The 141,401-nt window shown below is 43.7% G+C and overlaps 9 protein-coding genes and 2 long non-coding RNA genes across 13 annotated transcripts; 2 read left to right on the top strand and 9 right to left on the bottom strand.

The window, feature by feature from the left end:
- Positions 1 to 577: 577 nt before the first annotated feature.
- Positions 578 to 4,167, bottom strand: HOXB2 (homeobox B2). The gene is made up of 2 exons (XM_075911275.1): positions 2,738 to 4,167; positions 578 to 1,804 (listed from the first exon to the last, which is right to left on the bottom strand). The coding sequence occupies exons 1-2, from the start codon at positions 3,114 to 3,116 to the stop codon at positions 1,260 to 1,262; spliced, it is 924 nt and encodes a 307-aa protein (XP_075767390.1). The 5' UTR covers positions 3,117 to 4,167; the 3' UTR covers positions 578 to 1,259.
- A 2,384-nt stretch (positions 4,168 to 6,551) lies between these two features.
- Positions 6,552 to 10,768, bottom strand: HOXB3 (homeobox B3). Its single transcript, XM_075911274.1, has 2 exons — positions 10,345 to 10,768; positions 6,552 to 8,900 (listed from the first exon to the last, which is right to left on the bottom strand). Exons 1-2 carry the CDS (start codon positions 10,766 to 10,768, stop codon positions 8,146 to 8,148), a joined length of 1,179 nt encoding a protein of 392 aa, XP_075767389.1. The 3' UTR covers positions 6,552 to 8,145.
- Positions 10,769 to 10,779: 11 nt separating this feature from the next.
- On the bottom strand, positions 10,780 to 39,926 carry HOXB4 (homeobox B4). 2 transcript variants are annotated; one of them, XM_075911278.1, is made up of 6 exons: positions 36,141 to 39,926; positions 35,133 to 35,451; positions 32,397 to 32,622; positions 22,494 to 22,557; positions 16,212 to 16,274; positions 10,780 to 15,618 (listed from the first exon to the last, which is right to left on the bottom strand). In XM_075911278.1, exons 1-2 carry the CDS (start codon positions 36,553 to 36,555, stop codon positions 35,138 to 35,140), a joined length of 729 nt encoding a protein of 242 aa, XP_075767393.1. In that variant the 5' UTR covers positions 36,556 to 39,926; the 3' UTR covers positions 10,780 to 15,618; positions 16,212 to 16,274; positions 22,494 to 22,557; positions 32,397 to 32,622; positions 35,133 to 35,137. The 2 variants fall into 2 exon arrangements, with proteins under 2 accessions (XP_075767393.1, XP_075767392.1); XM_075911277.1 differs by having other exon boundaries at positions 32,397 to 35,451; positions 36,141 to 39,923.
- Positions 10,780 to 55,234, bottom strand: HOXB5 (homeobox B5). Its single transcript, XM_075911276.1, has 6 exons — positions 52,665 to 55,234; positions 49,595 to 51,912; positions 32,397 to 32,622; positions 22,494 to 22,557; positions 16,212 to 16,274; positions 10,780 to 15,618 (listed from the first exon to the last, which is right to left on the bottom strand). The coding sequence occupies exons 1-2, from the start codon at positions 53,215 to 53,217 to the stop codon at positions 51,665 to 51,667; spliced, it is 801 nt and encodes a 266-aa protein (XP_075767391.1). The 5' UTR covers positions 53,218 to 55,234; the 3' UTR covers positions 10,780 to 15,618; positions 16,212 to 16,274; positions 22,494 to 22,557; positions 32,397 to 32,622; positions 49,595 to 51,664.
- On the top strand, positions 49,922 to 60,211 carry LOC106731806 (uncharacterized). Its single transcript, XR_001368066.3, has 2 exons — positions 49,922 to 50,060; positions 59,693 to 60,211. It is a non-coding gene; the product is annotated as an uncharacterized LOC106731806 (long non-coding RNA).
- Positions 55,381 to 59,719, bottom strand: HOXB6 (homeobox B6). Its single transcript, XM_006120464.4, has 2 exons — positions 57,536 to 59,719; positions 55,381 to 56,304 (listed from the first exon to the last, which is right to left on the bottom strand). The coding sequence occupies exons 1-2, from the start codon at positions 57,945 to 57,947 to the stop codon at positions 56,045 to 56,047; spliced, it is 672 nt and encodes a 223-aa protein (XP_006120526.1). The 5' UTR covers positions 57,948 to 59,719; the 3' UTR covers positions 55,381 to 56,044.
- A 6,463-nt stretch (positions 60,212 to 66,674) lies between the features above and the next one.
- Positions 66,675 to 71,255, bottom strand: HOXB7 (homeobox B7). The gene is made up of 2 exons (XM_006120461.4): positions 70,474 to 71,255; positions 66,675 to 67,600 (listed from the first exon to the last, which is right to left on the bottom strand). Exons 1-2 carry the CDS (start codon positions 70,871 to 70,873, stop codon positions 67,347 to 67,349), a joined length of 654 nt encoding a protein of 217 aa, XP_006120523.1. The 5' UTR covers positions 70,874 to 71,255; the 3' UTR covers positions 66,675 to 67,346.
- Positions 71,256 to 72,391: 1,136 nt separating this feature from the next.
- On the bottom strand, positions 72,392 to 75,066 carry HOXB8 (homeobox B8). Of its 2 annotated transcripts, none has more exons than XM_006120460.4 (2): positions 74,158 to 75,066; positions 72,392 to 73,535 (listed from the first exon to the last, which is right to left on the bottom strand). In XM_006120460.4, the coding sequence occupies exons 1-2, from the start codon at positions 74,576 to 74,578 to the stop codon at positions 73,231 to 73,233; spliced, it is 726 nt and encodes a 241-aa protein (XP_006120522.1). In that variant the 5' UTR covers positions 74,579 to 75,066; the 3' UTR covers positions 72,392 to 73,230. The 2 variants fall into 2 exon arrangements, with proteins under 2 accessions (XP_006120522.1, XP_006120521.1); XM_006120459.4 differs by having other exon boundaries at positions 72,392 to 73,538; positions 74,158 to 75,055.
- A 4,999-nt stretch (positions 75,067 to 80,065) lies between these two features.
- HOXB9 (homeobox B9) lies at positions 80,066 to 100,244 on the bottom strand. The gene is made up of 3 exons (XM_006120458.4): positions 99,885 to 100,244; positions 85,983 to 91,748; positions 80,066 to 83,073 (listed from the first exon to the last, which is right to left on the bottom strand). Exons 2-3 carry the CDS (start codon positions 86,488 to 86,490, stop codon positions 82,838 to 82,840), a joined length of 744 nt encoding a protein of 247 aa, XP_006120520.1. The 5' UTR covers positions 86,491 to 91,748; positions 99,885 to 100,244; the 3' UTR covers positions 80,066 to 82,837.
- A 355-nt stretch (positions 100,245 to 100,599) lies between these two features.
- On the top strand, positions 100,600 to 103,192 carry LOC142820969 (uncharacterized). The gene is made up of 2 exons (XR_012898009.1): positions 100,600 to 100,738; positions 102,317 to 103,192. It is a non-coding gene; the product is annotated as an uncharacterized LOC142820969 (long non-coding RNA).
- A 32,473-nt stretch (positions 103,193 to 135,665) lies between these two features.
- Positions 135,666 to 138,503, bottom strand: HOXB13 (homeobox B13). Its single transcript, XM_075911484.1, has 2 exons — positions 137,802 to 138,503; positions 135,666 to 136,343 (listed from the first exon to the last, which is right to left on the bottom strand). Exons 1-2 carry the CDS (start codon positions 138,343 to 138,345, stop codon positions 136,093 to 136,095), a joined length of 795 nt encoding a protein of 264 aa, XP_075767599.1. The 5' UTR covers positions 138,346 to 138,503; the 3' UTR covers positions 135,666 to 136,092.
- Positions 138,504 to 141,401: the final 2,898 nt, after the last annotated feature.

Consider the following 141,401-nt stretch of genomic DNA (forward strand, 5'->3'; position numbering starts at 1 on the left):
ATTGAATCTAGACACAATATTTATCCTCTCTCCACTCCCTGGTGCAGCATTTTTATTTTATTTTATTTTATTTTATTTTATTTTATTTTTCTTCGAGTAATAAGAAATGAAGAACTGGAAAAATCAAAAAGCTGCCTTTTGTCTTTCTGGCTTGTCACTGGGGTGCTGCTAACACTCACTGGAGACGGGAAATATTTTATAGCAAACTTCTAAACAGCAAACGGTTCTCACCAGAGTGCGTCGAACGTGCATGTTCTCACGGTGAAGGTGTTTTTGAAAGCGCCGAGATTTTAAACTTTGGGATCTTTGAATTTATAGTTGGCTTCAATCGGATTTCATTGCACAAGATTTATTCTAGAAGAGTAGGAATGTGGTTTTTTTTTTAACGAATAGCATTCATTTTTAACCCCGAAGCAAATGCTTTGTTTTTTATTATTTAAATAAAACCAGCGAAGGGAAATGGAACCAAAAAAAGTTTAATAAATACAGAATTCCTGACTGAGAATCTGCTTTCTAAGAAAAAAATATTATGCATAAGCTCACGTTTCATCTTCCAGTTTACACAGGAGAATACAAAGCACCAGTTTCTAGTTGCAGAAAAACCACACCATCGTTTTAACTTGCAGGAGGAGGTGAACAAATGTTCTTCAAGTCGAGAAGAAAACGTGTCACACATTTTTTTTAATTTTATAAAGACATTTATTGAATCTATGAAAATAATGTACAATAAATAATTTGCCATTTACTATTAAAGGATTTGAATAAATAGTCTACATCTAAAACTTAAAAAAGAGGAAGCAAAATTCCTCCGGGTTCTTTTTATTAATTATTATTTATTTTTCTTAAGAAATCTAAAAGTTTCGTTCGGATTCCTGAGAGAGTCACTTGGGGGATTTACAAATGTTTTCTCTGCAATTTTCTAATGTGTGTATGGGCGGCGGTGGCGGGGTGTGTGTGTGTGTGTGTGTGTGTTTCTTTTCAATAAATAAGAAAGAAAATAAAACTCTAATTAAATACCTGAATGCAGTAAACACAGAGGCTCCGTTTATATGCGACTATCGGAATAACAATTTCAAGGACGGGGCATGCCTATGACCTACCTTCCACATCAGAACGACTTTTACAGGGCAAAGGGAAATGGGGGGAGGGTAAGATGAGGGGTGACATGGCTCCAGGTTGCGGTGGCCTGTGGGGGCTGGGGTGTGCGAAAAGGGGCGATACAGCCGAGGCAGCGAGACCTGGGCGGAGAGGGAGGCGCGTTATTGGAAATTCAGATGCTGCAGGTCTATAGTGCACAGTGTGCTGGTAAAAAAGTCCAAGTCTTCCTCCGAGAAGTGGACCGGGCTCTGCAGGGAGCCCTGGAGGCTGGAATCCGACGCGAAGAGGCTCAGATCGGGCAGCAAAGGAGACTCCAGCCCCTCCGCCGAGGCGTTGTCCTCTCCGGCCGCCTGGTAGCCGGGGCTGGGCTGCGCAGCGCCGGGCGCGTCTTGGGCTTTGGTCTGGAACGGGCAGAAGGCCTCCTCCGCCTCGTCGCTGCATTCCTCCGGCTGGGGGTAGCCCAGGTCCCCGTCGGAGGGTTCGTGGTGCTGGGTCTGCCTCTTGTGCTTCATGCGGCGGTTCTGGAACCACACTTTGACCTGCCTCTCGGTCAGGTCCAGCAGGGCCGCGATTTCCACTCGCCGGGGGCGGCACAGGTATTTGTTGAAGTGGAACTCCTTCTCCAGCTCCAGGAGCTGGGTGTTGGTGTAGGCCGTGCGGAGCCGCCTGGAGCCGCCTGCGCCGCTCTCCGGGATCCCCTGGGGGTCTTCCGATCCGGCAGCGCGCACACAGAAGGGGAGGAGGGGAGAGAGAGAGAAGGTTGGAAGAACCACGGCCAGCTTCTCATTCCAGGTGCTAAAGGGGGGGCAGAATAAAGCTGCCCCAGGAGGGAACAGAATTTACCCCCTAACCCCAATCACCCTCATGCCCCCCCAATCCCGTGTAAGGGGGCCCCCTTGCAAATTTCTTGCCAACGGTCTAGAAACTCCAAACTTAGGGTGGCAGCCAGTTGACCCTCCCCCCCCCCCTCCGCCCCGAGAAACCACCAGGCAGCTGCTGAGGGTGGGGGTAGCATTTACAAAGAAAAAAAGAAAAAAGTCACACCCTCCCTCCTGACACGCGGGAAGGGTCTTGCCCTAGGGCCTGCAGGGGGGAAAACCCACCACCGGTGTTTTGGGGAAGATGAGCCGGTTTAAAAGGGCGGCGCATTATTTTGCTATCTATGGCCTCTCCCCCACCAGCACATGGATGCCGCAATGGCAGGCTCTGTGTCTTTCCCCCTCCTCAGACTCATACACAAAAGCATCAGCAATCCCCCCCCCAGACTGTAAAGGGGGGGGCATTTCTAGGATTGCGAGAATCGCCGGACAAAATGAGTCCTGGCGCGTTAGAATTTGGCTTCCAATTCCAACTGCAGCTGCTCAGGATTGTAGCTGATCCCCTCGGAAAGAGATGCAAAGCCAGCCCCGATGCTCCTTTGGATTTGCACTGGAGTGGGGAGGAGGGGGGCCACAATAAGGCTGCATGGGGCAGCGCTGGATTCTCTTGCGTAACACCGTCTAAGGGATGGATGGATGGATGGATGGATATGGAGGGTGGGGGCGAAATGATGCCAACATGTTTATTATTTGAACCCTCTCCGATCCCACTACACCTCCCCCCCCCCATGGCCACCCCCACTCCCCTGCTTTGTACAAACCTGCAGGAGATCCAGCCGCCGATCCCGGGAAGGAGGAAGAGGATGGCGAGGAAGAAGAGGAGGAGGAAACCGGGGTGGCTTTCTTGGCGGATTTCTTCTCTTTCATCCAGGGGAATTCTGCGGCCCCCGGGCCGAAGTGGACGGGGCGCTGGGGCGTCAGGCCATGAGCGTCTGGCTTTTGGATTCTCGGTCTCGCCTGGTCGCTGGAACACGGATGCAGGCTGAGGAGGCTCTGCTCCAAAGGAGGTGGAATTAATGTCGACTCCTTGATTGATGAAGTTTGAAATGTCTCCAGGACAGCGGGAAGAGACGTCAGGCACTCTGCGAGCGAAGGCTGGCTATTTATAAACCCGATCTCCCTCTCAAATTCAAAATTCATGGCTTTTCCAGGGCCCAGTGGAAAAGGGAGGGGAAGAGGAAGAGGAGGAGGGAGGAAATCTTAGGGCCCCAGGATTTTTTTTATGGTTATTGTTATTATGACGATTCGCAGGCTTTTTATAATTGGTATATTGCTGATAATACAGACGTATGGGAACCTTGCTCTATTAAACTGGGGACTGGAGCGAAATTGCAGCCAATTCCTGGTCAGCTGACCAGCCTGGACCAATGGCAGGCGGGGCCTGGTAGAAAACAGAAGGCGTTATTTTCTGGAGTAGATTAAAATAAAAATGGTCCTTAGGAAGCATCCTTTGCCCTTCTTGGAGAAGGACTCGGGCGCTGGCATTTGGCATATGTTTCTCTATCTGCTGCAAAAGCGGAGCTGCCTGTAAAGCAGGGAAGGGCGAGAGAGGTGGCATTTGCCTTTTTTAGCTTGTTCCCTGCCTGGGAATACAGTGGCTGGGTAGCACCTTCTGGGAGACAGGAGCAATTAAGAAGCCAACTCATTCATTTCTTTTTAAAAAAAAGTTTTGACAACGGGTTGAAATCAGGACTAGAAAAGAAGTTTCCCACGTTAAGGCAGTGGCTGCCCCTGTTAAGAGCCAGGAAAGGCTGAGTCTCCTCATAAAAAGGCCAACGGGGAGTGCAGATTTACCACCCTCTGGCAGTTGGGATATTTTTTAAAAGTTCACGTCAGTATAAAAGTTTCATAGAGGGGTTTCTCTTTTGGGCGGCGAGGTGTGCCGAAGAACAGCGTCGGTCCTTTGGAGCCATAAAGCAAGTCTTACAAGTGGACTGGAAACATCCTATCTTGTTAAATTACCTTTGGTAATCCATCCCGTTCCTAAGTGAGACTTAATGGATGCTTGAAACTTTGCTGCGGGTGAGGGAGGGCGGGGGGTTGTCTTAATGTCACCGATATCTGTGCAATCCGATTTATTTTCGTTAAAGAGCTCCACTTTGATAGTTTAAATATAATTGATTAAATTAAAAGTCGTTTCCCCAAAAAGATTTTTTTTCTTTTAAAACCAGCAGCTTCACAAAAAAAAAAAAAAAAAAAAAAAAAAAAAAAAGGAAGAAGAAGAAGAAAGGAGAGACACAGGGAGAGAGAAACCATCAATCTTTTGTTGGAAAGCCTTTTGACAGCTGGGCCTTGCCAACTTACCAAAGAAATTTGCCTTTTATTACAGTTATTGTGAGAGGAAATATTCGAAAACTTTAACCTAGAGAAGAGCAAAAACAGAAAGATTAGACAACGGGGAAAGCAGGCAATAATAATAAAGAATTCTGACACTTTAGAAGGTTTTTGGTTTGTTTGTTTAAACTCTATTTCCCCGCATCTTGTAGGAAAGAAGGGCTGGCAAACTGCAGTCATGCAGGCAGTAAAGCCTAGAAACTTTTGTCAGTTAAAACATCCGTGTGGGAGGTAGGCATTTAAAGAGAAACACATAAATCTACAGCCAAGCCGAAGGGCAGCGCAGCAAAAGGGAGAGGAAAATAAAACAGTGAGAAAATAGTTGTCTGCAACCCGGACTTGGATTTAAGTTTGGGAGAGCATTTTTCAAAAAAAAGTTCCTTTCTTTGATTAGATTTCCGCTGAGATCAGGAGAAAAGGTAAACCAACCAAAAAGCCCTGGCGAATCAGAACAGAGATTGAAATAAAAACAAATTTAAAATTGACTTTCTTTTAAACTTAGTTTTCATTCTAAAGCAGGGCCGTATTTTCTACTTCCTGGGAGACAGGTGATATGTTGAAATAACTTGGAAAGTGATTATGACTTGTTTCATTTCTTTTCCCCTTCCTTACTCACGTGAAGGTTACAGACATAAAACCTGTTGGGGGAATATTTTTGCTCCTTATTTCACGTGGGGTGATCAGATACTACATTTCTTTCCTACTTGAAGGGGGAAACTCTCTTCTTTCCTTCCTTCCTTCTACTCATTTTCTTTCTTTCTTTCTTTCTTGTTAAATAAAAATACCTCATATCGTATACTGAAAATTAAAGACAAATGCAAACTTTTTTAAAAGGCAAAAAAACAAGACTTCTTGCTTAACACAGCCATGTGCAAACTAAAACCGAGAACATGGGAGGCGACAGAGGAGGGGAAACAAAAGAGACAACATGAGTCTGAACCATGAAATGTGACCTGGGCGTCTTTCATTTTGATGCCGGATTCACTTTTACTTATTTTGAAACTCGCTCGCAGCATTCCGTGATAACAAATCGAACAATATGGCGTCCACTATTTCCGAGTCTGTTACATCACTCTGAAAATCATATTGGGGAGGGGAACCCCAAAGCTTGAATATTGGTATTTTGTATGATCCCAGTCAAAGCTTTAAAATTATGGCATCGCCGAATCTTAAATTGCTCCCTGCAGGTGCGTATATTTTTCAGTTACAGTCCTATGCAGAAAAAAAAAACCTAGTTCCTTCCTTCCTTGTTTATGTAGTTAATTATTTCTTATTGCACAAAGGCTCTAATGACTAACCTGCATTCCATGTTCTAAAAAGAAATCAGAGCTAAGAGGAACTGAAATATCATTGTTCGTTCGACCCTATGCACAAGGAGACTGTACATACAGGCACCACACAACGCTAATTAATACATTTCAGCCTTTGTTTCCCACTCCAAATGATTCAGCGCCTTTCCATCTTTTTTCAATAACAGCATCAGGATTTCAGTATCACGTTGGCTCTTCGGAGCTTTCCCCTTGGTTATTTTCTCCAGCCACACAAATGGGGCGTTTTGGGGATTGACAGACACTTTGTAACCACGTTCCAGCATCATAAAACTTTTATGGAACCACATCGCTTATAAAGTGAGTTTCCTTAAGGCTCTGGAGCATATAAGACCAATTACCCAGACAGCATTATCTTATATTTGCTTTTGCTGCTGCACATCACATCTCCCCCCTCTCTTTTCCCTTTCCCTAGCAGTTTAACCCTAGCCCAGCACCTCTCTGCCAGCACTTTTATTCTTTTGCTTCTTCAAGGGATTTAATTTCCCTTCAGTATTAAAATTCCTCTTTGCCTTTTTGTGATTAATCATTTTCCTTTGTTTTCATTTTAGGCCCAATGGCTGTGTAGGACGGATGACACGTGATCTCTTCTCTTTGTAACCAAAAAGGGGATGGCGAACTTTAGTCTGTTTGGGAGAATGTTAAACGGGCTTCCAAAGGGAGAGCGGGTGGGGTGAGGGAAACAGAGAGTAGCTATTAACTTTTTAATTAAATATTATAGTCTAGGAACGTGCCAGTGGTTTACAACCTGCTCTGTAAAACAAATAGGATTATAACCTGAGGGGTGCGCCGTGGAGGGAGCACTATAGATAGCCATCTATCTGTTTTTATTCTCTGGCATATTTAAGCTTCTGTTTTGACTACTTTGACTTTTATTTGAGTTTTGCTTTTAGATCCGACTACCAGGACAAGATCAAAATTGATAACAGAAAGTTTATTCAAGAATTGCTCAACAGACAACCCTTAAGCAAGGAAATAAAATAACTACTATAGGAACAAAGAAAGCTCTCCAAAGATGAGGGGTGATGTGGGAGGGGGGATTAGCTATAGTTCTTCTAATTCAGGACTACACAATTACAGTCTGGTTCTGCTCTCATGCCTCCAGTAGAACTAATTACATTATTCATAAGTACGAGGGTAACATAAAACTACTGGTCTTTCTAAATTACAATAACTAAAATAAGCTTGTTGTACAATGACAAGAAAACACAATGTCCTTTATAACAAGTAAATACTAAAAAAGTACAATTTGATTCTTTTTTCTCATATAAATACATAATGGGGGGATAAATAATACAAAAAAGGAAAATATTTTAAAACTGGCTATAACCAATAAATATATATGAATGTTCTCCAGAACACACAGCTTTTTGAAAGACGTCACAGTTGAGTTGGAAGAACGCCCTTCAAAGTTGTTTTATACCCATTCAATGTAAACTCTAAGTGCAAGAAAGATGTCCAAACAAGAAAGCATTAGCAAACACCGAAAGTCCATTCACTGCTGCTTCTTTTGGTAGGACACACCGTTTGTTCAAAAATACCCTGTTTTCACGTTAAGTCAAGAGAGAAGGAGGAACAAAATGTAGGAATTCTCTTAAATTGCTTTTGTTTTGTTTGTTTGTTTGTTTAGTAGTGAACGCTAAAAACAAAAACAGTGTAATCCAATGGAGACTCCACTTCCTAAGAGGCAAAGGTTTAAAATATCCAGACCTGTCAACTTTCTCTTCCTCTCTTTGGCCACTTCATAAAATAACATAAATCAACTTTGTTGCAGAAATGTATTTCCAGAACCTTTGCAACTATTCATCCTACTTGAGGAGCGGGTGAAGAGGAGGCGGAAGAGAGGTTCTGTTCCCAAATGTTGGCAGATCCGTATATTTTTAGCTAACGGGGTGAAGGGGGTGGGGAGAATTACTCAGCAAAAAAAAAGATGTTCTTCATGTCAAGAGTTAGACTACAAGGGAAAAGGTGAGATTATGGGGGGGGGGGGGTTGAAGGGTATAGTTTTCTAGGAATCTGTTTAGATTTTTTTTTTTAATCTGTTGCTGTTCATCCAATTGAATAGATTTGATGGGTCGACAGTCTGCTGTCATTATCGATGTTCGAGGGACCTTTGCAATTATTTGTACTTTCTTTCAGCAGATCCGGTTGTTTTGGTTTTGTGTTTTGCTCGTTTTCCATAAAACTACCCCATTTTTCTCCCCCCCCCCAAAAAAAAACCCCATCTGTGTTAAAGCATCAGAAGGTAGATCTATCTCTCCATAGATCGATAGATTGGATTAGATTTAAGAACTGCACCTTGCAAATAAATAGGATTCATCATCAGACAGTGTACCTGGCTGGCTTACTACACCCAGGAAAAGCCAGAAATTTCCACAAGACAGGCCACCAGAAACAAAGATGGGATGGGCGCAACACAAACCTTTCTGAACCAAACCCCACCCCACCCCACGTCAGAGCCTCCACCAGTGCGTCTGCCCCCCACCCACCCTGCCCCCACCCCTCTATCACAGGTGGGTGAGTTTGGGCGCCTCTTGGATTCTACCCTGAGAAGAGGCGTGGTGCGAGGAAAGATCCGTATAGGTGGGATGGGTCTCGCAGGGTCCATGGTGCTGGCCGGCGGGCATCTGGGGCGCTGCGTTGTAGTCCATGCTGCCAGACTGGTGGTGGGGGATGTGGTTGAGGCCGTACAGGGAGGGCCCCGAGGCAGGCATAGAATCCACATAGCTGCCTCCCACGTACACCGGGCTGGTGGGCGTCCCATAAGTGCTGCCATTGGCCTGTAACACGTGGGGGTCGTACTCGGGCGCCGTGCTGCCGTACTTCTGCGGGGCGGGGCAGCCCTTGATGGGGTTTTGGTAGTTAGTGGACATGGCATAGGCATTCTGGTGGGGCTTATTGAAGGAAGGCGGCGAAGGCGCCTCGTAGTTACTAGGCATGGGGTGCAAGGCGTTGAGGAACCCGGCGGAGCTCTGCATGGGCTGGGGCGGGCTGCCCGCCGGCGAGGGCCCCCCCGACGACGACCCCATGCCTTTGGACTTCTGGTCCTTCTTGTACTTCATCCGCCGGTTCTGGAACCAGATCTTGATCTGCCTTTCGCTGAGGTTGAGCAAATTGGCCATCTCCACCCGGCGGGGCCTGCAAAGGTAGCGGTTGAAGTGGAATTCCTTCTCCAGCTCCACCAGCTGCGCGCTGGTGTAGGCCGTGCGGGCGCGTTTGGAGGCAGAAGACCCCGGAGGGCTCCTCTCGCCGCCGCAGCTTTCTGCCGGCCCGGAATGAAATAAAAGATAATTACTGACATGCAGAAATTGAATGCGGCCGCTTCCTAATAAATCCTGGAACAAGGCACCTTCCACCCCCCCCCCCCAATCCTCCCCGTTACCCGGCACTCCATAATCATGTCATTTATTAAGAGTTCTGTTCTCCAAAGCTGCCCCGGCTTTATGAAAATTGGATCATGTCATGCAGAAAAGGGTTCCAGGGCCATTTATTTAGGAGTCGATTATTTCCAACAGATCATGCTGAGACAATACACTTTGGCAAGGGGGGGCAGGGTTTTGAAAAAAAAAAAGCAAGCAAATTAATATAAACACTGGTGCCAGCAATGTGTTTTCATGAGAGACTCTTTTAGGCTCCCAGGCCATAGGTATATTGTGTTTTGTGCAGATGTGGGGGTGTATTTAACAGGTCTGGTAAGACACACATATTTACACACCGGATAGGTGTGCCTTTATTTTACATGCATATAGACAATTGCACTAAAAAGAATGTATGTGCATATATGTAACACAAATACTATACCAAGAGATACATATTTAATCAGCAGACTAGTGTATAGCTGTATATGTATGTGTAACTGTATTTGATTGTGTGTGTGTAATTGTGTGTATAAACAATCATATACAGTTGTACATACAGACACATAAAGCGCTGTACACAAGCCTGTTTATTACATATGTGTCGCTTTCGGTACGGGGGACGAGATAGCTCAGTGTTTTGAGCATTGCCCTGCTAAACCAGGGTTATGAGTTCAATCCTTGTGGAGGCCATTTAGGAATCTGGGGCAAATCTGTCAGGGATGCTACTTGGTCCTGCTGGGAAAACAGGGGATTGGATGTAATGACCTTTCAAGGTCCCTTCCACTTCTAGGAGATAAGTATATCTCCATTCATATATAGTATTTATGTTATATATGCACATATGTTTCATTAGTGCAACTGTCTATATGCACGTAAAATGAAGGTGCACAGACACACATATTGGTGCAATTGTATGATATTCCTTTTTTCTATCTAGCTATTGAGCGACAAATAAATGGTTATGTCTGAATTTCTTGACTATTGATTAAAATAGGCTGCAGTCGTTGTGCACAGCTGTTAGTAACTACATGCCTTCAATGCTTCAGCCACCTTCAGCCAGGTACAATTCACGTGCTGCCTTTCGCAACACTGTGATGGCACTGAGAAGAAATGCAGGCCTACATCAACTGTGCACCGCTCGGTCTTCCTAGCGGTCCAGATCCGCCAGGCTTTGTTCAAGCCACACTCCCTGGGAAGGGGTCGCTTGCCTACAGACTGAATAGGCTGCGCACTCCAACCATAGTAGCATGTTCAAGGCCTGCATTTCTCCACCTTCGGACAAGAGTATTCAGGCTGCTGGCTTCGCTGGTCGGGGAAGGGGAGGGTTACAGACGCAGAGCGCGATACCTGTGCTCGGGGAGCTGGTTTTCTGCTTGGAGTTTTGTCTCGATTCTTTCATCCAAGGGAAAATCTGTTTGGCGAGAGTCGCGTTGGAGCTGAGATTTGATTTGCTGGGGGCAGGTTTGCTGCTCCCTGACTGGCTATTGCTGTTGCTGTTGGCGACAGAGTTTGGGGGTGGCGAGACAGGTGCGGCTTGCTGATGCTCGCGGGGCAAACTGGGACGCATGCAGCTTCCATTTAGGTCTTTACTCTTGGCATGGGGGGCAGTGTTGCCAAGAGACTGGAGGGAGCAGGCGGACCTCTGGTAGTCATTCTCCACGTGAGAAGGCTGGAAGGGCTGTTGAGGGCCCTCATAGCCAAACCCATTAGCGCCCTGGTAGGAGTAGCCTCCAAACAACGTCGAACTGTCGTAGTATGTTGTTTTCTGCATCTCTGGGCTTCCCCGCGAATATTTTCACCGACTACCGGGGTCTTAAAACCCTGATGGAAGAACATTGGCCCCCCCAAGGTCACGTGACAGTCCGTTTCCAGTTGTCTCTTGGAAGCTGACCTGAAAGGTTAGAAGAAACACACAATACTAGTGGCCTGGCTATGAATCCATCTTAGGTCGTGAAAAGCGCATGACATGAATAGGGTCCTACAGAACAGGGCTAGCAGATGCTTTGAACAGATTTGCCCTGGGTTCCTCCTCCCGAGGCCCGTGAACTATTTTAAAGTGTATTTTTTAAAGTCAGTATGGGTTTTTTTTTTCTCCCCAGCATTGTACCGTGCATGCTTAAATCTGTCTAAACTCAGGTGATTTCACAGGCATGCGGACATATAAACACACACACATTAATACACGAATAAAAACACAGAATGGATCACTGCTGACTACAAACCTGAACCGATTATAACTCCTGCCTTTTTACCCGCACTACCCTCCAGCTCATGCAATAAATAGTGCCCAGGAATTAAAAAAAAAAAAAAGCACGTTTTTTTTATATGCGCCCAGAAACGAAAGATTGGAGGATCAGACACTATTAAGTTATGCTGCTTTCTTGTAGGACTGCTTCACCTAACGTGTGATTTGAAACCAGAAATAATCTCTGTATTTTATCCTTTTGACTCGTGTAGTTTGATTTGCTGCTTTCACAGGGAACACACGTTGTCTTTGCAATTCTGGAGCAAACACTTGAAAGAAATATTGGGACATCCATTTAAAAAGAAGTGTTTCCTTTGGTCTATTTGTTGCATTTTTGAACCACGGACAGATTGTATTTAGGAAAGATTCCCTTTTCACTCCTCACCCCCATTTCTTAAAAATCTTGAATCTGGAACTGCCGTTGAAAAAGATTTGCTTCCCAACCCAGATTCATTGTGGTTTGGTTTGGTTTTTAGAAAACAATTTTCTCGCCAGGCCATTTGGTTTTAGTTTTCTATCCCTTCGACTTTTCATTATCCTCCCCCCTCCTCCCTTCCGCCCCTTCTGTTTTGGTTTCCTTTCTTATCCAAGCCCCAAAAGTTCCACAAAAACCGGAAAAACCAGCCTCTTTTTCCCCAAAGCATGAACTTTCTCTACCTGGGATGGGGGAACCCCAAGAAGAATAGACACTGATCAAAACATAATTTGGTGTCTGGGAGATTAACCGAGCAGCAAACTTATTTTAAAAACCTTGTGGGTGTTCCCCATTGCTTCTCTCATTTTGTTTTGATGTTTATATCTATTTTTAATTTTAATTTTATCAGGACTATTTTCACTTTTTAAAAAAAATAAACAGCATTGAAAAAAGCCGGGTGCGATATTTTAAAATACAAATGCTGTTAACACAATGTACGGATGTACTGTAAATAACACTTCAATTTTCTTCCCTCTCCCGACTTTTTGTGTGTTTGTGGTTATGTCAAACGAGCCCTCACTGCGCTTCAAACACCACAGTCGGAGCCAATACACACATGTAAAATTGATTTAGCTTTTATACACGAATTCAGCCCTTCCTCCATTCCCAAATCGGCGTGAGAGCTTCCTCGGAGCTTATGTTCTTTCTTTCTTTATTTTGTCGACAAAGGAGGCTGGAATAATTTTTCTGGGAATTATTGCAGGAGGGGATCTTGTTTGATTTCCTCCGGGCGATAAATATTAAAAAGTAGGTTCCTCTCCGCGAGCTGAAGAGCTGTGAATTAATTAACAAGCAGCAGTACATTTATTATGAATAGGGTGGCTGAAATTGACTAGGCGTGCAAAAAGGTGGAAATCTCTATAAGGCCTTCCTGGGGTTTTTTTTACACGGCTTTCCTTGGGGGGAAAAAATCTTCCCCCTCCCCTCTCTCTCTTTTAAACTGCCTGGGAGGCGTACCAAAAGCAGGTAAAAAGAACGGTGGTGATTTTAAATAAATACAATACATCTACCGCCTTCCCCACCTAAAATCGAAGCTAGCTGGGAGCGTCCAAGGAAAAAATTTGCTTTTGGAGCTCATCTCTCAACGCGTCACAAATGCCGGTCATTTATCTTCCCGAAGACGGCCGGAATCCTAATTATTTACTCCAAGGAATTGTGTGGTTTTTTTTTTAAATCTCAGGCAGAATAATAAATATTAGATTATATAGTGTTCCAATTAACTAGCGGAGGCTCAACTCGGATACGGTTCCCAGTCTTCCAAGTTTCGCGTGGGGGAGCGATGGCAGCATTAAAGACTGCCTGGGAACTTTTACTGCGGAAGATTTAGAGGCGATTCACAAAAAACCAACAACAACAACAGCTGAAATATGCAGAGGAAGAAGGGGAAAGGATCTAAGTCGGAAGGCCTCTGGGAAGGACGGGTGAGTGGACGGGACGAGATCTACGCCTTTTATTTCCCTGTAAAGCGATTCCCTCCATGTTGGAAATCCTAAATTCAGAACCTGACTCTGTTTAGGAAGAAGAGCCGCTCTTTCCGCCCCTCCCCCGCCGGAGGGATATTTCACAGACCACGCAAAAGAAAGAATCAACCCGGGGTTTTTTTTTCGGTCAAAATAAGAAATCTATCGACACGTCCCTTAACAATAGCCTGGCTCAGAGAGGCACCTCAAATTCCAGAGACTGCCTCGCGAGGACTCTGTCTGGGAAATAAGAAACACATTCCTAAAATTTCCCTCCCCCCGCCCGCCGCCGCCGATTATCAACCCCAAGCAGCACCCCCCCAGTTGAAAAGCAGGGGGGAAAAGCAAGGCCCCCTCGCTTGGAGGCTGCGAAACAGTCGCTGCGTGGAAGGAAGCTTAAAGCTTGTGAACTCTTCTTGAACCGAGATTGGAGTCATATGGTCATAAATCATTGGGACACATACACTCCGCCATTCACAAAGTGATAGCCTATTTGAGTTCGGCTTACCTTAGTCTCTGACGAGCAAAGTACAGGCAGACATGATCTATTTTCACATCCAGCACCAAAGCAATCAATAAGCCAGCAATGCCACCCCTCTTCCTTGTGGAAAAAAAAATTAAAGGAATATACAGATAGAGAGAGAAGAGTGTGTGTGTGTGGAAAAAAAAGAGAAATCCAGCAATAAACCCAAAGGAGGGGGGGTTCCAGCCAGTAAAGCGTTCGTTTCGGCTGCTCAAAATCTCTCTCTCTCTCTCTCTCTCTCACTCACTCTCTCCGTTTGGGGGGGGGAACCCCCAGAGCAAGATGCTTTACAGCTTCCTCGATGGGTAAGGAAGCTAGGGGAGCTTTCACTGGACAGATCCTAAGGTTCTTGCTGCCCTACAGACTGATACGCCCTGCTCGCTGCTAACAATGGCTACGGGCGACGGGGAAAGGAGGGAAGGAGGGAAAAAAAAGAAAGAAAGAAAGAAATCCTTCTCGCGACCCCTTTCCCTGGGCACGGCCGGGCGAGGATTCAAAACAACAATAATAATAATAATCGTTCTAATAAGGCTCCGGGAGAGGGGGGGAGGGGAAAATAGAGCTAGGATTTTTTTTTTTTTTTTTAGAGAAATAAATAAATAAATAAATGGAAAAGATTTGCTTTGGAGCGCCGGGCAAAGCCAACAGCCTTTCCAAACAGCGTCACTAGTGAAAAATTATGCTAATTGCAGACGTGGTGGACCGAGGCCTAGACGGAAAGATAGCAAAGCTCCCCTTCGGTTCACGTGTTTAACAATTTGGTGTCAATTTATGCTAATAAACCCTTCCCACGTCGCCCTACCCTTCCCTTCCCCCCACACCCCGTCTCAGGGAGAATTCTCCTTGTCTCTCCCGGCCACTGGCTCTACCTCCGAAGAGTCCCTAAAATGGAATAATTAGGAAAAACACTTCTTAGGGGTGGGGCCAAGGAGGGTATCACCCGCTAGATGGGAAACTGGTTTTTTTAAGAGAGAGGAGACGGGTGGGGGCAAGGGAGGGGGGAGTGAGTCCGTGGTGTGGCTTCAACCCAAAGCCTACAGCTGGGGGGGGGGGACTTTAATATTAAGTCTGCGTGTCAAAAGTTCTGTGAGCGATGGTTACCTTTCCTCCCCCACCGCACCTCCTGTAGCCGGGCAGTGGAGAGGAGGGTGGGATCTGCACTTCTAAAGGGGCAGGGAGTAAAATCGCAGGGGGGAGGCGAAGTCGGGTAGGTGTTGAACAATAAAGGTGGGGAGGGGGGTTGTGAATAGGAAGATGCGCCCAGACGCTGCTGTTCTCACTAGGTATGCTTCCTGGAGCAGGCACAATTGCCGCTCCAAGCCGGAACTTTCCCCAGCTGCTTTCGGGCGAAGGTGCAAGATTGCAAAGGGGGTGGTGGGAGGAAAAATGTAGCTGTCTGCACTTTCCCCCCCTCCGCTGGTTTTGTTCCAGTTTGCACTGGTGTGCTCGCCTTTCATTCGCGCCCCCGGCGCCTCTGGGTGAAGTGCTGAATAGGGAATTTCAAGCTGGCCACGAAAGCTGCTTGCACCCCGCTCGGAAGGGGGGACCCGTTTGCGCTGCTGGCAGCACCTTTGGAGAAGGGCCCATGGCGAAGGGAGCCAAATCCAGAGTTCGCCCCAACTTACTTTCGGGATGGGTCTGGTGGAAAGGACGGTCCAGGTGCCGGCTGCTAAGGGGCAAAGTGTTCCCACCTCTTGTTCTAACAGCAGTTTTCAGACCTGAGTTGTGAGCTGGATCCTCAGCGTCTCATTTTTCACTGTGAGATTCCCCTCCCCCCTTCTCTATCTGACTTTTTAAGACCTACTTGGACATACGTCTTCAGCCAGAGAAGAGAGCCTATTTTGGAACACCCGCCTTGCAGCGCGGCATGGAGAAGTCACCAATAGTATTTATGGATTATTCTTTTTAAAAACCCCTCCTAGAAAAAACAAATACTCGGTAGATTTTCGCAGATGGGATCTCCAATGATTAATAATCGAGTATCTAGAATATCAGACCAGAGTCTGCCCGGGGCTCTGCAAAGAACTTTTCTGAAGTACCAACTTTGTGTTCTTTTTTAAATGACTGGAGAACTTTTTTAAAAAAAAATCATGCCAAGATGTATTTCTATACACTGAGTGTCTAGTAAGTAGATATTAGGTTTAATATCGCCTTGCATTTCTGCTTATACGTTTTGTTGCCGTTTGGGGGAAGGGGGTTAAACTTCACAAGTTCAGCACCGAATTTTGCAGTCCTGGTCCTTTTAGACTTCCCTTCAAAAGGAAACCAGAAAATATTCTCCATTTACAATGTCCACCCAAAATTATAACCAGAAATGACCAAATGTAAAGACAAGCCAGTAGCAAATCGAAAATACTTCACAGAAAAGGTAAGGCACAAAATCGTCATTATAAATCTGGTGAAAGGCAAACAACTTGTCTCTCATTTAAAAAATGAATGGTTTCCAGTTCTAAGAGTTTTATTTTATTTTATTTTATTATGACCAGGGGCATCACGTTTAAGAACACTCACCAATTCTCAGTTGTCTGGCCCAGCACAAATGAAGCAGCGCAGCAGTTTGAGAAAGAAAGAGAACTGTAAAATAGAAAATTGACAAAACTTCCATCATAAAGATATGGGGAAACCAACTTATTACACGTTGATTCCCGTATCTATGGGGGAATCGTTTTTAATGGACAAAAATTAAATAGATACTTTAAAAAAATCCACTGCTCCATCTGAGGCATTTTCTCAATAACGTAACCAAAGAAGACCTTTCATAAGCGTTTTTAGCATGTTTCAAAAGTTGTTTCACACACCCACACACACCATCAAGATGAAGGATTGGTATCATGCAGACTTGCAAATAAGCATTTATAATTGGACTCATATATATGGCTCTCTAACATTTGGATAGCATTAGAATATTGGAAACCCTCTTCGAAGGAAATTGATCAGCTTTGCATCCGAATAGTTTGCAGCTGAAATGATCTGCAGTGAAATGTAAACATATTTCTCCTGTTGGTGAATTCTGGTTTGAAACAAATAATAAAAAACGCTGGTTTGCAATCCACCTTTTACCTCTTTTTGTAGTTTTGAGTTACAGGCTGCTGGTCATTCCGGGTTAAGTGCGTTTTAAAAAATGAAATGTATCGAGTTAATTAGGGAAGGCTTGTCGATTTCACTGGGAGACAACAAAAGCTTAAATATCTCCAGCTCTTTTCCTAGGGAGTCAATTTGCCCACTCTCCTGCACGAGCCCCATAAAAAGTAGCTGCTTTATGTGACGTGTAGCTAACATTTACCCAAAAGTTATTCGATGAAAGGATTAACGATCCCAGTTTAAACCTTTTTAAAACTACACGGAGATTTCTCCCTGGAACCCCGACGCGATTGGATTGGGAGACAAAGCGGAGGGGGGGGGGGACTCATTTAAAGTTATTTTCGTTTTGGGAACCCTTCCCTCGCTGTAATAATCCTGTTTCCGTTCTGTCTGTGGATGTTATGAATCTCAAATCAAACGTTCTTCACCCTTCTTGTGACAACATTCCTGGAACACAAATCACACGCGGCCTGCCTCCTCTCTGGTCTGCGGCCTATGGCAATAATTTATGACGAGGATGACTATTATTACACATACACGCACCCACTTTAATACACAACATTGGCTATAGCCCATTGACATCACAGCCTTACCAGGTTCACTTGGGTTTTTAATTCCCTCTGTAGATTATAAATAAAGATAAAGCAAACCCCACCACCCTTTATGTGCTATGCACCCAGCGCACCAAATATGTCTCTGTAAAAGTCCCACCCACATGAGGAGCTGGGAAAGAAGGAGGAGTGGAGAGGGGGAACGGAACAAAAGGAGTTGGGGAGAGGAGGAAAACAGCATTTATTGGGAGTGAATAGCAAAAGCAGGGGAAATAGAAACAAAATAAATAAAGGCTCCGAGAAAGATTTTCAGTGAAGCCCGCCAAAGGCAGCCAAGGTTTTGGCTACACGTTGAAGGATCCGTATTAAATGAAAACCTCCACTCCTCCCCGCTTTACCTCGCTGCTAACAATAGGCTCATGTATTATGTATCATTATTAAAAGATATTCGTGGTGAATTATGGGTATTCTCAAATGAAGCACTATAATCTTAATAGGAACATTTATCTTTCTAGGAAGGTAGGTAGGTAGGTAGGCTAGATAGATAGATAGATGAGGTGTACGGGGCTAGATAGATAAATAGATAGATATAGATAGAATGGCAGAGAGATCGACCGGGCAAGATTCTCCTTCCGTTTCCTTTTATTTACTTTGTAATAGGATTTCAATAGGCAAATTATGGAGGCCTTTCCACCACCCACTACCTCTCATAAGAAGATGAGGGGTGCGAATGCTAAGGTCGAAGAGGGAAGGATGAGGCAGACTCGAAAAAATCTCTCTCTCTCTCTCTTTCTCAATCTCTCTCTCTCCACAGAAGCCAACTCCGGATAAGAAATCAAAATGAAACCGAGTGTGCGGTGTCTTTGAGAGATTAGCTCTCTTTCTCCTCGTGACCTTTGCTTACAAGAGTAATAACTCACCGGGTTAATGATCAATCAACGGAAGTGCTTTGGAATTGCCTCCTAAATACCAAACAACCACAAAACCCGGGCTCCCACTATTCCTGGCTGGATGGGGGGCGAGGGGGAGAGGGAGGTTCCCAACCCCCTGAGGTCCTCTCCTCTTCTGTACATTCTTGCTCGCCAAAAATGTTCAGGCCATACATTTTGCTACAGTGTCATTTTGGTTTCTTTCGGAGTGGGGGAGGGGCAACGGCACCGGAGTGCTGTAAATAGCTATTTAGGAAGCCAGGGACCAGAGAGTCCGAAGAACTGTCCCCTCACCCACTCCCCTCCTTCTAAATGCCAAAATAATGACTTGAATTATACGCTCACGTGACTGGTAAACGTCAACCTTTTACCAGTTTCATACAGAATTGTTCAACGACCCCTCCCTCCTCCCCCTCATGGTTCCCCCTTTCCAAAGACTTCTCTGAACTTAAATAAGAGTTACCAAGAGCAGTCCCTCTACCCCCCTGCCCGAGTTAGTCCCCTCAGATGTGGTGTGTTGATTTTTTTTCAGTCCTCCGAGCAGAAGGAGGAAAAAACATAGGTGCGAAGTGTTTGCCACAACCACACACTTCCAGAGTCTCAGCTCCGACCCAAAAGCCAGAAGAGGTGGAAGGAACTAGGGAACTAGAGGGGAAAAAGAAGGAAGGAAGGAAGGAAGGAAGGAAAGAGAGAGGGGAGGGAGGAAAGAGAGAGGGAAGGGAGAGAGGGAGGAAATGAAGGAAGGAAGGAAGGAAAGAGAGAGGGAAGGGAGAGAGGGAGGAAATGAAGGAAGGAAGGAAGGAAGGAAGGAAGGAAGGAAGGAAGGAAAGAGAGAAGGAAGGGAGGGAGAAAAGAAAGGAAGGAAGGAAGGAAGGAAAGAGAGAGGGAAGGGAGAGAGGGAGGAAATGAAGGAAGGAAGGAAGGAAGGAAAGAGAGAGGGAAGGGAGAGAGGGAGGAAATGAAGGAAGGAAGGAAGGAAAGAGAGAAGGAAGGGAGGGAGAAAAGAAAGGAAGGAAGGAAGGAAAGAGAGAGGGAAGGGAGAGAGGGAGGAAATGAAGGAAGGAAGGAAGGAAGGAAGGAAGGGAGGGAGGGAATGGCTAAAGGAGTATGATTTCTGCACTCCAAGCTCCGAAGACCTCGCCTTTCAATCTGCTGCTGCTAACCTGCTTCTGCGCTTGACTCCAGAGAGACCCTGCGGGCTGGCGTGGCTGCGGGAGCAGGTAACCGCCCACGCGGCCTCTTGCCCCCAGTGGATTTACAATTAAAACCTGGACTGAGGCCGCGGCGGGCTCCCAGGCGCGGGTTCGACATGGGCTGCCCCTATGAGCTCCGGCTCCCCGGATTTCACGGCCCTTTAAAACAATCTGGAGAGAAAATGAGGATTCTCCCCCCCCCCCCCCCCGCCTTTAAAGGATTCCTGGATCGCACCCCAGAGCGACTGACTTGGCAGTTTCTGCTACAAGAGGAAGCCCAATTCGGTTACTTTACAGTTCTGGTCCTTTGACTTAAACAGGGTGATGTGGGGCGAGGAGGGACGCAGAACGGCTCTGTTTTACCTGCCTTAATTTGATGTCACATGCGGAGACGTAACCATTTCCGAGGGAGGAATGTCAGAGAGAGAGGAAAAAAGAGGGGAGGGTTTTGTGCAGGAGTTACATTTCTGGGACTCTCCGTGTTCGTGCAGCCTATTGTCTAACTAGATACAAGGAGAATATTTTCTCCTTTTGCGATGTCATGGTATAATTCATTTATTGTATCCTACAAATACACTAGATCAAACACACCGACCTACGGAGCACTCTATAGATGTTGCGTAGTTGGATACGATGAGAATATATTCGCATTCTGCATACTCATTACATAGTGGTTTTATGACATACCACACATACATTAGCTGAGCACACATCGTATGCACATAGCATGTAGATGTGTACAGTCACATGCACGTATTAATGTACATGCATAACGGAGCATGGCCAGTGAGCCATACAGATCACGGGTGGGACTAAAATACTGTGATACTGTGTTTAGGGTCTTTGGCCTGTCATACTCATCAACATATCAAAAGGCTAGCCTCCATAGCAGTCTTTTCGTTCACTAGTTAATTTTTAATTCGAAGGGAAAGACTTCGGGACAGAACTGTTTCACACGGTTCCAATGTCCTTCTCGTAGAGGGTACTTAGATGGAACTCGGCACTTAAGCTCGTGGTCTGGTGTTTAAATCTGTTCCTGCTAATGCCTGCTTAGCAGTGAAATGAATCCAAACACTTGAAAGGTGGAATGCAACAATAGCATTATCGTGGCTGTTTAACACAAATGTAGTGCCACTAGATCATACTATAATATCTGTGCCTCTCTCTCTCTCTTTCACACACACACACACACACACACACACACACACACACACACACACACACACACACACACCATGCTTTAAGTAAGACTCTCTGAAGAAACACACTTGTCTTCAACCATCCAGCAAGAATCATCCGATCCCTATTTCTGTGATTAAAAATTGCCGAGTTGCCTAATTAAGATTTGATCCTTACAAAGGCAAGAAAAATAAGATTCCCCCAAATTTGTGAAGAGTCTGGCGAGAGGAATGAGACTCAAATCAAGAGTCTCAAATCTCTATCCTTATCTATATCTCTATCTATTTATCCTCATACACACCCATCTATCTATCTATCTATCTATCTATCTATCTATCTATCTATCTATCTATCTATCTATCTATATTCCAACTAAAGGAAGAGCTGGAATCTCAAAAAACCGTCCATTAATATTAATTTACTTCAATGAAAACTTTGGCTCTTCATGAAGTTGATGATTTATGATAAAATCAATTAAATTACGGTCATTTAGAGCTTTGTGGCTTCTCCTCAGATTTTATTCGCCAGCACACCAAGAAGCGCTTGGTTAAAAAAGGAATTTCAAGTTTAGCTGGAGGCGAGTAAAGATAAATCTGGAGCGGAGGAAATTTAATGCAAAGCAATTTTCAGGGGAAAAAAAAGCAGACGCTTGTGCAGCTCTCTGGCAATATACCCTAGCTTGCCCCAGGAAATATTAGACATTGAATCTAAACTTTTCCGGGTTTACAATGTACGGGGGCATTTTTATAGCTAACAAATTGTCCCAGGAACCGAGTTATTATCAGAGTACAAAGGGATGCTAACAAAAACCAGCCAAACTGAACAGAGATCACATTTTTTAAAAATAAATGAATCTGAAATGTAATTAAATTTGTCTTTCTCTCTTCCACATAAGCTTCGTTTTGTTGCAACTCCCTCGTAAAATAAACATCGGACCTTAACAAAGAGACCAATTCTTCGGACTCCGACCCTCAGAGTGAACAATGAAACAGCACTTGTAAATATTCTGTCATATATTCCAAAGAGAATCGTTTTCTTTTCAGGCCCCTCCTTTTAAAATTGGGTTTCGTGGAGAAATTACATTTTAAAAAAATAAATCGTTAGGGTGGATTTTTCGAAAACCCCAAACAGATCTGAAACTCCTCTAGTGGTTTTAACTAGTGGCATTCCAAAGAGACCACTGTTCTTACACAAAATGTTGAAGGATCTTATACTTACCCATCCCACCAAAATAAATGGGTCCGCTGACGGGAAAAACAAGTATACTAGCCAGATGTTTGTTAATCACATCTGGCAAATCAGAGCAGAATTTGATGGGGGTGGGGGGAAGAATCCACTCTCAGCATAGTCGAACTTTTAGAAGACTTGGGCTTCCAGGAAAAGTCTTATAATTACGAGTTGCTCCAAGTAAACAAAACTTCGGTGGGCCATAAATCACGCTCACATGCATTCATCAGTTTAACACCCCGCTTTTCCAAAGCAGCGTTTGTAGTTTGTTTCAAACGGCGGAGAGGTGCTAATGCTTTAACAAATGTGTCCCAGGGAAACCTAGCTGGGAACCAAGCACTTTAAAGAAAATTTCTGTATCTCGTCTAGGTATGAAACACGGAGTGGGTTTCTTTTTTTGCGGGGGGGGGGGGGGCGACAAGGTTGTGTCTTTATCTTCCCTGGCTCTGTTTCGGAGAGATCCGTCTTAATTTGATATAGGGAAAGGCAGCTATAGTTCGCGTTGACCAATGGAGGGGTCTCTAGCTTGTCAAAGCTTTGGGAGCAATTAATGATATCTCAGAGCGCTGGAATTCACAGAGTACGAGAAGGCAAAGTTGCAACAATTTCTCCCCCCCTCCCCGCCCCCCTTACCTGTGTTCGTTCTCCACCAAGGACTTCAAGGAAGAAGGAGAGAAGGGGCGGTGAGGGGCGGCTGCTGCAACGGAAGCAAGCAAATTAAAGAATAGAAAAGAAACTCCTCGATGGGACCCCAGTGGATTTTGCTTTGCCGGGAGGATTTCTCTCCCTCCCTACTCGCGGCTCCCCCACCCGCTCCCAGCCCCCAAAGATACTTTGATTTTTGGACTCACTCCTTTCGAGCTGGACTGCCCGGGCGGAAGAAAAGCGCGGAAACCTCCCGAAAGCGCGTTCTGCCGGGCCCCGATTCTGCTGCACGCCCCTTTCCAGAAGGCGCAGAGATACTGGGAGAGGGGGGTCTTGTCCTTACCCCCCCCCCAGAGGAGGGGGGGAATCCCTGACACCTCTCTGAAAAAAGCGATTTCCCTTTATAAAGATTTAAAATGTTGCAAGAGGGGCCTAGCGCGGAGGGACAAGAGGCGCGGGATAGCCGCGCACCAAATGGAGTCTGGGTTTGGAGGCCACGAGGCACTGGCCGGCCTTCAATGTCAAGATTCAAAATTGGTTCCATATGTCTCATTACAAAAAAAAAAAAGTTAAGCCCCTACACTGCGCGTTTAAAAAAAATAGAGATGTGTGATTGCGGGTCTTTTAACTGCTGGTGAGTGGCACTTAGCCTGTCAGGCGCTTGAGTTTGAGCACAGAGGTAAGAGCTTGAGAAGTAGCAGGACGCACTCTGGTGTAGGGTTTAAACTGGCCTGAAACGGAACAAAAATGTATCTGCGCGGGGGAGAGGTTTTCAGCAGCCTGGGCTCTGGCCCGCTGAAAGGGGGGGATGGGAGGAGGAATTCGCCTTACCGAGTGTCTTGTGTTTGGGTTTCACCATGTAGGTTCTGACCCCGCTATCACTGGAATAGGTCCCCGCAACCCAATGGGAAGCCATCCACCAGCAACGAGTCAGTGGGAAGCGAGGAGAGCGGGGTGGCTTTCGAGAGAGGACAAGCGTTGCCCGTTAAAATGTCCTGGCACAGCTGGCCACTTGACTGTCTGCAGAAACGGCTGTCTGGGAGCTGGCAGCCGCTGCCCATGTGCGTGTGCCAGCCAGAGCCCTGAGCTCTGGCTTTTTGTGTGTTTGCTTTGCTTTCTCTCCCGATCCCTACATGCTTCCGCCAACAAGGGCTGATGGCCTGTGTATTGGATTTAACCAATATAGAGAGATATATTCTCGGTGATCGAGTAACAATTCTTTATGTAAGCCCTCTCTCCCTTCCAAAGGGACTGCCCGGGCGGAAGAAAAGCGCGGAAACCTCCCGAAAACGCGCTCTGCCGGGCCCCGATTCTGCTGCACGCCCCTTTCCAGAAGGCGCAGAGACACGGGGGGGGGGGTCTGGTTTTAAACCCCCTTCAGCTTTAAACCAAAAGGAACCGAATCCTTCTGATGTGCGGTGCTACTGTCCTGAACTAGCACCTGATCTGGTGAATCGCAGCCAAGTGTGGAAATGTGGTTCTTAGCTCCCCCCCCAATAAACAAAAACAGATAACCCACCCCACCGACCCCCACCCCTGGCACTTCAAAGGACACCACCATTATTCCTACCTTTTGCCTCTTGAACAGAAAGCAAAGGGCTCTTTCCCTTTTGTCTTTGTGCCAAATAAATCTCGTTCCCAGCCCTTTTTGAACAGAAATGTATTAGCAGGAGTGAGATGTGATCACCCGTAGTTTTTAAGGCCTGTATAGTATATACTTATTTCAGAAGTTAATTTTTTTCTGCGTCTTTCTTTCTTTCTTTCTTTCTTTCTTTCTTTCTTTCTTTCTTTCTTTCTTTCTTTCTTTCTTTCTTTCTTTCTTTCTTTCTTTCTTTCTTTCTTTCTTTCTTTCTTTCTTTCTTTCTTTCTTTCTTAAAAGAAGTCATTCGATTTGGCTAGGCTACCCCCTAATAGCTACCAATTATTTGAACAAGCAATGGTCATCTTGTATTTACAATTCCTGGGCTGTAATATCAAATCCCTTTGAAAAGCCCCTTTGTTTTTTAAACGATCGGTCGGAATAAACGTATTGCCCACGAATATTTCTTGAATCTTACTTATTGTAAAACAGAAATTGGGTAGCTAGATTGGACAGCGTTTAAGAAATAAGAGTGGTACTACTGTATATTGGAAATGCATTGTTCATATATTGAGATTCCCATCTATTGAATGGACAGGCTTATGTATTGACTGGAGGTATAGTAACCCATTCTGTATTAGCTAATGGTCTCCTTATATAGCACTTCCAAAGTGGTCTATCTTTCCATAGTTCTTTGATCTTACATAACACTTTCTTGCAGCCGTCAATACATTATGAACTAAGGTGCCGCTGGATTTATATTTTCCACTTTAACAGCTTCCTCTTCTGAAAGGAATGGTGAGTGTTTCTACAAGGGAGGGTGGGTGTGATGGCAGAAAAGGGCCTTCTTGATCAGGTCCATATTAATTCTTAATGTTGGTAGATCAAACTTTTCTGAAACGGGGCAGGCAAGAACAGCGTCTCGCAAAGAAATGAACGAAGCCGACCTGTCTTAATGACAAGAACAATATCTCCTCGAGTATTTTTGAATATTATTCATATCCCTTGTAACTACAACACAAGGAAGAATATTCTACCTCTGCTTTCTGGTGTACTCAGTTTAACCGAGTTAATAAAAGCAATATAGCAACAACAAAAATGAACGATCTGCCCATTGTTTTACTCTGTAGGAGAGAAGTCATCAGCAAAGTTATTATTATAGTGCCTGATCGATAAACAAACCAATAATGAGCCCAAATGGGAATATGGGTGGGTGAGTGAATGAGGTAGGTAGGGCAGGGAGTTAGAAGGGACATGAGTGAGTAAGAGGGGGGTTCGCTGTTATTGTTTGACTGGCCGAAGGGAACAATGAAACCTCCTTTGGCTAGCCAAATGCAAGCCCTTTTCCATTGTGTTACGTCACCGGTAGCTATCAGAAGGAACGAGAGAGAAAACCCCAGAGCCGGTTCCTAGGAGATGGTTCCAGGTAGAATGAATCCGGCCTGGGTCAATATCAAGGGGTGCAGATTTCTGGGAGAAGGGAGAAAGTCAGAAGGAAGGAGCCAGATGAAACGTGCTCCCTGGTTACTTAAACAGCTTCTTGAAGGGGAGGGAACCCCATGATGTTGACTTTAAGCGGAGAGGCGAGTAAGATCTGCAGATCTAAGCAGGCTTATCTGAAGCAAAAAAAAAATTTTTTTTTTTGCATCAGATATATCATAATTCTCAGCTACCTCCCTTTTCCATAGACACCAGATAGCAGGCAAAGCACAAACGTCGTGTGGTCTGAAATGGGAACCCCCCCCCCCAACCACACACACCTTCAATCAAAAGGCTATAGAGAGCTATAGATACAGATATCTATCAGCAAGGGATCCGGAGAGCCTATGATGGCAGGTGAATAGGAAAATGGGCTTCAGTCTTTGCCACCAGGTCCGATTCAAAATCCTACAGCCACCTAAGTTCTCCCAGAACCGAGTAACACCCTCCCCTCCCCCGTTATTGATTTATTCCCCTGTTAATGCGCCTAATACACCTCTGCCTGGCGCACTGTATGGCGAATTAATGACAGCAAAGGAGTCGTAATAATAATGATAATGAGAGCGAAATTAATAATTCCGCTCCTTCCAACTTGGTAACTACAGGAGCCTTTCTCAGCGGGCTAATCTTTCATGCTCAGAATCTCAAACCTAGAAAACAAGTGGTCAAAATCAATTTGAAGCCAACGATTTAAATTAATATATGCTTGACAGAGAGTGATGCTACATTGCTGGCTTGCTCGCCATCCCTGGATCTCCCTTAATATTTAATGAAAGCCGGCGAGTTGCTCTAATTCTGCTACATAAAGGTTTACCCTAGCAGACAGAGTTAAATATCACCACTCCCGACGGTGTTAAACGTGGCTGGCGAGGGCTAAAGGAAGTGCAGAAAATGTGGCTGGATTCACTTTTTGAGAATCCGGTGTGAACGTTTCATCTCCAGCCCGGTTGCCGGTTTTACTGATTCCTTGCGGGGTTCAAGCTTGTTACATATTTAAAATGCCATTTCCCACTTCCGCCTGCCTTTCCAACACGCGCGGTTTTAACCTAGCTGGTCAAGTTTGAAAATGGAAATGAGAAGTGGCTGATTCCTGACCTTCCATTTTCTACCAAGGATGCACATTTTCACGCTTGCTTTTTTTAAGGACGTCTTTCACCTTCAATTCTGCTCTGGGGGAGAATACCTTGCTCCCCCAAAGTCTTAACTGTACTGCGCTCTTAAAGGGATTTAATGATTATAGTTCATATATATTATGCATACCAAGTGCCAGTGAAAAGCTAACATCTGTTGGCAAGCTATGCTTTCTTTCTTGGGAATGTAGGGCCAAGTTCTGTACACAGTTTAGTGCCATTGACTTCAATAGGGTTACTCCTAATTTACTACCAGTCTAAACGCAGAAGTTCCTAGCCAAAAGGTCCTTTGTTACCTAAACTTCTGGAACTTTTATCATAAGAACATTCTTTGCCTGCCTACCTACATAGCAAGATCTTGCAGGAATGAAGCCGTGCAAATTATTTGCTCTTTGCATAAAAGGATTGATTTGGGGGTGAGTTCACTTCCTTGTGTGAACAGTCTTTGGTCATTATACATGGGTTTCATACTCAGATTTGGGAACCATTTCCTTAGAACCCGCAGGATTTGCTTGGGAGGAAAGGAAGCTCACCTATTGTTCTACCCTGCACGGACAAAGTAACATAACTCTCTGCTCCGGATCCACTCTCCTCAGCAATTTGATTTCGTTTTTCCAATGTAGTTATTATTTATTCGCTTTTCTGATCATCCGGCGTATAATGGGACACATCCAGCTTTTAAGAAAAACCAAACCCAAAACAAAATAAAGGAAAAAGCCTCCAACAAACATCAAGACACCTCCCCAAACTGTGTTGATAGTGCAATAAAGAGGGGACTTGAGGGTGAAAAATGAGGAATCGCTCGGAAAGTGATGCTGTGATGTTGATATTAAGGTCTTGGTCTTTTACTAGGTTTATATGCCAATGAGGCGTTCCCGGTTTACCAAATTTATACAAATCTCTCCTTAATTGGTAATCACAGATGCTGTAATTTAAGACCCCCAGCTATAGAGCTTTCATATTAGCTGCTGATCTATTACTGTAAATCGTCTGAAATAATCAACTCCAGGGAGTGGAGCAGAGAGAAACCCTCGCTCTAAAATATCATCGCTTGCACATCATTTTCACTTGAGAAATGATTTATCTTGGACACCGCCATAAACAACACAACTCTCTCACAAACACACACACACACACACACACACACAGCCGCCCTGCCGCTGACATGCTTATTGTAATAAATCAAGAAAGGGGGTTTTAGAAAAGAGGGAGAAAGGTGGTGAGAAGAGAGGGGGAGAGGAGGAGAGAGGGAAGGAATATTCCTAAAAATATCAATGGAATGCCTCGATGGGTATAAACACACATACCGCCGTGTGAAGAGAAATGGGAGGAAATGAAGACGGCTATTTGTCACATTTTACGACAATAACATTAATAACAAACAATAAATTTACATGGACATATAGACACCCTAGGAATTGGGAAGCCCCTGTTACTCACAACAATCCAACCCACGGCGTGGCTTCTGTCTTCCTGAGAATTGTTTTATTGCAGTCCTCTCTCTCTCTCTCTCTCTCTCTCACTCTCTCTCTCTCTCTTTCTCTCTCTCTTTTCCCCCCCTCTGCTATAGGCTTGTTTTTTAAAGGACAGTTGAATTTCACGTCAGACACAAGGAGACCATGTCTGCGATGCTCCTGACGAATACATATCTATTCTGCAACCTCTGCATTAATTATTTAATGAATCACGTGATCTGGAAAGGGGGAAGGGGGTCTCTCAGTTTCATACTCAAAGGACCACTGTGACCTTCCCCTATAGCAGCATTCTCCCTCCCCCCCCCCCCAAAAAAAAATAAGTTCAGAATGGAATGTAGCATTCGAGACCTACCGAGGTACGCGGGCTACCTAGTTATTTCTAGACACACATGTGCATGCTTACACAGGCATGTGGAAGAGCAGAGAGTGTGTGCACAGCACAACGTCCTGCCATGCACATGCGTGTGTTAAAGGACACACAGCTGGGGTCGCACCTCTCCCCCCCCCCCACTCTCCTCCAAGTTGAGACACTTTAGACAATTTCCATATTTAAACACTTTCCCCAAACCCTGCTGCCTCTTTCCCCAACTAGACTCATCCTGCTGGCTCTCCCGGTCATTTGCTTGCAGCCTGGCACGCAACAGAACAACTGTGTTAGGCTCCAAAGCCAGCGGAAAATATTTATGCTCACAGATGAAGTTTTTATTGTTATAGAATTTCCCATTAGGGCTGGAGTTTGTGGCTTCTGCGGTGATTGTTTGGGGAGTTTTCGCGGAGCTGCTAAGTCAGGTTTGGTCTCGGAGTTCCCCCAAAACTCCGCCAGCCCAAAGCGGAGGGGCTGGCCAGCAAAGGAAGCGGGTTACAGTGAATGTACAAGAAGCTGTCCCTGGAACAGCAAATCCCAAGTAGGCAATGCCTCACTGCCACAGAACAATGCGCTCGCGTCTGTATGTATCCGAACACTTGCATATGTTGACATAAACACACGCACACGCGTGGGCCGACTTGAAAGGCAGCGCTGTGACCCCGGGTTTCTTTACGCCCCGTAAGTAACCGAAGCTCTTTGCAGATCTAACTGAGGAGCCCTCATTTCTCAGGTGCTAAGGATGCCGGACCCACACAATAGAATGGATAGACCGCCCAGTGGTAAGCAATAGCGAGGTGTGAGCCGGACCCGGGAGCAAAGCGAAAAGCGGTTTGGCTGCGAAGCTCTGGTTTTGCAAGCCTCGGAATCCGTATAAAGATATGTAAAATGGAGACAAGCCTGGAGATTTAGCCCGGGTTGTCCTGAGTTTAATCATCCACTTCCAGGAAAAGCAGAACGTTCATACTCAGCGTTCAACCCAGGCGGAATCTCGACGCGGCTGGGATAGAGAGGAAAAAACCATTTTAAGCTCGGCAAAAAAAATTAAAAATGAAGCAATTTGCCTGACATGGGTTTGTTTTTTAAAGGATGGATCTTGTCGTGGGAAAGAGTTAAAAATTCCGGGTAAAGGTGTAAGACAGAGAGGGGGAAACACAGCAAAGGGGGAAATAGAGTTTATTCGGGGGGATAGGGTTAAACGCGTTCTGTGCCGTATGTTGATAGAGGAGCCGTTATCTAATAAAACAAATTTCCTTTATGCGTAGAATGAGATGATTTTTTCAGTCTGGGACCTCCCCAGGAAGAGGCAAATTGCAAAGCCACATATTTTCCTCCAGAAAAGACCCTTCCCCTCCCCTCAAAAAAGCAAACTGTCCCCCATCCGGATTTTGCTTGCTAGCCCCACCAAATAAGCAAACAAACAAACAAAAAAGAAAGAAAAAACACGGCTGCATTTTTCTTAAAGAAGAGCAACTTTCGCTAAAAGTTCAAAGAATAGGGACTGTGGCCATAAACAGCACCCTCCAGCTCCGAGGTGCGATCATCAAAGCAGCTTTCTTCCTCGAGATAAAATGAACGTTTATATAGTGGGGAAGGGAGATTGATTTACGAATTCAAACACGCCGTTTTTATTGGGGATCATAAATCTGTCAGAGGGAAGCTACGCGAGCTGCGAAGCGCCCAAACTGCACGCCCCGGCTCGATCCTTACTCAAAGAGAAGCGCTCAAAGGGAACCCAAAACTGCCACAAGGTGCGATTACACCTAATGATATAGCTCTATTCCTTGGGGAGGAAGCAGTTTCATATACTTTCTTTCCTCCCAATATATTGATATTATACAGAGACAATCTCGCGTGTTGTCCTCTCCCTACCCTCCCCCCATAAATAAATCGTAGCGGCGATTAGAAAATGCCACTCCAGTTGGTTTGCTGCGAATCCGGCTTCGGATCACAGTGCTGGCGGACAGAACAAAGAGGTGCGCGGGGAAGAAAGGGCCTGTTTCCAATAACAAACCTTTCTGTCTCACACTAATTACAAATATGTGAGGGCCTCCTTCAGGAACGAGGTCTGGAAAGCAAAACCTCAGCGCTCTGCGTGGAAAAATCAGGTGTCTTTTGGGGTGCGCCCACAGACGCCTGCGCGTGTGGGCTTCATGCATAGTTATTAGGAAAGGGGATGCCTCCGGCTTTGCTTCCCGCAATGCCCCTTACACCGCTACGAAGCGGAGTCGCCCCGAAAAGTCACTGATATGAACAAAGGTAAGGGGGGAGTCCCATGAACTAAGGAGGCCAGCGAGGATGAGAGATGGCTACCAAGCGCCCGGTCACTCCGCCAGAACCCTGCTGCAGACTCGATGTTTTTCAGCCTTTGCCGTTCAAAGAATCCGGGAGCGGCCCATGTAAACGCTGCTGGTCAATACTTCCCCGCTATAAGGACTAAAGCTTTGCATGACACAGCGGGCCGCGATTTGAACAGAAGCGAGGTGGTTTCAACAGCATGCACCCCCCATCTTTCCCGCCTGCCCTCCTGCTTCCCCCCCCCCAAATACCACCAAAAAAGAAATGCCTGATTGCATTACCAAATATCACAAGCCGTGAAGGGCTTTCGAGATTGTAGTGGGCTAAGCGGGGAAGGGGGGGGGGGGAGTTCAGACACAAAGGATTTCCCGGAAAGGAGAAGGCTAACTGAGGGGTTGGGTTTTTGGAAAAGCGAGAGGGGGTAATTGTGGGGTCCTTTATGGAAAGCCCTCCGGAGAGAAAACCAAACTAGCCCAAGGTGAAAAGCCAGCCCGCACCTCTCTCCCTCTGCCCTGGGCGCAGGTTTTCCCGGCTCTCTTTGTCTTTTTCCTAGGGCCGCCTCGGAGAGTTATGATGACACCCACAGCCAAGAAGCTGCACAACGTCTCGGGACCACCCCACCCCAGCCAGAACTCCGAATCCTCCGGGGGCAGATCCCCCCCCCCCCCGCGTTCCCCGAACCGCGCTGCGGCTGAAAAGATTCTTTCCGGCGGGCAAAGTTTGCCTGCGCCCCGTCCAGCCCAGCCCTGGACATGTTCCACGGCACAATGTCCAGTCTTGAAAAGGTCAAGGGGTTCGAGAGGTCACTCCCGGGCTATAATACTGAGCTAATCGGTCAGAAAACGTGTCCTCTGAGTGAACCCGAATGCGCGCTCCTTGCTGGGCAGCTCAGAATTTCGCCTCAATTTATTTGTTTATTTTGCCTTTCAGCCTCCCCAGAAAGAAGGGGGGGAAATGCAGAAAGTCTCGAAACCAGCAGCAGACCCGCACGAATCCCCCAAACACGCTCTAGAAAGGCCCAACCCTTCCACAAAACAGCTAGTTGCTCCAGAAGCCAGATCCCCCAAGTCTGACTGCCCTGGCACTGCTCAAAGGAACACCTCTGACACACACGCTGACAGCAAAAAAAGAAACAATCCACCAGGCGGATCGGTCCCTACTCTCACGTGACTTTTGTACAAAGCCCTTTAATTTCGGCTTCACAGCGTCGGTGAGGCAAAATAGAATATACTTTGAAAGAGCGAGGCTGCTTTTGGTCACAAAAAGGTTAATTTCTTAGCTCCCCGCTTTTCCTCTGTGTTACATCAGATAAAAGAATGGTTCTTGCAAAGCCAGGCCGTGAGGGAGTCACACCATAAAATGCAAAAATCAAGGGGTTTTAGCCTTCCCCTTTATATGTAATCCGCTTGGTATCTTTCTTTTCTCCCTCCCTCTCAGCCAACATAAAACGAAGAACCCGAAGAAAATCCCGTAAAGGATTCAAGTGTCCCCCCCCCCCCAAACTTTCTCTTGAAAAGAAGGCAATAAAACGATCCAAAATGCATGCCAAACAGTCGGTTCTTTTACCTTGTGCATTCCCACATCCTTTCTTCAACGCCCCATAGACGGTATTCATGGTTTGGGTGGATTCTTCCCAAGCGGGAGAATTGTTGTTTGTTCCGTTTTGTTTTCCAAAAAAAAGAAAAAAGTTTTCAACTTTATGATCCAGATTTTTTTATTGTTATTATTCCCCGTGAAGATTTTTGTAGGACTCCGGGTACTTTTTTCCCAACAGACGGTCTGCGGAGATTTGCTGTTGAATAACAATGGGCAAAGGATAAGTATTTAAAGAAAAGAAGTGATTAATGATTTTCTGTATAATTCTCGCATTTTTCTTGGCTTCTGTCTCCTTATAATGGCTGTGAACTTTTAGGTCCTATAGAAGTCTTCTTTTCTCCCCCCTTCAATTCTATTCATACTTTCCAGCTTTGAATTTGTTCTATAGAAGTTGCATTCCTATCAACATATGCTTTTTAAGACCCGTTTTGGTACCCTTAAAAGCATAGCCTCCATTTGAAAATTACATCGCCTCTACATAGCATGCAGATCAAAGGGGGGGAGAAACAGCCATCAAAATAAATACAGTCCTCACCACCCCTCATCGAAATAAAAACTCTGAAGGTTTCCTCTTTTTGCCTTTAAAAGGGCAAAAGTTAATCAAACACATACACAACTCCATTTTTCCAGGACAAGACGTGTAGCGGCTCGGTATCACATGACCATATAAATATTTCTTACAAACTGTTAAAAAGTCAATAGGATAAAAGACATTACGGACGATTTATGGAGACAGGAACAACTTTTGAACACAGTTGAAGCGTGGGGTCGGAGTTAAAATGCTTAGGACCTTCAGCACCGAAATGGCCACTTTAAATATTCTAAGCCAGGTCTTTGTTCTATTTTGTTCTTTGTGGGGTGTTTTAATCATTACTGAGAGCCTAAGAGAAATTCATAAATTCTCACAAATATACAAAACCCATTTTCTCATAGGGAATGCATCTAAAAACTATGATTTTCTTTCTATGATCTAGAGGCCTCCTGTCCGTCCCCCCCCCCCCCCTTTTTAATGGTAACTTAGAACTGGAATGTTATTTCGCCCCGAAAAGTATTTTCGATACTTTCTATGAGCAAGAAAATGAAAATTAATACAAGAGCTGTGACTCACAAAAGAAGCCATTTGTCTTCTTGATTATCTATTTGCTTGTCAGAGTTTGAGCTATTGCAGAGCCAGCTCCTTTGTAATATAAAAATACACAGAAAACCTGCGAACACCGAGAAACATCTGTGCAAAAATTACACTCATTACTGTATTAAGTACCTTGCAGAAGGAGATTTTTAAAAAGGAGGAAGCAGTTCCTGAGAAATACATTGCTGCTTTCGTTCTTTAATACACAGTGGAGCTTTAATGACCCACACAGTTAAAACCAGTTTGTGAACACACCACACACCAGACATTTTCATATGTGCTTAGAATAAATAAATCATAATATGTAAGGCTTCGCTGTACTTAAGGCTGAGCTATCCTAGAGTCAAACATGTTCTGTTTTCATGAGCGAGGGGGTCACTGACAGAAATCACCATCAAATAACACACGTGCTTTTTTGTTGTTGTTGTTGTTGTTTACAAAAAAATCTATTTTGAACACACACCGTTTATAGTCGCCACGAACATTTTATTTCCATTTGCTTTTGTTCTGCTATGTACAAAGTGAGCATGAATAGCACAAAGAACAATGGGAGGTAATTCCACTGGACGAAGGGGGGGGGGGGGGAACGAAGATTCCAAAAGTTCTTTGAAATCACATCAGCTCGGAATGTCAAGTACTATAGAACACGAAAAGAAAATATATAGATATATATAAATTTGTACGAATTTCATATGCCCTTTTGCATCTAAGAGAGAAGGAGATTCCTACCTTGCCTTTTTGATTCACAGTCTGAGGACAAAAATGGATTGAGTCTTATTGGAGAAGCATTTTTTTTTTAACAAAGAGCCCTCTCTTTCACCCACTCCCTTTGATGAACATTTACATTCAGGTAGCATTATTTGATCATCAAGTTTCTAAACTAAATACGTCCCCCTCCCTCGCCCCACATTTACAAGTGAGGTAATTAACCCGCTGGACTAAAAAATGGCAGGGGGTTTCTTACATCAGCCTCCCTGATGTTGGTCCCCTTCCCCACTCCCACCTCCCAAATGTCACTCGGTTGGTTTAAAATTGTGCCAGTCCCTTCTCTCTCCTGCTCAGGACCATGTGCAACACCTTTTCCTTCTCCTCGGTCCTCACGCTAGAGCAGCGGTGGACGCCGGCTTGTTTGTTTGTTTTTGGTCTGTAGGGCTGCCGTACAGCGCCAGAGCTGCTGTGCCCTTGGAGAGCTGAATAGAAACTTTCGCTTTGTGGCTGGGAGGCAGCAAAAAAAAAAAAAAAAAATCAGTTCGTCTTGAAGACACTGCGCCTCATTTATTAAAGCGAGCACAGGTTGTCGAGGTAATCGCCAGCATAAGGGCCATCCTTTGTACGGGGTAGTAAACATGACACATTGGGGCAGAGTTTTGGCGTGATTCAAGATGAAACAAGGATTTTAGCCAAATTTGAACACGGCTATTTCCACCGCATGTCTCTGGCTTCCGTTTGTTTTGCAGCTGAGTCCCCCCTCCTGTTCTATAAATAAAAAGGATGCCCCCTTTTGCACCATATAAAAAGTAGCTTGTGTCTCCTACACACATACACACAAACGCACAGACACACACACACACACACACCACAGTTATAGGCCGGTAGTTGGTACATGGGCTCGGTTCTGAGAGCCCCCTGGTATCTGCAGACTTCCAGCAGAGTTGGCTGCATTAGACCTGATCTTGGTATTTGGTAATTTATGGTCTTTTTTCCATTTCATCCTCCTGTTCTGGAACCAGATTTTGATCTGGCGCTCGGACAGGCATAGAGCGTGGGCGATCTCCACGCGGCGCCTCCGCGTGAGGTAGCGATTGTAGTGAAATTCTTTCTCCAGTTCCAGGACTTGCTGCCTGGTATAAGCTGTCCGGGAGCGTTTCGGTTCCCCACCTGCGCAACTGGAGTTTACTGAGCAAACACAAAGGGGAGGGGGTGGGAGAGAAGAGAGGGGGGGAAAGAATTACTTTTTTTTAAGTGTCACACACTGGTTTGCTGGGAGGCTACTCGAGGCAGAAGGATGAAGCAGGATCTTCCAAAAATGTACCCTTAACCCATCTCCAACCCCCTCACTCCATCCCGATTCCTGGACTTTCAGGTCTAAATGCATTTAAAGTTCCCTAGACATATTGTACAGCGTCTTCTGGATAGTACAGATAGCGCAACTAAAGATTATATACATACGCCACCTATGGCTTCTTTAAATCTATAAAATTCTCCCCCTGCATATATACTCTCCCATTCTAAACAATACGTCAAAAAGAAAGAGAAAGAGAGAGAGTGCAAGAGAGAGAAATAGTAAAAGTTTACTCAACCCACCACTTAAATACAAATTACAAAAGCATAAAACTTAACGTAGGAAGATTCAGCAGCCATAAAAAAGTAGCCTGCAAGAAATCGGAGGAGGATGGTAACACAGACTTCAAAGGCACTTGGCCAAGTAGAGCCATAAAAATTTATGGAGGATGTAATTATACTGCTCTGCAAACAGGCGATCGTAAATCTCCACGCATGGTTATTTTACAACGGGTGCAATTGGCTTTCTACAAGACTCGGAGGTGCTAGTTACTATAAAGCAAAAGCCACTTTAGTTCACTTACCCGTGCTTACATGGACTTTTTTCATCCAGGGATAAACTACTGGCTCTTTGCAAGAATGAGATGGGCTTTGGTTCAGAGAGTTTTGGCTACACGAGGGTGGAGGGCTGGGGGTGACCGACTCACAGAGATCTGGTTCTGAGAGGTGGCTCTGAAGTCCGGCCGAAGGATGGACGTGACCCCGGGGGGACAGCACCGCTGGCTGTTGGCCGGAGCTCCGACACACCGGGTAGGGCTGCTCGTTGCAAGCTGACCGCGGCTGGTACATCGCCTCATGTTGGAAAGTGCTTTCTCGCCTCTGGCTGCGGTAATATTCCGGAGAGGGATTGGGAAGGTAATCGTTCTGAGAATACTCTTCGCAGGGTGGGAATTTGGGATCCACATAGTTGGAGTTGATCAAAAACGAGCTCATGGCCATTAATTTCTTTGAATTGCACGCGCACACACCCCCAAAAATACTAAAATTTATTCCTCTCCCCCCCTCCTCGTTTTCCTGTTCCCTAAACCCTCCTACATACTGTCAAGTGAACAAAGTTAGGAGTCCATGTGACAGCGGCGGCCAATGGCGGGGAGGCTAGCGATTCCCGGATAAGGAACTATGCTCAGACAGCAGGTCGCTGACGCCTCTTGGATTTTTTTTTTAATCGCCAATATTTACATATTTCCAGCCGGGGTGAAATTTCCTGCCCCTCCACAATATTACTTACCCCGCTTAGCCCATCGCTGTGCTATCCACTTAACCCCCAGTGATAAGCAACCCCACTCCCTTTGGGAGGTGTGTCTTGGCTTCGTTGTGTGTACGAGTGCGGTGCGGGGGGAGGGCGGAATTATGTTCAGTAATTTGAAGGAGGGGGAGAAATCCGCTCCGGATCAAAATGAACGCCCTGGCAGATGATACACTGGGGTCCCTCTGGCTGGTGTTTACATTTCGTTCTTAATGTAGGTGATGTGAAGAGGGTAGAGTAGCGAGTGGACGCGGAGATGCTGGCAGAGATAAATTGGGCTGGTTTTGGATCGATAGAAAATCCATCAGCTAATTCGGGGTACACAGCCTCCTAAATCACATTTAGCTCCGGGAGTCGATTGAGCGTTTGCCAGCCATGGGTGGGAGAGAGTCCTTCCTCCGAACACGAAATAAAGGGCTTTATGGACAATTAAAGATAAAATTAACGAGTCTAAGCGGTCCTCCCTTCTCCTCCGTTGTAATAAACGTGATTACAGAAGCAACACTTGGACGAGTGTTTAAAATCGAAGCACGTAATAATTCCTTCATAAAAATCAGGAAACAGGGCTGGGTTATTTATACCGTGTGTAATTTAAGCAATTATACCGATTAAGGCAACAGTTTTTTGTCCTCCTGAATTTCTGATGCCCATTTGTAGATTAGATTTTTATGACAACGAGGCCATAAAGTTTATCACAGAAGTACGTGATTTGGGAGTTTAGGTAAATACCCAAATATTCCTTTTCGGTTATAAAAAGATCTTCTAGTCAATGCTTCTTTTCATCCTTTTATTTAGTTTTTTTTTCTTCAGGGAGAATGACTGTAGTGTTTGTGTCAACTACATATTCCCCTAGATACGAATTTGTGACACAACTTCCTTTACACAAATTCGGATCTACAGGGTACATATAGAAGACAGATGCATCTTTCTTGGTCAGAAATCTTCTAACTTCACTGATCAGTAACCATTCTCTTCGATTTAATGTAGTATTATTTTTATACCAAAAGCTTTGATGCTAACAGAATTGATCTATGGATAAATAGGGTTAGAACTTTCTCTTTCCAGAGGAAACACACACACACACAAATGAAATTCACCCATTCGAAATACAGTGTAGGTGATGGTTAGGCTAGGTAAGTCATGCAGAACTTGCCTACCTCTTCACTGAACATTAGTTTAGAATTATGAGCCAAGAAAATTAGTCCTGAACTATACAAGTTCCAAATTATCAAATTCATTTCGAATTTAAATGTGCTAATTCATCTTCACTCCAAACGTGATGTTTTCAATACCCTTCACTGATCAACAGGGACAAATATTGCAGGATTTTTTAATTTTTATTTTTTTAGTTTCTGTAGGTCATCCAAAGTTTTTTTGTTGCAAACTGGGGGAGGGGGAGAGAGAGAAACAAATGAAAATAAAAGCAGAATGGAAAGGCAGATGGGACATGCTCTTTTTTTTATGTCAGGCAATTCTTTTTATAACCCGAGAAAAAGATCAAAGGAGTTTCATTTCCGATAGCAATAAAATATTCATACTGTCTAGCTAATGAACCTTCATTCGGAACGAATGAGAATAGCATCATGTTGAGACTTCCTTTAAAATTACAGTAACCCCAGAGATTAAAAGTAGACCATTGTCTTCTACCCCTACACTTCCCAGGTTCCTCGCCCCTCCTCAAAAAAAATCAGAAGGGAGCAACACGTTTTTGTTCGAATATCTCCGATTTAATCATATTTAAGCTCCACGCTCACAAACGCTGCCATAAAAACGCTACATTTCCCCCTTCATGGGCTGGAAAAATTGTTTTCCCCCTCCCCTCAAATCGAAGTGTATTTCAAAGATCGCTGATTTTTTTTAAAGACCTTCCTAGGACACAGGATGAATGAACACCGCTTGTTCGGGACACCTCAAGCGTTAAGACTTTCTAGCTGCTTAAAGGTGAATCGACTGTATCTCTGGTCAGATCGCATATAATCGAGACCACTTCTGAACGAGAACTAGCCAAACGGACGCTTTGCAATCCCCTAACACCCACAAAAAGTTTCTTGCGAATCAAGCAGATCTCAGGGATATTGGGGGGGGGGGGTCGCTTTATCATGCCTTTCCTACACAGCACAAGGAGGTCCAAAAGTCTGCCTAAAGGCACCGACGCCGTGGGAACGGAGAGTGACTCCGAAGTAGACCGCCTTCCAGAACAGCGAGCGCTAAAAATTAGAATCCGAATCAAAGCTTCTCGAACCCCGTAAAGACTGGTGCCGCTACAATCAACCAATTCTCCCCAAAGTCGGAACAGAAGCGACACCAGTAATACCCTAACCAACACCGGTGACTCCTACCCCGTACCAATCAACAACTAGGTGGTAGGGCCTAATCTGGATTCATAACTCCCTCCCTTACAACGCCCTCCCCAAGACATCGCCCTTTTCATTTGTCTTTGAATAGGGCTGTAGCTGCACCAGCACCTCTAGTGTTTGCCAGACATGGTTTTTTTTCTTCCAGAAGTCTCCCATCGCAGCTTCAGATCTCGAATTAAGAAGAACAAGATAGTGCCCTTCGCTCCCCGTCTTGCCCCCCCATACATACACACACACACACACACACACACAACCTTCACTCCCCCTCTCATCACACACACACACACACACGCACGCACGCACGCAGTTTTTCACACTTTCGATTCCGATCGTAAAAACGTCTCGCGGTTCGGAAGTTTAGAAAGACAAATCTTCCCCCTTTAACATTCTCTCTCTCCATTTCAAAGGGGGCAAACCGCCTCCACCTCCGCTTCTGTCCCTTTCGACTGTCCGCTGTTTATTTAGATTGTACAAGAAAAGGGGAGCCAAAGGGAGAGGGGCTGGCGCTCAGGAGGACGATCAAAAAGGCTCGGAGGGAAGGCGCGTAAAAGGAGAGGGTTGGGGGGCGGGAGGGGGGAAAACACCTGCCAGGAGAAAAGCCTTCCACACGCAGCCTTAATCCCCTGTCTCGCAGCCCCTGTTTTGACCCCTTCCGACCTTGCAAAGAAAAGGATCGTCCCCGTTCACTCCCCACTCCCCCCACCCCCCATGCGCCCGGCCTGTCCCCCCTCAATTCCGTCAAAGGCTTCTCTTACCTTTCCGTTCTACAGGTGGCGGACATGACCTTTGGAGTCGACCCCTCTTCCTGCCAGTTCCCACTCCCTCTAAGTGCAATGGGGGAGGGGGGGAGCACTGCGTACCTTTAAAAAAAATAAAAATCCCCCCCCCCCCCCCAAACCATCTTCTAGGACTTGAGGTAGCGCCCACACAAGTCGGGAATGGTTTCCGGACATCCCCTCCAAACAAATCCAAGAACCCCAACCCAGAGCCGAGTTGCTCTCTGCGGTCTTCCCCCTAAAGAGGGATTATTTCTCGATAAAAACACCTCTATTCCTCCTCCCCCCCCCCCCCCCTCCAGCAAACACCACTATTGTCTTTAAAGGCAAGCAAACCCCGAGCTGTCAAGGAGCTAGCCTCAGGCCTTTCTGAGCATTTTGGGTCGGGAAAGCCGCAAGTTTTCGTATTAATCTCATACTTTGTCAGTCTTTGTTAAACCGCGAGGGCGTGCCCCGAGTCCCGCGAACATTTTAATATTTGTTAGACGCTCTGACCTGAGTTTCACCCCACTCCGGGGGCGCTCCGCTTGCCTGTCTATAATACGCTTGCATAGTTCCCTCGGTCATATTGAATTTTACCCAGGTCATTACTTTGGAGAAAAATGGCCGGGCAGAGGATTTTATTCAGCGCTTTCCTCGATGGCTTGAAATTCCAAGTGATCGGAGAGCGCATCGTTTTGTTTGTAAATTTCCCTTTCATGTTTTGTTTTTAAGGCGTCCTAGTCGTCCAGTAACTAGGAATGCCAACCCTGCTTTCTTTGCCATCGGAAGCATAAACGTTTCGGTTTCTCGTTTGGAGAAGGGACTTCCTCCACATAACACGCAGGTCTGAGAGATGTTTCCATAGGACGGGACTTTTTAGAAAGAGGCAGTTTGATCTAGCTCCCAGTGAAAGAAAAATCATAATAAAAAATCGGGAGAATGGAAGTTTAGATGGAAAACAGCCCACCCCTGTTTTTCCCCTATAAGCAAACGACTCGTAGAAGATTTTTATCGTCTGTTTCTGAGCGATTGTGCGTATCATTTTATTTATTTTTTAAAAAGCTTTACGAAAATTTAAAAAATCTAGATTTTAAAGGAACTGTGACATTTTCTCCGTCCCTTAAGTACCCAAATGGAAGTGATAGGTCTAAGAGGATAAAGGTTAATACTATCTAGGATATTTGAGTCATATAGGCTACATAAAGTTTTTTAACACAGCCTACTGGGAATTTACCGTATCTATCTATCTATCTATCTATCTATCTATCTATCTATCTATCTATCTATCTATCTATCTATCTATCTATCTATCTATCTATCTATCTATCTATCTATCTATCTATCTATCTATCTATCTATCTATCTATCTATCTATCTATCTATCATTAGTACAATCTCACACACACAGAGGCACAGTCTAACGGTAGCATCGTGTATGTTCAAACCATTTGAAAAGTAAATGGAGTTTTTAAATCTATTGTCTGTGTAGAATCACCTTCTTTAAGTTTATTTCGACAGCTGGTATGATACAACCAAATTCACGCACTCAGGCACGAGGCAAAGAGGAAAACAAGGGAGATGCACTAGAAATGTCCTGGCAGATAATGTCTTCCTTTCCTTTCCTTGATTCTGGTTTGGTTCAGAAATTTGCATTCCTAAACTGAAAGTTAAACATTAGGATGCAGGCGTGAATTTCATAAGAACGTTAATAACAATAATAATAATAATAATTATTATTATTATTATTATTACCACCTTGGAATGATACCTGTTTCTTTTAATTTCCCGAAAACAAATGGCGGTTGTTATTCATTACCTGCTATATAAACCTACAGTTGAAAAGACTGTTCTACAGCGATAAGTGTAGTAATTACAAGAGTGGACAGATGGATGGCCCAAGTTAGAACTAAACGGTAGCTCTTGTATAGTGATATTTTATAAATACCAAGCAAATTCATCGTAATTAATTAAATCCCCGTCTTATCACGCGAAACAAAACGCTTTGCGTTCTCTCAAATTTCACCCTCTGCATGAACATTTCCAAATCGGCAAAGCAAATGGGTTATCCAAGGGTGCCTTTCCCAGGACTCTAACACACACACACACGCTCTCTCTCTGTCTCTCTTTTCCAAGAAAAATGATGTTTGTTATAAGGATTTAGTCACTGCAGATATTTAAAAGGCGAGAACAAAAGCAAATTTGCTGTTTTTAAGAGTCCGCATAGCTTCCAATATTTGCTTTAGACGCTATTGAAAAGTAGCTTTCTGCACAGCCCCCGCCCCAACAAGTCTCGATAAAAATAATATTTGACGTTTAAGGATGCAAAGTACAGCAGCGAAGGTTGAAACAACTGTGAATCGCCAAGGGAAATATTTATTATAGTAGTTCATTAAACTGTTGCAACTGGACAGAATGGATTCTCATTGCTAGCAATAAATGTATCACATTTAATTCGAATTCAGAGGCAAAGTACAGAGAAGAGCAAAACTAGATATTTAAATTGAACCAAAGGAGGGGGGGGAGAGAGCCTAATTTTCGTGCATTTAAGATTTTGTTAACGATCGCCCTACTTGCTGTGTCTAACAAGCGGCATTGTGGATTATATAAAGATAATCCCTCATTTATTCTAGTTTATTTTATCTTTTAGTATTTGTTTTTATGATTTCACACACACACACACACACACACACACACACACACACACACACACACACACACAGATATAGTGCAAGAACATTCAATTGGAGGGTGAAAATGATTACCAAGACTGTAGAATGAACCTTTGTATATATTTGTTTCTATATCATCTATATGACAAGAGAATGAAGGTTCATAATATATAAGAGAATGTTCATTCTACAGCTATATATATCTATATATTTATAACAGCTCGTGTTAATATCCTATAGGGACTTCCATGTAATTGGTTGTAATAAATGTATTTCGCCCCTGTATTCTGTTAATTAGATTTTATACGGTGTTTCAAAGATTATCATTTTTTAAAAGTATTTAGAAGTCTCATTAATCCACCTTATTTTCTACCGGCGTCGCGTTCTGACTCGCCAAATTCCCTTCCCCACAGCCTGTCTGGAATGGCAGCATGTCTTCCTTCTATCTCTTACCTCGCTATCATTTTCTCTCATCTCTGCCCGTAAGAAAAGGATCCTTCCTCTCTCCACCCCGGCCCCTTCCCCAAACCACCACCCTTTTTTTTTAAACACTGACATCCAGTCTATCAGGCTATACACAAGACTGAGTCACGCACAGCGTAAACTTTTGACCCTCAACTTTTTGACCCCTTGAGCTATAATGCTGTACTAACAAGCCCCCCAAAGACCATAGCCACCTTCTACGTCGCCAGACAGTAAAGCTGCACAGATTCCCTGTTTTTTAAACCCTCTTAACATTTGTGGGTTCCTTCTTTGTCAAGGGGGGGGATAACATTTCCTGGCTTTGCAAACATTGTGTGTGGTTTTCCATATCAAGCCATCAGGTTCATAGACTGTCGGATTTTTTCCCCCTTTTACACTTTTCTTTTAGCTCTGTGTGTTTAGAAGAACAGGAGAGAGAAAAGTCCCTTAAACCACAGCCGGATTCATCTCATTTTTTACATTATTTCTGTTTTATTTGCCTAATGGGATGTCAAATAGGTGAGTTGTTGACTAGGTGAGTTGTTGGCGGCAGTAATTAGCCTGGTCTAATTTTTTTTCCGCGCTGGAGGGCTGGGTGATTAGAGGAGATTTTGGTTATCTGTGGGGGACTAAAGGTCTGAGAGATAAGTTTGTGTGGGGAGGTGTTGGAGCGGGGGGGGGGGGGGATGGGGGGGAATCTTTTGCGACACAAAAAGAACCGACAGAAACCATAGCGGGCAACTCGTGACTGTGAACTTGGTCTGAAGCGAGCTCTGGTGGTTACTGGAGGACGTTACAGGCTCCAAGATTTCCCCCAAATAATCAGTTCCCCACCGAACTATACTGGCGCTAACCCTTTTTAAAAAAAATAAATATTTTTAAAATTAATTTGCCACTCTGTGAACTACATCTCCCCCCCTTTTAAAAACAACACAACACAAAAAGCTGCCATGGATTTGGTCGTGAAGGGCTAATATGTGTATGGCTCTCTGTGGGGTGTGTGTGAAAACAGACATACATCAAAGGGGAGGGAGAGAGGAAACAAAACTCAAACTCTTCCAACGCTTCCTGTCAAAATAGTTTCTTTTTAAAGCTAGTCAGGCTAAGGGAACGTGGAAAACCTGCACAGACACCTCTAGAATGAAAGTCCTCGGTGCCCTCTTTAAACTGCCATTTATTTCACAGGGTGGAAGAAAAGATGGTAGAAAGTCAGTCGGGTATTGGATAGAAATCATCACAACTGCCCGGTGTTCTTAAAAAAAGGTGTATTCTCCCCTTAAAGCCCTGACTTGGCAGAGATCCCAGAGGAAGAGACAAGAAATCGCTTCAACCGTTTTTGGATTTCCAAATTGTGGAGCGATCTTGAATTTTAAATAATCAGGTAACTGTACTCCCCTCGGATAATAATAATCATAATTTAATTTGTAAATGGTGAAAAAACACTAGAATTTCTCTGACCTTGAAATTCGATGGTTACATTGCCTGGGGAGAGGGTTAGTTTCCCGTGTTTCACAAGACTACTACAAACAAATACATATTTTTATTTAAAAAAAAACAGTGAATTTTAGCAACACATTCCTCTCCTCCTCTAGATTCCCAGATAGATAGAAAATAACAGACTCTCAATCGTTATTTTTCTTTTCTTTTTTTTAAAGAGAGAGGGAGAACGAGGGAAAATGTAGGATGGCGAGTTGCAAAACGAACAGCTCCATTTGCCAAAAATGTATTTGTCCCGTTGGCTATTATTGTTCTTGCTAGATTAGGGCAATATGATCATATCTAATTTGATGGCTCTTTCCAAAACCTTTTTTTAGGTATTAACAACCAATACATTTGATCAGTGAGTTGTTGTCGGACTTCTCCGCTTCCCCCCCCCCCCCGCCTTTTTTTAAAGCAGTTTATGTTGTTCTTTAAAAAGGTGACCCGCAGACCCCAGTGGACGTGGGAGATGTAACTATTGTATGTTGATGGGGTGTCTTAGTTCTCCAATCTAGGCGCTGCTCTGACTAGTCTGTTGACCTCGGAATGATCCCGGGTGCCTATGAATTATTGATGAGATATGAGCTCTGATTTCTCTTTTCAGTATGCAAACCCCATTATACTGTTAAAATGGCGATTTAATCGTTTAGAATAGCTTTGCTTTTTTTCCCAACTCATTTGTGCCCCCTTCCTTTTCATTTCATCCTCGTAATTAAATCCTTTACCAGATTTTAATCACTTTTTTGGATTGAATAAAATAAGCTCTCATCCCAATCCGTAACTAGGTTACCTTGGGTAAGTTTTATTTTTGTTTCTAAGTTTATTTTTTTTTTGTTTTTTTAAAGAGTGTAATACAATTATTTCATCCTTATTATTTTCCGTTTTATACCCAAATAAAAAACGCCTGCAGGGAAGGGTTAAAAAAAGCCATGCCACACGCTTAGTGTAGAGTTTGCTTGGTTTTTTTCTAAAGCAATCAAACCTCCTATGCTATGATCCTATGTAGTCTGGAAGGACACAGTGATACTGAATTGTCTTTGTGTTTGAACGGTTTCTCTTGCCATATCTATCTACACATCTAATGAGTGCTGTTTCTGCCAGGGTTTTCTACTTATTGCTTCACCAAAGCCATAAGGTTAGCAGGATATTTTAGTATTGAATTTTTACTTTGCTGTCTATTTTTTTCCCCTCTCTGGCACGTCTCTTTGAAATAGCTGATTGATCTGCTGAGTGGATATAGCAGATACTTTCTGAGATAAGAGTTGTCTGTCTGCTGTCTATGTTGTTTATGCAGAGAATGTAGACACACAGAATTCTGAGCATCCCTTCTATGTTCAAAAAGCCACTTTTGACAGGAGGGGCATGGGGGCAGCTATGTTAATTAATCTCTATGCTCAACATTGCCCTCCCGGACGATGAAGACTGGCATAGATCTATTCTCAGGCACTGAGCCCATCTGCGATATATGAGGACTGGTGTGGGGTTTTTTTAATTTTCAAGAGCACGAAACACTTTTACTTTGTCTCCCAAACTAGGCGGAGATCCTTCAAGAGTGGAAATAAATTCTAAAACTGCCCATCCAAAGAACACAGTGTGTAGACCCATGTGCCCATTGTTAATTCTCATAACATTTGCAGGGAGTGTGGCAAATTACTGGACTCCTTACAGGCCCAACTGTTCACTTCGGTGGGCTTTGGGTCTGGTGCTTATGTTGGACAAACAGCCAAATATTTATTTCCTGGCAAGCATAAATAAGAGATGTTTAAATATATATATATAGAGAGAGATGTTATATATATAAAATATATATATATGGGCTGTTTTCTTTTTAATTCAGTGATCATTTCCATCATACAGAGAGAGAGCGCGATAAAATCTCATATTTATTCTATCTTCTACAGCTGCTGAAGGACTAATTGTTCCACAGTCTGAGGTAGACCATTTTAAATGGAGGGAAAGGATGAAAAATCCAATGGGAATCCTCGCCCATATTAACGGTCAGAGCTCTCCTTTCCTGTTTCCTCTCCTTATCCTTCCTCAGTCCACCAGCAAAGGGAGGTGGATTTTTTTAAGGACGTAGGAAAGGGAGAAAGATTCTGAGCCTGTGACTCCTTCCTTGCTATACAGTGGGACACACAGTTGTACTCCACTCTACAGCCAGACAGGAAGCTGGGGGGGGGGGGGGGAGGAGAGACAAACACTGTGCAAACAAACCAGCCTGTAAGCGCCAGAGAAAGCCAGATAGGTAAAAAGCAGGAGCTTTGAAAGTGCAGAAGAAGGGTAGATGCTTTTAATATGGCAGGAATATAATTTCTAAAGCATGCTGAGATCGTATAACAAGGCCCCGTCCCATTCCTATTTCAAACTTCTGCACAAGCTAGAGTTTTCTTAAATAAATGGGGGTTACCTGCAACTGTAGCAAAGACTGAGAGGGATAGAAATGGGACAGTGGTTTCCTTGTGCTTTAACCTTTGCTAAATACAATCCTTAATATCACCACAGTGACACGAAAGATGATGCAGAAAGAATAGACCGACTTGAGCTCAGTCCGCATTTGGGAAGATGGAATTTCTATATGCCCTATCTGTCTTAGGTTGTTCTTTCCATTCCATTAACATGTTGCATATTCCATGTAATTAAAAATGGTGGTATTTTACGTTGATCTATTGTATGCTTTGGGTCATTAGACCTGATTGTAAAGGAAAGTTTGACTGGGATAATATACAAGTACTGAAACCCTTTTCTATTTTGAATCAAATTTAGAGAGAGAGAGAGACAGACAGACAGACAGAGAGCGACAGAGAGAGATTTTCGACTAAAGTCAAATATGTATTATATATGTGTGTGTGTGTGTGTGTGTGTGTGTGTGTGTGTGTTCAGATATAGGTATAGATATACTATAATATATATATGGTTTTTATTAATGTCAAATATATTACATATATCTTATATCTCTCTTTCTCTTTACCCTGCAATTACGTTGTCATTGTCAAATATCTATTTCCTTGCAATTACCTTGTCATTCAGGTACTTTAATCACCTAGGTTGTTGTTAACAATTTGTATCAGTCAGCGTTATTTCTGCACATCAGTACAAAGCAGAGAGCCACAGAATGTCCGGGTCAGTAACTTAGTACCACCCCATCACACCTACACCCTATTTACCTTCAGTAAATATTTCTCTTGCTGCTAGGCAAGATTTTGGGGATCTGTGGGGGTTTTGGCTGCAAAATTCACACTTTAACCCCAGTCCATTCAAGGGCCCAGAACAGATAATGCCTTTATTATGAACAGATAAAGAGGCACAGGACTCAGTCAGATAATCAGATTGGGATGTTGAAATTAAAGTGACTCAACTAATTATCTCTGTCCCGGCCCCAATCCCTCCAAATCTCCCAGGCCAGGATTTTGAGTTTGTACTTGTGTATTTTTAACATAAGAGCAGCGCTCCAGCAAAACTCCTCTCAGACTGTAAGTTGGGAGTTTTAGGACCGCCAGCCAACTAGGACAAATAGAATGCAGAAGCTGAAATTGTGACAATAAAAACAGCAAACACCTGGACCAGCACAGGAAAAACAACCCAAGGAGTGAAAAACTATCCGCAAACTGCTCAAAATGGTGGCGTTCTTTTGCTCTGTGTGAAAGAGACGGACATGTGTCCACCAAATGTTGCTCTACCATTTAAAAAAAACCTCCCTGCTTAAGAGGAAAAAAAGAACATTAGTGGCTGCTGCAGCATTCTGGGACGTAAGAGGGGGAAAATCTCTCCTCAGCCTATTTTCTTTTAACTTTTTGAAGATACACAAACGGAATTGCAGCTGAGAGTGGGCAGACATAAATGCAGATTTCAACACCTAGAGTTTAAAAATAAAATAAAATAAATTCAGTCCATTTGTTTGTGCTGGAAAAATCAGTCTCACTGAGGGGGAAAAAACTTTAGATAAAAATAATTTCAAGCTATGTTGAGCCAGGGTTGGTGTAGTCGAACAGAGAGTGTTTCATATTAAGATACCTGAACGCCACTTTATGGCAGGAGTTTTGGGCTGTTACCTTACAAACATAAAGGAAAATAGACATCTCATCAGGACTTTGCCACCGCTGGCTGATGGACCAGCAAGGGTAAATACTCGCTGCATCTCGATTACTTGCCCTTCTCTGATAACTTGTTTATTTTCTCAAAGAAAAAGCTGTTTTAATGAGTTTTTCAGAACTGTCTCCTCTTTATAAAAGTAGAAGCAATACCTTTGGACTAAGTATATTCGACATATATAGGGTTTAAAGTTCATCGAATCCATGCCCATTTTGCAAACAGCAGCACGTTTGATTTTTTTTTTTTAATATTTGTAGTCACTTTAGAGGCAAGCTGAAGAAAGACATAACGGCAGTAATCCCGTGTCCACATATTGTACAAACAAACCAGGGAACTATTAGGATTTTGTCTACGGAAAGAAAAAAAGCCTAGCATGAATATTTTGGTCTATACCCCGGCCATGGAAAAGGCTAAAAATGTTCCGGATGAAAAAAAAAGAATTAAAATTCTTAAAGGGTGTGAGCGAAACCAAGAATATAAACATACAAAAGGCGCCTTGAAATGCCAAGGTTTGGGCCATATTTGCTCGTGACTGTGCTCAGTATAAAACTCCCCAAAGCGCCTCCAGTCTCTATTGACAGGGCTAAGAATAAAACAAAGTTTGTCTGAAGTACATATGCCCCCAGGCAAAGATTGGATGGCGTTCGCGATGCAGCCGTAATTAATCTTGGCGGAATTCTATTTCCCCCTCGTTCCACAAAGTTTACGTTGTTTGCATATGGGCCTCAACCCTAATGAAACATCACATCTCGGGAGTGTAAGAATTTGGACCTTTTAAAAATGGGAAATCAAGCTTAGGAAAGAATGAGAGAGAGAGAGAGAGAGAGAGAGAGAGAGAGAAGTCCTCCCCCACCCACCTCATCCTTTAGCAAATACAACCCTTAAAAGAGTTTAATCAGATAATATTTCAGGACTTACTTTCAGGAGCCCGAGCACTCTGGACCAGCAAAGCATGATAGCAGCAAATGCAAAGGTTTATCTCATCTGGAAAAGTGTTCACCCATTTCTGCCCCTTACAAGCCAAACCAAGCAGTTAAAGTGTCACTTAACATTCTAGAGAATGTGAAATATATTGTACATTGTCAACTCCCCAAAACCATAAAACTAACTTTATGGACCTCACGTGACTTTTGAGAGCCAGTGAGGGGTATCTGTCTGAGGTCTGGGCGATTTTTACGATCTAACTTCTAGATAAAACCCTATCCATTTGACATCTAAATGTCATACCTACTTTTGGTATAGTTTGCTATTGGTAAATATGTATGCCTAGAGATCTAGTTATAGATCAAGGGAAGGCGAGCAAATGGTCCTGGATCTGATAGTCCACCTCACAGTCTTCTCAAAATCATTTAAGAAGTACCTAAACAGTGGGGAATTAAGTTTGGTAAGTTTATAAGATCCAACTTTACTTAATACGAGCAGAAACCTGGACTAGCTAGTAAAGATGTCAATAGCGTTTTGTCAACAGATAGCAAAACTGAAATGTTTACCACCTTTGATTAAGTTAAATTATATGCGGCGCAAATGACTCTTTGTGGTGAGTTTCAGTAGTTAACAGAACTGTTATTTACGTGTCGAGCCAGCGACTAGGATATAAAAACAATATGCACATGGATGGAGATGGAACGGGTGGGGGAGACCAGAGATTATGCAGCAGCGATACTGCACAGATATAAACAGCTAGATCGCTTTATTTTTTTAAACCCTAATATATGCCAGATCTTGAAATGCACATACATATATTTTGCAGAGCATTTGTATCTTCTTGTTGTAACTTAGGCTGCTTGCAAACACTGCGTTTTAGCTGATATTTGGGTTCTTTTTGGAGGGCGAAACAAAGTTTGGAAACTATATAACAGGTTGCATTTCTTCTATAGACTGCGTTTGCTTTCCTCCTCCACCTAAGTCTCTGTTACGTGAAGTTTGCATTTTTGGCTTCGGAGAGGTTTCCAAAGGGATATGCAGGGAAGAGAACAGTTTGTAGCGTTGGTTAAATGCTCCGAGCTCAGTACAAGCGATACGCCAGTCCTGGTACCTATTTGTGTTTAGAAGATATTGCGAACTCTCCGCGTTGTGTAGAAAATACGAAGGGGAGTCTTTGTGAATAGGAGAAATGTTTATTTGACTTGAAGTGACGCTACAAACAAATACAAAAAGCATATTGGCAAAATACTAACAGGCAGCTAGCCATTTTACACCTACCACTGCATTCACTCTGCCCACTACAAACTGTCTATTAGTCACATCAGAAATAGTCCTACTATTTACAGACATCGGCACACGCTATGGTTGGTCCAATTTTATACATGTTTAATAGTGAAGTTTACCCACGTCTAAGAACACGTCTCAGAAATAGCTTGGGACAAGACAGCAAGGCGTGAAGTTGGAACTAAATCACAGATTCGACAATTTTAAGACAAAAAGATACAAGAGCTTTTTTTGCTTTTTTTCTTTTTATTTTTTCTTTACAGTTTTTTGCTTGTTTTTTTATTATTTTTTTCTGCTGTTTTAGTGCAGGAATCCCGACTTTTAGCTTAGGCAGAGAAAAAAATCCCCCCTCCCTCACAAGAGCTGTAAACTCAGGGGGAAAAAATAACCTAAACAAACCACCGTCTGTTATCAATTTTATAAATAAGTTAGAACATCTAAAGGGCTCACATAAAACATGCTAGCTTTCCAGAAAGCATCAAAATAGCACGGGCACAAACATTTATAAGAACATCAAGAGCGTGGAGGGGCATCTAAATTTTTTAAAAAATAATAATAATTATAAAATAAAATTAAAACAAAAATTAAAAAAAACACGACAGGAACGCAATCCTGGGATAACAGTACCTTAGGAGTTGTTTAAAATATCAACAACATGCCGGAAAAAGTGCCTTACTGTACAGTACTCAGAAACTAAGATATGCGTTTGCTTATCCCTCCCTCCTCCCCCCCCTTTTCTTCTCCTTCTTCTTTCTTTCCATGATATTCCTTTTCTATAATTCATGGCTGAAAGGCGCTGCCCGCGGAGACCACGCTCATGCTTTTCAGTTTATTATCTTTCTTCCACTTCATTCTTCTGTTTTGGAACCAGATTTTAATTTGCCTTTCGGACAGGCAGAGGGCATGGGCGATTTCTATTCTCCTCCTCCGGGTGAGGTATCTATTGAAGTGGAATTCCTTTTCCAATTCTAGGGTCTGGTAGCGAGTATACGCGGTTCTTGCTCTTTTACCGTCTGGTCCAGTCATGTCTGAATGATACGGACAACATTGGGTTTGGGTTTGGTTTTTTTTTGTTAGATCAAAAGGCAAATTATTCCCCTCCCAGGACAATCATGAATGTGCACTTGGTTATTTCAAAATAGCCTCCCCTCCCCCACGTGTAGACACCCTCCCCCCAATCTCCCAGTTCCGGCATATACAATTCAATATTCACGATTTAACTGCACCCTAAAACTCTTATCATTTTACCTACTGTGTGTGCGTGTGTTTGGATCTGCAAAATATTGACTTCCCCTGCCCCCCCCCCCCCTTTGCAAACCGCTGTTCCTGGTGCAGTGTGCTCGTGGGTTTTATTTTGTAATTAGCAGATTGTCAAGAATACACACACCCAAAATAATAAAGGACCGGGAGCCCCATCTGTCCAGATAAAGCCCGTTTTAGTTCTCCCCTCTCCTTTTCTCTCCCCTCCGCCCCCCACCTTTCCTCCCCCATCCGCAAATCTCCCCGCAGTTTTGAATGACCTTTTCTCTCTATACATATATGTATATATATTAAATAACCTCACATTTCGCGGCAGGGTTACAAAGACGTGGCACGGAAGGCAGTTTTCGGCTTAAAAGCACCGATCAGATAAATAAATACGAGGAGAGAAAGAGCTGGATTTCTTAATCAGGCGCCTCCTCCGCTCTTCAAATAAAACCGGGGAAAGAAGGAAGAAAGGGGAAGGGGGAAAAAAAGCAGAAGGGGGAAAAGGGAGGGGAGGAATAAAAAGTAGCTGTACCATGGCTAATGTGAAGCTTCCTCATCCAAGGGAATATTTGTGGTGTCTGCCCTTCTGTTGGTCCTGTGGATGTAGCCACGGGCTCTGTCTGCGCCCTGGAAATATTGTTGCTGTTTATTTGGGTGCCCTCTTCGGTCCCCGAAGACGCGCTGGTCTCGTCTATTTCTGTGAAATTTGTGTTGGTGCCGGCAGAAGGAGCCGGGTCGGAGGGGGACGGGGCGGGTTTGCCTCCATGGCTGTCGCTGTTGGAGCAGGGAAGGGACTCGGGAGAGGACAAGGAGCAGCTAGACGCCTGTCTAAACCTGCTCTCCTGCGCTGGCGGTGAAGAGAAGCTGCGGGAGCTGTCTCCCACCGCCCCAAAGTGGCTAGAGGAGGCCGAGCGGTTGATGCTAAGGTCCATCCCATTGTAGTTGTAGGCATAGGAGCTGGAATGCATGGTGCCTGAATCTCTGTACGACCCGTTCATAGCACTGCTAGTCCCATAATTTAGCAACTGATACTCGGGGCCATTTGGATAGCGCCCTGAGAACGAGTTTACAAAGTAAGAGCTCATTTGGGTTATTTTGGAGGGCTTGATTTGTGGCTCGTGGTCGTTATAACCCGGTGCTTGACGATTTATGATGTATTAATGAATTATAGCAATGCACTGTACTTCGTTTTTGCTATGTATGCGGCCAAATATGGGGGGGGTGGGGGTGCGTTTGGAAATCACGTGCTTTTGTTGACCAGTCGTAAATTCTCACTGATGACCTCAAGAGGTAATTCATGCTCTATGGTTACAAATAATGACGATCTGAGAATCGTTAAGGCCCAAGTCAATGCAAGCCTGGAAAAAAAAAATTCAGAAGACAGAGATTTTTTTCCACGTTGGCGGAATGCGCCACCTACTGGGCGCAGGGTGACTCAGCAGGCGTGCAGGGTGACTACCCACCTTTTAATGTATTTTTAAAGTAATTTCGCAGCAATTTGCACTCTTCGTGTTTTTATTCTTTTGTTAAAAAGCACACACACAGAAATGCCCCCTCATCCATGTTCATCCCGAGCATCTGCTGTCATGGTTTTTTAATTTTTTTATTTAATTTTGCAAGTGGAGGGAAAAAATGTTGATCAGATCCAACTCGGGGATTATTGTCAACAATCAGTTTTACTCCTGTGATCTTTGTATGGGGGTGGTGACCGTTTTTAAATGATCCGTCTTTTATAATAATGACATTTGTGGTGGGGAGTGGGCGGACAAGTCACCTTTGGAACTGGCGCTTCTCTGTTTGAATACCTTGGGAAAATAACGGAGCCTGCTGAAAGAAGAAGAAAAAAGCATGTGCGCTTTATTTATTTAATTTATTTATTTTAATTGGCACAATGAAAGTTTGGCTTTCTCCACCTTCTCATCATATTATCAAGTGCACAGTAACACCTTGTAATTCTGGAGGGAAGCGACAGGAAGAGAGATCAGCCGTTGAAACTCGGTGACAATGTTGCTTTTAAGATATTCTTGGACTTAGCCTCCCTCTCGCACACCCCCCTTTCAATACAACATAATTCTATTTCCCCTCATCGCAAACCTGCAAGAAATATTAGGTAGCAAGGAAAACCTGAAACTTGACCGGGCGGTGCTTTTTGTTCAACGCTGCTGGGGTTTTTTTTCCAGGCAGTTTAGGAATTTCAAATGCTTGTCTGCAACTCATTGGAAATTATGCGCCATATTGAAAGTGACATATAATTATAATAATTACGGGCAATGAAAAGAGTGGCAATAATAGTAAATGTCCTACAGCTGTGCCGCTTCTGCATGAATTGATTTTAAAAGTGACTGGCATTAAAACAGCTTGTGACATGAGGGAATGCATTAATACATAGGTATTTTTTGGGGGGGGGAGGAATAGTTCTTTTGAAAAAGCATTTTTTTCTCTCGCGTGAAGCCTCCTCCATGTGACTAGAATTGAGTTGAGCAATGGCTTTGTTTTAAATCTGCTCACCCCAAGGAGAAACACCATTTCTTTTCGTTCATTGTGCATTTTGAAAAAGCCAAGAAAAGTTTACTCCATGGCCTCTCCAAGACCTCTTCGGTCTTGAGCGCAGAGAGCAGCTTTTCTCAAACTCCAAGGCACAATGACATTGCCAGGAGAGCCAGCTGAAAGAGGTGTGTGTACGTCCATTTAGAAAACACCCTCACTGATTTTATTTTTTTTATGCTTAAATAATGCTCACCGTCTTGGAGTGGAAAAAAAGTTTCAACTAAAAAATAAATAGGAAAAGCCTGGAACCTCGCTTTGTTTACACTGCCCATCTCTCTGATTTTGGAAAGTGAAATAAGGGGCCAGATGTTTGAAAGATGCTCGACAAACATTATGTATCTTCGGTCGAGAGGTGGGAGCAGAATTTTGCCTCTTCCTTTGATTTATTATGTATATGGAACGCTTTCCCTCATAACTCTAGTTACTGTAACAATAAAAAAGCCATCTTAAAGCACAGTGTCAGCTCGGAGATATGGTTGGTGAAAGGTCCCGCATTTCAGATTAGGCAAAAAGAGGGAAAAGCAGATTTATCTCTCAACTGTAACGTCCGTATGCCGCCAGTTGCTTGTCCTAGCTGATTAGAAGTGTCACACGCGGGTAACACCAGAGCCTGCCTCGCTAGCAACCATTCAGCTGCACAGGAATGGCACATTTTCATAGCTAGGGCTAATAATACTGTTAATGACACCAACGGGCTGAGCAGGGGTGCGAATACTTTGCTTTTATTAGAGTACTCCAGGTCCATACCTAAGACAAACTACAAACACGACACGTACAAAAATTAATAAAATAGAATATTTCTTGTTGTTGCTTTTGCATCTTTGTAGGTAGTACTTGTTCCTTCAGTAGGTTTTCCTCTTAAAAATGAAACTAATTACGAAGACCCCAGGGTTTGATTAATTTACCAAAAGGAAAAAGCAACCAGGGGTGGGGGAATCTATAAGTCAATCGTGCATGAAACATTTTACAAAATTAAGACAATAAACACCAAAAATGACACATATTGCAGCACCTCCATTAAATACAAGAGTTAGCAGGTTACTAACAGTGACACCAAGGGGAGAAACACAGGTAAGAGTTCCAAATTATTATTATTTTATATTATATTATATTTGGAGGAATAGAACGAAAAAAAACCCTCAACTAGAAGCCTGGTTTTATTTTTATGACACGACAGATTAACTGATCACGAGTCCATCGGTGCAAAGTGATGTCGGTGGCAGGCCACCTTCAAACTGTCTCGGGTATTTTACAAAGCGTGCACCACGTCGGGGTGCGTTTTTAATGCCACTCCAACCCGTTCCCCCCCACCTTCTCCCTCCTCTAAGTGTGGGTACATTCGCTCTTTCTCTTAAATATTTTTTTTCACTCCGCGGCTTTCTCTTCCTCCTCCTCCGCGCTCAGCTGCGTGGAGTTGAGCAGTTTGTTTTCCTTTTTCCATTTCATCCTCCGGTTTTGGAACCAGATTTTGATCTGTCGTTCTGTGAGGCAAAGTGCGTGTGCTATTTCGATTCGCCGACGCCTGGTCAAGTAGCGATTAAAGTGGAATTCTTTCTCCAGCTCCAGCGTTTGGTAGCGGGTGTAGGTTTGCCGGCCTCTTCTGCCACTTGGCCCGAAAGATGAACCTGTTAGGCAAGGAAGGGGGGAAGGAGAGGATACCCAAAGGTTTATTCGAGTTCAGATCATAATGCCATTTGGGCCGGACACTTAGAACTCTGCAGAGTTTCTGTTTAGGGGCGATGGAGTCTGTCGTTCTGCCTTTGCTTTCCGCTTTACCTCCTTGCACCAACCCAAAGTCATCTAGGCAAAGTGCCCCGGGCTCCTTCTTTTGCAAAGCCAGCCCCGTAGCAAACCCCCTGAGTTCGCCTTGCAATGGGCATTGCTCCCTTTGCTGTCTGCTGCTTCTCCTGCATAGCTCGAAGGCATGAAAAGTTCTGCCAGTACCAGCCATTTGAGTGCCGGGCTTGGAAGACCCTGCTCGGTCTGTCTTATTCCATTATGTAAAATCTCAAGGTGTCTCTCCCCTCTACCCCCACACACCTTTGTGTTTTTCCTCCCTACCGGCAGCAGTAATAGATCTGGGCATTTAAGCAATAATGAAGTATATCGATCTAGACAAACTCTGTGCATTAAAGGGGATCCAAGACTCGATGTCCTCACACTAATGGACATCAATTTGGAACTTAAAAGGCAACAAATAATGAATGTAAACATGGGAGGACTGTTACTTTATTTTTGGATTGAAGAGATAGCACTTAAACCAGCTATACATCACGGGGGGGGGGGGGGGGAGGGAGCATTCTCCCATGGCAGACTTTTCATTACGCGTTGAGTTTCATTAAAACTGTAGTTCTCTCTTTTCAAATATTTAAGCCCTTTTACATTATTTAATTCCAGCGAGGGGAGGGTGTGTGTGTGTGTGCGCGCGCGTGAGTGAGTGTGTTGGTGTGTGTGTGTGTGTGTAGCCATACTGTTGTCATTGCGAATAGAAATCTCTCTTGTATGTGCAGAAGACACCGAGTTAGATAAATCATTGGAAAGAAGTGACATACGGATTACAGCGTGCAAAAGAGAAAGAAGATACGGGCTTGTCTAAGTATGGCACAAACTTTTTTGTGTGTGTCTTTAAAAAAAAAAAGAGGATCTGGTGAAAGAACCGGGCGAGAGAGCAAGACTGCCATAAAGTTTTGGGTTGTGTCAAGCATAACTTCGAGTCCCGTCCATTGCTGGAAGTTGGATCTGCGCTAAATTTCCTGTTTTCCTTTTGCAAATAAGAAGAGGCGGGAGGGGGCAAGGCGGCGGGGGTGGGGGGGCGGAATAAATATATATATATATATATATATAAAAGGAACTCACTGTTGCAAGAATTCATCCTCTGCATCCAGGGGTAGACTGGGGTAGAACACTTCTGCTCCTCACTTTCCCCGAAAACAGTTTTGCTCTGGGCGCAGTCTGACTTCCGCTGGTCTGAGGCAAACGGGACATGGTCCTCCAGATTGGGGTTGGCACAAGCAGGGTCTTTCTCCCTGTAAAACCCTGCTACCCCATAGTCACAGGCGGAGGTCCGGCTGTACGCCCCGTTCGCTTGCTGGTAGTAAGAGGAGGAAGGGTAACCCTTTTCCTGCACTCCGCTGGTTCCATAAGTAGCGGGGTAGTGTCTTAAAGGATCCGCATATCCCGAGGCATATAACGGGATTTGTCCCAGGAAAGGCTCCTGCCCGGCGGCCAGGCTCACCGGGAAAGTGGAGTTGACAAAATAAGAACTCATTGGGAGGAGGCAGCGGTCCTTCCCCGGCCTTATGATTTGTTGTGTTTTATAGTCCAAGTGGTTTAGCTATTAGTAGTATATCGGAGATTGGGTTTTAGCTGAAGGGGATGGCTGGGAGCCAGCGAGGGACACAAGGAAGTAGAACCATCTGATCATGGACTGACCAATCGCGAGCGCCTGAGATTGCAAAATAGCACCCATGAGGGGTTTGCAGTGCACGGGGGACCCCCAGAACAAACCACCCGACCCCTCTTTTTTCCTCCCTTTTCAACTACCACACGCACCCCCTTCACCAGATACGTTATGATCCGCGAGAGAGAAATCCCCAGACATTGGGAGTCTCTAAAACAATCATTAAAAACACACACACATACACCAAACACATACAACAGAGAGAGAGAGAGAGAGAGAGAGAGAGAGAGAGAGAGAGAGAAAGTTGAATCCTTTTATTCTGCAAAGTTTAATCCCTGGTTGCCTGTTATTGCTTGCAGACTATGTGGGTAATAGTGCTATGATTTTTCTTTTTCTTTTTCTTTCTTTTTTTATTTATTTATTTTTTTGCATCGAAAGCAACTTTTACTTTATTTTTTATCGGGATGGGGGTGGGGCTAAATAGACCGTATCTGTTCAATTAGCTCGGATATAGGAAAGGAAAGGTGGGTGCTGGAAGACGGGAGAAGAGAAGTCAAGATTGGTAACTTATTTCTCAGGTTTATCCAATGGATAGATTGACAGAGAAAACGCTTCCTTTTAAAGGGTCACACGCTGCCTCATCGCATTCTAGGTACTTATTTTGTGGAAGAGTTGCACAGCCAGGAGATGAATGGGAATCGAAGTGTTACCTTTATTCCGGGCTAAACACTCATCTAGAACTAGACATATGTCCCAAATTGTGCCCTCTTGCGTTTTATTGTTCATACCAAATCTATGTTCCGACCCTACACAGGCAGCGTTCGCTTACGGCCAAGAACTGTCTGTATCGATTGCCACTGATCAAGATTTTTTTTTAAATACAGTTGTTTGGCGTGTCTAACGGGGAACGATCACTCTGGCTCTCATATTGTAACCCCCTTTCCATGTGGGTCTGGTTCCCACTACCAGGGACTTATTTGGGAAAAAAAAAGTTGACACCTCTCAAGGAATAAACTCGAAATTCCGTGGGGTTTTTTTCCTCCAAACTAGGGCGAAAGACCGAATGAAATGAGTTTGGGCTGAGAGGGGTGGCTCATATTTCTGCTTGTATTCATTAGCGGTAGGTGTGGTTGGCAGTGGCGAGTCGCTTCTTCAGATTGCTCTAGCAGAAGACATGGTGAGATTTAAATATTTGGCCAGGCATGTTAGAGTCGTGTTTTTTTCAGAAATGTCCTCAGCAATAAAACTGAAAATGGAGTGGTTTCAGGGGCATTTCCAAATTCATACCTATCTGTCTGTCTGTCCTATGCAATGAAATATACAAAACACCACGTACACACCTAGATGTGTGTGCTTCGGCCCTAGGATTGCACATCATTTACATGGTCACTACAAAACTGCCAATTTCTGCCAATTTATGAAACTGTTCTCTTATTAGGAGCGAATTTATTTTAAACACTGTGTTTACAGCTCCAAAGCCAGAGGATTTTATGCCATCCCTGCCGTGGGCACTGGTCGGAGCGTTCTCTTTATAATTCAAGGAAATAACATGCAAAGGAAATAGTTTCTCTCCCCTCCTTTCTGACTGATGTCTATTATATTTGTTCTTGCAGAGTTTTCCTTTGTGTATGGAGTGGACCCAAACCTACGCAGATTTGGTTTATGGGCATGGGAACACGAGATTAAAAGAGAAACTTGACAGTCCGTTGGAAAAAAACAACAACAACCGTGTATTGAACACAATGAAGTGAATCGCTTTGCAGAAGGCAAACGCTCAGACATTTGATTAGAAAGTTTACGCAAAATGTGTCTAAGAGCAAAACCGCGAACAGCTGGGATGAATTGCACAGCCATGCAGAATATGGGGCTATGAAGTTTGAATCCCTGATAATTACATGAGTGAGTAAAAATTGCTGAACACGTTTTCTTTACATCTTTTTAATGATGATAGCTATGAAAATGGTCACCCCCCGAAGTATGTCGCAAGAATGTTTTCCCCGAACGTGGTGATGTCTGGCGCAGATCTCTGAGAGACAGTTCAATTTAGTATTCTTGTGGCTAACCTGTCCTATATTTTGGCTGTCGTCATTTTTTTGTGTGTGAAAGAAAAAAAATAAACTCACTAACTGAAACTCGCCTCTCGCTAATTGCTTATTGTCATTTAGACTGGAATAATATTAAGGAAGGTGGCGCTTCACTTAACAGTATTCATGGATTTTAGTGGGTGGGGGAAAATAGAAGAAAACTTGGTGTAAAACATAAATTAAGCTTTTGCTTCATTTTGGAAAAAAATACATAGATCGTAGTGTCCATCATCCATATAATCAAACCTCCAAGCTGGCATGTTTGCCATCTGTAATAGCTAGCAGTGTGTTCAGAATGCATTTGATCACAGACAGAACGGTGTGATCAGTGGTAAATTGGTCTCTAATCTCATTTTGATAGCTTTTTCAAAAGTTATCTTACATTTTTTTTCGGGGGGAGGAGGGGAATGGGGAAGATGCTTGGGCTATCTCCCAAGTTGCTTGCTAAACTTTTAAGATCCATCTATGCGGGGGGTTTGTGGGGAAATGTTTTGTGCAAGGCAATTTCTAAAGGCAGCCAGGAATGGGGCGTGGAACAGAAAGAGCCCTAAACAGAGCGGTTGCTGGTGCAGCTTACACTGCAGTCTTCGACGGTCTTTTCTTAGTGTATTTTCATCTGGGCCTCGTTTGGTTTTATGAACAAGAAAAGTAGCCAAAGAGGGTGTCGTTGTTAGAGACAACGGAAGGAAGTATAAAATGTTTCCAGTAGCCCTGAGAACCCACCTTTCCCCCTTACCCAATGGGCTGAGAATAAATAAAGATGAAAGGGACTTGTTTGCAGAATGTACCTTAGCAGTGGTCTCCCTTAGAAGAGTGCTAGTTTCACTCTTTCTCCATTTTTTTTTTGCTCGTCTGGTAGCAAATGCCAACTCCACAAAAGCAGAGAACAGCAGATAAATGAGGGGATTACAGCCGCCCACAAATATTTCGAAATGCAAACAGAACAGAGCCCTGCTTGTGTAAAAGCTGAGCGAGTTAAGAACTTCGCAGAAAGTTAAGTGGAAGCGGGTTCCAACAAAAACGGGTCGTTTCCCCCACCCCCTTCCTCCCATAGAGTTGGAATTCTCAAGCCCTCCGAACTCATAACGCAGCGGGACCTTCCAGATCAGGGGACCTATTGCAGCCATAAAGCCAGGCTAACACCAAAGACAACATCTGAAAAGCCTCGTTACTGTATTTCGACATCTAAAGCTATTCACAGCACAGAAGACTGGTCCTGTAATATACATCCTCACTCAAATCCCTATTAGGGGGAAAAAAAGGCATAAGGGTTATTTTCTCTCCATTGTTGGCATATTTAAAACAATGACCCCTGAAGGTGTTTTAAAAAAAATCCTCTCTCCATCCGCACATAACCATTTGAAACTTAATTTCCAGCAATTTAAGTTTAATTTACCTGACTTCCCGTGCAGTGCATAATAACCTCGTTAATGGGATCTTTGAAAAGGAGCAATAATAATCTACCATTGTTCCATTAAAGAGTGCAGCTAATAATTAACAAAAGGGGGGGGGAAGGAAAAAAAGCAAAAGTGAGAGGGGGTTGCGGGAAGGACACTCGGATAGCAAAATATGTATTCATATTACCTTATTTCCGCTAACGGAAACCCTGAGAGGGTTAAGGGGGAAAAAATCTTGCTAAGGAAACGGGTGGAAGAGAAATGAAAGCATGAACCATGTAGGTAGGCTGGGGGGTGCCGCCGGGTGGGAAGGGTTACAGAATGGAACAAGTGAATCATGGCTGTTATTAGTCAAAACGAGAAACTTTTTATTTATTTTAACATAGTCTCTGGGCATCTCACTTGCATACAGGGGAATGTCACTAGTCTAGACATAAACAGTTGCCAGGAAACTGTATGGTAGTAGGAGGAACCGAGGGAGAGACAGAGAGAGCTTTTAAAAATAAAAGGCGTGCATTGTCCTTTCAAAACCTACTGTATCTTAAAAGGGATTCTTCTTGTATTGTCCCTCTTCGCTCCTGCTTCCCTCCCCAGCCATCACCTGGGTTTTGTGCACCCCGGTAGACCTACCTTTTAAAGACAACTCCAGAAGAATCATTCCAAACAAACAAACAAGCAAACAAACAAGTTCTTGTCTTTATTATTAGCTCCAATCTCCTGCCTTATTCTCGCCTCCTCTAATTATGGCTCTCTGTGTACAAGCTGCGTTCGCTCGCTGGAAATAACGAGGCTTTTTTAAAACCCCCTTTTGGTTTTGTAATACATAATGGAGAAGTTCTGGATCCCAAAAACACATAACTTGGGGTCCTCCGCGCTGCAGCAGGCCTCAGAAAAAAAATTGAGCAAGTCTGAGATTCCTGAACCAAATGAGAAGTCACATATGCCCCATTTCCAGGAGGTACCCAGCTATGCAGTGCATTTATAATCCATTACTAGGGGGAAAAATGTAGAAATGGGATTTGTTAGCCAGTTTCAAGGTATATTAATCACCGAGAAATATTTAAGCAAACCGAAGTTTTCTTGCTTTGGACGGTAGATGGCAGCATACTGCACAAAATGGGCTGGAAAGCCATTTATAACAGAAAAGACATAAAGAGAAATAGACCTTTCCGTTTTTAAAAATAAACAACTAGGTGATGTTTAAACGATAGGAATTCCTTAATTAGCAACTTATCTGTGTCCTAGCGAAAACATTTAGATTACGTAGACAATCAGGCATGAACGGGTGCCCGGGGTAAACGGATTAAAATGACTTAACTTCGAGTGACATTATCTCTTGCGTTCTACAAGTGGTTTCTCACGTCGAATTTTTGAAGAAAAAATCAGCAGAAATAGATTCTGGAATGATGTTACTTAAACGAAATAAAATAATCACGTGCCTTTGTAGAAGAACAGCAACAACCAAAGAGTCTATGCCATTTTTGGACTGCAAAGGGAAAACATTTCAGCTGACGTTTATATTTTTCCTGCTATGTATAAACGCTCGACAGTTCCTTCCCAAATACCTTTTGACAATCAAGTTTTGTTTGCCATTTACACTCTTGCTAGTGTGTACTCTTGTCCACATGATATTCAGGAATAGTCCAGCCAGTGGTATAAGTCGCCTCGCCCATCTGTTTTTAATGGTTAACTCATGAAGGTATCCCTTAATCAATATCCCTTTCCAGCATAAGCCTCGTATACTATGATATTTGAAAAAGCCCCAGAAAACAGTAGCAATGTGTCTTTTTATAGCCCTGAAATACTAAAAAGGAACATTCAAAATGACGTGCAGCGCCAAACAGGTATTTTCTTCAAATCAAAGCAACCTTTTCGTTTAAAGCAGAAGCTAGTCAAACAAAAGGATATTTTCACACCCCACGGCAGCAAGTGGGGGGAAAGGAAGATATAACTAAGCAATATTTAGGCATGCACAGTTCCACAGACAGGTCACATTTGCAGGGACATAATAGAACGCAGTGAAATCCACACGGCTTTATTCCGTCACGAAGTCCTCTTTCACTTTCAAAATAAATCTAATCCGAACGTTGCAGCCCCTGTCTCTGTTATTATTCTGATTATGTTTTCTAGTTTCCAGACCCTTATTCTTCAGGACGGCTGTGGACTGCCCTCTTTGAAGAAACCAACCACATCATATCGAGCCCGGAGAGCAACAGAAAACCCAACTGGCTTCCATGCAAACTTCGCCAAATTACTGGGCTCGCCTGAAGACAGGCACACTGGCAGGATCATTCTGTCCGGGAGGGGTAAAAAATAAAATACATCTACGGCAACAACCCACAAAGGATTTGCTTGGCTGTTTTTAAGGCAGTTTCTAAAAGACACTGTCACTAAAGACCATAGCAGCCTTAAGTCAAATATCTACCGTATTCAGGTGATATTGAAATGCCTTTCTTTCTTTCTTTCTTTCTTTCTTTCTTTCTTTCTTTCTTTCTTTCTTTCTTTCTTTCTTTCTTTCTTTCTTTCTTTCTTTCTTTCTTTCTTTCTTTCGGGGGAGGAGAGAGGAGTTCTAATACTGCATTTTCTCAAAGCAAATATATAGAGAGCTATAGATATATCAAAAGAAAAGAAACATATAGTATTGCCTTACCTTTTGACGTCCATTTCTGTGGTATAAGATTTTTTTTTAAAAGCAAATAGCGTTTGTTTATCTTTTAGCTGACAAATATTGTCCCAACCTGATAGCCGTCGATTGTCTCTCTGACTTGTGATCGCTTCTTGCATTGCTGTCATTTGCATAGAAAATGGAGTAACTTCCCTCTTTGAAAAATGAGATCAGACTCCACTCGGCACAGAATCTCCATTTCCCCTCCATTACTACTGAGATTCCAAAACCAGCAGGCAAATTAACCCAGGGATTAAAAACCAAAAATCTTTAAACTCTCTCTCTGTCTCTTTTTTGGGGGAGGGGGGAGGAGAGTGTGTGCATGTGTGTCCCCCCCTTACCCCTCACCTCCTCCCCCTTTTAGCCTTATCGAGTTTATACACGAAAGTAAAAAAATGTAAAGAAGCAAGAGCCCTACAGAGGACACTGATCCGACCCAAGGTGGAGCGGCCAAAAGACTGGTGCATTGTAACCACATGGGAAATCATAAAAAGTTCATGTTCACGGTTAGCAGTCCACATGACCGGCTCTGGCCAATCCCAGAACCCAGCCACTCATAAAGTTCTATCACAAAGTTGTAAATTTTCATAAAACAACAAGGAATTTATTGCATTTCTTCATGACTGCTTTAACAGCAGTCTTTTTCTTAGCCGCCATCTTTTTTTAAAAAACAAAAATAAAAGAATATGCTAAGATATTTTTTTTTCTTGGAGGGAGATTTCATAGAGGTGCCGGAATCACACCTTACCCAGAGGGCTTTAAAAATAGAGGTTTAAAGCTACGTGGGTTTAACATTATTTAGCTGGGTAATTAGGAATCCATTTAGTAAAATAGAAAATTAGCAATTGCGGGCTTTGGACGATTTAGAAATAGATCAAGATAAATATATGGAAAGGGAAATTGCGGTTTTAGCTGTAGCATAATCTACCCCTGTGTATTTATGTTCACTTCATATTTAGGATCATTCGCTGGAAAAAAACAACAACCCTTAATTGGAATCCCTGAGAGTAGGTCATTTTAATATGTAAAAACGACTAGCAAGCCGTAAGATTTGGTGTTACGCTAATCAGATGGGCTTCAATAGAGTGAGCATAATAAATATTTTTTTAAAATTCTTAATTCCGAGAGGCCGGTTGCTAGCATAGGTACGTGTCGCAGGGACAATAGATCTGACCCAAAGCAGCAAAACCCAGTGTCACGAGCAGCAGGAATTTGCTGGAACGCAGTTTTCGCTCTGGAAAACGCACCCGTGAAAACAAGTGACAATGGGGGGAATAATGTGATATGGGAAAAATTTAGTTTTCACTTTTTTTTATTCACCGATCCGGCAGGATTTCTGTGTAAACGCCATCATGGCTAATATCTGGAATAGGTGTTCTACCATCATGATTTCTTTTAGCAATATGTTGCATCGTATTGTCTAAAAACTTTGGTAGGGTTATTTCGGTTATAAGTGGAAACCGTATGTTGTGTATGGGCGAGGAAAAATGAAAGAAAGGTATTTTATTAAATGTTTCAGCTTCCCTGACGAAAGAAAGAAAGAAAGAAAGAAAGAAAGAAAGAAAGAAAGAAAGAAAGAAAGAAAGAAAGAAAGAAAGAAAGAAAGAAAGAAAGAAAGAAAGAAAGAAAGAAAGAAAGAAAGAAAGAAAGAAAGAAAGAAAGAATTTACCAACTACAGCTAATTCCACGTGGTCTATTTATTCGTATTACTATTACGCACACATTTCTAGAATTACGTCCATCGCCTACTCGAAGGACACGTTGATTGTGCGCATTGGAAATATTAAAGAGAAAGAAGAGAAAAAGGAAGAGAGAGAGAGAGAGAAAGAGAGAGATACACTCACAAGCGCTTAAAATTAGTTTCCATTGTTTTTGCGTTGTTGATTTTCCTGAGTTTAATTGGTTTAATTTATTTTATGTGTGCTTTCATGTTAAACATTAGTTGGTGCTAATGAAATAGTTATAGTCCACAATAAAGCAATCGAAAGGGGCGGGGGGAGAAAACAACGCCAAACCCCAAACCATAGCGAAATATCTGGTGTCCTTGGGAAAGGGTCAAATTACCACAGGAATATATTAATAATATTCATATCCATGCCTGTATGTGGATATAGATATAGATAGATACATAATTGTTTCTTGCTTCTCTGTTTTTAGCTTTTCCATCTTTTCCCCAGTAGAATAATCTGCGCAGATATTTGGCGAAAGGGAAAAAAAGTGAAATCTGCAATCCCACATTCTTGGCAATAGGTTTTTATCCCCGACTATGGGTTTTAGTTTGCAAAATGTTTTGAAGTATTTAACATCTGTAGAAATGTCATTGCAATGTTATGCTGGAAATTAGAGGGTGAGGGAAAAGAGGTATCGGGGAATTAAAAGGGGGAACTTGCCTTCTACCCTGAAACCAACAACTAGTTTGTAACAGTGCAAACATATACGTGCAATGAACTGAGGCGAACTATTGGCGGGGCTTCTTTATTATTATTATGTTGAAATCACAAACCAGGAAAAAGAAACGCGCCGCAATTAAATAATCTGCGACCTGGATAGACACGGCTTTACTTAGTACAGTATTAATTATTGTTTCTCTCTCTAATGACTTGAACAAGGAAGTGATCCAGGTAAAAATATACACAGGCAAAACAGCATCGCAACCAGAAAAGAAACACAGACGTTACAACAAACAAGCGGTCATAATTCCTATTATGTACAGAGTCCTATATATACTCATAAGTTTAATTTCCCTTCAGACTTTCCCATACCATTTTCTAATTAAAGGTGCTAGCAAGACCACACATTACTTCATACCCAAAAAAAGTACACAAGGAAATACAAACAGGGAGCTTTACAAATACTTTGTACTATATGAAGACCCACATAGAAAAATGTATCTATTTTGACTCTGAAGCCACATTTAATAGGTAGATATCATTATCCATTCTATTGTACAAAAAAGAGACTGTAATATAGGTAGTATTTTTTTCAGTGTCAGGAAACAGAATGCATCTTTCCTAGGTTTGTTTTTATTTTGATTTCATTTATTTTTTTATAGATATAGTCCTTTAGGTTTAGGTTTCTCGTTTCCTGGATTAGTTTTCTGGACTCAAGTCCCGTTCCGCTTTCAGTCTTCCTCCTCATCTTCAGCGTCTGGTTTTTCCTGGCTATTTGAACCGGGACAGGCAGTTTTATTTTCTTTTTTCCACTTCATGCGTCTGTTCTGAAACCAGATTTTGATCTGCCTCTCTGTCAGGCACAAGGCATGGGCTATCTCGATGCGCCTTCGCCTCGTCAGATAGCGGTTATAGTGGAATTCTTTCTCCAGCTCCAAGGTTTGGTACCTGGTGTAGGTTTGGCGTCCCCGCTTTCTGTCTGTCCCTGTGAAACAATAAATTAGAATCCAATAAACTCTGGTTGTTTGTTGGGGGGGTTATTTTTGTTTCAACATATTCTAGATATGGCCCATCTCTCAATAGAACACGGACACTTTCCCATCAGCTAGGGATGTGCTCCGTTCATTTTTGAAGAAATGCATTAGTGTAACATAGGCCCCATCACAAACTGAATTATTTTTTAATCTGGGGCGGGGGAGTGTTACCCATTTTTAGGTTGCGCGGGGGAGGGGAGAGAGAACGTTTGTGACTTTTGGGAACCACTTTGATATGAACGCATTTTTTTTTAACCTAAGACATTTCTTAGGATCCAGCAAGTAAATAAACAAAGCGATAAATACATTCCATCGCTAGCTAGAAGTATCTGCTGAATATGCCATTTCAATTATTCCTGCTTTGTTAAAGCTGTCACCATTAAAGCTCCGTTTGTAAGATGCGCAATGGTCTTAATTATTAAACGGAATGTTTTCTGTATCCCATTGCTCTTCTGGCCTGCTGGAAACGCGCAGTCAGTGGTTAAGCGTGGATCAGGCTACTTCCTCAGATGAAAGTGGGGTATATTTTAAAAAAAATCTGTATGAAAGATGAGGCCGCCTAAACCGAAGTTTTTGTAGAGGAATATTTTTATCTGCCTGGGAACAGGCTGCAACAAAGACGCAGCAAGTTATCCAGCTTCCCCACAACTATGTAGTTGTCTGAGAAATGGGGTCTGGAATGAAACCAGCGTACATTTTCGGGTCATTTGTTGGAATTCAATTGGAAATAATTACGCAGCAACATGATGTTTGCGGTTTTCTATTTTTCTATTCCGATGATCACCAGAATGGGTCCTACAAGCCCTCAACACTGATCCAAAACATTCCAGTGGAGGGGCTTTTGGGGAGGGGGAGGGTAAGCAAGAAAAGACTGTTATTAAAGAAAGGAAAGGGGAAATGACTAGGCTAGCTGTAAAAGAGGCGAGGAAGTAAAATGTGCAGTTCAGTGGAATGTGGGTTGTAAAATCCGTGAGGGAAGAGAGCCATAAACTGGCTTGAATGGAAATTGCTAAACTCTCTCTTCTTCGCTGATGAAATCCCACAACCCCAATTACACACTGGGCAAAGGTTGGGGATGGGGATTCTTCTAGGTGCAGGTAGAATGTTAGTTCTGGGGCTCTGCGTACCACACCCTATGCCTCTTGGAGGGTTTGTCTTCGCAGGAATCCAGCATGTTCGCCCAATTTCAAAATCGTTCCTAGCCTTGTTGCTATACAATGGCACATGCCAGAAAAGGGGGGGGGGGAGGGGATTGCTTATCTCGGAAGCCAGAGAAACGCAGAGATGAAGTGTTCGCAACCAGAAATATTTAGTCTTTGATACCTCAACTGTAAAGGTGAATGAATTATGGAACCGGCGATGGAAAATACAGACCACAAATAAGCAGAGAGTACATTCCTGCCTGTGCAAGAGCCCGCATTAGGCTTCCTTTAATTAGCACCCCGCTTGGACAGGAGTTTCTTCTTCCCTAAAGTTTCCTAACAAGACATATTCAGAATATCTAGCTTCAAGTGAACTCATTAGTCAAAAGGCTATCAAGTTGCAATCTGGCAAGTCATTGGAAAACTAGAGCAGCGACATGACCTTACATGTTCCACACGGTTTTCAATGGGACAGCGACCTATTTTTAAAAAAACTCCATTTGCAATAAAAAATGAGATCTTCCTATTTTAATTTTCTAGGCCGTGATCTGAGAAAGACCAGATAAGAAAGATAAGAGAAGTGATTTAGTTAAAAAAAAAAGTCAGACCAGTTTGGTCACGCTTTATTGCCGGAGTGTTTCTTAATTCTTGAAATGATTTCAGTGTATGAGGAAACTAAGGTTATGTCAGACCTCTGTCTCTTGTAATGAATCAGGGTGTTTATTAAATGTTAATTGACACTAATATGCTGAGACGAAGCGTGTTTGGGGATGAAATATACATACGCCAGCCGGGATGGGTGCACTAGACAGATCTGTGTTTTAAATACATGTGCTAAGTCGGCACCTACACTTACTGAGACCCCGGTATCCACAGCTCCACGGACTGTGTGTGTGCATCACCCTGACAGCGTGTGTGTCTCACAACTTTTGGAAGCTGGTGCAGGCACTTTGTCTAATAAGCTCCTTGCAGATCCGCTCCCACGGATCGCTCCGCTAAGCAGAGTGACCCCACAAAAAGCATAAACACGGACCAGTTACTTGGGCGGCTGCGCTGTGGACCCGAGACCCTTTGTCGCCTTCAGAAATTTCAGCCGTTTCCAGAGCGCGGATTTAACTGCACGTGGAATGAGGTGTCGCAGTTTCTATTAGAATCACGCCAACCACCCAGGCTGGAACGGGATGCGAGGGCTTTAGCCAGGAAAGCTCTGGCAATCTTCAACAAACAAGCGCAAATTCCACAAGCAAACAAAATGTGTGTATCTAGAGATGTATATAAAAGCCCTGCCTTTCCAGTGCTTCTTGCGGTCCCCATAAACACAAATGAACGGAGTAGCTTCCAGAAGAGGGACCGAAAGTCATTACTTTGTCGTCCTGCCTTTCCTCACGAAGACAAACGGCCTTTTGCATGGCCCGTACGCAGCCCCAGCAATTCTAATAAATATTTAAAGCTAAAAGGGTGGTTTTATGGGTGGAGGGGTTCCTCTCTGGAAGGCAGACAGCGCGAGCAAGCGAGCGAAGAGAGAGCTCTCTTTTCGGCCACACCTCATGCAAGGAATTGGGGACAAAACCCCCTGCTCTGCCCACCCCCCTCCTTTCCCGCACGCCATAAAATCATTTAAATTTTTTTGCACCCCCCCACCGCCCCTTTAGGCGTCTTTCTTGAAGGAGGTTTCCACTTACCTGTGCTTCGCATCCAGGGATAGATCCGGAAGTTGCTCTCGCTTTGCAAATCGGAATCCCTCTGATCCGTTTTGCTACACCCCTGCTTAGAGGCATCTCCCGGGCACATCATAGAGAGGTTTTGCTCGAACGGAGAACAGTGCATGTTGAAGGAGCTGCTGTCTAGGCCGTAGCCGGTGGAGTACATGCTGGAGGTTTGGGGGTGCATGCTGCTCCCATTGGCGTATAAACCCGGCATGGAAGCGGCAAAAGAGGTGCTGGAAGCGGACCCATACCCGGTGCGTTGGGTGTTGGAGGCAAACGCGCAAGAAGTTTGCTCCGGAAAGACTCCGGATGGGAAAACTGAACTTGCGGCTTGATATTTAGAAAATAAAGCATTCGCATAATACAATGAACTCATAATTTGGCCGGGTGATTTGTAGGCCGGGACGTTTTAGTGTCGGTTTTACGAGGTACCGTGATATATTACGGAATTAGAGTCCAGATTTACACCAAAAAGAACCCCCTTTTTCCTCCCTGACCATGTGACTCCGGGGCACGTGATTTTGTCCGCCCCAATCAGCAGCCAGCTTCCCCACTGGCTCCTGGTAATGTGGAAAAAAATAGTAGGACGGCTGGATTTATAAAATATGATAAATAATTTATGGGATAGGAACCCTCCAAGATCCGGGCTGTAAGGGGTGTGTGTGTGTGTGTGTGTGTGTGTGTGTGTAATTGTGCAGTCGATAAGCAACCTGTAATTGTGTGTGTGTGTGTGTGTGTGTGTGTGTGTGTGTGTGTGTGTGTGTGGAGTGTGGAGTGGGGAGTAAAAGATACACGTTGGCTATAAAGAAGCGACTCTCTCTCTCTCTCTCTCTCTCTCTCTCTCTCTCTCTCTCTCTCTCTCTCTCTCTGCTGGGAGAAATAAATGAACGGAGCTCTGTTTATTCCTTCATTGCTTCTGTCTAAAATTCCTTCCTTCGCCCCCATCAGATTTCACTGTCTTTGTCATGGCTTTTTTTTTCTTCTTCTTCGGGAGACTCTATCCCCTTTCTCCCCCCACGCCTTATCTGTAGCCCTGAAAAGACAAATGCCTCATTGATACCTAATACTTTAGGGGTTTTGTAAAAAAAAAAAAAAAAAAAAAAAGCCATTCAGTTGTGTATTTAATTTATTCCCATGCCACAGGCGCTGAGCTGGCATTTGCTTCCCCTGTTGCAAAAAATAAAGACTCTACAGATCCCTTGTTTAGCTTGTCAACGGGTCTGGGGAAGCCAAGTACAGTTTACCAGGTCGCTGCTTAGCTTTCTGCTGGGGAAGCAGGCGGTTCTTCCCCAAAGTAACCTCTCTCTTTCTCTCTCTCTCGCCTTCTCGTGTTTAAATGAAAGCTTTGCTTGGGATATGAGATCACGACCGATCGGCAGCTCCAGTTTTCGCTATTCTTCCTTTCCAAGGTTATGGCGAAAGGGAAAATAACCCTCTGTCCCTCTGTCTGTCTTTCACACACACACACACACACGCGTCAGCTACTCCGCGGCCCATCTGACAATTCTGCAAACAGATTAGAGAGGGGGGAGGAATGATTCATTTCTGAGTGATTGGGCTTCGTCTTGGGAAAAAATGGGAGCAAGCAAGGAAAGAAAAATTTACCTTGAGGAAGGATTTCCACACAGCCACCTAATCTGTCAACAGATGTGAACTGTTTAAAAAAAACAACCACCACAAAACAATCCATCCCCCCCCCCTTCCCCGGCACCCCCGAAGCCCTCAGTTTCAGCCACTGCGTCCTCCAGGCTTAGTAGCAACCTCCACTCCTCAGCCTCGCGAAAGGGCAGCCGCTTCTTTGACTGCGAGGTCTGCATGACAGGGCACAATTGACTTTTATTTCCTTTCTATCCAAGTAGTCCTAGAGGAAATGAAGCAGGTTAAAAGACCGCTGTCACGGGATTCTCACTTGTAAACTTTATTGTAACTTTCTTCCGCCGCTTCCAGGTTTAGACAATAGAACAAAGTGATGAAAGAACAACAAAATATATCATTAGTTCCCCCCATAAAGTAATTCACGGATACAGTATACATTCTTTTTTTCACAGTAAACCTAAGGATCACTTTACAACTTGCTTCACTGTGCGCATGCTAACTAAAGGAGAGGAAAGAGGTTTTGGGGGCCAGAGACACTAAAAAAGACAAAATTGTGAACAAAAATAAAAGAACAAATCCCACCCCAAATCAGGAAGGAAAGGAAAGTGACCAAATAATAAACATAAAAGAGAGATAGAGAGAAAGCGAGAGAGAGAGAGGGAGTAGAAAGAGGTAACTACAGCATAAATAGGCAGTTTCATGTTGTTGGGTGTCTGTTTTCATAGCTACCTCCAATATCATACAGCTGACCACAACAAAAAAAGGAGGGTGATTAAAAAGTGCACAATGTAATTTCACATAAACTCCTATAGCATTGAAAGCAGAGTTAACCCCCCCATAAAGAAGAGAGAGAGAGAGAATTCACAGTCATGTTTTACATAAGCTATTGCGATACACTACCACTAGTTAATAACTGGCAAAAGGCTAGAAAGACCTCCGGATCTCTTTTGCATACTGTTCATTGTACCAAAGGACAATCAGGAAAAGTGGGGGCTTACAGCTATATTGTTTGACAGCAATAAAAGGGTTTTTTCTCTTTTCTATGCATTGCTCCCCCTCCCCTTACATTAACTGCCATTAATGTAAGAGCCGGAATCTCGCCAGACCTTAGTGCTTGTCTCTCAGTTCTGAAAAACCTTATTTCTTCTCCCCCTTCTGTGCTTCCCCTTCCTCATCCACCTCCTGGGCTCTTTCCATTTTCTGTTTTTCCAGTTCTTCCTGCTCGCATTTGCTGCTGGGAAACTTGTCTTTGTTGTTTTCCTTTTTCCATTTCATCCTTCTGTTCTGGAACCAGATTTTAACCTGCCTTTCGGTCAGTCCCAGCGCGTGCGACACCTCGATCCTCCGCTTGCGGGTCAGGTAGGGATTAAAGAGGAATTCCTTCTCCAGCTCCAAGGTTTGGTACCGACTGTAGGTCTGCCGCCCCCTTCTGCGTCCAGCGGCTGCTGGGGGGTGGCAAAGGTTGGGGAGAAGAGAAGGAGGTTGAAAGATACATAAACCAGGCTCCGGAATAGAAAGCGAAGGGGTGGGGGGGGGGGGGAGGAGAACAGAGAAGCAAAGGCAGGAAACAAACAGCCAGACCCGACCCCTCTAGAATATTACAATAGGGGAGGACAGCTCTTAAAGAAAGTTGTGTGGGGGCGGGAAAAAAGACCCCACCACCCCACTCTCCGAGAGCGGAGCTCGCAACAACAACAAAAAAATTGTTCCCTTGCAAAAGGGGAAAAAAATATCTCTTCACTCCTTTGTAATCAAGACAGCGCAGAGTTAGAGCCCGGGCGAAACCCAAAACAAAACGCAACACACACACACAAAAACCCACCCTCAAATGAAGGGGCTTTAAGGCTATAAAAGTGCAATAAACTTTAGGGGAAGCGCCCCGCGCTGAAAGCCCCGCTCTGCACCAGGAGAAGAAAAGGTCTCCTTCAGGGTAATTAAACTATAAAGCAATTTACAAGTGCAAAAGTTTACCCCCATAAAGCAGTAAAAAGTCGCTGTGGAAAGGGGGGGATACTTTATGGGTTCAGGAAATGCCTCCTCGCTGCCCTTTCTATTTCGCCTCACCTTGCGGCCGCATCCAAGGGAAAAGCTGTGTGGGAGAAGGGCTCTGCTCTGAATTCTCCGCCTCTTCCCCAAGGCCGCTGGACGCCAGCTTGCAATCCGCGTACTGCGCCAAGTCCGGTTCCTGCGTCCCGAACAGACTCTGTCTCTGCAGTGGGTCGTAGCCATAGAAGTTGCCGGGGTCCCCGTGGCAGGCTACCGCGCAGGGACTCTGTTGGTAAGGGGAGCTGGAGAGAGAGGGTGCTCCGTGGTAAAACTCCTGAATTTGGGTCGGATGCTGAAAGCTGCCCCCCGAGCTGGGTCCATACACAACTGTGGGTCTGCCTCCCAGGTCCTGAGCAAAGCCACAGTCATAGTAGTTGGGGCGCAGAGAGTCCCCGGTTTTATATTTGGAGAACAGTGAGTTGACAAAATAAGAGCTCATTTTAATTTTTTCCCCCTAAACCACGGGAATCTAGCAGCGCAGAAAGAGCTAAGAGGCTCGACAACAACAGTTTGTGATTTCCAGGAATATAAAAGGAGGATATAATCAAAACTCTAAGGCTGCATGATACTGAATTCTTGCTTCTTCCCCCCCCCCTAAAAAAAAATCGCCACTTATAGGAGTTCTCGCTTTACATTTCCAAGAAGAGGTGCCAGTCAGTTCATAAACAGTTTTCAGTGATTTACTTCGGCGCAAATGAGTTGTTTCATATTTTGCAGTGTCTTTTCATGATCATTTGCATCTATTACCAAAACCTCATCCGATTGGCTTCTCCTTACTCCACACGGACTCTGCACTGCATGATTGTGAAAGGAAGAGTGTGAGAGAATAAAGAAGGAAAAGCCAGAGAGGGAGAGAGGGAGGGAGAGAGGGAGAGGTGGGGTGCATATACGGATTAAATATGTTTAACTAGCTACATTAATGAGATATCTCTCGCCTCACAACAAATCAAATACCTAGACCACCCAAAAGATTGATTTTTGGGGAGTGTTGGAAAATTAAAGAGAGGCGCTCTCCCTCGTTAATTTCAAAAATTTAACGAGGCAGTTTTAGCCTTTTTAAATGTCAGGGTCGCTTTGGAAAACTGTAAAAGAACACGATTTAATTGCTACCCGTTTTAAAAGGTCCTATAAATGTAATTGGTATTTTAATACAAGTTATCAAATCATACAGCTTCTTATCCTAAACATATTTTAAAACAAACGAGGTAGTCATATTTAACATTTTAATGATCAATTTCCTTATTATTGATAAAGGTTTAACTATCGCATGAAGGGAATTGCATTTGTAATAGCCCCCAAAAAAGGCTGTAAACTGCTTAACAAACTATAAAACGCCATAAAGTCGGGGATGTTGTTGTTGTTTATACCGCACTACATAAAAGCTGTTAGGATTTTACGAGTTCCTTCCTCTACTGCTATAAAGCAGAGGGTTCGATTGGAACCTTTCGCATTATAGCAAGATGCTGGGGTGTCAATATTGAATTAAAATGATTATAGTTTTTCATCTATAACATTGACTTTTTGTGGCTCACTCCCCCCGCCCCCCATCCCATCTCCTCCTCTTTCCCTCCCACCGTAGAGGATGTGTTAAAGATGTGGCTGGAAAAGATGGGAACCTAAAGGATTGTTTCGCTTATCACATCCAAAACAGAACCCTTATGGGCATTAACTGATGCCTGGCCCCGCATCTCCACACACCCCCTCCCACCAGCTTAAACTTTTATTTTATTTTTTTTACGCGAAAGGAAGAAGAGCGGGGGTGGGGTGGGGCGAACGAGATGGAAAGACTTTCTCTTTTATTGACATTTGGGAACAACCGAGCAAAGTTATCCCTAACACGCTAGCATTGCAATTTTCCACAATATAAACACACAGGGGGTAGATTTTGAAATTCATTTATCGCAGTCAGCAAATATTGCTGAAACATATTTCAGATAATAACTACACAAATCCCTCCCAACTTAAGCGCTTCTTAGTGTTTCTAAACAATCAGCACTCCCTCCTATCACTCCATCTATTCTTCCATGCTATATTTTTCAATCTTTCAACTTCAATAGGAGGTAAAGAGACATTCTGTACATCTGTATCTTTCTTTGAGCCCTGTCTGCACATAAACTGCTTTCCATTCTATCCGACTACCTTATATTTACACACGAAAGGGGAATAAAACATTATTTCGCGCCCAGCCTGAAACTGAGACAATTTTCAATCGTCTGCTTCCAAAAGGCTAATAAGAAAAAAATAAAGCCTATTATTGTGCATAAAATACTATCTTGAAAACAGACAGTAGAAAGAAAGAAAGAAAGAAAGAAAGAAAGAAAGAAAGAAAGAAAGAAAGAAAGAAAGAAAGAAAGAAAGAAAGAAAGAAAGAAAGAAAGAAAGAAAGAAAGAAAGAAAGAAAGAAAGAAAGAAAATAAAAGTTGTAAACCATTTTAAACCATCCTTACTATTACTTGTCTTCTATTTCGGATAGGAATAATTTCATCTTATTCCAAAATCTTTTTCATGTAATTATTGTTCTTGGAGTGTTTGCAGAAGCATAATTAAGGTTTTTTCCTTCTAAACACAAGTTAAGGTTTTATTTGTCCAGACAATTTTACTGTCGATTGAGTACAGTTTGTTTTCATCGTTGAAGATAGATAGATAGATAGATAGATAGATAGATAGATAGATAGATAGATAGATAGATAGATAGATAGATAGATAGATAGATAGATAGATAGATAGATAGATAGATAGATAGATAGATAGATAGATAGATCGGCTGAGTAAACAGAGTAAAACATCTCGGGGGTTTTATTGTTGTGGTTGAAAAATTACAATGATTATTTTCAACAACAAACAAATAAAACCCAAATAAATAGTCTATTTTCAGAAAGGAACTGATGTTCTTCTGTCTGCATAGATTTATATAAAATGAAACATGTTATAAACTCAGATATTGGTATGAAAAGATTCAGAGAAGGGGGCAGTTCTGTTGGAATCTTGGAAGCTAATATTTTTAGCAAGTGCAGTAGAATTTTATGGTCATGATGTAGTACTAACTCATCAATGCATCAGAAATCAATGGCTGGCCCTAAATCATCCATATATTGTACTAGTGATCTCTGGTGAAAGGAAAATGTTTCTGTTATAAGAAAAAAACAAGAGAGAGAGAGAGAGAGAGAGTGAGAGAGAGAGAGAAGATAATTTATAAATACCCAGTAGAGGAAAGATTTATTAGAAAATCACATAGAAAAAAATCTTACTACAGATACCATAACTTTTCATTATTTTGCATTTTATTGGTTGTATAAAATGGACTTCCATTAATTTTGCAGGTATTTCTGTTTCAATGGGTATTGGTTTTTTAGAATATTTAAATACAATGTACAACTATTTAAATTTTAGAGTTATAAGCAAGCTCTTAAATTCTGCATCGAAAACGATTACTTTTGGTAAAGTATCTTTTTAAGTTTGTTACATTCCATTCTGGAAAATGATGTCTTGAAAAAGGATAAATTCGTTGCGCTTGTGAAGAGAAGTATTTATCCAGAAAATGTTTTGGTACAAAAGTGTTTTTAAAAAATCTTATATTAAAATTGCGTGCCTGTGTTTCCTTGGTTTTGCTTCTTTCTTACACGTATTTGCGTCAGTAGATTTTACTGCTTCTTAATTTGAAGAGGGGAAAGATTCTAATGAAAATGAAATTATAGATACAAAACTTTCATATTGTTACGGTTGCTGGGCCAGTGGAATCATTCTAAAGTATTTCAGCTCGGTAAATTAACTATTTTTTTATTTTAATTTTTTTATACTTTACTTAGGCTCCTTCTTATATTTTCTTACATCAGTTAAGAAAACAATCAATGCGCAGTGTAATGGAACCATTGAGCAAATATACAAAAGTACAGCGGTTCGATAGCCATAACAGACGTGCTATTTGTAAATTCTTTGATGTCTATTAATGTAAACAATTTTAAATAAACAAATGAGACAGTATACTGCATATATGTATTTTGAAAATATGCTCTCTGTTTTTTAAAAGAATCTTCCATTCCTTCTTTTTCATTTTTGAAAATGTACTCCTTACATTTTAACCTCATGAAAATGTTGTTTTCTAACAAACCGAACTAACCGGTAGGCGACAAAATAGCTGTTTTTATAAATGTCTAACATAGATAATGGTTTCATCCCAAATTGTCCTACCTTCCAGATTTGAATTTCATATAATTTACACTCTCAGGACAAAATAGATGTAACCTATAAAATGGGCAAAATTGCTATAATTAACCCTATATTTTATCTCTCAGGATTATTCATACTCTTCTGAAATATACAAGTTTTGTTGTTTCCAGTGAAATCAAGGTGCTATTAAATAGCCTTAGTATTAAAGAACTGACCCGCGTTTGATTTTTAACATGGAGCAATAGCGCCATCTAGCGACCGTATGAGTTAAAAAAACCTAGCTACACAAACAGATGAATCCAATAAAAAGAGTCGGGGAAAGGTTGGGGGGGGACTTATTTGTGGGGGAGGGGTGAAGCTTGGAAATCAGGAAACGGTTCGTGAAACTCTGCGGATAGGTGGTGATAAAAAAGTAAAAGCAAGACACCGATTTTTTCTCCAAAGTACCCCCATCATCCAGTCGTTTTAGGAGCAATAAAGCGGGGAGAATGGATTTACTTTTGAAACACACTATTGTTTCAAAACCCGAGACTAAACAATTGGGCATTCTCCTCTGGAGGGGGAAGGGTAGGGCTGTAAACAGATAAAGAACTTCCCAAGCCCAGACGTCTCGCCAGAACTTGTGTGTGTGTGTATGTGTGTGTGTGGTGTTGTTGTTGTTGTGAGTTAATGGCTCGGGGATTCTGGCAGCCTGGAATTGCTAAGAAAGAAAGAACAAAGGGAAGCATCCAGAAAGCTGGATTTTCACGGCATCTGCAAGGAAAGAATAAAGAAGAATGAATTAACATATTCCCTTCCCCCCACCTCCACCCTTGGGGGGGGGGGGACGACTTTAAACAAAAACTTTGTATGTGATTGAAGCAGAAAGAAGAGTATTTACATGTTGGGTTTCCCCACATACCCAAGTCGTTGTAGTAATTTAAGAGCTCCTGAAAGTTTTCTTGCACTGTTTGTTTTACAGCCGTTTAGTTCTTTAACCTTCAGAAATTTATACCCTGTAAAGTTTTATAGCGGTCATATTCTTTTATTGCAGCACACTGCACTTATCTTTTTATGACAAGTTACTTCCCTTCCTCTCTTTCTCCACTAAGCTCCAAAAATCGTTTAACTTCTTTTGTTTTCTTGGGGCTACCCCATAGAAGAAGGTCCCCCCTCTTTTTAAGTAAAATGTCGCCTTTTAGAGCACTCTTTTTTATGTTAACAACGTTAGAGGAATCTTGTGTGTATTTCTCAATTTCCAGCTGTCCTGAACTTTAGGGTCTCGTTTTGGGTCTGTTTGTTTGTTTTACTTTCCAAGGACTTATGTTGCAGCGTAAGACATAACGTGCAAAACGATTTTTATGTCAGGGGTTATAGTGAATTCTTATCCAGCCCTAGGAAAAAAGTGTTATATGCTGTGAACAATCCAACCAAAGGTGGAGTGGTTGTTGTTTTCGTTTGCAAAGTTAAAAAAAATCCCCACTCATCTTTCCTGCATTGTAGACTACGTAGACACAAAATAACTGCGCATCTAACCCCAGAAGGAAAGACTCAAAATGTTTTGCAAAATGGTTTTGGTTAGGAATGGAGTAGGTTAGAATGGAAACAGTAGAAAATAATTAATTTCATTTCTCCCATGGACACTTCTCCTCCCCCGCCCCCCCGTACACAAGCTAAAAAAATTATCTTTATAGTACATTTAACGAACCACTATTGAACTCAGGGAAACACACTGAAAATATTTCCGAATTTTTAGGGAAAGCAGTGGAACACAATGAAATATAGGTATTATGGTTCTAAAATCGATTTTTATTCTGGAACATGAAACATCCGTAGAAAATACATTTGGACTCGTGCAACAGAAGTCAGGTTTTCCAACAATTTGTTCTTTAAAAACAAACAAACCAAATCCTCTACCAAAATGAAGTAACATTTTACCATGTTTAAAAGCATAAGTTCACTGTTGCCTTAAAGGTATCCACAAAGCTAAGGACAGGGGGGAAAGGATGCTGTAGCCTCAAGTCCAATAGGTAGAACAAGTGGATTAAAAGTTATGGTTAAGATTTGATCGGTTGTTTGTTTTTAAATAGTAGGTGTTTACACAAGCCTGTCTCGGACCAGTCTGGCTCCACATGCCTGATTTAGGAAGTATATTCAGTTCGTTAATGCTATGCTTTAGAAATATTCGTCCTTCTTTCAATGGAAAAGGGCAGGAAAAACTAAATATAACACACAGAACCCGCAACTTTAACGTGCCCATTGGTTACGTTTCATTTCAGATGATTTTGAAAGTAAAGGCAGGTTAAGAATAATGATCTTTTCCCCCTTTTTTAAAATTCAAAATAGGGGGTTCCCTGGTTTTTGGAATTTCTTTTGCGAGGGAAAATTTCCATCCAACGTGACGTTAGGTTAGACGAAATCCGCTGAGGCTTCCCAGCATTTAAAGTTGGGAAGTTTGACACAAGAAAGTGTAAAACAAACAAACAAAAACAAAAAGCTTCTTAAAGATTAAACATGGGCTTAAATTTTTTCGGGTCTGGTTTCGGAAAGATTTTTTTGAAGGGGGAAAACGAAACTTGTGTCAATTGCAGCGAACAGAAAAGCACCGTTGGATAATTTGCAAAGCAGGATCATGCGCCGAAGATGTAAATCTCACTTTCCAATCTCTACAGAGCAATCTCTTATCAGCAGAAAAAAGTAGTATAAAATCTTTTTCTAAAAGTACAATCAGTTTTCTCCTCTATGAAATTAGATTTGTATTGTTTGGCTCACACACCACCAGAAATATATTTTTCTCTCTCTTTCTTTTCTCTCTCTCTCTCTCTCTCTCTCTCTCTTTTTCTATTTAAACTTGCCACCATACGCTGTGTTATTCCTAGAAAGACTGTTGGTAGCTTGGTATACAAATGTGCACACGAAAAAAAAAGATAGGTTTATTTCGATACTGGTCGTCTCTCTTTGAAAAGTAACAATGAAAGATCTCAAGGTATACTCAAAGAGACATTGAAAACATAAAACAAGTTTCAGCGTCCACAGAAACACAATCACAGACACATTTTACAACAGCCATCATATAGTCAGTCAACTTGTACTAAAGTTACTCCCCCTCCTCCCACTCCTCTCCCACTCTTATCCCTCCCTCCCCCCCAAAAAAGTTAAGTCTTACAGAGAGATAAGGGATTCACAATCCTGGTTGGATGGTCTGGAGAAACCTCCATGAGATCTTTCAGATGAGAATTCCGTTCCTTCCACCATGAAATGAGGCCTCTTTTGTAAACAATTAGGATACATATTTGTTACATTAAATGCACCTCAAAAAATAAAAAATAAAAAGCCAACCACAAGACAATCACAATTCTTTTATGTCACCCAACCAGTGTCCCTTTGCGTGTGAAATTGCCACAGCACGTCTTAGAAGGTCCTTGTGTTCCAAATGTAAACAAGGGGATAAATGTAAAACGTGATTCATTCGTTTCTAGCAGATCAGAAGCAAACATTCAAGTACAAACTTCTCCGCTGAAATTTCCGGGGAAGAACATGGACAAGCACCAGCCCGGGCATTTTACTTCTGAACCAACCTAATTCCTTAGGAAAATTCATTCCACAATAAATTATAAATACTCTAACACTAAGAATACAACTTTACCTTCTCTTATAGATCTACTAAGGTAGGGGTTTTTTGTTTTGTTTTCTGTTTGTTTTTAACTAGAAAAATGACATTTTTCTCCTCTAAAAGTTAAGAATAAGTTGGAAGGGGGTCTTTTTTTGTCTTTTTTGTCTTTTTTCTTTTCTTTTTTTTCTTTTTGTTCTTATTTTTTGTTAAATAACACTTTCATTCTGATAGGCTTTTTAAACGACCCAGTATAAAACTACCAGTTTGGGAGAATTATTTCTAAGATTATACTATGTTCCCTGGTCAAAATCACTGATCCACCACAGAGAGATTGAAAGAATAAGAATTAGAATAATAAAAACATAGGTGCAGTGGGGTAATGGAGTGTCATTAATCCGAGTACATCAGTATAAAGTGGGTGAATGGAAAAAAATGATGTGCCGCAGTTTAATTCAATTCTTAAGAACGTGTCTGTCTTCTAGTAAATTGTCTGATTTCTTTGCCACTTCAGTTTCTGTAGGTGGGTGTGTGGTGAGGCTGGAGTAAGAGATACCATCATGTGGTTACAAAGAGGGGGGTGGGGGGTGTCATGGGCTATGGTTATTTGTGACACGGTGGGTGTAGTTACTGGATTTTGTTTGTTTGTTTGCCTTTCATTTAGAAAATCGAGGCAACATATCCCGATGGAGACACAGCTATGGGCCTGTTAGGTCTACAATGGATGGGGGGAGGGGCCCTAAAAACAAAACCCATAATGTGTCCCAAATCAGGAGCTGCCCCTGCACATGAGTAGCTTTCTAACTGGCAAGATTAAGCAGAACTTCCCGCTTGACAAGGTGGAACCGAAAAAAAAACCCACGTGTTTTATTTATGATCAATAGTGGAGCTCGGAAGCTGCCTCCCATACACAGAGAGGAAGATGCATCTGCCTCCTGCCTCTTATTCTTTGCCCTGTTCCTTGTTCATTTTCTTCATTTTCATCCTTCGGTTCTGAAACCAGATTTTGACTTGTCTTTCACTCAGGTTGAGGAGTCTGGCCACTTCGTGTCTACGGTCCCTGGTGAGGTACATATTGAACAAAAACTCCTTCTCTAGCTCCAGGGTCTGGTATTTGGTGTAAGGGCATCGCTTTTTCCGGGAGGAGCGGGCATGTAGCCAGTTGGCCGCTGGGTTGGCTGAAAGACAAGCAGCAAGATCAGTACTCCTCGCTTCTCAGAGTGCTTTTAATCAATAAGGCCATCGAATATTCCGACCTGGATACATGGACAAATGGCCACTGAGATATGAGTTACCAGAACAAGGCTACGTGAAAAGCATGCATGTTCACAAAAGCACGCGCACACACACACACACACACCTACCTGTGTCCAGGGTGGATGTCTAGGACCCCGATCCTGCAAACAATGACTCCAGTGCTCAACTTGACCCCCTCCTCCGCCCTTGGAATGGCCCCATTGTTTTCCAATTAAGCACTAAAGTGGTTTCAGGATCGGGGCCTCTACATGTACAGATGCATGTGTGTGTACATGGGTCTCAGGCCAGGCACACAAGTGTGGATTAAGACAGACGGCGAGTAAGTCAGGCATCTAAAGGCATAGGTTGCAGGTAGGTGTGCATGCGTATGATTAGCCCATTCCTGGTACCGCTGTACTTCAGAAAATACATAGATTAACTTCTGAATAAGGCTTCAATAAATCAGGCCTATTTTTGCTAAGTACCAGGCAATGGTCCTAATACAATAAACATCCCTGGTGGCTGAAGGGATACTTAAGTGAGGTCTGGTCAGTGTTTTTCAGAAACACAATTGTATTAGCAGCCCTTTGTAAAGGTAAGTAAAGCAATGGGAAGGAGCAACGTTATACACTCGGTCTGCCCTCCTCGGCTAATGTGGCCCTGGGCATTAGAACATTTCCCAGTGATTTCATCTAATCGAGGTGGAGAGTAAAGAACAAAAAAGACTTTGCACCAGAAACTCGAAATAGAGAATGAGGACCGCGTGTCTGATCATGTGTATTCACAACACAATAGCACTAGTGCCAAAAAATAGACCTGGCGTAGTTGTCACCAAGGTGTGCTGGAATATTTGGGGGTAGGGGAGCGAAATGCTTTGCAAACTTCTACTGATGACATGTAAGCATTAAACTGCCTGGCCATTAGTTAACTTGGGAGCCAAAGGGGAATCAAATGAGAAGATTATATCCTTGTACTTCCTTTGCCTCTCCTGAAACTAGAGATAAAGCCATCGCCCTTTACACCAATTCAATGGAGCGTTATAGTAACCAATACATAAATAAAGTGCACCAACAGAATGCTTTCTCCATGTAAAATGACATGGATTGGATATTTTAAAAATAACCCTGCAACTCTTCCACTGTAAGTACTGCGCCTTACACATTTGCACGACTATTTCCTTAGTGTAATTGACTTGATCTAATATGCAGAATTAAATATTAAAGAGGAAGAACGCTGTTAATAATTGATACGGTTAGTCCTGCGACCTGTCTTTTAATGGCAGTGGAGTGCTCTTTTTCATAGAAGATCTTCGAAAAACGTTGCATTTTATACAGGGGACTGGGTTGCTCTATCAATTGCCTGCCAACCCCTAGCCAGGGAAGCAAATGAGAAATTATTTGGGACGGGAGGTTGGTTTTTTTTTTAATCCAACCACCGCATTACAATGTGGTGGCGGCACGAGCTTCCTTATTATGCAAAACTTTCCCCCCCAAAATTGAAACTGATGAGAAGGTCTCTCTGGGAGGAAAAAAACCCCACCCTCCAGTCTCGCTTCTAGCTCTGCTGCAAATTTTTGTTGGCATCCTGTCAACAGCTGCCAACTTTAAACTGTGAGCCAAAACAAAATGAGCGTCCTAACCACCTATCGAAGTAAGTGGATCCCAGGACTTTCGAGGACAATATTTGTATTTGTTCGGTTTCAGGCGCATGCAGCGACCCGCCCGCCTGTTGTAATTCTGCCTAGTCATTCACCTCACCCGCAGTTTGTTCTGGATCTCTGCCCGGTACAATAGACTCGGACTGTCTGTTTGTGCGCGGTTCAAGGAGAGGAATCGCTTCGCCTCACTCCGCGGGATGGGCTTTTTAAAAAATGCTTCTGATTAAGAATTAAATATCTCCTCCGCGCTGCAAACTAACAGCCGCCACTTCAGAGGGGCAGAGCTCGGTCACTTGGCGCCCAGCGCTCTCAAGTTCGTTTCCAAAGCTTGGGGCATCCCGGGCCAATTATTTACAGCCGGGCTGAGTCCTGCTTTTACCTTTCAAAGGACTCAGGTACGAGAGGCGCTTTTGCTCGAACCGCCTCGCTGTGCATCGAAAGCTGCGGGTGAATAGATATGTACATCTACGTGGGGGTCTATAAACGCATATACTGATTGTATCTCCATGCAGGCGTTGTACATACACGCCAACAACACCCCCACAGAGGCGCAAGACCCCGCTGAACCGCTCACCAGTCTGCTCCCTGACACACCAAGCCCGAGTGAAGTTCAGACCCCTTTCTTGCCTGGGAGCCTGGCTCTGAACCCTTCCAACCCTCCCGTTCCATTTAATAAACAAACAGAAAGCGGCAGCGTGACAGATGTAGGGGGGGAAAACCCGAGGTAACCCGTCCGCTTTGGATCTCTCAAGGTAAGTCAGAGCAGCTAGCATGAAAGAGACATCGGGGCTGTTTACTTCTCCACGTGAACTCGTCCGCCTTCCACCCACCCCACCCCCCAGTCCCTTTCCAATATTTGGTTTTCCCCCCCTCCCTAAGCTCTTTTCACCCTCTGCTAGGAATGCCCCGGGTTCCGAGCTTGGAGCAACGCATGTCAGGGTTGGAGAAAGCATTTTGCGTTTGCTCTCGCCTATACCTTGCTTCAGGAGTTTTAATAACACCAATGCCCTTCTCTCCCCCCCCTCCCCGCCAGTCCTCCCACCTCTTTCCACCACCCGTTCCCGTCCTTTAGGCTGGCACCAGTAATCCGAGCGGTTTTCTTTCAGACATGATTTTAACTTTGCTCCGCATTGTCCCGTTTTATGGCACCTCCTCCGCTTTTATGCTGTTTACTTCCTCACTTTTATAACTTACTTTGATCTGGCCTGCCTTTGTCCTCGCTTCCTTCACAAACTTTATTGTCTTCGAAGCTGGGCCTTTGATTGGAAACGATCGCCTCCCTTGCAGCAGAAGTTTCTAAATTGTACTCCGGGGCGCCTTCTTTATGGACTTCCCCGGGGTGCCCCAGAAGAGGTTCCGCTTTAACTGAACCCTGCCCGGGTATGGTCTCTGTTCTGGGCACGGGATCCAGCCAGCTCCGTAGATACCTGTTATCGGAAGGGACGCTTTGATGTTGAATATATGGATGATAGACCGAAGGAAGGGTACCGGAAGAATGTGCATTCAAAGGAGTCCAGGAGGCGCTGAAAACTGGAGGTTTTGGCTGGAAACTACAAGAGGGGAATTCTAGCTGCTCATTATGGCCAACTTGCCTGGAACTGGTATACTGGCCAGTTGAAAATTTAGCTGCAGGCGAGTCTTCACTTTCGTGACTTATAATAGAGTCGACATAATAATTGCTAAGAGTCCCAGAAATGGACATTCTCAGACATCATACAAAGTACGGTTCAATGAAGGGAAAAAAATATATAGGACAGATCTAGATTTGTACTCTCACCCCCTTCTCCAACTTCCTAGCCAACAAAGTACAGTGGAGCTGCTGTGTTGTGAGCTCCTAGCAAAATGATTGGTCAAACTTTTTTCGTGCGCCTGATAAAGCGTCAGTAGAGGCGTAAATCAATCGCAGCCGAAGGGGGCTGGGCGGCTCTGTCATTCGCCCTTGCATTCCATATCAAGGATGGATTGTTTTATGTTTATGCAATGTTGCAAAACGTCAGAAGCTTCGAAAGCCACGAGACGTACAGTGCGGGGCGAATACGCCTTCATAGATGCGCTTCTGAAATATACCGGGGGGGGGGGGGAGGGAGACACACAACACGCGGATCTCCCCGGCTTTAACAACCCTCATGCCGGGAGGAATAGGGATTAATTCGGCTGCAAAGTTAGTTATTAGCGAGAAGGAGGCTCGTTCATTGTTAAACTAGGGGAGGGGCTGGTTGGAGAGAATTATCCCTCCCGGACTGGGTGGAAATTGGTAAACCCAGGAAAAATAACCGGAGTTCTAAAATTTCAAATATGGTTGCAATGTACTTGACAGAATCACTTTGACTAGAGGGGCAGAATCCCTCCGTTTGTAGGGGCTCTGGGTTTGCCTTACATGGGAAAAGGGAGAGTGCACCTCCTTGCTCTTCACAGGGTAACCCCTGGATTGTATGGCGAAGGCTCAGATAGTCCAACACACCGCTTGAAACCAGACGCCGTCTTTTCACTGTACAAGGCCGATGAATACCGTGTGGCACGGATCCTGCTTTGTGGCGGTTAAATAGTTTAATAAAACTTACATTAGCTTTCTTTGATTTTTTATAGCCTTGAATTTACTGCCTGTGGAAAAGAAAAGGAATCTTTCACGTTTTACGTCTCGACACCCTATCTCACTGCCACAGTCACAGCCCTTCATCCATGTGTGAAAAAAATTCACTTGCGTGTAAACATGATATTTAAAACAAAAACGGAGTGCTTTTCTTTTTTGCTAATAGTTCAGGACACGAATAACACACGCGTTAAGGAGATCCAACTAGTCCGGGCTCTGGCGGAAATAGCGTCTGTTCAGACAAATTATGTCAGATGCAGTCTGTCCAGGAAAATACACTAAGATTTTAATTCTAGCGTGACTGTGTGCAAAATTATCCTCGGACTTTACCTGAGTCTCCTTGAATCTCTATAGAATTTCCTCCTTAGATTTCTATAGAATTCTTCCCTGCACCCAGAATTCTTGTTACAATGAATAGACTAGAACTTGCTAACATGATTACGCAGCAAGAATATTTTCTACATTTGCTCTGATGTACATTTGCCATGTCTTTAGGAGCTGACTAATCATCAGATATTGAGTGTTAAGTCACCTTCTTCAAATTAAGAGAAAACAAAACAAATCTCTCTCCTCTCTCTTTCATGTTCTATAGATATAGGTATAAACACATGACAAATCTCTACAAGACAATTTTACCGGTGGAAAATTGTACAGGCTCTTAAGAAACCTAACCCCAAACCTTTACATTTTTCCTGAATGCCTATAAAATGTATTTGAGGCTAGCAAGTAAGCTGTAGACTGTGTGAGTGACATATGTCTCATTTGCTTGCATGTGTCTACTTCTAGATGAGTTCTTATCAGCAACTAGATCTTTTCTAAAATAAGTCGAGGTAGTGGGTGTGTAAGGACAGGAAATATTTAATCCTGCCCTTAATATGTAATTCCATCAGTACATGCATCCGGCAATAACAACAAAAGCGCAAATTCTTTCACGGTTTGCAGAGCCTGCTATGATTTTGTTTATATCCACTAGTCTGGGATCCTGAAATGGTGCCGTGAATACATTTGTACAGGTGACGACTCCCACTGGTTCCGATGCTGCTCTCACCTTCATCAGGGTAAAATTCACATCAGGGTAAATCCGAAGTAACTCCTTTTCGTTCCAATTGGATATAAATCGATGGAAGAGCAACTCACCGAATTCCTTACCCAAGCGTAGTTAGTGTTCTGGGTAAGTGTGCGGGACCGGGTTTCCTTAAGGAACAATCTCCAGTGTGTACCAGTAAAAAAAAAAGGTTTGCGCCACGCGCCTTGCATAATCCTTGTTTTTCCCCCCTCTAACTTTCTAAAAAATCTTCCCTCGTAGAGTCGGACAGGTTCCGAAATGGAAATACCCCTTGCGTTATTAACAATGAAATATGTGTCCGCTGCGTACACTGTCATATTTCTCAGTTTTTATTGCCTGGCAGAAATGATATTAAAAAAAGAAAAAATAACCCAATCTCTCCCATCACGGGAGTCGGAGGAACTCCCCAAATATTATGATAGCTTGGAAAGGAGTGGACTGATGTAAGTGGATTGTGGCGCTCAAACTTCCTGAGCTGGTGAAAGCGTGTTTATGATATAAATGATGGCCAAGTAGCCACGGCGGCGGTGGGGATAGAAAAGGAACGTGTAAGAAACTACTGAACATTCATTGAGGCCAAGCACCTGTTCTGGGTTTGCAAGATAAATTGGCCATGTCTTACCTGTCATAAATATATTCTTGGGGGGAAAAAAATCGGAGAGCGCCTCCTATAAATAATTGTGAAGCGTGTCAGCTGCGGAGTATATAATTTTCGGGAGTATATAAATTAAAACTAAAAAGTCTCCAAAGCAGAATCCAAAGGGGTTGAGATCCCAAGTGGATGGAAACCACACAAGGAGACCTGGAGAATCCATTTACTTTGGCTGCTTTGGAGGCTTCTGTTTATCCAGTGGTTTACTTTTAATGTACATCACCATATTTCATCTTCGTGTATCTTCGCGGAGGGAGGGATAGATGGAGAGTGGTCTCTATTCTTCTTCCCGCCTGTATTGCACCATCAGATCTATCCCTTTTGAGGCTGCACTTTGGTCTCTGTACTGTGTTGGGTAGGGGTACATTTTAGAGAACTGAATTAAGATAACAACATACGCCTCGCATTGCATGAAAACTTAAGTGCTTTGCAAATAACTTGGATAAGGAGAAGCAAAAGAGAACTCCTTGGAGATTCTGACCTTGCCTGGGCGTAATTTGGGTATATTTGGACAGATAATGTACAAGTCCTGCTTGATTTATTTACTGGACGGATCCGTTTTAGAGCTGCGCATTTATGAATTGGGCACAGGAAGTGAACGGGAGCAGTTATTTCCCAGAAATCTAGAAGAGACACTTTTGTTTTGTTTTCAGACTCCCTGCCAAACTTTTTCAAGTCCTGTTGGCTGTGAGGAAAAATGCTAAATATTTTGGGCTTGGACTGGAAAGCCAAAGCTTCTTTGAACCCAGTTGCTATTTATAAATATTTATTGTTTGCGGGGAGGGGAAGAAGTCATTTCTAACTAGCGTCTCCCACTGCCCAATTTCACCCTGAGACATCAGTTTGTGGGGCGGATAAGTTCTATGCGGAAATCAGCCAATATAAAGTGTGTTTTAAATAGCCACGTAGTGACTCTTTGTAACAGTCACATTTTACTGGTTTATAAGATCTGCACAGGAAAAAAACAGAAGACCCATTTCTTACCGGAAACATATTTAACCCTTGTATAAAAAACAAACTGTTGTTGCCACGTATTGGAAATGGCATTTTTCTCCATGTCATTTCGCTTCCTTATCATCCCTTAGAAGGTAGAAAAATTCTGGGGACAGCAAAGTTCTGACCCGGTATTCCTTTTCCGGGCCAAAAAAAAACAAAAAACCATTTACCACCATAGTAATTTTATCTTAAACCAGACTTGGGCAAAGATTGTAGAATTTGGTCCAGAGTTCCGAGCCAAAAGGCTAATATGGCGCCTGTGCTCAATATGTATCATATCCTTTCCTTTAAGAGAAATCCACCCTGTCGTGTAGTTTTTCTTTTAAGGAGATACGGGTAATTAATACAAGGTGAATAAAAATAGGGAGTGAACTTCATAGCTATCCAGACATTGAAGAGCAAGATCCCAGGATAACCCCACATGCCAAATTCCCTCGCCTTCATTTTACAGCTGTGAAGAACGCTCATCCTGAAATAATAACCAAACAGTGTCATAACTGATGGGAAAGGAATAGAAGGAGACAGAAAACAAAAAGCAAAGCTCAGCTTAAAGCCAACAGAATATAGGAATGATGCGTTTACACCAGTCTAAGAGGTTAGGAAAGGAAAGTCCAGCTCGCAAAACGCATGAGGAGGGCGAAGAATCATTATCCTTCCCTAGGTCCCTTTCTTTAAAAAAGTGAAATCAAGTTTCTTGTAGCCGAAAAGCAGAAGGATCTACCTTTATTTACCATTTCCTGTGCTGCCTCGTAGCATGAATACCGCCGTCTGTTCAAAATCCGCAAGAAAAAAAAAATCCTGGTCTGAAGAGAAGCAAAACAATTTACGCATGTGGGCACTTTCCCAAGAAATGAAACTTTACTCTGGCTAAAAAAAACACGGGTTGAAAAGAGGTTTGCAAGCGTAGTCGCTCCTAACGCCGTGGGACAGTGAAACCTGGTTGCCCTTGTAAAGGACAAACTGTGGGGAAGGAAATTAAAGTGTGAGTGAGTGTATCTTCCAACCAATATTGTGGGTGCTAAAGTCTTTCTCCCCCATGAACTAACACGTAAGTGCGGGGCTGCGACTCTCCTGGCTGGATTATGGATTTTCACGCCCGTGGAACTTCTTTGACTTCTGGAGAGGGGCTGAGGAGCTAAGAGGGATCCGAACCGGGTCTTGGGTCATTGTGACATAATTGGGACCCAAACATATTATTGGGGGGAAGGAAGGAGGTGGCATTAAGACGCTGAGGTTGTGAGAAAAAGCCGGTGGGTTCCACCCAGAGTCAGAAGGAACAGGGAAGCACACTAGAATTGGGTTGTTAAATAATTGCTTCAATAAAATCTATGGCATGAGACCTTGCAAAAAAGAGAGAGAGAGAGAGAGAGAGAGAGAGAGAGGGGTGTTTCTTTCAAATAGCTATTTTTACAGCACTTCGCCAACTGTTTAGACTCATCTAGGAAAGGGGGCTGAGAGAATTTTAGGCCGACTGGGCCGTTGCGAAGGAATACGAATTTGAGGTTTATTGTTGCATTTCACAGGGTTGCCACGCGTGGGGATGCAGAGCAGGAGTTGATGTTATTTAGCAAACGAATCAGTTTCTGGTAGGGATCTGGCAGTCTCAGCCCCCCAACCTTGCTGCTGCTTCAGGTGAAGTCGCCCTTGCTTAGCCTTCTGGTTTGGAAAGAAAAGAAAACAAAGCGCTTCAGATACAAACAAGGCAAACCAGGTGCACAATGGTCACTAGTTTTAATTCCCAACTCGGATCTTTCCCCTCCCCGGCCCCCTTTTTTCCCCCCTTCCATCCGCCCTTTGGAAAATAGACCCAGTTCTGTGTACAGTCCACGCGGGCCGGATTCTGGTCTCGATTTACAGCGCCGGAAATTCCATTCCCTCCCACGAACTTTGTTGTTTTCTTTAACCTTGGTACAAGGGAGATCAAAATCGTTCATGGGACAGGTTAGTCGTTGATGATTAACTTCGCAAGACTGTGCCTTTCGGGGGTAAGGTTCTGGAGATCACATAAAACTCGCGTTTCTAGACTGAAGACTCACAGAACTTCTTACAAGCACGGAATGCAAATAGTTTTATGCTGATTTTCTTCTTCCCCTTCCACACTCCTTCGGAATGGCTGCTAAATTAATCGGCAAGATGGGCACATGGCCTACAACAATTACCAGTTGTTGGGACAAAGCATATTCAAAGCATAAAGGCGATACACCCGTTTTGTACCATTCCGACCCTAGAATAAACTAACTCCACAGAAGCTTCAGGGGGTAGCCGAGTTAGTCTGTACAGGATAAACTTAAAAAACAACAAATGGTCTGGTAGCACTTTATAGACTAACAAAACATGTAGATGGTATCATGAGCTTTCGTGGGAGATCCTTGGGCTATAGCGGAGACCGCAGATGATATTCTAAGCTTGGCTTTCACATCAGTCCTTTACTCATTCGAAACTGAAAGTGTGAGGCAAGAAAACTTTAAAAAAAATCCCCCCTCCAGACCAACTAGTACTTGTGTCCATTCCATAAGCTGACACACACACACACACACACACACACACACACACACAAAGTTATTTTAGTGCTCATTGGAAGGCCAATGAACTACAGCCACACAGGTGGGAAACTATCTGTATCCATATTTTTTCACCTCGCAGTATAGCCGCTGGAGTACTTAAGTAGAATCTTCTGAGTTGTACATTGTGTTAAACTCACAAAGTCAGTTAGCAATCGTGTCTATTTCTAATTGCGGCGGAGAAGGACCAGGAGAAATCACAGACAACTGCATGTTATCATTGAAACGGTGCATGATCACAGTGAAATAACTGAAATAGAAAGTTACACTTGTTTGCGATTTTGTAATAGGGCTTATCATGAACATCATTAAATAACATGGGCAACTGAAGAAGGAAAAAGGAGGGAGTTTTACTGGGTTCCCTGAACAGATATGTTACAGTGTAAACCTAGATGTGGATTTCTTATTCCAGAAATCAGAAACGTGGTTCCGCTTGTATGCACCAAGCAATTCTATTTTTTAACAAGACTCCTGTCGACAAAGGATCCCGACCTCATTGAATTGGGCAGTAGCAGGACGGAACCATTTATAAGTTGCTAATTGTTTTGTGCCTCATCATACTTTCTTTCATTGAAATGGATTTTTTTGAGGGGGGGGGGCTCTCAAACCCTGCATGCATAATTCCAGGGGCTTATTTTATTGCAAAAAGTAATAGGGGCTGTTGTCAATTGGCTTAATCCTTAGGTGCTAAAGGTGATGTGAGATGATAAATAAATAAATAAATAAATAAATAAATAAATAAATAAATAAATAAATAAATAAAACCGTACCTAGCATGTCCCTCTGATCCAACTGCCCTGAATAAACAAAATCGAGGAGAATAACTGGCGTAAATCAGGTAGTTTTATGTTCTTGTGTTTAAAAAACTAGAAGCCCAACAACATGAAACTACCTAATTCACAAAGCAGTTCTAGTTCATTCCTGGGTCAAAGGCTAAAATTACCAAGAAAGGCGCCTGGGCGGCCATTTTGCTTGACATCACTTGCAATCCGAACTTTTATAATAGAAAACAGTTGCTAGGAAACAAAAGCAACAAAAGGATCTTTTCAAAGACAAAAAACCCCTACGATTTCACGAAATACCTATTCAGATTATTTCCTATGTACAGTGTCTAGAACGGATCTCTCCTGCAGGAGTTTACAAATAATTTACAAATAGACTAGAGGAACAGTAAAATACTATTCACTTTGAGAAACAAACGATTGCTTCAGCAATAAATATAGCACAAAAATACCTACAGCCTTTCATAAAAACAACTGAAAGCATCTTTTCCCATGTGTAAATACTTTTTGAAAACCTGATTTTTGTTCAAAATAAAACAAATCTTTGACTAACTTCCTGCAGGCAACAACAATCAAACAAAATCGGTCAATTCCGGAAATCTAAAAATCATAAGTAATGTTTTCTCTCCCACTTCCTAAAAAGTGATAACGTGACCAGTTTTTTTCTCGAACAGTTTGAATCCATCAGCACAAGAAAAGCATCCCCACATCTATTTTATAACTATAACCTCTCAACTTTATATAAACTTGCTCCTTTTTTGGCATTGGATATATAAATGATATGTTTATGGTGATGATCTAAAATAATTACTAATTTTATAAAGAAGAATTAAACCTAATAAGTTGAGGATAAGGTGGGGGAAGATGGTTGGATAACAGACCACTAAGAACTTTTATTGAGATTCAATGTTCTCTGAGATTTCCTTAATTCTTAGAAGACTTTTAGAACGTATCAAGAAGTCTAACACGTGAAACGATTTACCTTGAGAGTTCTTTAAAAATACAACACTAAGATTTTCTACTTCAATTTTCCCGTTGCCATCATTTTTAAATGTCATAAAATATATGTCTTACCTTGGATGTTGTATTCTTCTCTATGTGGATTAAATAAATAAACTCACTCGAAAGAAAATAAATACCGATAGCTCTGGTTTTTAAAGTACAAGTTCCCTAGCGTTTAAAAGTTCTTTGGAAGGAAAACAAAGCCAAACCCAGCCCACTACAACAACTCCGAGTTCAAGAGATGTAAGGAGGTGCCTGAAACTTGACTATAACTTAGCTTCATTTCATTTGCAAAGCCTTTAAAAGACTGGACCGGGTGGTACATAAATCTATTGTACCGGAAATACAATAAAACTTAGCCCCGTTGTTGAACTTCAGTTTCCATCACATGAGGGGGTGAATAGAAAGACAACACAGATTAAACAAACAAACAAACAAACCAAAAACCCAGCTCGGCAACACCATCCAATTCGACGTTATAAAAAGAGAAATAATTTAGGTTCAGAAAACAAGCATCCTAATTTTTTTTATTTGTGTGCAATACAAACTCTCTTTCTGAAAATTACGACATAGAAACAACATCTTTGTCATCGCCTGCGATTTCAAATAAATATGTCCTTTTTATTTCAAATCTATCATGTCGCTTTGGATCACAGTCCGGACACTCAACGAGGGGCAAAAAACTTTGCAAAAAAATGTAAAAGTTATATTACGACAAAACTTTATTGGCGTGTCAGTGACAAATAATTCACACCCCCACTCACGCACTTGTCACTCACAGCCTCGTAGATTGAATTCTATCTGCTCCCGAGAGTTTTTTAAAAGTGAAACCCACTAGCCCAAACATTTTCATTAGCCTTTCTCAAAGCTGCCAGAGTAGATTTTCCGTCTATACAAAACAACCAACTGGAAGACTCTGTTTATAACTCAGCTTTCAAACTTGGCCATTAAAGACTTCCCCACCCAATTACAGACATAAAACGACCTAGATAAGTATGAAAGACAAATTTGCATGTGTCATTTAATTTCACGACCAGGCTTAAAATAAGTAAGGCACCGTATAATGCTAAGAATAATAAGCATAATAAAACTACATAAGCTATAGAGTGGGTTTAAGCCTTCAGATGGAATATTTTCAAGTAATGGGATTTTTTCCCCCTTCTGGCAGTTGCAAAAGTTCTTCAGAATGTTTTAAATGCAGACATCACATACTTGCTAGCTCTCTTATAGAGTTCATTTAAATCTATAGGACTAGTTCCACTCGCCATGAGGTTCCTGCTAAAATAATGAATAGGCAAGGGAAGATGAGTGTACTTGCCTATATATCTATCTATGTATATCTGTGCATGGATCTATTTTCTATATACACGTGTTTAACTCTCAGGTTCTCATTATGCATTTCCTGGTGCTTTATTTAGACCTTCAGCGCGCTCCATTTTATGACAACTTTGTCAGGGTTCCCATTCATCAGAAATAGCCTCTGGAGTATTTGGCATCCGTTCCTTAAGAGCTGTGGAGTATTTTCACCCAGCATGTGTTACATATGGAAGGCGCTTACTGCTTTTATATGGATAAGTTTTTAAAGTTTTATCTATGAAACCTCTCCACACTGTCACAACCGCGATAACAAAGAAAAATAAACAGTAGCCCGCCCTCCCCTCTCCCAAAATTGATTTGCTTTGGCTGTATTTAGGCATTTGTCACAATGAGAAGTGAATTGTTAATTCTGCTAGCACCCATTTATCTTTGGTCTATTTTTTTCCTATTCATTCTGGTTTGGAACCAATTTTTGGCTTGTCTAATCTGTGCAGCTGACACTTCGACTGGCCTCTAGGCGGCGCTCTCTGGTCAAAAGAAGAATCTCTTTTTCCAGCTTCAGCTTCTGTTATTTAGTATAAGGGAGGTTTTTTTTCCCATTTCCTTTCCACCCTTTTCAGCTAGCCAGCTGCCAGCTATAGCTACAGCTTTTGTATCCTCCGCCAAATATAAAACAAACATTTGTAACTGTGTTTTGATGCAAATGAGAAAGAAAGAAAGAAAGAAAGAAAGAAAGAAAGAAAGAAAGAAAGAAAGAAAGAAAGAAAGAAAGAAAGAAAGAAAGAAAGAAAGAAAGAAAGAAAGAAAGAAAGAAAGAAAGAAAGAAAGAAAGAAAGAAAGAAAGAAAGAAAGAAATTGGAAAATTTAGATTACATTTTCTGCTCTTTAAGAAAACCAGAAAACTCAACTAATTTGTCCACTCAAAAAGAAACAAAAATGGTTTTCTCTGAACCCACTTCAGAGGAATTTAGACAGTCGATAACAGTCTGCTAACTTATTATTCACAGAACCCAGGTATCTGTAGTAAATCCAAGATAAACGAAACGGAGTTATACTTTTCTGTAAAACATGGAATAAGCAAGATTTTTTTCCAGTCACAAGCAGTTGTACATGATTTAGCACCCCAGGAACGAAATTAAAAACAGAAGCCTGTGTATTACGCGGCTGTATATTTTTACCTCTTTCTTTTTTACTAGCGCAAAGCCCATTCACTGCTGTGCAGGAGTACAACAACGGAGCAAATGCCTCACTTTTTGCGAGAACTGGCTTTACAATACAGACTCGAAACATCGCAAATGGAGATTAGCAATTTAATACACGGAGTGCAATGAAATAAACCAGGGTCAGAGACAATGGAGCGGCACCCGCTTCATCTCCAAAATTTGGAAGGGAAAGTGGCTCCAAATGTCCACGGGCTATGTATGATTGCAAGGGCCAGTGAAAACCATCTCCAATGTCATATCATTCCCGCATGGACTAGAGGCAAAGGGGGGGGGACGTTCAGGGGGGTGATACCATATCTCCCTTGCAAAATTGAAAGAAACACCAGCAATTTGTAATGTGTGGCCAAGTTATTTAAAAAGAGCGAAAGGAAGGTTCAGGTATTTTACCGGCTCCCGACCCCGCTCCCGCCAAATGTTTGTGGATTTGCAATTACACGTCAACAATGTATTACGTTATTAATGATGATTATTAGTCATCTTTGACCCCTTGTTGCAGGAAAGATTCGCACAAAGCAAAGGAGAGATTGCTGTCACGCGCGCACCCATGAAACACAAATCCTCTGTCTAATCTCCTCCCTTCACATTTCAGGCGATAGGTGTAACAAGAGAAAGTCAGCGTGATTCAAAGAAAAGAGCGATTAAAAAAAAATATCGATGGGGGTCCAGATAAGTGAGTCACAAAACTCAATTCGATACGCCATTTGGGTCCGCCCGGCATACATCTGCACACATTGAAAAGCAGCTGTCAGTAAATGGGTGTCCAGGGACTAAAACTATGGTTTAGATTTAGTCATTTTCCGGATTAAAAATAAAATCTCTAGCATCCGTGCCATTTCTGATATGTCAGAATGGCAGGGTCGGCTCCCCCTCCCCCCCATCTTCAGAATTAAGCAAATCGAAACGTCGGCGCAAATTCTGCTCTCCGTGGTACATGTACTTAAAGAGCAGAATTAGGTGTGTGTGTAAACGCTTTGCAAGGAAGGTTCAATATTCCTCTGCAGCAAAGCACAAGCACTACACTTTATTTCAGCAGCATCCTTCAGGTTTTGTTGGTTCTCTTCTTTTGTCCTTAACGTGTTCGAGGCGCATGGCTTTGTGTCTGCGGCCAATAGGGACACACACACCGCTGAGTTTCAAATGCAATTGTGGTCCCATTGTCATATGAACTCCGAAATTCAGCGCGGAACTTGGGTCGCTGGAGCAAGCCCTAGGACAGCTCACGGGAGTAAAATCTTTCATGCTTTTGGCAGGATCGAGCTCTCAGCGTGAAAAAAAACCCGCAAACTTTATTTTTAAACCTTTTATGGGTCTCTGCAGATGCTGCATACTGACTGACTCAGTCAATTGAAATATTCTTTAATTAGCGGTAGCAGGGTGGCTAAGCCTTAAAAAGTAATTTAGCAGCAGGTACAGCGTAATATAGGAAACATTAGGTTGATTGTCATTAAATAATGTAAATTACCAAAATGTTTTAAACAAACTTATTTTACGATCCAATGAGCAGCCAATCTGTACGTGCACATTTAACTTTCCCAAATTAAACGTTTAGTAGTTGTTTCACATGTAGCCTCCAGGAATCAGAGTCTAAACCCGTTTTTCCCAGTCAGTAACCTACCAAAAAAACTTGGAAACAACACAGCCTTCACTATTTTCAGGTTGGTATTTTTTGTTTGTTTGTTTCTAGTACTTTCACCCCGTTCCATTGGCTCCAGGCGATGCAAGAGGTTTAAAACTTTCTAAGACTTCTTCGCGGTCCACGTTAGAAATGCTGCTTGACTCAGACAACCAAGGACATACACACATCTGTTTAAATAAAAATATTCAAATTGCCAACCTCGGGTTAGTTTCAGTGGGGCATTCAGTCAGGACTCTGCTCTATGAATTTGTTTAAATAAGTCGATTGCGCTAATAAGTCTTTTTTTATCCACGGTTTCCGGCGTTGTTTGTAGAGAACTATAAAACGGAGAGGAAATTGAATTTAAAGCGTGATTCTGATACAAGCCTGCATCGATCTATCTAAGCTCTATGGAGATTCGGCGTTATACGCGTGGGGAGGAACACATGGCGACACAAAACTGGATTAGTTCTCCCGAAGCCAGTGCACTTGGCAGTCCCGTTGAAACGACCGCATAGTTTCAAGTCTAAACCTCCTTTCTTGTTCCCCTGGCAGGACCGGGATTAGAAAACCACTATCAATAGCCCCATTAAAGAAATGCCCGGAAGGAAGGAAGTCAGGGTGGCTGTGGGAAGGCTTAAAAAACCAACAGTCGGGTCACTTGTTGAACGCTGAAAGTAAAACCTCGCGAATGATTTGGTATTTTGATGATTATTGATGAAGATTCTATGAGGAGTTTAGGAATTTCCCGTCCTCACACACACATACAGCCGCTCAGGAGGAAAGTTTTTGGCACGTAAATAGTGGTGAGAACTCTACAATCCGCTCCCCTCCGCTCCCCCCAGGTTATTTCATTTGTATTCGATTTCTAGGCTCGACAGCTATAGCTGATTGTTTGGGGGGGGGGGGGGTTAAGCCAAGTTTTGATGCCCCTAATACACACACGCTAAGGGAGACGCATGGCTTTTTATCTCAAATACTGACTTTTTGGGGGGAGGGGAGGAAGATCAAGGTGGCTGTAGGTAACTATGTCGGAGGACTGGGATGAAATGACCATGTAATAAAGCAGGTCTCGCGGCCGGTTCTCGTGGCGGTATTGGCTTGGCGGCGCCGACACAGGTGTCCACAGTCTGACGAGAAGACTGTAACAGTCTTTGGAATCTACACAGGGGAAATTACCCTCGCCCAGCAGGTTCCGAAAGAACCCCTCCTAATTAGCCCCCCCCCCCCTCGCCCCTCCGCCGCCTCTATCCGCCTTTATTCCAAACGCCCTGTGTCCAGAACTAACTTACCTGCCTGGGGATCTCTCCGCTAGAAGAATTTCGGGGGCAAAATGGACCCTCCTTTTTCATTTGCCGTAGAGAGAGAAAAAATCTTCCCAAGCATTTGGGCTATTTTGCTTCGTTTTCCCTTTGGGCCCCTCCGGGATGTGGGCTATAAACGGGGCTGGCAGGAGAGACTGGGCGCTGAAAATGGATTTTTCACTCAAGGGTCAGTGTGTTGGCGGAGGGGGGCGGGGGAGAAACCCGCCTCGACCCCCCACCCCTATTCCTTGGCAGTCTGGCTCAAATCGCCTTGTGTTGACGGGCAAAACCGGCTTCTTCCTGCCCGGACGTGAGTCGCCTTCCTTGGCGGCCAAGTTGCTGTTCTTTCCTCGTTGCGCCCACCTCAGATTTCTCGCGGCGTTGGGTCGCTTGGAGGCCTGTCTAAACGCGCAGCTTCTTGGAGAGAGAACAACACCCGCTGCTCTTCCGTTGGTCCCTTCCACCCAGCGGACTCTTCAGAGTCTCCTTTCTAGAGTCGGAGCCGAGGGGCTGTTTTCTCGCGGGTGCCCCTTCGCAGGGAGCGAGGGTGCAGGCAGGAGTCCAGGGAAGCCTTTGGGAGCCTGCCGGCTTGACGGCTGCCCGAGGTTGTGAAGTGACGCCGAAGATTTCCCCAGCTCCAGGACCCGATTCGGAGTCACGCCTGGTGAACGCGGATCCCTCTGGATAATTCTCAGCATCGCATCCCGCACAGGACTCCTCGGCTTTGGGTGCGCACTCCCCGGAAGGCCATTGCTGGGGACCACCCTGTCCGGTCCCCCAAACGGGGCGGAAGGAACCGCAGCAGCCCTGTCTAGTGGCGACCCATCGCAACCCCAAAGGAGGTAGGGGAAAACCCTGCCCCCTCGCCCCCCAGTTTGCAGTGGGAAGCCCGGACAAGCAGCGGGGAGGGACGGGTGGGGGCCGAGAAGCCTGGGTCGATTCTTCCGTGGGGCCCAGCGCTGAGGGAGGGGTGAGCTGCCTGAGGAGCTGCCCCGGGATCTGTGGGGCTGGGGCGGGGACAAAACCTACTTTTGGGGCAGGGGGAAAGGTCTCTGACTTATCGGTTGGAACAGGCGTCTGCCAGCAACTTCCGGTGAGCGAGCCAATCCGAGATGGACGTGACCGCTAGGACCATCCTAGGGTGTCAGTTTTAATGGGAAACTTTTCTGGGTTTACAAAGGACTGAGAGGGTGGAAGGACCCTAACCCCTTCCCCTCCCCCAAAAGCAACCCTCCGCAGCTAAAGTTTCTCCTACGCCCCTCTCTCTATCCAAGTGCGGACTCCAATGCAATGATTTTTAGTCCCCTAGTAATAGGGGAGGTGTTTGTTCCTGTTTTTAGTAAGGGGTTATAGCATAAGACCTTTGATGGGTAAGGGAGAAGGCATCCGAGCTGCTAAGAGGGCGGGGATGGATATCTGCTAATGGAAGGCAGACCTCCTCCCTCTACACAGCACACAGTCTGAACAAGCAGAAGTCGATGTTCTAATTACGCGACCTTAACCCTGTATTTGGAAGTTAGGCTTAAAGGAACTGACTGTGGGAAAGTCACGTAAACACTTATAAATTGGGAAATACACACACGCACAACTGGGACACACATTACATAGATAAACAACGAACAGTCCTGTGGTACCTTAGAAACGAACAAAAATATAGATTCAGGAGCTTTAGGGGGTAGCCGAGTTAGTCTGTTACAGAAAAAAACAGCAAGCAAATGGTCTGGTAGCACTTTATAGACTAACAAATGTTTTGTTCATCTACATGTTTTGTTAGTCTAAAGTGCTACCAAAAATATAGATTGTGAGCTTTCCTGGGTTAAACCCACTTCATCAGATGAGTGTTAATTTCCACTCCAACTCATCTGGTTGTTTTTAAAGTTATAGACTAACACCATGCCCCTTTGAGACGTATTAGTTATATATACATATGGCACATACAAGTATACCTAGCACATTAACAATAAGATGACCTGGCCTGTTATTCTGAATTTACCTTGTGTTTTCAACTTTCATATCGATGAGGACTATCTAAAAAATAAGTAAACAGTTGTCTTTAAAAAGGTGTCCTAAATGTTTTTTCACTGTAGAAAAGCTCGGGACAGATGCTTCTTTTCATTACGTTGCTTCCCCGCACCGCCTAACTGGTTTTTCAGCGTTATTTTTCATCAGCAGCTGCGATTGAGCATGTCAGCAAAAATAAAATAAAAATTAAATACTTTTGGGACAGGACACTCTGTATTTATGATCTCAGCACGGGGTGAAACAAGTGTTAAATTCCAGTATCAATATTTGGGATGGCGCCACGTAGAGTTTAGTCCATAATGGACTCATAAAAAATGGGTCTTGCTCGCCATGTACACATACTTGCTCGCTTTCGTTTTTTAACTGGGCTAACTTTCTTCATTCACTTTTCATTGCAGAAATTCAAGGTCTTGGCCAATTGTTCAACACTTTCCTTATCAAGACAATATTCTTATTCCGCTAAGTTCAATGCAACGCTGCGGGCCTGATTCAGACCTCCGAACTGTGTACATCAGCAGCAACCGCCATGAAACGAATGGAGTAGCGAGGGGTGTAAACCCACCAACACCGGATTATAGCCAGCATCTGTGAGAAACGCATTTTCTTGCACAAACTGTTTTAGATTATACATTAATTTTTTTTAACCCCAGAAAATCTTGCCTTCTAAGAAGGAAGGAAGCCAAGTTCTGCCCTCACGGATGTATTATGCATGTGCATTTTTTTTTAATGAATTATAAGCGGGTTTCGACGCGTGGCCGCTTGGGCCATGTTTGAAACCTTCTCAGTGAACGCTAACTCTGTTACTGAGAAAAATTATGGGAGAATTATGGCAAAATTCTCCTCAGGGTCTCACTTGGGGGGTGGGGGACGGAAGGAATCTTTAGAATGAATTTCAGGTGAGTGAATGGACATTTTCCAGGCCTGCCAGTTGGAATGAGAGGGAAACCACCAGAGTGAAGCCATTTTTGGAAGCTGCACCGCCAATTTCGTCTTGAAATACAGTCTCCCTCTACCGAAGAAGGAGGCAGGGAAGATAATTTTATCACAGAGATTGATTAAAGCTAATCTTGAGATAACATGTGATGTCTTACTTCCTATATAGAAAGGCAGGATTATATATATGCATAGTTATATATACACTGTATATAGTTATACATTTAGGTCTATAGTTATATAGAGTTATATAGCTATAGTTATATAGTCATCTATCGTTTTATATAGAGAGAGTTACATAGTTATAGTTATTATATTTGTCTTTGAAAAAGTATGAGATTTAGCCATTTTGATTTGTTAGTCACGCAAAGAAAATAAATCTTTACAGCTCTTTGAGAACGCTAAATATTGTTTAACAAAACTTCCCGGAGAAGCAAAGTGTTCGTTATTGTATAGCCGGGCCTGGGCGTCGATCATTCTTCCGATCATCCCCCCCCCCCCCCCCCAACAAGTACAGGCCCATAGGCAGAAATTTCTGTGTGTGTGTGTGTGTGTGTGTGCTCTTTTTGTAAATTTGGACCACAAGGGTGTGAATAAACCCCCATGACCGCCCCAAGTAAGCGGGGAAATCAGCTTGAGCCTTTCCCTGATCTGCAGGAGCCTGCTTACTTGGGGGTCCATAGAGGGGTGCTTTCGCAACTTAAGGATCGCACCTTTCCAGCCACCCCTCCCCTATCAGAGCTCCCCCCAAAAGCTGGGGGAGAGTTTGGCCTTCAGGATCGAGCCTTTGCTGCTAGTAAAGTTTGGGGTTTACTTTGCTCGCGCGCAAAATGTTTGCGGCTTTCAGAGTAGCAATGTGATAAGGAGACTTAGCTGAGTACCCTTCCTCATCCAGTGCACCCCAGATACGCCTTCACAGGATGGGGAAAGGGTGGGACATTTCTCACTCCCCTCGGCGTGTTTTCTGAGTGACCTGCACACATCGGTAACTGCTGCGGACATTTTAGCAGATGATTTTTGGTGAGGGGAGATGGGGGGATCGGTTAAGAGCCAAGAAGGAGGATATTATGGGGGAGTGAATAGATGCAAAGCCAATAGAGGAAAATCGTCTCCTCTTATCATTTAATTACCCCCTTCAAGTTCACGAAAAGAAACCTACCGTTTGAAAGAGACGGGGCCTGATGACACTAACAAAAGGGCTTCCACGTAGAAGGCAGGGAGCAGCCCCCGCCCCCGCTTTTAAACTTAACGTCTGGGGAGGAAAATCGAAATCTCAGCCAATCTGTAACATCCAGGGAAGCGGAGCGCAGAGTCCAGGCCCGTGTGGCCGCAGTTCCATGCACATTGACGCACACAGCGCGCCAGGCCAGGTAATCAACTCCTAATGCTAATCTCGAATTTACCCCGAGAATTCCCCCCACCGCCACCACCGGGTTCACACTTCCGAGACTCGACACGTGTGACCCCCTATTATATTATCTCCCGTGCTAGATGTGCTAATGGATCAAGCACCAGAGTATGGAGAGCTGATATATTGAAACTATTGGTAGATAGATAGACAGACAGACAGACAGATAGATAGATGGGGGGTGTATGGGGATAGATAGATAGATAGATAGATAGATAGATAGATAGATAGATAGATAGATAGATAGATAGATAGATAGATAGAGTGTATGGGTATAGATAGATAGATGGGGTGCATGTGGATAGATAGCCAGTATCCTCACTAAAGGGGTGTAACTCTTTAAAGCTAGAAGCTTGTTTAAAAGAAAACGACCCCACAATGTTTTCTGGGAAAGAAGTCCCTGTACCCGAGTTTGATACCGAACACTAGGGGAGACCCATCTTTAATGTCTCCGTGTACAGGACCCACTTCCCGACCCCTGATCCGTTTCGCGGTTTATGTCCCCCGCAGTCGCCCCAGGCTTTCAAGCCCCCAAACCTTGCCGCGGGAATCGCCTGGCGCTGCGCGCTGAGACCGCAGGCTCCTCAGAATGTCTGGCGGCGCCGTCTCCTCCCAGCCGGGTGGCTTTGCAACCCCTCCGATGTCCCTCGATTCTCCCCCCCCCCCCCCGCCCAGGGGAAAGGAGGAGGCACAGGAAAACCAGAGGCACCCCTCCCCCAGCAACACCTCGAGCAGGAAAGGAATCCGATTTTTTTTTTTTTTTGCCCATGACTTCTGCAAAACAGTGTCTTTGATCCTTCCCTTTAAGGCCTTAGCCATAAAAAAAAGACCTCGCTAACGTCCACTTTAAAGAGATTTGAGGCCTCTTTGGCCCCACCTCCTTCTCCTGGGGAGATTTTACGACTCCTCGCTGCGCACTGTCAAAGTTTCCCCGCACCCAAGGTGGCCCTTTAGCCCCGAAGAGCTGCAGACGGAGGAGACTGGGGAGACGGGCGGCTACACTTGTCCATCGCTAGCTTCTCAATCGCTTCCGCTCCCCAGTGGTGGATTTCCTTCATTCCTCCCTCCAAAATAAAAAGCCGGGTCCAGACCTTAACAGGCGCAAAGAACCTCCCAGGGTACCAGGCGGGCTGTTTGTCTACTCACTGCATCAGGCCTCCCTGCAGAATTATGCCCCCCCTCAAGGGGATCAAACACCCGCAGATAAAGCAAAATAAACATTTTTGACATGTTTGCTGGGGTGTGGTGGGATGGGAAGAAGGGAACATGGTTGCAGCCACAAGGTCGTGGAATTCATTTTTTGTGTTCTAGGAGGACTTCCCAGATGAGAAGGTCTTGACCCTCAATGGTATTTAGGTGTCTAACTCCCATGGATTTCATCCTAAATACCCTGTCTTATATATATAGGACACGACTACACTGCAGGGCAAAAGTCGAATTAAGCTACACAACTTCAGTGACATCAATTGCATAGCTGAAGTCAAAATAGCTTAATTCGGCTTTTGGTGCTGTCTACATAGGAGGAAGCCAAAGGAAGAACACTCTTCCTTCGACTTCCCTTACTCCTTGTGAAATTAGGGTTACAGGAGTCAGGGTATGTCTACACTATGGGGCTTTATTGGAAGAAGGTATGCAAATTGCTCCCCACAATTTGTTTACCTTTTTTTGATAGGTTTTTCGGAAGAGGCTTTTCCGAAATTTGGCTCATCTACACTGGGCTAAATTTTGGGAAAAACCCTCTTTTGGAAGAGCCCTTCTTCCTTGTGGAGGAGGAAGACAGGGCTTCCAAAAGAGCACGTGAAAAAAGTGAAAGAGCAAACGTGTTCCCTGGACGCAGCAGAGTTTTTCTGGAAAAACCCCATAGACTAGACATAGCCTCAGCTTAAGAAGTCCTCCAGCTCCTCTTTATTTCAAAATAATGCCAATTATTCAGAAATAATGCTGCTGTGCAGACATACCCTTAAGCTACATTTACACTGCACTGTAGTTTGAAATAAGATCTGCAATTAGAGCTACACAAATTATTATTATTGTGTGTTGTATCTTATTTTGATCTTATTTCATAATGGCTTATTTCGTAATTTGGTGCTCTCTTCTCAGCACCAAATTTCAAAATAACTCACTATTCTGAAATGTCCCTTACTCCTCATAGAATGAGGTTTACAGGGACATCGGAATAGCAAGCCTGAAATAACAAGCTTGCTGTTAAGATGTAGGATAGCTATTTCGGGATACTCCAGTATCCTGAAATAGCATGGCAGTGTAGACATAGCCATAGAGGGCAAGAAAGATTAAGTGACTCACCCATGGATGCACAGGACGTGTGTGGCAGATGCAGGAATGAAGTCTATGCCTCCCAAATCCCAGTCCAACAGCTTCATTGAACTATGGGCATATTGTGTTGCCCCAGGCAAATCACAGCACTGGTGTTGTGTTGTGTTGTGTTGTGAAACATCATTCATGTTTGCAAATGGATCTGGGTATGGAAATATTACAAGGATCAAACACATTCCGAAGCGGAGAGAGGTGGATACCACAGATACTCAACAATTCAAGCCCTAAATTAAACAATAAACGCAAAATTACTTCAGTTGCCAGTGATGCACCTGGCCCATGAATTCCGGGGGCTCAGGAAACTGGGAAGGGTTACAGAGAGATAAAACATAGCATCAAAAGTTATGATCCGTTCATGGCTGGTGGATTGCTTCTGGGGAAATGAGCGAGCCATGCCAATGCAGTTTGGAGACGAATTCGTGTGTACAAATGGCAATTGGAAATTACTGCTCCTGTGTTGTGCAGCAAAGAGGCCAAGGGACTGAGTGGGCAAAGGATACTGAATTCTTTATAGGCATCCTTAGAGAAAATGGGACAAAGGCCCAGTTTTGAAAAAACAAAACAAAACAAAACAAAAAGCTATCTGGTACAGAGCTTAAAAAGGGAACTGCCCCAGACAAAATGGGATGTAGGGTCGCCCTACCCACTCAGCTCCTATTCTCACCTCCGCTCCCAGCAGCTGCAAAGTCCTGCATGTGAAACAACTTGTGTCTGGGGATGAAACTACAGATCAGCCTCCTTTTGTATTCCCTTTGTGAGAGTCCCAGACTCCACTGCCCCTTGTTCCGCCATGTTTGGGGTTTTCCACAGCCACCTACTGTGAGTTTTTCCCCTTCCCTCTGAAGCATGTGGCACCAGCCCCTTTGGGGACAGGATACTGGGATACATGGATCACTGGTCTGGCCCAGATGGCTCCGGACTCCTTATCATTTGTGTAGAAACTGATTGACAGAAATCATAGAAACGTATGACTGGAAGGGACTTCAAGAGGTCAACTAGCCCATTCTCCCTCAAACCATAGGTCAGCACCTCATTTTAGTGGGGGTGTTAAGGCTGGCTTATACTCAAATAAGATTTCAAGCAACATGTGTCTCATGTTTGCACGCATAAAAGGAAATATTTATCCACAAAAATCTAATCCGGCCAATCCCATTCACACCCTTTGCAGAGGCAAATATGTTCCAGTTCCTGAACAGGGAAGTGTGACCCAAGGAGGAAAGGAGTGTGGCTGTTTCGTGCACAGGAAGGGGTAAATCATGCAATACGTGCCACCAGAAAGCAACCAACTTTTGGCTACAGTTCATGTCAAGCCAGCTCAGGTCCAATAGTTACCACGTGCACTGTGGCAAATGGTGAGAGCCAAAAATGCATGCTGCTGCCCTTGCTGAAATGCTGCACCATTCATCTGTGTCTCTAACACTTGGTCTAGACCAGGGCTACTCAATTTTGGAAGCCCTGGGGCCCACAACGAAATTCACAACAGATGTCGAGGGCCGCCACTTAAGTGGGATTGCATCTACATGCAAATATATGCAACTAGCTTCTTTCACACTGATGGGCATGAATACAAAGATTAAGGTGAGACTACAAAACATACAGGCCCCATTTAAGTTAGCTCTGCTGATATTAATAAAATGCAATATTTACCCGATTTCCACTCATATGACAGCACTTTGAAGGAGCAATGACAGCCCAGGCTGTAACTACTAAAATGAATATGTTCAATATACAGAAGACGGTTATATTGACTCGCCATTGTGGAGCGTGTTCCCAATGGAGGCCGTGTTCAAAGGATCCGACTTAGGGGCCGCATGTTGAGTAGCCCTGGTCGAGAGTCTCTTTCATGTTATGGCTCAGGTATGGAGTGCGTGGAAAGGAAGGACAGAAGGGCCGGAAGAATTTTTATACTGAGGGCGCAGAGAACCATTGCACCCAAATTTAAATTTGTACAGAATGGAAACCTCTTCAAGACAGGGAGTATGGCAGCATCCCGTCCCCCTCCCTCCACCGCGAATGCGAACACCTCTGAGGAGATGCAAAAGCTCAAGTTCAGGGTCTTTGCTAAGTGCAGAATAGTAATAGAGATGTAGCCGTGTTAGTCTGGTGTAGCTTAAACAAAAGGCAGGACGATGCAGCACTTTAAAGATGAACAAGATGGTTCATTAGGCGATGAGCTTTTGTGGGCCAGACCCACTTCCTCAGATAAATTGTGGAAGAAAATTGGCATGACCATATATACCAAAGGGATACAATCAAAAAAAGTGAACACAGATAATATTGACAAATCAGATTTTAGAACAGAGGGGGGATGAGCAGGTGGATATCATTATCTCATAGACACTAACCTCCCCACCTCATCCACCTCTGTTCTAAAATCTAATCCATCTCGTTAGTCTTTAAAGTGCTACATGGTCCTGCCTTTTGTTTTTGCTAAGTGCAGTTTGAGAACTAGCCAGCGCTAGAGGGCGCCCTGGCGCCAGTTTAATTAATGAGAAAGGTTTCTCAATCCGGAGCACAAACCTGGCGCAGGAAAACAAATCAGAAGGAAAGGATTACTAGTGCCTTCGTCAGGGATTCATGCTGAACCACTCTTGATTTACATAGGCAGCAATGGGATCCAAACAACCGAGTAATCCAAGTGCTCCAAAGGCAATTGTACACTTGTAATCGTATTCAAGACAATTTGGTTTAAGTGGCTGGCACAAAAACAACACTTTTTTCTCTGCCTAGTGTTTTATTTTTTTGTTTTGATTCATTCCAATTAAATAATGGCTCATATATTTGCTTTCAAAATGTAGTTGTCATGTTTTTGAAGGGATATGGCTATGGCCAGGTCTACACTGCCAGGAAAAATCACTGTATGTAAGATACACAGCTCCAGCTATGTGCAGAGCTGGAGTCCACGTTCCTTGCATCAATTGTGTGGAGCGGCCCAAAAAAGGGAGGTCAACGGGAGAAACTCTCATGTTGAATTCCTTTAGGGTGCATCTATACACCACCCTAAATTGGAAATAAGATACGCAATTTGTGCCATGCAAACTGCATATCTCATTTCAATCCTATTTCAAAATAAGGCACTATTGTGAGACATCCCTTAACCCTCATGGAACAAGGGTTACAGGGATGCCAAAATACTGTGCTCATTTTCTGAAAAATATTTAAAAATAACAGGCAGCTTGTTAAGACATGGGATAGCTATTCTGGGATACTTCCAGTATCCCAAAATAGCCACACTGTGTAGACGTACTCTTATTCCTCATGACAGCAAGGAGTACCGCAATCGACTGTGGCGCACTCAGTGTTAGATTTAGTGGATCTTTACTAGACCTGCTAATTCAAACTCCAGAAGATTGATCACCAGAGCTTGGATCCTCTGGTAAGCAGAGACTTGGCTAAGAAATATGAAATAAAGGAAAACAATAGATCTAACAAATTCTTAACAAAACCTTTAGCTATGACACTGGCATAGTGCGTATACACACCTGCCATAATGCATATTCAGAGCATTCCTTGGGTTCTAGCCGCTCTGTTTCAGCCACATCCAAAGCCTTAACTAAACAGAAAGACTTTAGGAAAACCATAATGCCCAAGGTGAGAGGCAACATTAGACGGTAAGAAAGGCCAGACTGCGTCAGACCAAAGGTCCATCCAGCCCAGAGTCCTGTTGGCCAACAGTGGCCAATGTCATCATGTGATCCCTCCCCTGTCGCCCATTTCCAGCTTCTGACATTTTGCTGTAGCTCACCAGGTCTTTCATGAACATAATATTAGGTCTGGCCATCTAGCTTCACCTCCTTCTTTCGATCTTCATTTTGCCAATGGCCTAAGAATGTGCTTAGCTTTAAGCACGTACCTAAGTCCCTTGGAAGGCAACCTAAAAACATGTATAAGTCCTTTGCTGACCTAGGCCTGAGTGAACAGACAGTGTGCAATGTCTACTCTGGCTCATTATGGGAGATGATTGCTGGCATTAGGTCCCAGAGAAACTTGGGTGGACTTTATATTTAGAAATTGCCAGCCACAAACAACTGCGACAAAGGACCATCCCAAAATGGAATGCAGGGGTTTGGCTCCAGCCAAGCAATCAGGTAGGCCCTGTCATTTGTTTTCATTAGTTCTCTCATCAGTTGGTTCAGGGCATAAGACAAGCCTTAAGTGATACAAGTTAGTTTGCTAGGAAACGTCCCTCCAGGACTGGTTATGCGCAATGTTCCCTCTAATCTTTTCCAACCATGGGCAGATTTTTTCCCATATATGTGCGGAATAAATGTTATGTGCACTTAGGCACATGTGAACGTGCACCACCAGTAAAAATAAAAAAACACAGCCATGGGCGCTCTGCTAATGAGCTGGGTGGCATTTGAATCTCTCCCGAGTGGCGGCACATATGCACGGTTTACAGGGAACACCAGCTATGCCATAGTCACCTTCCTGCAGCTTTCAGTGAAGTAGGGATGTAAAATCCTGACTAATCAGTTAGCTGGTTAAACAATGGATTAACCTAACCTTTAACTGGTTAACCGAGTCAGTGGGATCCCAGGCAGGGGACTGCTCCAGCCTGGCTCCCAGCCTGCTAGACACCTGCTTCCAGCCCCACATGAGGCTGACAGCCAGCTGGAAGTCTTACATGGGGGTCTGATGGGACTGGAGCAGCCCTGTACCTATGGGGCTGCTCCTGGGGAATGAGTTACCCATTGCCCGGGAAGCATCACCCGCTAAGGGCACTTGACATTGTTCCTCTTAGCCCCTCCTTTGCATGAAGCACTAAGCTGGGCAGATCCATTTCCCAAGAAATGAAGGAGACATTAATGTAGGGTCTGATCCAAAGTCTTCTGAAGTCCATGGAAAGTCAGCGGGCTTTGGAGCAGGCTGCAGATGAGCAGACCAAGGAGCCTTAATCTCTGAGGCTTTGGGCCAGAAAGTCCAAAAAAGGCTAGCTAGCTTTCATCAAAGAAACCTCCGACGGAAAAGCTGTTTGTGGGGTGGAAAGTCTGTCTCCTTCATTAACAAAATTGAACCCAAAATGAGATACTAAAACCTACCGTAGGGCTGATTTATTATCATTTTAATGTTATTAGCTTCCTATCCAGCCGTTCCTTGGAGAATGAAATGCTGGGATTATGTATTGACCTAGACGGAAACCAACCAACCTTAGTAAAAATGAAGCACTCAATTAAAAAAAAAAGAGGAAAAGGGGAAAATTTCTCTTCCTCCACTAAAGTTTCTCTTTTGTCTTTTTAATTAACGAATCTGAACTGTTCCTGCACACACGGAAAAGAAAACCCTCTAAAATAATGGAAATTATGCAATAGCCCCACTGTATCCAATTGCTCAGATGTAAATAACACTCCTGTTAATTTAAAACCAAGGCTGCTTGTATTTACAGCTTTATTGCACTCACATTATCTGGATCTTTATACTGTGTCATGGGTGCAGATAGATGGGAGTTGATCGTTTTCCCAAGAGCCATTTTAAAGAGACTTCTAATCTTTCCCTTTAGTGGTGTTAATTCAACTTCCCAGGAGCGTTTGAAGCACCATTAGGCAGAGAAATGGGCTTTCTGGCCCGATGGCGCTCTTATACAAATAACAACACTTCAAAAAGCTGTTTCATATCAGGCTCACTCTCCAAGGCAGCAGGGCAGTAGCCAAACGCAGATTTCAGCTCCTAGGATAATGAACAAGCACCTCAAGAATATCACTTCCCATTTCTATGGCACCTTTCAGTGAATGACCTCAGACCTGTTACAGACCTTTCATCACATCTGTGAAGTGGGTATAAAGGTTACTTACTCTCCTCCACCATTCAGTTGTGGAAACTGAGGCATGGAGCAAGTTAATGCCACAGCCAGGGAGGGATCACAATCAACACCATTCAGAGCAGCCCCCATGGGGCGGTGATCCCGTTGCGGTAGGACTTTTCGCACGGGGCGGGGGGGACTTTTGCAGCAGGAATTTCCATTCGCACTGTCAGTGAGGTGGTGGAAAATGGGCATGATAGAGAATCACATGCTGGTTAGCCTTGCATGGCTTGAAATGGGGCTACCAGCGTGCTAGGGTGGCGAACGTGTTCAATATCTCTAGTGCAGAGGGGGAGAAGGCAAAGCAATGTTTTAGCCATCAATGGTCCCAAAAGAACAGTGCCACCAGCTGTCTCAGTTTAGGGCTGTAAGTGACATTTGGCTTTAACACAGTTCTCAAGTGTAAACTGTGACTGTAGAACTCCCTAGTCCAGGAGAAGGTGATCTTGTCCCAGGCCACAACCAGGGAAGCCAAACTGTGAGTAAGGCTGGTGAATTCTCCCTTAACCTAACAGATTAGGTAAAAAAAATCTCCATGTTAGTCTGTAACTTTAAAAACGAGTGGTCCCGTGGCACCGTCCAGCCATGGTGTCCAACACAATAGCCACTAGCCACATGTGACTGTTTGGCTGGTTGCGTGTGGTTAATTCACTCTAGTGGCTACTGCTTCAGAACGGGTTGGACACCATGGCCTAGTACGTCTACACTCCATCTTTATTTCGAGATAACTAATATTATTTCGAAATAACAAAGCGAGCGTCTGCACAGTCGTTCCGTTATGTCGAAATAATTTCTAAAGAATGAATGGTTTATTCCGAAATCTGTAAACCTTATTCTACAAGGAATAATGCCTATTCCGAAACAGCTATTTCGAAATAAGGTGTGTGTCGACGCTCCACTGCTGCTATTTTGAAATAGCCCCTCACCATTCTAAGTTACTCCTCCCCAGTGCCTCCTGGGGCTTTACATCGAGATAGCACGTCTACATTAGGGAAGCCTGCCTCTGACTAATTTTGAGGCTTCCCTGCAGTGTAGACATATTATTTATAAATAAGCTATTTCGGAATAACTATTCCAGAATAGTACCAGAGGGGTAGCCGTGTTAGTCTGAATCTGCAAAAGCGGTGAGGAGTCCTATTCCAGAATAGTTTATTTCAACATAAGCGTGCAGTGTAGACATACCCTTAGGCTGTGTCCAGACTCAGGGGGTTTTTCGAAAAAAGTAGCCTTTTTTCAAAAAAACATCACCTGCGTCTAGACTGCAGCCGCATTCTTTCTAAATTAAATCGAAAGAACGTGGCTTTTCTTTCGACGGCGGTAAACCTCATTTCACGAGGAAGAACACCTTTTTTCGAAAGTGCTCTTTCGAAAAAAGGCGTTCTTGAATGCCAACAGGGCTTTTTAGAAAGAGAGCATCCAGACTCACTCGCTGCTTTCTTTCGAAAAAGCGGCTTGCTTTTTCGAAAGTACTGTTTGCAGTCTAGACGCTCTTTTTCAAAAGAGGCTTTTTCGAAAGATACTTTCGAAAAAGCCTCTTTCGAAAGAGGCTTGCAGTCTAGACATCGCCTTAGAGACTAACCAAAATACACAGAATCATGGGCTTTTGTGGGTCAAATCCACGTCATCAGGTGAACTGGAGTAGAAATAACAGAAACCATTTATATATTGTAGGACCCATGTGAATGAGGCTAATTAGATTGTTCAGGTGTAGGGTGAGACAATCAAGAATTTGGAGGGGTTGTAAGAATGTGGGACATTACTTCTCTTCTGAGTCCAGGAGGGGGCAGGCTCTGATTAAAACTGAACTGAGGCACACTGTTAAATTAAAGGCCAAGGTCATTTGCCTCTCTAAGCCAGAGCACAATTAGTGGTCGAGAAAGGTTTTGTAAGACAGGGGAAAGGGGGGTGGGATTATTTAAGTACTCTAGTTTTACAAACAGCTTTTATTTTCAGTTACAAGGAAATGGTCAAAGTAACTTGTGGATTTTTTCTAATCACCTCCACAATCAAGTGATCTAATCACCAAAGGCAATCTCTTCTTTTTCTGAAGCTCACATTTAATTAATGAACTAAATGACTTTTGATATAATTAAGAGAACCACTCTACAACTCCAGGAGTGTGTACATTCTCTGCAAAACCCATGCCCACCTAGGCGCAACTAGCTATCAAAATGTTCCTAAATTAGTTGAGTTCAGCCTCGCATTTTGTGTTACTGAACGCAACGTGCCTTCATGCTGTTAAAACATACCCAGCTTGGTCTGAGATAGGGGTGGCCTGTGTGGGATGGGGATAAGGTGCTGATCAAGGGTTCTAGTCATTGTCAAAGTCATTGCAGAGTGATTTTGGACAAGTTACTTCCCATGCTTTGGGCCTCAGATTTCCTCTCTGTAAAATGGGGATAATCAGCCTGCTCTCCTTTCTACGGTGCATTGAGCTCTATGGAGGAAAAGTGCTAAACAGCAACTCCTCAGTTAGTGCTGTAGTTACATTCCTGAGGAATTCTACTGTAAGTGAAACAATGTTAAGCAAATCCAATTTCCCTATAAGAATGAATGTAATTAGCAGGGGTTTGGTTTCAGGGAAATGTTTTTCTCCAGACAAAAGACATTATAGAGCTAGATCGTATACATTTTAGACAATTTGAAACAATTAATTTCATACTGTTCTCACCATTGATAATTGTAATGCCTGGTTGAGGCAGGAGTGGAGCAGGGTTGGGTGCAGGGGCTTGCCCCCCTCTGCTTACCTGGCATCCCTGCATGGGTGTGGGGTGGGGGCTTGCCTGTTCCCCAGCTGGAATGCTGGATAGATGGAGCATGGCAAGCCAAACAACCATAGACTGGAACACTGGAGGAACAAAAAATTCTCAAAACTCGATTACAATGGGAGACAGATGAACTGAGGTTCATTTGCAAATTCAATGCTATTAACTTAGGACTGAATAAGGAATTCGACTGGCTAACACAGTACAAAGGCAAAGGCACCCTACTTCCTGACTAGACCACCAGTCCGCGCCTGTACCCTACCCCCTACAAAACCCTGTACCCCCACCTCCTCTTCATGATGGACTGTTGGCTGGTGGTTCACGGAAAGGTCTGCGTTGTGTTGGGTGGGCCATGGGCCAAAAAGTTTGAGAACCGCTGTGTTGGTGTCCTGTTGAGAAACAGGAACATTGGCATGTGCAGGCGCTTTGCCTGCCAGCACAACCCCATCTTAAAAATGGGTCCATTTTTTCCCCCTCTATGACTATCAGAAGGTTGTACCAAAGCTCCTGTTTTTTTGAAGGCTGTTGCACCTTTCACCTTTGACGATATAGGCCATCATATGACTGAGGGCTATAACATCACTGTGGAGTTTTCTCTCTCTTTTATGACGAGGAATGACCCTTATTTAATTCACACAAGCATGAATATTGTGTATCCGTCTCTGTGGAGCAGAGCTTGCACGGACAATCAACACGAGGGGCTTTGGAATGACCAAAAAGAAACCCCACCCAAATCTAACACAGAAGCAAAGACAAGCACATTAAGTTCTGGATGAATTTATGAGGTACTTTAATGAAACCCTCACGCATACAAAACATAGACGCGGCGTTTACACTTTGGCAGCTGCAGGGAGCATGGAACGCACATGACCAGGAAGGCAATAAATGTATTCTTTGCCCAGAGAAAACCTTTGCCCAGAGTTGGCATATGTGCTTAGAGAGCTAGATTCAGTTATGGGATTTGTAGCAGCAGTTGTGTAACTGATTTATCTGAAGACGCTATCGTGTTCTATCAAAGGTCACTCCTCTACGTGGAAACATTTACAGGTTGAAGTTGGACAGCTTTGTTCCGCCTGGCATCTGGGTGTCTGTTCCGCTAATGAAGACAAATACTACAGAGGACTCAGAGGTACAAACAAATCACCCGGGATCCCCCGAACATGACAGTGTGACAACTGTAATAAATATAATATTTTAAAACGTAGGCAGGAAGCGTTCAGGCAACAGACTATGCAGGGAGAGAACTATTTACCTAGTGATGGGATGTTATTATAATTTATTAGTTGCATTGGATAGCGCCTAGGAGCCCCGGTCATGCATGAGAAACCTGTGGAGCCAGGCGCTGTACAAACACTGAACAAAAAGATGTCTACAATATGGGTATCTACACTGTTCTAAACCAATTCAACTGCAAGTTCTCAGGGAAGAATAATTCCTTCCATGAACAACATGATGGAATTCTGCCTGGGGCATTAAAGTGAACTCTATCCTCATCTTTAATCCATTAAATCCTCCCAACAACCCCTCACAGTAGAGAACAGCTAATAGCCTCTGTAACGAGGTGGCACTCATCTCCCGCAAGTGCCCCTGGTTGCTCTTTTTAAGAGCCGAGTCACACAGTCTTGCCTTCCAGGGTACTTGCCTAACAAGGGCCCTCTGCTCGTGTCTCTAAGTCTCTCCATTTGGTTCCCCATGCAGAAGTGAGTGGTGCCTCCAGGGCCTCTTGGCCTGCAGACAGTTTCTTGAGCCCAGTCATGGCCCGTTCTTCCACAGCCACTCTGACCTCCTGAAGGACTTGTCTATGGGCTTTTTCTGGGGCCGGGTGTAGCCTCCAGCAGGGCACCTCAGGGCCTGCTCCATCCCATCCCCATTGGGCAGATGGGCTAAGTGACTCCACCAATGTCATACAGGAGGCCAGTAGCAGAGCAGGGGTTGAAACCCAGGGTATGTCTACACTACAGCACTAATTCGAATTAACTTAATTCGAATTAGTTAATTCGAACTAGGCATTAGTCCTCGTGGAATGAGGTTTACCTAGTTCGAATTAAGCGCTCCGCTAGTTCGAATTAAGTTCGAACTAGCAGTTTGCTAGTGTAGCGCCTATCAAAGTTAATTCGAACTAACGTCTGTGAATTTGAATTAACTTTTTAGTGTAGACATACTAGCCTAATCCCCTAATCACAACATCATCCTTCCACTAGGCTCATGTTTTGCAGTAGGTCAGACTAAATGATCATTGTGGGTCCTTCTGACAGCCCCATCTCGGAAGCCGCCCCCCATTGTAGCAAAACCCACTAAAGGGGGGAAATTACATCTTTTTTTGTTCTTAAAATTGATGTTTCAAATACAAGAACATAAGAAACATTGGAATCTCAGTGTTACAGACTGACCCGTCCACCCCATACCTCATCTGGAACCCAGAGGTACCCAATAAGGCAGGGGTGGGGAACCGAAGGCCTGGAGGCCAAATGTGGCCCACAGCTTTCCTGGATCTGGCCCCTGAGGCTCAGGGCCCCACTCCCAACATTGGGGGGCCTGCACTGGTGCTCCAGCTCCTCCCCAACCCCCACAATCCCTCCCTCAGGGTTGGAGCACACAAAATCTACTATCCTGGACCCCGCAAAGCTCTGGTGTGTGATGGGAATGTGGGGAGGGTCTTTCTCTGAGTCAGTCAGGGACCACGTCAGTGAAGGGTTGTTTATTTCTTCTCACTTGTGTGCAGCCCCCGACTTATTTTTCTGTGGGTCAGCGGCCCCCAACCCTAAAAAGGCTCTCCACCCCTGCAATAAGGCAACAGCCAAGTGAAAGAAAAAGAAGCAAATACAGTAAAATACTGTGTGTAGAACATAAACTACTCCTTCCGAAAAGGAAAGTTAAAAAAACCCAACAGATTTGACAAGGTAAGGAACCTGTTTCTGTGCTTGTTCCATTTAAATTCAGTCATCAAAAAGCAGCATTTTTCTCCTGCCTAGTCAAGTTTCAAAGCTGTATTAAGCCAATCTTCCGTTATAAGCTTTTGACTGCACAACCCTGAGGTTCGGTTCAGCATTAGGAACGTTTCCGAGTTACTCACAACCTTCATTCCCAAGGTCAGGACACGGGGCGTCAACTGGAATGTGGAAAGAACTTCTCTGGATTCAGTCCTCAAATGCCAACAGCTCCACCAACGGGCAGGAGAAGTAGGAGAATGGTCTCAAAAACGGGGGGGGGGGGGGGCTACATTACAAAGTGCACAAGGCTGATGGAAACTCGACCCATTCTTGCTCTTGCCTGGGCAGGGATGAGATTGAGCATGTGGAAGGGCTGACGTAATTAGGGGACTACCTGGAGACCATAGGGAAACCTGGCCACCATGCAGTGATATAGAGTGCTTGTCTCTTGGTGGCACTCCCGAGTCCTATCCATCTCTGCAAACAAGTTTGAGATGGCGTCTGGGCTACCCATGGCCCTGCAGTGGTCCTTGATGGATGTTCAGAGGGGAGGTAGAAGACATCACAGATCAGACATTAAAGCTACTGTGACCAACTTTCAGAGTAGCTCTGGATACGTCCACACTGCAGCTCTTTTCAGGGTTATCCTGGATAAGCTATGCCACATCCAAGAAACGTGTCCAAAAAATTTTTTCGGAAAAGTGGACATGCTCTTTTGCCATCCCTGTAAACCTCATTGTGTGAGTAAGAAGGAATGTGTTCAAAGATGAGGTTTTTCCAAAATTTGGCACCGTGTAGTAGCGCCAAATTTTGGAAAAGCCTCTTCCGAAAGAAAAGCGGAAAAAGATACACAAATTGCAATTTGCAATTTGTGTATCTTTTTCCCACTTTTCTTTGTAGTGTAGACACAGCCTCTGTCCCCCTCTTGCCTGCCCTGTCTTTCAGTGGACACACAAGGATGTGTTGTTTGCACAGGAAGGACACTGCTGTTTGAGTATGTCATGTTGCTGCTACTACCTTCCGGGCTCTTATGTCACAGAAGCATAGAACACTAGGACTGGAAGGGACCTCGAGAGGTCATCGAGTCCAGTCCCCTGCCCTCACGGCAGGACCAAGCACCGTCTAGACCATCCCTGATAGATGTCTGTCCGACCTATTCTTAAATATCTCCAGAGATGGAGACTCCACAACTCCCCTAGGCAATTTATTCCAGTGTTTCTTCCCCCTGACAGGCAGGAAGTTTTTCCCAATGTCCAACCTAAACCTCCCTTGCTGCAATTTAAGCCGATTGCTTCTTGTCCTATCCTCACATCTGGACAGTGTTTGCACACAGCTGCGCCTTCCGGAGCCGTACAGTGAAAAGAGGCATCAAATCTATTGTCTGTCATTCTTCCAGCAGATGGTCTGGATAGAAAAGGAGAAGGACAAAAATACTCAGTGTCATTCCAGGTCTAAGACAGAAAGAGGTGGTCATGGGGAGATACAGTGGGCTAGTGACAAGAGCGACTGGCTTGGCTCCATTCCTGGCTTTACAGCTGATCAAGGGCAAGTCACTTTCTCCCTCTTTCCTCTTAAAATGTTTGGGGATTAGATTGTCGGTGACTCTCTGGGCCCCTGGTGTCCCTAAGCACTTACCCCAAGGAAGCCACTAGGTGTCACTCCAAAACCAATGGTTGTTTGGCACAGCTGAGCAATTCTGGATGTAGGGAGGGGTAAGAAAAGAAGCTAAATAAATAATGCAACAAGAACTTTCTGGTTGTTCAGAGATTGTTCTGGGCACAGCATGTCTGGTATCTCCAAAACAAGCCAGGAGTCTGCTCTGATTCTCTATTATGGCTCAATTACCTGTGTTGTTCTTGGCTGTTCAACACTCTCATATATCCCACAAAATGTGTGAGCACGCGCACACCTCAGAAGCAATGGGCGTTCCAATTCATTAAAAGACATAGTAAGAGGTACACGTTGAAGTAATTATGTGCCCTGAATTCTTTTAAAGTGAACTGCTTTGTCTGTAACCTTGATTGCGTGACTCACAACTGTTGATGTTGGTTTTGATATTGGTCCCCCCTCTCTCCTTCCCAGACCCGACATCTCAACCAAGTGCATCGCTTATCCACACAGCACCAAATTTTGAAATAACCCACTATTTCAAAAAATCCCTCACTCCTCGTGGAATGAGGTTTACAGGGACATCGGAATAGTGAGCCCAAAATAACGGGCTTGCTGTTATGATGCAGGATAGGTATTTCAGGATACTCCGGTAACCCAAAATAGCGTTGCAGTGTAGATGTAGCCTATGGGAGCCTGCCTTGGACTAATTTTGAGGCTTTCCTGTAGTGTGGATGCGCTATTTCAAAAGTCATTTCAGGAGTTATTATTTCAAAATAACTTATTTCGAAATAACCTGGTAGTGAGGATGCGCTACCTCGACTTAGAGCCCCAGGAAGCACTGGGAAGTAATTACTCTGAATGACTCTGCCACTATTTTGAAATAAGCATTATTCCTTGTGGAAAGCAGGAGTTGTTATTTTGAAATAAGCAGCCCCTTATTTCAAAATAACGAGCCTGGTCGTGTGGATGCTCTGCCTTTTATTTCAAAATAAGGGGAGATATTTCAAAATAATTCCCTAGTCTAGACCAGGGCTAAGAGATCCATAATGCAACGCTAGCTTGTTTGTTAGGGATGGATTGATCATATTTTAAACACAGTGTGTGAGCATGTTACTGGAACAAATATGGAATGTTTGGTACAAATCATTCTTTTTCAATCTACAGGGCTGCAGTACTTAAAAATATTTGCCGCCAACATTTTCAGACCGAAAAGGTTCTTTGTTGAAGAGGCAAATGAACCCAAAACAAACTTTTAAAAAATGTTGTTGACTTACTTATATAACGAGACCTGCTCCTAGTTATATTTTTGCCTTGCTGCAAAATGGCAGATGAATAGAATTTAAAGTGTCTGCATGAACGATTACAACTCAAGGCCAACTCAAGTTTATCTTTTCTTTTAGTTACCTGTGAAAGTGACTTCCTTTTTTACTTTTCCTTATGAAATTTTGTGGTTCTGGCCCTATTTCTTTTCATCTTGACCTACAGCTTTTTATTATGTTTAAACTGTAGGTGGCTCATTTGCTTTCCTTCCCCACCTGGACCAAAAAAAGAGCAAGAGAAGCTTCACCAAACACATTAAAAATGTAACATGTTAGAAACAGTAACTATAAATAAAAGTCAGACCAGTCTGGGCTCAAGAATTTGTAGATATAAAACAAGGTAAATATTTATGGTTTCTGGCTTTAATGTTGGATTGTTGGATAGATACTGAATTATTGCAATCGTTTTTCACGGTCTTTGAGATGATCAATATTGCCTTTCAGAGATGTGCTTTCAAGGGTGTAAGTGTTTTGTGAAATCTTTCACCCTGTCTGCTAGGCATGCATCCTTTTAAATATTCCACTGAAGGCCAAACAATACCTGTTTATTGGTATGTCTGATTATGTATTATAGAATCACAGAATCATAGAACTGGAAGGAACCTCGGGAGGTCATCAAGAACAGTCCCTTGCCCTCACAACAGGACCAAACATGGTCTAGATCATCCCTGACAGGGTCTGTCTAACCCATTCTTAACTATCTCCAGTTATGGACATTCCACAACCTCCCTTGGCAATTTATTCCAGTGTTTAAACACCCTGACAGGTAAGAAGTTTTTCCTAATATCCATTCTAAACCTCCCTTGCTGCTATTTAAGCCCATTGCTTCTTGTCCTATTATTGGAGGCTAAGGAGAATAATTTTTCTCCTTCCTCTTTGTGACACCCTTTTAGGTACTTAGCTGCTATCATGTCTCCTCTCAATTAGATCTGCTGGCAATGCCCCTAAAAAACATGGCTGGAGTCGACATACCTTGTGACAAGCTTTGGTGCCGTCCTCACAGAGGAAGATTGAAGGGAGAAATGCTCCCATTGACTTCCCTTACTCCTTGGGAGGAGTAGGAGTATTGACTGGGGCACTGTCAGCATTTGATTTAGCAGGTCTTTGCTAGACCCGCTAAATCGAATGCGGAAAGAAAATTGTCCCAGTGCCTGTCCTTTCAGCTTAGCCTCCTCTCCAACATATTTGCATTAATGTACTTTTGTTCAATAAGCAGCAGAGACAGTTAAGTAATGGTCAGCTTTCCCAGGCTAATAAACCCTTGTATGGCTCAGCCCTGCACGGCTTCCGTGATCAACATGCCCAATGGGACTACGGAACTCCACCCATTCTGTAATGTACCCACCGTGATCGACAGACTCCCTGGGTCTCTCTATGCACAGAGTTTCAAGGAAGAGTATGGATCTGGCAAAGTCTCATGTTCTGCTGAAACTGACTTTTCCTTTTACAGAGTTTATGGCTCTCTGAAGAGTTGTGGCCCAGTAGATAAGACAGTAGCTCAGGGCTTAAGGGTGCATCTACACAGCAGTGCTAGCTCGAAATAAGCTATGCAAAGTGCATAGTTTATGTCGAGCTTACTTCGAGATACAGGAGGCCCCCGCTTTACGACGGCCCGATTTACGACCCCTCGCACTTACGACCTTTTCCGTAAGTGCGGAAGGAGCCAACATCCCCCAACTTACGTCCTCGGCCCCGCATTTACGACGGCTTACTATGCCTGTCGCAAATGCAGGCTAGAGTTACGACACCCCCGACTTGCGACACTATCCCCGGAACTGACCGCATTACAAGTTGGGGGCAGCCTGTAGTCTATTTCGAAATTTGGCGCCATTTACACAGTGCCAAATTTCAAAACAGACCGTTATTCCGACAAGTCCCTTAATACCAGGATGTCGGAACAGCAAGCCCCTTATTTCCACTGCATTTTGAAATAATGGTCTTGCTGTTAAGGCATGGAAAACATTATTTCGGGATACCGGACATATCCCAAAATAGCGCCGCTGTCTCGACATACCCTTAAGAGAGCTGGGTTGTATTCCTGGTGACTTAACATATACGCAACTAGTGCATGCAGGGAAGGGTGTGCAGGGAGAGCCAGCCAGAGGAACAGGCACCTTATTTAGCAATTACAATTTTTGCACAGTTGCAGGGGGTCGGCGCACCTCCCCAGTGCTACCACTTCCAATTTCTAAGAGTCCCAGGAATGATGTAGACATGATGAAGACTGGAGCTCTCTGAAAACAAAAGATGGGTTGGGAATGGGGTGATACGGGTAGGTGGGTGACCCTACCAGAGACAGGGAACTCACCCATACTTGGTTTTCAGTTTGGTGGTGGAATTTTAACAGGAAACACCTGGTTGCCTTCCAAGCTAGCACTGGCCTTCATGGCTTTACAGCTTTACATGCATTGTTAAACTTAACCAAATACATCTGTTTACAGATTGCTCCTAATGCTTTAGACACTGTATAGGGTTTTTTCCCACCCAGTTTGTGGTTAATTGTACACATCAACTTTACTGTGAAGAGAAAAACATTCAGTTTTGCTGCAAACTTCTGGTCTCATGCCTCCAGCTTCACTCTTTCCAACCGGCTGCTGTGGGCCAGGAATGTAAAGACATTAAAGATTCTCTCTATATAAAATCTTATCTATGTTGTCTGACCCATGTCTATGGAAAGCTAAGCATGCTGCTGTATTGATAAGTCACGTCCTCTGAGCTGTGACAGTTCTGGAGATCCAACACACAGCTTGATCAATAGTCACAAATGTATCTCATCTTTATGAAAATACTCTGCCCCAGAATTAAAATCTGTAAACAACCAAACAGGGTTTTTAAACGGCAAGTGGAGGACAGGATATAAACATGGATAATTTATGGTGGAAGGTGACCTCTCTCTGATGTGGATACATAGAAAAAGCCACAGTTCCTCACTAGGGAGTTTCTTGAATCTTAGGGTGTGTCGACACAGCACCCTAAACTTGAAATAAGATACGCAATTTGCACTACAGAAATTGGTATCTTATTTTGAATCTATTCTGAAATAGCTTATTTTGAAATTTGGCACATCTACACAGTGCCAAATTTCGAAATAACAAGCTATTTCGAACCATACCTTATCCCTCGTGCCAGGCAGTTTACCAGGATGGCAAAATTGTGTCCCCATTATTTCAAAAAATATTTTGAAATAATGAGGGGCTTGAGTAGACGTGAGGTAGCTAATTTGGGATGCCTCCAGTGTCCTGAAATAGCCATACAGTGTAGATGTACCCTTATTCTGAAGCATCTGGTACTTCCACTTTCAAATACAGGAAACTGGATCCAGTGGACTATTGTTGGATGTGATTTGGCGTTGCCCCCGTTCTTACAAATTTCATCCTCCCTGATTCTTGCAGCCCATTGAGCAAATAGTGACAATTTTCGTATTATTATGCAAATCAGTAGAGCCTCTCCTGCAAAAACATACCTAGCTGATACATGCTTAGAAAACAAAAAGACTCTTAGGGATTTAGCCTTCATTAAATAAACAAACAAAACGACTCCCCACCTGGTTGGTTTCCAAACCTGGAGTCCAACCTAAGCACCAATGTCTAGACTGGCTCCATAGCACCAGTCTCATGAGCTGAGTCAGTTGCCTTGGCCCCAAAGTAGGTTAATTGGGATCAACTTCTAGTAAGCCGCACCTTTTAGCTACAGGTGCTTTTTATGAACCTGGCAGAGGGGAACAGATTTTAAACCAAGTGATAGGCAGACCAGCAACTAGTAACACTAAAGGGTTATTAATTTGTTATTATGATTGCGGTTACGCTCTACAGTCATAAAGTTAGCGTTGTGATTGGCTATTACGTTTCTGCGCTCATGTAAAGCAACTAGGGCACTGCAAAAAGAAATGCATTTTGATTGCTCATTTTTTGCTTCCCTGTTAAACCACTCCACCCATTTCTAGAGATCACAGCATTTCTTGCAGGATTACAGAAATGTCTTAGTTACTATAACATTATGCCACAAAACTGATCTAATGTTGACAAAATATGATCATATAATAGTCCATATCGACACTAGCTGGAAATTATTTCAAAATAATAACTCCCAGAAAAACTTATCTTGAAATTATAACTTATTTTGGGAGTTATTATTTCAAAATAAGTTATTCTGAAATAATTTCCCAGACATGCCCTACCTAACGGTGTCTACACAGCACCCTTAGTTTAAAATAAACTACACGATTTGAGCTACACAAATTGTGTGGCTCATTTTGAGCTTATTTCAAGACAGTCTGTTTTGAAATGTGGCACTGTCTACACAGTGCCAAATTTCAAAATAGATCTCTATTCCAACAAGTCCCTTAATCCTCATGGGCAGGGCTCAACAAATAGTGTAATCTACTCGCCTATGGTGAGTAGATTACACCCCAGGAAGAGCCGGCACAGAGCGATCTGCACATGCACAGAGTGCAGAACCACACGGCTGGTGAGCCCTGCTCATGGAGGTTCACCAGGACATCAGAATAGCACGCTTGTTATTCTTAAAGATATTTTGAAATAATGGGCACACAGTCAAGATGCTGAATACACTATTTGGGGTATGGAAGAATCCCAAAATAGTGCCACAGTGTAGACATACCCTGGCTGTCCAAGGGATTTTTGTCTGCCATTTGTACAATAAAGGCAAATCCATCACTGTAAAGAGGATTTAAGGGCATGTCTACATGGCAGGTCTAAAGTTGAATTAAGCTATGTAACTTCAGTACTTCAATTGCATGCTGAAGTCGAAATAGCTTAATTCAGCTTTTGGCGTTGTCTACGCAGGAGGAAGTGGAAGGAAGAACACTCTTCCTTTGACTTCCCTTGCTCCTCCTGAAATGAGGGTTACCATGAGTCTGAGTAAGAAGTCCATCAGCTGAACATTCATAGAATCAGAGAATATTAGGACTGGAAGGGACCTCGAGAGGTCCCCTGCCCTCATGGCAGGACCAAATACTGTCTAGACCATCCCTGATAGACATTTATCTAACCTACTCTTAAATATCTCCAGAGATGAAGATTCCACAACCTCCCTGGGCAATTTATTCCAGTGTTTGACCACCCTGACAGCTAGGAACTTTTTCCTAATGTCCAACCTAAACCTCCCTTGCTGCAGTTTAAGCCCATTGCTTCTTGTTCTATCCTCAGAGGCCAAGATGAACAAGTTTTCTCCCTCCTTTATTTCAAAATAAAGGCTTTTAGTGTAGACACGCACTTATGTTATTTTGGAATAACATCAGTTATTCTGACATAACACTGCTGTGTAGACTTTACAGACCTGGATTTTATTAAAAGAAAATCTCCCCTTGGAAATGTGAGAGAATATCCGAGTGCAAGCAGTTAATGGATAAAAAACAAAAGCTTTGATGTGGGTTAAAATGGAGTCATTTATTGGGTTCCTAGGGAATGAAATAATGGTTTTATCCAAAAAAAAAGAATATTTTTTCTTTCTTCCTTCTGCCTTTCCTGGGGAGTCCTGTAAACTTCCAACCACAGAGGAGACATAAGCTTTGTCTGACGGTTCCAGGTTTAAAATGCCCCCCCACCCTTTCGGCTACAACTTTCAAAAAAAGTTGCATTGCATTGACCCCTCCTCCTCCAACTGAATTCAATGGAAGCTTTGCTACATGATTTAACCCTGTCAGTGACTATAATTTTATGACTGCGTCCACCCACGGAAGAAAATGGTCGACAGACTCTTGATTATCATTGTGTATTTTTCAAGGCATGCACGTTTTAACATTCAAAACATCCCCAGTTTTAACTGCCACAGTGACTGCAAGCCAAAAAGATACACTGGTAGCAAAACATTACTTGAAAAAAACGCCTGTCTTCCTGCGATCAGCTGCAATGCCAAAAACATAGGTTAGGTTCCAGTCGAATAATTTATGTTTATGCTCTACTCAGGATTGCCTGCCTTTGGAATGAAAATTCATTGATGTGACTTAAGAGCAACTGACCTGACAACCACGAAAATATTCAAATGTATTCCTAAAGTGGGCTGCACTGGGGAGTTATTTCGAAATGACAAGGTGCGCATTTTTAAAAATAACTCCTGCTTGTGGAGAAGAATCATGATTATTTCGAAATAGTTATTTCTGGAGTTATGTCGAAGCAATTACCTAGTGTAGACAGTGTGGAGTCCAAAGCATTGGAATTAAAATCTAAGGATAAATCCGCTTTATTTCCTCGGAGGGTACATCTTAGGCCAGTCACTGCTTTTTCAGTGATGTCATTGCATACCAATGCCAAATCATTTTGAAAAAAAAGTCTAATTTCTTCAGTTTATGTTTGTTATTAACTCTCATTAAGGTGATATAATAGCCCTGAGTTTGATATTTCTTCCGGCTGAGGGTAATAATTATGTTCCTCTCTTTCCAGAATCCTGCATGATAACACAGTAAAAAGTTTCCCCCTAAAAATGTCGTGTTATAGCGCTTATTTGATTTACTTTCTCTGTGTTCATTCCATTACTGGAAGCAATTTTAAGCACTTTGTCTTAGCTGGAGTGATGGGCTGATGCAACGCTGGGGGGGGGGGGGAATTAATTCCGTTTAACTTTCCTGCAACTTAAAAGTCTGTTTTGAGCTTGTTTTACCTTTTAACTCCTCTTGTAAATCATCGGATAAAGATTTAAGAAATACCTTGGATTTCTCCTGATTGGGTTTGGTGGTGATTCTGTGACAACTTGCAAAAGGGCGAGACCTCACCGAGCCGTCAGGTTTCTTCTTTCACGGTATCTTTGAGGATGCTCGTAGGGGTCCAGGAATGTTTACAACACGGAATCAAGTTCAATGACAAAAATCTCTGCAGAAAAAAAAACCCCCAGCGCGGTTTCGGTGTGCTTGTGGGCATGAACTTGAACAAAAGAAAAAAGGAGAAGAAAGCCAGGGAACGGAAGAAATACTATACAAAGGCGCTACCCGTCTAGGAGAATATTTAATTTTTCTCACTTCCGGTAGTCTGCCGGATATTGAAAGAAAGAAAGAAAGAAAGAAAGAAAGAAAGAAAGAAAGAAAGAAAGAAAGAAAGAAAGAAAGAAAGAAAGAAAGAAAGAAAGAAAGAAAGAAAGAAAGAAAGAAAGAAAGAAAGAAAGAAAGAAAGTTATGCGTGTATGTACAGTGTCAGATTTAAAACTAGAAAATAAATCGGAACGGGGCCATGCTCTAAGAATGAACAGTGCATGTTCCCTACCAGCTGATGTGTCTTGGATTAAATATACACAGAGCGAGCCAAGACAGATTTTCCTTTCGCATCCAAGCTTCCACTGTACTGAATGGGAGATTGGGGTGCTTCAGAAATGCGGGTCTGCGCCTTGCATGGGAGGGGGAGCCCCACAAAAATTAGCGTCCACACCAGCAGTGGAAAGAAGCGTAGCAGGGGGAGTTTGTAAAGAGCACAGACTAACCAGGATGGTGGAAAAGAAGGAAAGTTTTGTGCTTGTTTCAAATGTATCTGCTATGTGCTTGGCCCTTTCCTAATAAAGCCATCTGGGGTTAACATTTTCTCCAGGCCACTGGCCCTCCACCGGGTTATGTCATTTCTCTATTTCACTCCATCATAAGATCATTCCAGTAGTAGGAAAGCGACGCATCTCTCATTGGGAGCCCATATATTTATGGGAGTCAAATCTATATCTATATATTTCAGTCAGCTGAAAGCAAGCAGTTAGGATCTCATTTTTAAATAGATTCAAGCACGACTTTTAAAATGGAAAAACAAACAACCGCCCTACACACACACACACACGGAAAAACAAAAACAACCCTTCCCCCCAAAAAACAAAAAAAACTCAAAGCACAACTACAACAAAAATAGAATCTGTGTTTGTCTGGAACTTTTCTAATTCAAATTTTCACGCTGAGACCAAATCCGATGATCTATCGTGTAACCCCTTTGCTCTCAACAGCGAGGCAATAAGGTTCTGTTTATAAACATTTATTTGACAAATTATATACTCATACATTTGCCTGTATTTATATGCATATTGGAACAGCGTGTGAAAACATGAAATGGTGCCAAAGAAACGCCAGATTTGTCTTGATTTACAGATGGGAACTTGGGCTTTCAAAACAACCAGCTGACAGTTATACCAAAGAGCGGTTTAAACTATACTAATACATACTCAATTACATCTGCCATTATTATATAATTGGGTGCCATCTTAAATAATTATCTGACTTTGTACAATATTTACATTATTTGAGCGTTAATTTTATTTTCTATAATTTAATTTCAGCCTCGCATCTTATTTTATTGAATTAAACAGCCGAGTTTATTAGCCGATGCAGTTTTAGTTCAGATCATCTGGATATTTATTTAAATGGTAGGCTCTGTCAGATGAGTATTCGTTAATTGCGATATAATCTCTTTTTTTTTAAGAAGAAAATATCTTTGCTGTTTTCATCTGATTTTCGCGTGTTAAATCAGAGAAGAAAAATATAACGAAGCAGCGCTCCATAGAAAAGAAATAGTTGGACTCAATAGACTTTGAAATATTTCCAAGAAGAGAAGGGGATTTTACTCGATTCCACTTACTCCACTAGTTCAGTTTCCCTCTAACGTCAGAGTAAGAATATTTTGTCTCCCCCTTGAAAAAAATCCGGAATTTAGATTTTGCATTTACACTGGATTTGCAGGTCGGAATGAGCCGCTTGATTCGCTTTCATATTTCCCGGTCTCCCGGCTGATGTTCCCAGTGTCAACTGTAAAAAAAATCCCCAAACGAAATAAACATTTCGGGAAAAGTGACAAGATGGACAACGGTTTGCATTGACCAGTAACTGAAATCATGGTGAATTTGGAGGAGAGAATGGGTTTCCAAACGCATCACAAGCGACCTTCTTTCCAACCCCAAGAGAATTGTGCTTCGGAGAATCACCCTGTTTTGTTTTGTTTTCTTGAAACAAAACTTGAATGTTCTCCCCAAGCAGAGAGATTCACGATCCGTTTCAAAGGATTCCTACTTCTGTGCGTCGCTTTTCTCCCTTGAACTGGTCATTTGATTGGGTTTGTCTCCTTTTCTTCCCTTCGCATTCCTTTCTAACAATTTTGCTGGAGTCTGGTTTTCTTTCCTCAGCTCCGAGGGTCCTGCTAGTTACCTCGCCCACTCTCTGCACCTCCGCCACCAAATAAAGCTGTCCAGCTATTTATCTTAAAGCACGTCTTACCTTGAACGTCTGTCAGCGGACTAGAGAGAGCTAACAGACTTCGTTCTGGCTTGCCTAGGTTTCAAGTTAACTGGGGAAATAACCCTTAGTAGCCATTGGCGAGAAACACAGCAAGTTCTCCATTCTCGGCTGGGAAGGGGGTCAGGGGAAAGGGGCTTTCATTCAACCCGGAAAATATTTTTGCTTCTTTTTAAGTGTTTCCTTCCCCATTGTTATAATACTCCCAAGAGTGTTTCTGCTCTTGCCTCATGGAGGGCTTCATGGCTCGCTCCCTCCTATTGTTTGAATTCTTTTCTGATTCCCTTCTCCCCCCGCCCCCCCCACACACAAACACTGCCCCTATCATCTGAAGCAGAGGAAAGCTCTTGATACCATCTACATGTTTTGTTTGTCTTTAAAGTGCTACCAGACCATTTGTTGTTTTTTAAGTTTTTTCATCTTGGTTCGAAGTGGATGTGACTGGGGATAATAAAAGAAGGGCAAATTATAAATCAGGAGTGGAGCAACTCAGTGTGTGTGTGTGTGTGTGTGTGTGTGTGTGTGTGTGTGTGTGTGTGTGTGTAGAGAGAGGTATAATTCAGGAGTGGAGTAACTCGTGTGTGTGTGTGTGTGTGTGTGTGTGTGTGTGTGTGTGTGTGTGTGTGTGTGGAGAGGTATAATTCAGGAGTGGAGTAACTCGTGTGTGTGTGTGTGTGTGTGTGTGTGTGTGTAGAGAGAGGTATAATTCAGGAGTGGAGTAACTCGTGTGTGTGTGTGTGTGTGTGTGTGTGTGTGTGTGTGTGTGTGTGTGTGTGTGGAGAGGTATAATTCAGGAGTGGAGTAACTCGTGTGTGTGTGTGTGTGTGTGTGTGTGTAGAGAGAGGTATAATTCAGGAGTGGAGTAACTCGTGTGTGTGTGTGTGTGTGTGTGTGTGTGTGTGTGTGTGTGTGTGTGTGTGTGTGTGTAGAGAGAGGTATAATTCAGGAGTGGAGTAACTCAGGTGTGTGTGTGTGTAATATATAAACGAGTATACAAGAAATCCTTGCTCAAAGACGCCTCTAATGCAGACAGTGGGCGGAAGGGTTATAAACCATATAAACTCTTCCATTTAGGAGATTTTTTGTACAAACGTTGTGTGTGCCACGGAATACATAGAGCCTGGTTCTCAGGACCCCTCCGATACAGATAGGCAAATGCGCTATTATGAGAAACCAAACCTTGCTGCATATTTGGCTGAGCGCTCCTGCCCCATCCCTTTGTTCTGAATAAACTACAACCACCGGTTCATTGAGGCATGTCTACATTGGGAAGTTCTTTCGAAGTAACTCCCCTTATTTGCCCGCATTCACACTACCAAGCCTGTTATTTTGAAATAGTCCTGCTTGTGAAGAGGAATAAGCTTATTTTGAAATAGTTATTTCACCAGTTATTATTTCAAAATAACTTACTCCAAAATGCCCTGGTAGTGTAGACATAGCTGGGTTTCCATTACATAGCCCTCAAGCTAGCGAGACGAGATAATGAACCGGAATGTCATGGGGTTCCCATGCACCAGAAGTACAGAAATAGCTAAGGCGCTGCGTAGGAAGGCGTAGGAATGAAGACGGGGAGGGGAGAAGTTAATTTGATTAACTATATTATCGCTTGTTGTGTTTTGATTTGTTTATTTCACGTGCCAGAGGGGGTGAGGAATAAATATGTGGTCAATGAGTTAATTCTTTATGATGCATAGAAGGGACCTTCAGGATGTGCCTCCCTGTCCAGACACAGGTAAGAGGCTTGATTTCTTCCAGCCCAGCACAACCCCGCACGCCGGGAGGCCAAACACCGATGGAGCGCTTTAGCGTGCACCCAGACGGGCCATTTGGGTTTGATTCTCAGGAATGTCGAGGTGTTCGAAATGTATTTCCCAACCCGAAGGTCAAAGGCAACCAGCTCTTTCCCCGGGGAGGAAGGGGGTTGCATCCATGCGGCTCAGAGCCAAGATCGCAGACTCGCTTCCCTTAAATGCATTTTCTGCTTTATGCCTCGCGTTCGCCTTTCTGTCTGTCTCGCCAGCTAGCAAGCGGTTCCGGGGGCGCGGCTCTTTCCGCCCTGCACAGAAATCGCTCGTCGTGACGCTCGCGCTTGTAAATAATAAAGGAAAGTTACATTTCCTGATGGCTGCACTTTTCAGGGAGCCAGAGTGGGGTCAATTCGGAGTTATTCCGGATGTGCCTCGGAGTAACTTGGAGCAGAATCTGGACCGAAGCTAACAGCAAAGGATTCGACTCTGAATCCCAGCTACCAAAGTACATAGTCCTGGTTTTTGTTTCAGCTACACCAGACTAACACGGCTACGTTTCTATCACTGTTCTACCAAAGTAGCGATCCTTTCGCTTTGGAAATACACTGGTGTTTCCTCGCTTAGTTCTAGCGGTATACTGAATAGACAAGAGAGAGAGACAGACCCGGAGGACTATGCACTTCTGTGTTTGTGTGTTGGTGTTCGTTTTCTACATGCCTGTATATATTTTGGGTTGTGCCCACGAAAGCTCACGATGCCATCCACATGTTTTGTTAGTCTTTAAGGCGCTACTAGACTATTTCTTGTGCGTTTGAATGTGTGTTGTGTGTCCGTGTTTTTGCCATTATTTCTCTGGTTTGTTTAGGTGTTTGGATAGGTTGCTGTGGCTGTACAGGTGGGTGCGTGTGTCTCTTTTGTATTAGCGTGTATACGCTTGTGTATGTCTGTGTGTACTTGTTTGTGCGCGCGCAAATACATCCCTGCTGCAGGAAGGTCCATTCTGTTGAGATTTTTTTTTGGGGGGGGGGCTGTTTGTTTGTTAGTCCCCAGCATTAACGGGAAGAGAAACTCCTCCCTAGAAATGAACCACGAAAACACACAGACCCCCGGGAGATGGGCAGGGTACGTGCCGCCCAGTTTGCGCTCCGGACAGAAGATGGAGTTCTTGTTCTTCCAAGCAGGCGCCTCCTCGGCACACTTCTCGACAAGTCTCCTGGCTCGTTCCGAATTCAGGGAGGGAACCGGGCGCTGTCTAGGCCCCTCTCTGCTGCCTCCTTGCGTCGGGAACGCAGCTGGGGAGGTCATGGCTACCGGCTGGTTTATTGTCACTCAGCCCGGGAATGTCCCAGCCCACTAGCTACTCGGAGACCTCCGCTTCCAGCCTTTGGAGATGTTCGAGATCCAGCCACGTTCCCCCCTCCCAGCCGCGAGCTGCTCCCTAGCTCAGATCTAGGTGGGTCAGTTTCACCCTGCGCCCCTTCCCCCACCTCTGAGCTCCCCCTCCCCCCCCAACCGCCCACGCCTGGAAAATAGCCGTGTGAGTCTGGGTCCGCAAAAACAACCCGGAGTCCTGCGGCACCTGGTTGGTTGGGGCTTAAACTTTCCTTCCTCCCATGCAAGCTAACAGCCCTGCGTCGGTTTGAAGGGGCCACAGGACGCCCCGTTGTTTTTTCCTGGAAAATACAATTTCAACCCCTTGTTTGGCTTTTTTATTTGTTTTGTTCCCCCTCCTCAGCAGTTCTACGTTCGGGGGAGTGTGTGTGTGTGGGGGGCATATTAAATATCCAGTGCAATTCTACGGACAATGTGCGGGGGAGGGGGAGTAGTGGAAATACTGAAGTGGGTTTTGCCCACGAAACTTCATGATACCATTTACAACTTCTACATGTTTTATTAGTCTTTAAGGTGCTACTAGACTATTGCTTGTTTTTTACGTTTTTCCTGTTACAGACTAACTCGGCTCCCCCTCTGCAGCTGTTGTGGGAAATACAATTAGTGATAATTATTCTAAGTGGGGGAGGAAAGGGGAAAGAGAGAGAGAAGAGAGGCATTTTCTGCCCAACCTATTAACCCCGAGCGTTTATGTTTATGGGACTACATTTCAAGCATTTCCCTCCAGACGAGATTCACAGATTGAAGGTGTTGGTTACCCTAAATATGAGAAATACAACATTAAAAGGAAGAACAAAGAGACGCTATTAACAATGGTCTCTCATTCCTTAGGATACACGCTGTGAAATTAGTGGTTAGGGCTTTCCAAAAAACGCGGAAGTGACACTTGGAGTTTGACTTGCCTTTACATACAACTGAAGTACCAGAGTTTTACATGCAAGTTCAAATACAACTGCAGTGGCGGGATCATTGGTGGGAGCTAAATATTGAAGAGATTCCGTATGCTACACTTTTCAAAAAGCTGTTCATCTACCAGGTGCTTCTGTGAAATCCTACACGTAACGCTAACAAATAAGATAAGCATACGCGTCTAGCAGTGTTATTTCACTTTGCTGTTCTAGACAGCGCAAAAACGTCTTACCGTACTCTAACACGGGTATAATGCTGGAGAGCCTAGTATCACCTGTGAGAATATGATGGGAAATTATGAAGAGCTGGAGACCAGAAATGGAGATGTATAAATATGTAGATATGGTACACAAATGTATAGGTGTGCATATACCTATACATACACATATATGTGTGCAGTTGTATGTACGTGTACCTAAATAAATGCACTATATATTTATTTAAAAAAATTAAAATAACGAATAGTCTTGCATCACCTTATAGGACTAACAAAAAATGTGGATATCATGAGTTTTCGTGGGCACAATCCACTTCCACAGATGAATGGAGTATTCACACTCATGTGTGAATATACACATTTTGCAAGCATGTATGCACACATGCATTACTATATTACCTACATTAGTATGTATAAATGGATATACGGGCCTAGATGTGCAAAAATATATTGCAAACTTAACATATGAATAATGTGTATATACACACACACATACACAAATGCTTTGCACACACACGCATCTATGAGCACACACCATTATAAATACATATTCAGTTGTGTGAATTTGTATATAAGCAGATATATGTAAGCATAAAGGGGTGCGTGTATATGCATTTATGTATATAAATGAATTGTATGGACGTGGACCACTTACTCCATTCATCTGAAGAAGTAGGTTGTTTTCACAAAAGCTCATGATCCCATCTACAGTTTTTGTTAGTCTCTAAATTCGGTGCTGCAGGATCATTCGTTGTTTTTTAATTTTTTTCGTATACAGGTGTGTTTTATATATATTCAGTCGTGAGTATATTTAGATATAAGCATATATTTGAATGCATGCAGCTGCATAAATGTGTGTACATATATTCAGTCATATGGATGTATATATAAATAACTAAACTATAAACTAGCTGTCAATATAATTCTCTCTATAGTTCTATATAAAACTCTCTCTATAATTATATCTAAAACTCTCTCGTTGCATATATATATATAACACTATCAAGCTGTAGTTTATAAGGTTTCCTTTCTCCTAACTCAGAGAAGTTTCAGACATTGTCACAACTATTCCACGTTAAAATGCCTCCACCCCGCCGCTAGTTTGCCAGCTGCCGGGCGAGCGCGGGCAACACGCCGACGGACAAGCCACCAGAGCGGTCTGACGCATTTGGGCATTTGTGATTATTTTTTTATTCGGCTCGTTTCGACAGTTTTCTGAAGCGCGCCCGGGCCGGCGCGCACAGCGAGGGAAGAGAAGAGCTGCGGGCAAACGCCGCACCCGAAGGTAAACGCGCAAACCGCGCGCGTTCCTTTGACAGCCCAAATCGTGCCGCATCTTCCCAAACCAGCTGCATTTATAGTCGGGTAAAGGAAACAGCAGCAAGGCCACGGAGGCAGCCCCGAGACGCGCGTATTGCGCCTGACAAGGAGCTGGACAGGGTAGGGCCACGAATTTGGGTGCGCAGTTCAGTCCCATTTCCAGCGGAACTTTTTTCTTCGCCCTCATTCCCTTCTCCCCCCCTTTTAGGTGCCAGGCCCCCACAGATCCAACAAGGGGAGCAGGGGCGGCGGCAGCCCTTGTAGCTGGGTCATTGCTGCCTCACGGGCTGCTGCCGGTTTTGAGTTTGGCGACCACTTTCTTCTCTTTCACCCGCCGGTTCTGAAACCAGATGGTGATCTGTCGCTCCGTGAGGCTGGTGGCGGCGGCCAGTTTCCTCCGCTTGTCCTTGGTGATGAATTGGCTGCTGGCGTATTCCTTTTCCAGCTCCTTCAGCTGGCCCTTGCTGTAGGGAATCCTTTTCTTGCGTCCCCGGCGGAAGGCGCACGAGTCCGGCGGGTGCTGGGCCACATCTGCGCACGGACAGACGGAGAAAGAACAGCGCTTAGCTCCGGGAGAGAGACTAGCTGGATACTCGGGAAATGGACAAGAACGCCGCAAGCCAGGGCGTGAAACTGACACCAAACACTAAACACCCCCACCCCTTATCCCTGACTTTCTCCGGGGTAAAATGTCAGCCTGTGTGAGCCCACTGAGGCCAGGTGCGCAGAGAAATCTCTCTCGCCAGGCGCTGTGCTCTCTGCTTTTACCTTCAAGTAAGGCTCGTTCTCTCTGCCACCCCATTTAAGCAACAGGCTTAAACTGCAGCCAGGGAGGTTTAGGTTGGACATTGGGAAAATTGCCTAGAGGGATTGTGGAATCTCCATCACTGGAGATATTGGAGAGCAGGTCGCACAGACACCTGTCAGGGATGGTTTAGCCGGTGCTTGGCCCTGGGGTGAGGGCAGGGGACTGGACCTAATGACCTCTCAAGGTCCCTTCCAGTTCTATACTATGACTCGGTGCCGTCAATGGGCTGCCTCTTCTCCATGGGGAAAAGGAGGCGCCCCTTTTATGTTTCTAGAATTATTTCAACACAATCGATTCTTCCCTTCCGTCTGAATCAATACATTAAATAAGTTGCGAGGCTCCCTGCTGAATCAGAATTTCATTAATACCCCTGTTCTCCCTTGGATTGTGACATATTCCAAAGCACGTGCTTGACGGAAAATATATCTACAGCCATAGATATCTATGTCTAGACAGACAGACAGAAGGGGTATATGCGGATAGATAGATAGATAGATAGATAGATAGATAGATAGATAGATAGATAGATAGATAGATAGATAGATAGATAGATAGATAGATAGATAGATAGATCTTTATCTCCCACATACTCTCTTAGAATGAGTCTTATTGCTAGATATAGGTCTGACTAGGAATCACACACACACACACACACACACACACTTAGATTTTGGCATGGTGCAGAGTCCATTACTGTCTACCCCTGAGGCGTTTGCTGGCTCACACGGCGCCATGTTGCGGAGCACCTCATTAGAAAAAGAAAGAGAGAAAGAGCCATGAGCTGCCGTGGTCAACCCCCACTTCCTCAGATGAGTGGAGGGTGGTGCCCAAGAAAGCGCACGATTCTAGCCATATCGTGTTAGTCTCGGAGGTCCGACAGGACGATACGGACCAGCACCGCCACCCCCTGAGACGGATTAGATCCGAATCAGGGCGGGTTTCCATGTGTTTGCTTAAACCGCGCCTGGCACACTCGGTCAGAATTTCACCGGGCAGCCTTTTACTGACCCGGGATGTGCTGTGTTGCGAAAACCCGTCCATCCCCGGAGCGGCCCAGCCCCCTCTGACCGCTTGTCTAAGCTCCCTTCCTGGTCCTAGCCTGGGGCAACCGTGTCAGCTAAGGCACCTGCCTGGCGCGGCCTCCGAGAGCCCGGGGGTTGGGGGAGGGGAGGGGCGTTTACCTGCAAAGGCCGATTTCCAGAAGTGCTCGACCTGGCTTTGATCTTTGGGGCAACACATCTGGCTGTTCCAACCGCTGGTCAAAGCCCACGGCTGGGGGTAACTGTCCACGGGTAAAAGGGTCTCGTGTCGGGGTTCTCCCGGCCCCCCTAGGCTGGGGACCACAGACACGTCCAGGTAGCCAGCCATAGGCTGGTACGGGGCTGCGTAGCCTGGGTAGAAAGCGAACTCGGCCGGTCGGGGCTGGTAGTCCTCCGCGGCCGCTGGGGGCTCCGCGTATTTCTCCGCAGAGTAGCTGGCCGCGGGGCCAGGCTTGAGGGGGGCGCGGGCCACCCGACAGGAGTAATAGCCGCTGCCGAAGTATCCACAGGGCAAAGGCGCGGAGGAAGCAGCAGGCCCCGAGGCGCACTGTTTGGAGGGCTCGCCGCGTCCCGCGCTGGGGTAGCTACAGCCCTGCATCAAGGCAGCGGGCGCGGGCCCGTCTAAGCCCGGGTTCCTGCCCTGGCTCGCTGCAGCGAAACTCCCCGGCCCCAGCAGCCCGTCCATGCTGGCCCGCCGCACCCCGGCGCGTGCGCCTGTCCCGGGCTCGGTGCGGCGGGGTCCGCAGGCCGGCGCATTGGCCCCGCTCCGCCGGCGCTGGGCTGTGCGCGGGGAGGGCTCCTAGTCTTTTTTAAAGGCTGGGGACGGCCGAGGCGGCTGCATTTCCCTCCAGCCAAGCTGCTCTGACGCAAGCCGCGTGGCTGTCCCAGGCGGGGTGCTCATTGGCTGCCGAGGGGTGAGGGAGACGGGGGGGGGGGTGCTTTTCTTGCAAGGGGGTGTGTGTAAAAAATAAACCTCCGCGCAGGCTAAAGCAAAATCGGGTGGGGGGGGGGGGGGAACTGAGGGGGGAGGGAGTTTTTCCTTTTCAAAGTGCATCTGGCCCAGAAGGAGCGAGGTGGGGGAAGATTCCCGGCGAGAAGAGGAGAGACAGTTGGAAGGGCTGTAATTCATTGTCCGCTTTCTTTCAGACAGATCTACTTTTGCTTTAGAAAATACACTTAAAATGCCAAGGGGAAAAAAACCTCCATCTATGCGGGAAGGTTTTTCCCGGGAGACAGAACAATCGTGTGAACATGCTCAGAATTCAGCATAGCCTTGTTTCCACACCAGTCGAACCCGAACGGGTTGATTTAAGCCTTTGCACGTTGGTGCCTTTCAGAAAGGCCCTCGCCAGACGCGCTGGTTTCTGACTGTTTCAGTGCATGTGTCTCTTTCCCCTCTCTGCGCCTGAAAAAAATGTTCATTCAATTATTTTTGTTTTTTTTTAAATATGTTTTTATTTAAAGCAGCGAGCGAGCGAAGAGGGTTTACATAACAAATGCAAAAGACAATAGTCTCTTGGGAGAGAAAGAATGAAGGCAGGGAGGGGAAAGCCATGAAGGAAAGGATAAAATGCTGGGGAAGGGTGGGAGCAATCACCGCTGCTCCAAAACCCTGGGTCTGACATATAATTGCAAGAGCCGAAAAACCCTCTTGCATTAACTATGTGCAGAAGGAAAGTCTGGGGGGATTTTTTTTAAGCTGCATTAATCCAGACCAGACACAGCTTTTTCTGATTTTCACTGGGTGGTGGCATGGCATTGCACAGCTGAACTCGGTGTCAGCCAACACAACTGCACTTTTAAAGGAATCGAGGGCTTTCAAAGGGATGCTCCGGGATGGGCTGCCGCTTGTATCTCTAGGCACCTCTACACAGTATGGCTATTTCGAAGTAAGATCACTATTCTGAAACAGGTTATTTCGAAATAGCACATTACATCAGGCTTCTACTTGTGAGGATTCCCTGCAGTGTAGATTTGCTATCTCCATTTAGAGCCCCAAGAGGCACTGGGGAGGAATAACGTAATTAGAATGGCTCTGGTGAGGGGCTATTTCGAAATAGCAGCGGCGGAGTGTTTACACACACCTTATTTTCAAATAGCTTTTTCAGAATAGGTGTTATTACTCATAGAATGAGGTTTAGAGCTTTCGGAATAAGCCATCCATTGTTTTGAAATAACAGAATTGCAGTGTAAACGCGCTGGCATTGTTATTTTGAAATAACAGTGCAGTGTAGACGCATCGGTGGGTAGATAATTCAGTCATGCACGAAGAGAGGGGGCTTGGACAAGGTTTTGAAGGGATACATAATTTAGACGTGCATGTGTGTATGAGAGAAAAAGAGCAAAGATTGAAAGGTTTTGAATGAATGCATAATATATACGCGCGCTCTCATACATATACAAGTCTGAATTAATTAATTAAAAACGTTCCAAATCTTTGTCTTTTTTTTACAAATGTGAATAAATAATTGTCTTTTAGTATAATAAATCTTGTCTATTCATGTACGCACGATGCCAATACGTGGGTATATTATAACGCACACAGAGAGATGTATTTGTTTTCCTTTTGTAAAAAGCTTTTGGTTGCTTCTTATTTCACTTCTTTGTTTTGCCCAGAGGATAATATTCATGCAGCCACTCGCATTTCCAGACAGGCTTGCCTCACATAACTATTTGAGGTTAGTCTGGGTGGATTTTGTTCTTTTAGGGTTGTTGGTTTTTTTTGCCATGTTTGTTTTTAAAATGCAAAGAGCAAGTTTTGGATAGTCGAGCCGCCCTACAGATAGACTTTTGCTTTCTGAAGATCCTCATGTTTAGACTATCCTGTTCCCACGCGCCAACCATGAAACACCAACACACTCTTTAACCATGTCCCAGAGTTTTACAAATTGAGTGTTTTAAACACGGAGATGGACGCAGCGGAAGCAAAGCCAAGCTTTTAATGAGGGGACGTTTTTTAGTGAGGTCTTTCTTCGGCGCATCAGTCCGGCTTAAGTTTTCAAATGCCTAGCCACTTAGACCTTTAAAACTTTGTTCCAAGGGCTTTAAATCATGACTTTGTTCTTAGCTCTCTTTGGAGACTTGCTCTTTTCATACAAAGTTTTGCGTTGTGTAATTTATTGCAACCATATTTGGGGGCATTTACAAAAGCACTGGTCGCTGACAAAAGCTTTAAATAATCGTTAAGTGTCAGCCAAAAACATGCCACCCTTAAAGAGTTTAGCGAAGGAATCATTGAAAAAGATTGTTTATAACACTCTCTCCTCTATCTAGATCCATTGCTCTGTGTCGGTGCATTCCAGCGATTAGATATTTTAGGTAAGCGGTTGAATGGGACACTTTTTTTTACCATTAATCATCCTCACAAGCAAGTTCTTTCCCACTGTACTCACACGAGTAGCCCCTTTTAAATAAATGGCTCAGGAGAATGGAACCCTGCCTTGAAACGATCAGGCAGAATTCACAGTGGAAAGACATTTTATTTCTTGAGAAATGTAAACCACCTGTCAATTCGCCCCCTCCAAGGGAGGCGTCCCTGCTCCCATCAGAACCCAGGAGGACTTTTGCAACTGGGCCCGTGGCACCAGGAATGGGTTCACACCACGCGCAAACACAAAGGCTGGAGATCAAACCATGGCCTGGCACTTTGGGTCAGACTCTCTGAAGAGCTCACCAGGAAGTTTAGCCAAAGTTGAGTTGGGTTTCTTTTTTGCTAGCCAATGTTCCTGCTTTTTACCTCTC

This window comes from Pelodiscus sinensis, chromosome 29 (assembly GCF_049634645.1).
Source record: "Pelodiscus sinensis isolate JC-2024 chromosome 29, ASM4963464v1, whole genome shotgun sequence".
Taxonomy (NCBI): Eukaryota; Metazoa; Chordata; order Testudines; family Trionychidae; genus Pelodiscus; species Pelodiscus sinensis.

Coding starts and splice junctions, on each gene's coding strand:
- HOXB2 (XM_075911275.1), bottom strand. CDS start 3,116: ATGAATTTTGAATTTGAGAGGGAGATCGGGTTTATAAATAGCCAGCCT. Junction 1,805..2,737: donor GGCGGCTGGATCTCCTGCAG/GTTTGTACAAAG, acceptor CCGGATCGGAAG/ACCCCCAGGGGATCCCGGAG.
- HOXB3 (XM_075911274.1), bottom strand. CDS start 10,768: ATGCAGAAAACAACATACTACGACAGTTCGACGTTGTTTGGAGGCTAC. Junction 8,901..10,344: donor AACCAGCTCCCCGAGCACAG/GTATCGCGCTCT, acceptor CCGGGCCGGCAG/AAAGCTGCGGCGGCGAGAGG.
- HOXB4 (XM_075911278.1), bottom strand. CDS start 36,555: ATGGCCATGAGCTCGTTTTTGATCAACTCCAACTATGTGGATCCCAAA. Junction 35,452..36,140: donor AAAAGTCCATGTAAGCACGG/GTAAGTGAACTA, acceptor GTGTTTGCTCAG/TAAACTCCAGTTGCGCAGGT.
- HOXB5 (XM_075911276.1), bottom strand. CDS start 53,217: ATGAGCTCTTACTTTGTAAACTCGTTCTCAGGGCGCTATCCAAATGGC. Junction 51,913..52,664: donor GAAGCTTCACATTAGCCATG/GTACAGCTACTT, acceptor CGTATCATTCAG/ACATGACTGGACCAGACGGT.
- HOXB6 (XM_006120464.4), bottom strand. CDS start 57,947: ATGAGTTCTTATTTTGTCAACTCCACTTTCCCGGTGAGCCTGGCCGCC. Junction 56,305..57,535: donor GAGGATGAATTCTTGCAACA/GTGAGTTCCTTT, acceptor CTTGCCTAACAG/GTTCATCTTTCGGGCCAAGT.
- HOXB7 (XM_006120461.4), bottom strand. CDS start 70,873: ATGAGTTCATTGTATTATGCGAATGCTTTATTTTCTAAATATCAAGCC. Junction 67,601..70,473: donor TCCCTGGATGCGAAGCACAG/GTAAGTGGAAAC, acceptor ATTGTTTCACAG/GGACAGACAGAAAGCGGGGA.
- HOXB8 (XM_006120459.4), bottom strand. CDS start 74,578: ATGAGCTCTTATTTTGTCAACTCACTGTTCTCCAAATATAAAACCGGG. Junction 73,539..74,157: donor CCCTTGGATGCGGCCGCAAG/GTGAGGCGAAAT, acceptor GCCACCCCCCAG/CAGCCGCTGGACGCAGAAGG.
- HOXB9 (XM_006120458.4), bottom strand. CDS start 86,490: ATGTCCATTTCTGGGACTCTTAGCAATTATTATGTCGACTCTATTATA. Junction 83,074..85,982: donor CAAAGGCAGGCCAGATCAAA/GTAAGTTATAAA, acceptor CTTGTCTTTCAG/CCAACCCAGCGGCCAACTGG.
- HOXB13 (XM_075911484.1), bottom strand. CDS start 138,345: ATGGACGGGCTGCTGGGGCCGGGGAGTTTCGCTGCAGCGAGCCAGGGC. Junction 136,344..137,801: donor CTGGAAATCGGCCTTTGCAG/GTAAACGCCCCT, acceptor GTCCGTGCGCAG/ATGTGGCCCAGCACCCGCCG.